Source organism: Humulus lupulus, chromosome 7 (genome assembly GCF_963169125.1).
Source record: "Humulus lupulus chromosome 7, drHumLupu1.1, whole genome shotgun sequence".
Lineage (NCBI taxonomy): Eukaryota > Viridiplantae > Streptophyta > Magnoliopsida > Rosales > Cannabaceae > Humulus > Humulus lupulus.
The window spans coordinates 155,117,802-155,261,980 of record NC_084799.1 but is presented as its reverse complement, the minus strand read 5'-3'; the positions used below and the strand labels follow the sequence as shown (position 1 = coordinate 155,261,980).

General features: G+C 36.9%; 1 protein-coding gene across 1 annotated transcript; it reads left to right on the top strand.

Annotated features, from left to right (window-relative positions):
• The first annotated feature begins 68,830 nt into the window (after nt 1–68,830).
• Nucleotides 68,831–134,793, top strand: LOC133792307 (small ribosomal subunit protein uS15-like). Its single transcript, XM_062230212.1, has 3 exons — nt 68,831–68,968; nt 134,181–134,319; nt 134,693–134,793. Exons 1-3 carry the CDS (start codon nt 68,831–68,833, stop codon nt 134,791–134,793), a joined length of 378 nt encoding a protein of 125 aa, XP_062086196.1.
• Nucleotides 134,794–144,179: the final 9,386 nt, after the last annotated feature.

Here is a 144,179-nt window from a genome sequence, read left to right as displayed (position 1 = left end):
TGGCAGCTGACCCATTCTCTCCCTCCCTTTGTTTAGATGCAGCTGCGACGATGACGGCTCCAGCAATGCCCCATTCTGCAATTCCTAAGGCAAACAATCACAATTTTCATTTGTAAATGGTTGGATTATTTTATTTATTTTTTGGTGTGGCTGGTTATATAATTTTATTTATCTCTATAATATGTGTGAGTGAGAAAGTTTTGCAGATGGACACTCTTATTATTATTATTTGTAGTTTTTCAATACATTATTTTACAAAAACTATATTATTCATTATAAATGGTGCTATTCAACTCATATGATCAATTTTTTTCCGATAACTTGTAATACACTACCACAAAATATGAATTCTCAATCCACTAAAAAAAAAAATATATATTCTCATTTAGAATGAAATTATTTCAATGAATAAAATAAAATGTATTAAGTATTAATGCACATCAAATTATAAAAGGGTAAATAGCATTTTTAACCCTGTGTTGTGCACAATTTATCGATTGGACCATCTGTTTTGTTAAATGATAATTTGGACCATACGTTCTGCAAAATGGAATGAAAGAGTACCCTAGACCAGATTTTGGTCAAACTCTTTTTTAAATGTGACGAAAATACCCTCAATTTTGATTAATTAATGAATTATAAATAAATTTTTTAAATGAAAAAAAAATTATAATAAAAACATAATTAAATAATTATTTTACATAATGATAAATTAATGTAAATATGCTCATTTTCTCAACAAAAAATTAAACTCCAAATTAGCAATCTTTTCATCCATTCATCTTCATAAGGACCGTGCATCTTCTCATTGTCACAACCAAATCACAACACCAAAAATACAAAATACCAAATCTCAGATCTCAGAATTTGATTTTACCCAAATATTTTTTAGCGAAGCCAAAGTGGAGATGTTTGACTTTGTTTGAGCGAACTTAGATCAGACCACAAAAACAAATCAAAAACACCAAAACTAATAAACTCTACTCAATAATTTCATAACGGAAAATAAGAAAAGGATAATGAGATTTACTCCAAAACTCTAGCCTTCCTCGTAAAAAACTAGACCTGCCATTAAATCTTCCTCACGAAGCTCCCCATCCTTGAAATTGAAGTACCAGATCTGCCATCCTTGTCCTTGAAGCATAGACCCACCACCCTCGAAGCATCCTTACTCGGCCTTGTGCTTCTACCGACATTCTCCCTGTGGCTGTGAAGCTCTAAATCTTAGATCCAGGTCCACGACATTCTCTCTCCCGTCAAAGGCCTCTGTCTACAAGCTTCGAACTGCAGTAGAGTGGCGTCGCAAGCTTTGATCTGATCTGAAGCTTTGAACTTTGAATTGTAATAGTGCGACAACGTTCCCCCCTGAAGACGATCAAGGAAAAGAAGAAGAAGATGAGGAGAGGGGAGACAGAAAGGGTTTTTATTTGCTTTCTAGTTTCTTTTTAGGAAATTTCTTTATTAATATAAAGTTTATTAGTGTAATTTTATATTTTATGTTTAATGTTTTTTAATTAAATCATATTATTTTTGTTAATTTATAGAAAATTATTAATGTTAATTTTTTTAATTATTTTTTTATTGTAAAATCAATTTAATTTATTTTTTCTTTTTAATTTAATTTATTAATTAATAAAAAGTATTTTGTTCATATTCAAAAAATTTTGATAAAAATCTAGTCTAGGGTACTCTTTTATTCTATTTTGTAAAACGTCACGTCTGAATTGTCATTTAACAAAACAGAGGGTCCGATCGGTAACTTTTGCACAACAGAGGGTCCAAAATGGTATTTATCCTTATTAAAATTAAAGTATTTTTTTAAGGATTTATATGTTAAAAAGTGTAGATTGAAATCTGTAACGACCCAAAATTACTAATAAGGCTCAAGGGCCTTGGTTAGTGTGACGGGAGGGCATAATTGGAGGTTAAGAGAATTAATGCTAAGAAAGTATGAATATGGGTATTGGATAAGTAATGCGGGCCCTGTTTGGATGGTAAGGGTGTTATTGTAATTTTGGCCCGTTACGGCATAAATGTGAATGCGGGTGATTAATCGTTGGGACCACATTATTATGTGGATAGATAGATAAATGTTTATGTGTGTACAGGTGTGTGCATTTGTAACTATCGGCACGAGGCGATCCTAGGGAGCAGGTAGCGGGAAAAGTCACAACGGGGCTTAATAGTTGGCGTTTGATAAGTTATGGATATTATAGGTATCGGGTAGTTATTTAGACTATCGGGTTATGAAAATAAATATATGGAGATATATTTGAGGTTAGAAAGTCTAGGTGGGAATATTGGGGAATTTTACTGTTTTGGCCTCGGGGACGGTTCCGGCACCCCGAGCCTTGGGAACTAACTTAGCAGATAAGATAAACTTAAGGAAACCCCTAGAGGAAAATAAACCGACTCATTTTCAGCTCTATACTCTACTCTCTCTTAAGGAACAACAAGGCAAAAGGAACACTGAAATCTAAAGGGAAACAAGCTGGGATTTTTTGGAAATTGAGGCTGGATCTTTGGGGCTTAGTTCAAGAATCATCCAAGGAATAGAATCAACACTAAGGTAAGCATTGAATCTTCTTTTCTATGAATCTAAATAAAAATCAGTAACCATGTCATCACATTTATTTTAAGGCATGAGTTTTCAAAACATATTATTACTATCCATTTAAAAAAAAAAATCTTCCATAATACAAACAAAATTTCAGCAAGCATTATATATTAATAATTCACAAACTTTCTATTAAACTATTTTAACAAATTAATCTAATATGCCTGTATACCTTCATGGATTTAACAACACCAAAATTAGTATACCTTCATGGATTTAACAACACCAAAATTAAGTTATATTATACACAATAAAACACCCAATGTTGAATATCTATATAGAATAATACGTAAAAGACTACAAACTTGACATGCTCATAATCAATAGTTTAAAAGAAAGAATAAAGAATACAAAAATACCAATACAACCCTAATATGGATTCTATTATCATCTTTGCATATTCTTGCATAAATAATTTGAATCAAGATATCAATGGAAATTCTAACATGCTCCATATTACAATAGTATTACAACAAATCTTTCATGCTCATAATTAAATAAAACCAAGGAATCCTAAACGTAATATGTCATAGTCGAAACCCTGTATACTATAACAACTCCATGAATCACAATTTCCACATAGCTTGTCATCATACCACAAATGAATACCCTAACATGCTTCTTAGTGATAAATATACAATATAAACATCATATTTCTCATATTCCAAATTTACATAACATACTCAAAATGAATTAGCATGCTCATCAAAATTCAAAGAAACATATGAAACCCTAAAACATACCCTATGTTGAAACATGCATCAAAATATTCTTGTTTCCATAATTTAATTAAAAAACTAATCATATTTCTAATCAAAATATCATAACCACACATGTATTCATCATACCAATATTGCAACAACATACACTAGAACATATATCCATAAGAACTACAATGATCAAATCATCATCAACATACATCATAAATCATAAACATGCTTTATCAAATCAACAAACAACAATCCAAAGTCATAAGCAAGTATATGACAACATCAAAACAACAAAAGGGTTAGGATTCTCCATTACCTCCTTGGTAGTGAATAAAAAACACAAAACTATGATCAATCCCCTTGGACACCTAGGGATTTTCGAATCCCACAACAAAGAAAAGAACAATGCTCTCATAATTAAGAAGAAGAATGATAGCTTATAGGAGTCAAAGCACTTATACAAGATCACATACCTAAGGATTTTTGAAAAACCCTATTTCTTTTTCTCTTCTTTCTTTCTTTCTTTCCTCTCTTTTCTCTTCTTTTCTCCTTCTTCTCTCTAGATGGACGGCTACGGTATCTATAAAGTTGTAGATATTTTAACTAGCTTCCTAACGGTACCAAGTTTACCTAAATCGAACATCTACAACAATTTTTTTTACTTTTTTTACTAAGGTTGGGTTCAAAGTTATAGGAACTAAAAAAAAGGCAACTCTCTTCTTACCATTTGTTTCCCATTTCTCACTAGTGTGAACACAAGCCCTTTAAAACATTCTCCCTTTATTTCTCCCATTTTTCCTTTTTCTTAATTAATAAAATAAATAAATGGAGAATAAAAATAACTATGCATGGAAACTAATGCATGCACACCATGCATAACATGCACATTGTAATGACCCGACTAACTTAAAGACCTCGGACCATTAGAACTACTAAGACATAGCTATTATTTTTTAATACATACAGAAAATAATAGAACTTCATTAGAAAATCCAAAATACGGGATCCCATTGTTATTAGATAAAATCATAATGAAAACAAAAATCTTTATTTAATTGTTCAAATACTAAATGAGGAAAAACATAAATACATAATTGAAAAGAGTTGAAATAAAATGTCATCCTCGATCTTTCCCATCAGTCCATTCATTCAGTTATCGCCCAATACACATGCCAAAGCTGCCAAGAATCCATCCCGCCTTCCAAGCTTATTTTCCTGCACCATCTAAAAATAAAAAGGAATGAGCCTAATGCCCAACAAGGAAAATCTACTAAAACATATCATAACACATAAGACTAAAACATAAATCATAAAACATATGACATAAAAACGTAAATCATAAAAAATAAGACTACCATATTTATGGCCATTAACTCATTACCGTAGTATGTGATAGAAACCATCTAGGTCCTCTTGCTACTATTCGAGGTAGGTTTAAACAATATATAATATATGATAAACCATCTAGGTCCTCTTGCTACTATTCGAGGTAGGTTAAATCATAACTATAATCTACGATAATGATCAAAATATTGGGATTTGCTTATTTGTTATCTAAGCAACTATATTTCCCAATCGACTACAACATAAACATATACATATATACATATAACATAGTAGATAAACATAATCATAACACATAAAATCTAACCTATTTTCCTTACCAAAAACCAGAATATTGGAGACAAGAACGAGATTGATAAACTCCTAAAACCAAACAGTAAGAATCATAAGTTTTCTAAAGAAATGGAAATGAAAATAAGATCTAAACCATCAAGGTAGTAACTTACTGAAAACCATAAGTTTCAAGAAACTCAATAACCTTGGATAGACTAGGACTTTGATCTACACCTCAATACTGAAATGTCACTCTTTTTTCACTTCCCAAGTGTTTAGAAAAAGCTTAGATTGGAAAGCTTTTAATCCCAAAACCCTAGTGTTTTCTCTCTAGAATAAACTTAGCAGCTTGGAGGCTCTGAAGAATGCTTGAATGATGAATGAAATGGTTGAGTGAAAGGTCCTACTTATAGAGTTCAAGGAGTGAAACTAACCACTTTTTTTTTTAAAAAATAAATGAATAAATTTGAATTTTCTGTTCAACAGATCCAACTCGGTCAAAAACATCCAGGTGCAAATCTAAGTTGTTGAACGCTGCTTCTAATTAGATTACATGAAGTTTCAAAAATACAAAAGGCAGCCGATACATCGCCCCCTATAGGCGATATATCGCCGTCCCTATATCTCGAGCCTTCGTGGTTTCGTTTCTGCGAAGTCGACGTGTTTTCCGTATCAGCCATAGGCGATATATCAGCCCCTATAGCTGCGATATATCGGCATACGCTGATATTTTAAACATGTTTTTGCACACTTTCAGCACAATTGAAGTTTGTTAAAATAACTTTGACTGAGTAAAACGTGATCCTAACAGTTGCTGGAAGGTTCTAGACCTTCTAGATCTATCCTTTTATTAATTTATTCATCGAAAATCCTTAATAAACATGCACGTGACAAGTGTCACGTCCTTAGTTATTCTATCTAAACCTCAGGTTATAATAAATATCATTTCTAGGACCAACTATATTAATCAAACTTTATCTTAAAATTAATATTTCTAAACTATAGGTTAAACTTATAAAATCCATAACTATTTCTACGAGTTTCCAACTAAACCCCGGCTTGAACCAATAATCACGAAAACTAAAATACTACAAGCTCCTACTACTACTACTTTTCTAAGACGCAACACACATGCACGCACATAAGTGTACAAATGTCTCTCTACTAATTATGCACCTTGGTGCACACAACTAAATCTCATTTACTTACAAATTAAAATAAATTATTAACAAAAATAAATTCACATAATTTCTACAAAAAAATTCAAACAATTAAAATAATTTCGTAACACATAACAATTAATAATAAAATAAAGCACAAAATTAATTAAACTAAAAAAAATTGGAGCACTACAATATACCCTCCTTAAAAGAAATTTCGTCCAGTTCCCATGTTGCATCTATTTCCGTGTTATTCTTCCATAGGACCTTAACTAATGGAATCATTTTGAATCTCAGTTCCTTGATTCCTTTTTTGATGATAAGCTCTGGTTCTTCATCGTAACTCGGGTCTTGCTTCAGCTGTAACGACTCATAACTTAGAACATGAGAGGGATCTGATACATACTTACGGAACATCGAGATATGAAAGAGGTTATGCATTTTGGTTAGTGCTGGGGGCAGTGCTAAATGGTACGCAACTTGCCCAACTCTATCCAAAATCTCAAATGGACCTATAAATCTCGGGCTCAACTTCCCTTTTTTCCCAAAATGCATAACACCCTTCATTGGTGAGACTCTTAAGAGCACAAAATCGCCTACTAAAAGCTCGATGTCCCTTCTCTTAAAGTCTGCGTAGCTCTTTTTCCTACTTTGAGTGGTAATCATCCTTTAGCGAATTTTCTCAATCACCTCGCTGGCTTCCCTAACTGCCTCGAGGCCTAATATTTGCTTCTCCCCAACCTCATCCAGTGCAAGGGAGATCTACATTTGCGCCCATAAAGCATCTCATAGGGAGCAATCCCAATAGTGCACTGATAGCTATTGTTATAGGAGAACTCCATCACGGGTAGATATCGACTCCAATATTTTGAAAAGTCCAACGAACAACATCTCAACATATTTTCTAGAATCTGAATGGTCCTCTCAGACTACCCATCAGTCTAGGGATGAAAGTGGTATTGAACTTTAACCTTCTACCCATAGCTTTCTATAACCCCTTCTAAATGTTCGATGAGAATAATAACCCATGATAAAAAATAATCGACTTTGGAACCCCATGAAGTCTCAATATCTCTCTCACATACAACTCTGCATACTGATCCGCTGAGTAGGCAGTCTTACCTGGTAGAAAATGGGGGATTTAGTGACCTATCCTTTATTACCCAAGTAGAATAATGTTGTTTTGTGGTCCTAGGTAACCCTACTACAAAATCCATCGTTATGTCTTCCCACTTTCCATTTTTGATCATAGAGTGGCTGAAGTACCCCTGTGTAGCACACCATTTTTTATTTATTTATTTCAATTTGTGTGTTATTTTATTTAAATGTTAAGTTTTGTGAATTATTTTATTTTTTTGTTTAAATGAATTGTTAGAATTTTGTGAATTTAAATTTGTTAATTATTTATTTATTTGTTTGTCTTTATTTTAAATGTGAATAATTGAGTTTTGGTTGAATGCGCCAAGGTGCATGGTAGGTAGTGATGCACCCTAGTTATTGAGTGTGTGCATGTGCATGGTTGCATGGTGCACTTGTGTAGAATTTTCTACACACTTTATTATTTCCTTTTATTAGATTTATTTAACTAAAAAAATATATAAATAAAGGAAGAGGAAATGAGGAGGGTGGTGTGTGGAGTGTGAACACAAGCTAGGAGGGTTGTTTCTTTTTTTTTTGTTTTGAAATCCCACATTAATATGAAATTGGATGGGAAATACGAAGGTCCACCACCCATTATTAGAAATGTAGGAAATCAAGGGATTAAATAAAATAAAAGAAAAGAAAAAGAAAAGAAAATTAGTTACCTTTTCTTGTGTGGAGCTAGGGATTTTGGCCATGAGGGAATAAAAGGGGAAGGAAACTCTTTTATTGGCCTCATTTGCATGAAGAACCAGTCGACCACAGAAGGAGAGAAAGAGAGAGAGTGCATGCGAGCTAGAGGGAGAAAGGAGGAAAGAAAGGAGCAGGAAAAGAAGGAAAGGGTTTCGAAACCCCAAGGTATGTACTCATCTACTGGTGTTTTAAATCCTTGGTTAAGAGTCTTCTTCTTCTTTAATCTAAGAATATTTTGTGGTTTTCTTTCTTTGGTTGTATGGTGTTCAAAAATTCTTTATAGGTGTCAAGGTTCCTCTTGCTAGAGTATTCTTGATTCCACAATCAAGAGAGGTAATGGTTATCTAAACCTATATTGATTTTATGAGTCTATCTTTGGTGTTGGTTTTGTGGTGTTTAATGGTTTGGTCAATATAGGTTGATGATGGGGGGTTGTTGTCTTGATTAGTAGATGGTTTTGATAATGTTATTGGAACCTCGTTGATCTTGTTCTTAGGAAGCTTGTAGGAATTATTGGTGGTTGAATGGATTATGTTTTATGGTTGTATGATTTTTATTATTTGTTAAATAAAGGTTCTGTATGATTAGGTTTGTCAAGGGTATTGGATTTGATCTATTAGAATATGATGATTGTTGATATTTGATGTTTGTGTATATGTAGGTTTCAGCCTATGCATGTCAAAGGATCCGCTTTATATTTTGTTATTTTTATTGTATTTTTTTTTACGATAGATCCATGTTCTAGGACCCTATATATTTTTTGGCATGATAAATATTTTGGACTCTTGTTATTGAATCAATGAAATTTTATGAATATGTTTATGAGATTATGATGTATCAATAGGTTAATGTATGCATGAATGATGATAGAAACATGCTACGATGCATGTGAATGTAAATAAGAATTTTGGTTTTATAATTATGTTTAATTCATGAGGGTTTTTGCTAAAAGGGTGTAATGCATGATGAGATTGTTTTATTTTTGTGTCACCCATACATATTAAGAACATACTAGGCTAATTGGTTAAATGAAATTTTATAAAACTAAATCAAATGCAACATACCTCTTGCAATTAGCTACCAATCCAATGCTTTAAGACCAATCAAAATATTAACTTATTCATTTTAATCAACATTATAAAAAAAAAGTCAGATGTTGACATGCTCTTTTAAAAAGATTAAAATCAACACAGCAAATATATGCATACATACTTGTACATTCTTTTACAAGTCACACTTGTATCAACAACTATTATTTGTCTAATGAACACTTTAAGAGCTTTTTTTATTTAGACCTTTTTCTGTGTGTGTGTCTAATTATATTATATATTCAAGGCATGCAAAAAGTTGCTCGTATGTTAATAATAATGGTTTGTGTTTATATGCATTGTTTTCAACAATACTAGAAAGATGAATAAATGTAAGCCACAAGTTACATTAGCTTCATCATTATTCCACTTAAACTAAACAAAGAAAACACTTAAAGAAATTTCCTTGATGTGATCAAATATAAATCCTTGATCTCTCTTCTCTTGGTGTATATACTAATAATGAATGATCTCATAATATTACCTAATCAAATCCAAATCCAAACCCAATATTTTTTATTATGTTTTTACCATGCAATGTATGGAATCATCCAAATTTTGTGATAAATTGGATCCAAATCACAATGAGTGATTTGGATTTTAAGATCCAATCAATCACATATATACCAACTAGAATGTGATTACCAAATTTAATGTAATATTAAAATCATAAAATAATTCTAAATTTTTAATAGGACAAAGATATAAATTTTTGGTATCATATAATTTCACTCACATGTATACTTAGTAACTTATTATCAAATTTTGTGCAAAAATTAAACCAATAATTGATATATAAGTATGCAAACATATGTAATTAATCCATAAAAAATAATATCTACTAAACCGTATATTAATATAGGTAACCAAACCGTAGCTTATCTAAAATAATAAACCAAATAGTATCCAAGCACTCACACCACTCACGCCACTTACTCTTTTGGGAGAGAAAAGAAGAGGATTTTGATTTAAATTCTAGAAAGACCTATCCTGCACTTATAATCTCGAAAGCACAAATATGTGATCACATAGTTACTCTAAATCGACTCTTCTGAGGCTCGAATCTAAGAAAATTTTGTGATTAGTAGCAAAATTTAAATTCAACTGAATTATTAATTAGACGGTCAAATGTTAAATATCCGGATCACAAATTTATCATTGTGGCAGTCATCATTTTCATATTTCCACACAAAACAAAGTACAAAAAATTCTATAGGAAATCAGACAGCATATCCCCTAATTTACTAGCCTAGCCATCTGTCACAATCAACACCAACATGTCAAACAAATCAAACAACGCACAGGTTTTCATCCATATATCACCGCAACACACAAAATTATCAGAACCTACTTCACTAAGACATGCAAGTTTTCAATCTTTCGTTATCACCGCAGCACACAGAATTCCCAGAACCTATTTCACTACGGATGAATATCTAAGATATTCAAACTCCACTAAAGTAATACCATTATCATTCAAAATTGTAAAATATTGAATTCTTTTAAAACTATATCAAATACAATATACCTCTTGTAATTAGCTACCAATTCAATATTAAGAATTTGTCAGCGTAAGTATATAATAAAGTATATAATAATGGTCAACCTCATACTATTAAACCATGAATCAATAGACCAATCTATCTCATTTAAAGTTTTTAAAATTTTGGAAGCTCTTTTAAGTTACTTAAAGTATCAATAAAATAACAAATAGTTTTTTTCCAAACACCCACCCACCCGTGTACTTAGAGCATCCACTATCTTTGATTGGGTCTGAAGAATCTGTTTGGTCGAAGTTAGCTCCTTTTGAAGATTAGCAATGTTCTCTGTAGCATGAAAATCTTAGAAACTTCACAAGAATAATAAAATTTCTTTAATTTACAACAACTCAGAAACAAAGCCATGTTTCTATAAATGCATAGGGATTATAAAAAAAATAATACATACAATAAATATGATCAAGTAAATTCACGTTTTATATCTGAGTTCTTGAAATCTATTCTACCATGCAATGGCAAGTAATTAGCAACTTCATACTTGAATACAAGACCTCAGAGTTACAACTCAATAAAGATGAACGCATCAAGAAGGCTTTTAAGACTCTCCATATGAACTAGAATTCAATGAAGGAATCAGAAAAACTACACAAAATTTGTCCAACCAACACAAGATAAATTGCTGCCAGTACTGATGTGAGTAAGTAGAGTGAACAAACACAGTCTTAGGTTCTTAAGCCCCATAAACTATTAGCAATTAATAGTGTAAATGGAGCATCAATAAATTAGATTTTAAAAGAACTAATATCAATAATGAACTTAATATGTCTACCATCACAAACTATAGATACTATATAATGTATAAATGGTTATTGCATATCCTTATTTCGTAACTTGAAGTTGATGTCATTCAGCTTTGTTTATACAAGAGCATCATATAGCTCACCTTAAATCAACGACCACCCTATACGTTGAAGGAAAAGACTGAGTAATAACGTTACACAACAGCATCACATAGACTAATTATACATATTAAGTATTTTATAATGGCCACTTTACTTGAAGTTAAAAAGAAAATGATTTATATAGATCATTAAAATGGATTTTTCCATAAATGCATAAACACAATCAGACAAACAAAACAGAAGCAAAGCACTGTTAAATTTTTATTTTTATCTTTAATAAAATAAAAACAATACCTGGAAACCACCTGCTGGAACCGTAAGCAACCAGCACACCCCACGCCGAGAAGCACGCCGCCGCCGTTAGTGCTGGAGCTGAGAACCTGCGCCGCCGGTGAGACTGCTGGAGCCGAGAACCAACGCCTCTGTCACCGTTCGTGTCAACGATACGGAGAACCCAACTGCCGTCGAGAGTGCTGGAACCGAGAACCCAGCTGCCGTCGAGCACTGTTCACCACCATCACTGCCATCGAGCGCCGTTCACCTCTACCAGCCCTAATTGGTGTGATTTTGAATAAATCCCCAAATGTGTAGTGCTGATGACTTTTCTCTATTGTTTAACCCTATAATTTTGAAAAATATGATAGTTTTTTAAGTGTTTTACAAAATAATTTTACAGAATTGCGAGTCCTAAAAGAGTATTAAGGACTCCCAAAGATGGTCTTTAAAATTATTAAGTAAAACACTTATTTTTTAGCCCAGATTTTTTTAGGACTCACATATTCTTTTGGGACACTCATTGCGAGTCCTAAAAGAGTATTAAGGACTCTCAAAGCAAGTCCTTAAAATTATTACGTAAAACACTTATATTTTAGCCCAGATTTTATTAGGACTCGCATATTCTTTTAGGACACTCATTGCGAGTCCTAAATTGTGTTTTTTCAGGACTCTCAATGAGTGTCCTAAAAACTCCATAAATATTTTTAAGGACTTGCATTTAGGTGCGTGTCCTAAAAAAGTGTCCCGTAAAGGGTATTTTGTAGATATGAATTGGGCACACGAAAGTATTATGTGATGCTAAAAATATGTTATTTGATTATGGTTATAGGCTCGTTTTGAAGTTTGTCAGTTTTTGCTTTACTTAGACCTGAGGTAAGGAAGTTAGATAGAATTTTGTTTATCTATGCTGTGAACGATAAGATTGTTTGTATGATAGAATGCTATGTACGATGATACGTTTTGCGATATGAACTATGAAATGATATTTTGTGATGATGTTAAAAAATCATGAAATTTCCTTTGTTTTGATGTGACTGGATTGTATGTGATTTGAATGTTGTATGATATGTAATGGTTGTTAGCGTGATGAACGCGACACAACAAAGGGGTTGCTAAGGATATGAAGATATAACCTGAGTTACGAAGGATGTAAAGATATAACTCATAGGGCGGACGCACCGAGGTTATTCAAGGACCAGGGATCCTATTTACCTCAAGATGTGACATGGACAAGTTAGGGGCCATGTTCACAAAGTTATGATGATGATGCTTATGATAATAACGTTCATGGTGATTATGTATAAGATGATGACGCTTATGATGATAATGTTTACAATGATTATGTTATGATGATTATGTTTATGATGATGATGGTTATGATATCGATGTTTAGGATGGGTAACGATGTATGAGTATGAACATGTTTTTGTGTGTACATTTGTGCGTTATTTGTACTTCCTTACTGGGCTTTTAGCTCACCCCCTTACTTTCCCTTCTTGGTAGCAAATAGTATTTCTCTATGGCATGCGTGGTGATGTGGGGAGTTCCAACGTTAGGGTGTGTATGGCATGGGGACATCCTATGGATGAGAAAACGATCAGTTTAACGCCAGTTTCGAAAGAATAATGTTATGTTTATTTTTTGTAAACTTTTAAGAACTTATTAGTGGGACTTGAACTTTAACTATTTTTAAAACGTTGCATGAAAACTATTATTTTATTTTTAAACTATTGGGCCTAACTTACATGTTTTAGCAAGGCCCCACTGGGATTTTTCGTATAATAAATGGCTTTCTTTTTATAAGTTTATGAGCATGTAAAAGTTTTACAAGTACTAGATTAGGGCATTTTACTAATTGTATTAGAGACGGTCGTCCATCTTTCCAAGGACCCTCCTCATACACGCTAAAGACGGGAAAATCTCACCTCACTGCATCGTAAGTACTTGCTCGAAATGTTATCTATATTCTTTCCTACTTTTAAATTTTGTAGTTTTGTAATAGCTGTGTAGAAAGTATGCCTCTAGTAACTAGGACTTCTAGAAAGAAACTTCTCGATGAGAGCAGTGGGATCTCAAGGGTTCATATAGTTGATGTAAATGATGGAGATGAGTGGATATCATCTCCCTGAAAGATGTTTGTTGTGAATGAACGTATTTAATGGATGAGATGCATCATAGGAAATCATAAGTATGACACTATCAAGTATCAAGTAAAGCGAAGAATGGAATACATCAATGATAATATAACTGGACACTATCAAGATCAAAGGACACATAAGCTTTGCGATGTGAATGTTAATATAGACATAGGTTAGGGAGTTTACTCCATGACATTATCTTGCGAGGTGATGTTGTTAGCTAGATAAATATGTGTAGTAGCAGAGGAGCAGACAAAGTGGACACGCCACAACATTTAGTAGCAAACAACAGCAAAACCTCAATGGAGTAATTGGAGACTAAGGAGGCGGAGAGGCGAGTAAATCCACGATAACATAGTTCAACATAGAGGAAAATGACAAGCTATGAACTGACACAATAATGAAGATAAGTAATGAGTTGCGACATGACAAAATAAGACAAAGGCTACTAGTACAGACTAAGGATTTCAAGGGACAGCAAGACAATTAGCAATCCAAAAAAAATGGATGCTAGAATCTATGGGACATGGTTAAGAAGACATAAACTTAGACACCATGACCTGGGCTGACTTTGTACAAGTTTTTGGAAAAAAGTATTACAATGCTATAGTACTAGCAACTAGAGTTAATGAGTTTGTGACACTAACACAAGGTAGCATTCCAGTCACAGAGTATGCCTAGAAGTTTGACAGACTAACAAGGTTTGCTCCTGAGATAGTCTCAACAAAGGTCATGAGTGTTCAAGGATACATAAGGGGAATGAAGCCTATGAATGCCAGGGGTATCAAAATGACCAGTACAGAGCCAGTTAGCTATGCTGAGATTCTGGACAAAACTTTAAGCACTGAGCACATGAAGAGTTGTATATGGAAGGACGGTGCTGCAAGGAGAGAGGCTAACAAGAGTAAAGTCTTTCAAGAGAGTAACAAGAGAAGGCCTAATAGGGACAAAATAGTGGCACTGACAAAAGGACCAAGGTCGCAGTTTCCAATGGAAATTAAAGCAACCGCAACAATCGCTATAATGACCTGAACCGTGGGAATCACCAAGGCAACAGAGTAGAGCATCCCATCTATCCTAAATGCTCGAAAAGACACCCAAGAGAATGCCAGGCTGACAATAATAAATGTTTCAAATGCGGTCAGGCAAGACAACTGATAAAGAATTGCCCACAATGGAAGATGGGACAGAATAGTAACAACATTCTGGTGCCAGCACGGGTTTTCGCCTTAACTGAAAATGATGCAGCCAACAGCAACACCGTAGTCACAGGTCAGCTCCCTATATTTGGAGCGACTCACTCTTATGTTTCCATGAATGTTATTAATAAGTTAAGTATGCCTTGCAAACTGTTTGAGCATAGCTTTAGTATAATGTTGCAATCGAGAGACATGATGTTGTCAACTAGGTGGTTACAGTCAACACCTATAACGATAGAAGGCAGGGAGTGCCTGACAGACCTTATACAACTAAATATACCAGACTATGATGTCATACTTGGAATGGATTTGTTATCCAAACATGGAGCATCAATTGACTGTCGGAGGAAGACAGTGGTATTCAGACCAGATGAAGGAGAACTCTTTTCTTTTAAAGGAAAAGTAGCGGGTTTTCGCACATGTAGAGTCCCAAAACTTTACTTAGCTAGTTAGATAGTAGTAGCTAGTAGTAGTTATGGTATGTTTGTTACTGTGGATTTTGGTTCAAGCCGGGACTTAGTTGAACACTCGTAGCAACACCTATAGATTTTATAAGTTTAACCTATTGTTTAAGAATATTAATTATAACATAAGGTTTGATTAATATAACTCATTATAAGGATGTGATTTATTATACTATAAGGTTTAGATAGAACTAATAAGATCATGACACTTGTCGTGTGCATGTTTATTAAGGATTTAAGTATTTTGATGAATAGTTTAATAAAAAAGAAAGATCTAGAAGCTCTAGAACCTTCCAGCAGCTGTTAGGATCGTATTTTGACTCAGTCAAAGTTTTTTATCCAATTCAAATTATGCTGAAAAAAGTGCAATTACGTGTTTAATATATTCACGTCTGCCGATATATCGCAGCATAGGGGCCAATATATTGCCTACGAAAGATATGAAAAACATGTCGACTTTGCACGAACGAAAACACGAGCCTGTGATATGATGGTAGGGGCGATATATCGCCTACCCTAGGCGATATATCGACTCCAGTGGCCTGTTTTCAAACTTTGTAGAAATCAATGTTGATTCATTCCTTAACCTCTTGACTTGTCTCTGAACGATTTTGACCGAGTCCTTACACCTGTCGAACGAATATTCAAATATTTTTCAATAAATATTCATTATTTTATTCAAGCTAAAAGGAGATATTTTCACTCCTTGAACTCTATAAATAGGACCTAGTATCCAGCCATTTCTCTCATTCTTCAAGCTGTGTTCAGAGCCTTCAAGCTCCTAGGGTTACTATAGAGTGATACACTTGGGTTTGGGATAAAAGCTTTATCATCTTAAGCTTTTTAAACACTTAGGAAGTGAGATATAGTGTGTTTTCAATATCGAGATGTAAATCAGTTCTAGTACATCGAAAGGTATTCCTATTCTTAAGTTCATTTCTATATGGTTCTTTAGTTTTCTTTACTCAAATCCTAACTTGTTGTTTTCGATTCTAGGTTAGGTATTTAAGTTCATTGAACTTAAGGTTTCTTTTCGGTAAGCTTCTTCTTGGTGGTTTAGTTCTCTTCTTTATCATCTCTTTTCTTTAGAAATACTCACCATTATTTTGTTGGTTTTAGGAGTGTTCCAAATCCCATCCTTGTTCTCAAATATCCCGGTGTTGGTAAGGAAAATAGGATAGAATTTATGTGCTTTTATGTTTTGATATGTTTATGGTATGATATGTATATGTATGATATGTTTTTAGTCCTTCAGTATATGATTTGTTTAGATAACAAGCATATAATTTGTTTAGATAACAAGCATATAACTTGTTTAGATAAGAAGTCCCAGTAATATATTCCTTGGGCATATGATTTGTTCAGATAACAAGCCCCATAAATATATATGACTTGTTTAGATAAAAAAGCCTACAAATTTATGGGCATATGATTTTCCTAGCTAGCAAGCCCCAAGAAGTATGATGGCCATTGTAATATATGTTTTTATAGTGTATGTTTGAGATGTAGTTTTATGCTTATGATATATGATGTATGTGTTAGTAGATTTTCCTTGCTGGGCATTAGGCTCACTCCTTTATTTATTTTTTGTAATTAGATACGGAGGAGGAATGATTCTTGGTGGCTTGGCTTGTGTGCTGAGGATGAATGGAATGGATGGGCTGCGTATCGATCGAGGATGACGTTATTTTTAGTCTCTTTAAATTATGTTTTTATGTATTTTCCGCATTTAGCTTTGTAAAGAACTTCATTTAATTTAAAGTTATGTTTTATTTGAAAACATTGGGATCCCATACCGCTCATTTATGTATTTCAATATATACTTTGGAGTTTTTAATAAAGTTATGAATATTCCTTATGTATGTTTTCTAAAAAATAGTGGCTATATTTAGTAGTTCTAATGGTCCAAGGTCTTATAAATAGTTGGGTCATTACATCACACCCATAATATCGGCACTCGAAGCACATAATATGACGCAACATGGCTGTTAGGCATATTTGGCTAATGTAGTAGATAAATCAAAGGATTCAGAATTAAAAAAAATTTGCATATCGCTTGTCATTTTCCAAAAGTGTTTCCCGAGGAGTTACCAAGATTACTCCCAGGCAGAGAAATCGAGTTTGTGATCGAACTTTCACAAGAAACAGCACCAATCTCTAAATCACCCTATTGAATGGCACCTGTAGAGTTGAAGGAACTTAAGAACCAGCTACAAGAGTTATTGGACAAGGGGTTCATAAAACCTAGTCATTCGCCATGGGGAGCGCCAGTCCTATTTGTGAAAAAGAAGGACGGGAGCATGAGATTGTTCATCGATTACCGAGAACTCAATAAGGTCATCATTAAGAACAAATATCCTTTGCCTAGGATAGATGACCTTTTTGATCAACTACAAGGGGCAGCTGTATTATCGAAGATTGATCTTCGATCTAGGTACAATCAGTTGAAAGTGAAAGAGGGAGACATTCCGAAAATGACTTTTAGAACTCGCTACAAGCACTATTAGTTCCTAGTGATGTCTTTTGGACTCACTAACACCCCAGAAGTATTTATGGATATGATGAATAGGGTATTTAAGGACTATTTGGACATGTTTATGGTAGTATTCATAGATGATATCCTTATTTAATCGAAGACCAAGGAGGAGCATGAGGAGCATTTGAGGTTGACCCTAAAAAGACTGCGAGAACATCAGCTATACGCTAAGTTCTCTAAGTGTGAGTTTTAGCTAGAACAAGTAACTTTCCTAGGGCATATGTGTCCAAAAATGAAACAGTAGTAGATCCATCAAAGATCGAGGCCATTAGAGCTTGGCCCCAGCTTAAGAATGCCTCAGAAGTTCGAAGCTTCTTAGGATTGGCGGGTTACTATAGGAAGTTTGTGTAGGGTTTCTCGAAGATCGCCACACCCTTGACCAACTTAACTCGCAAACATCAGAAGTTTGCATGGACTGAGAAATGTGAAGAAAGCTTTCAGACCATGAAGGATAAGTTGGTTTCTGTGCCTATTCTTTGTATTCCCATAGAGGGTGGGAAATTTGTGGTGTATTGTGATGCATCAAAGAACGGCTTAGGGTGTGTGTTAATGAAAGATGGGAAGGTAGTAACTTATGCTTCCAGACAACTCAAAGACTATGAACAACAATATCCCACTCATGATCTTGAGTTGGCAGCAGTGGTGTTCACACTAAACATATGGAGACATCACCTATATGGGGACAAGTGTGAAATCTACACTGACCACAAAAGTCTGAAGTACTTCTTCATACAAAAGGAACTGCATATGAAGCTGCAAAGGTGGTTGGAATTAGTGAAGGACTACGATTTTGAGATTCTATACCACCCAGACAAGGCCAATGTGGTTCCAGATGCATTGAGTAGGCGGGGACATGGGAATGTCTCAGCACTACATACAATAGAGATGCATCTTCAGAAGGAGATTATAAATGCCTACATTGAACTTATGATAGAAAGACTAGCAAACCTCACATTACAATCCTCCCTATTGGAACAAATTCGAGAAGGGCAGAAAGTGGATGAAGCCCTAATGAAGCAAAAGGCTTTGGTACAAGAAAGTGGTAGTAGTGACTTCACAATGTCAAACTGTGGGTTTGTGAGACAGAAGGATAGGATTTGTGTGCCTAATAATGTTGAGATTAAGGAAAGAATTATAAAAGAGGCATATACAACCCCCTATTCCTTACACCCTGGGTCCACAAAGATGTATAAAGACCTTAAATCGCTATATTGGTGGCATGGAATGAAAATGGATATTGCTGAGTTTGTTTCCAGATGTTTCACCTACCAGCAAGTCAAAGCAGAAAACCAAAAGCCAGCAGGGTTACTTCAACTGCTATACGTTCCTGAATAGAAATGGGAGGATATAACAATGGATTTTATGATAGGGTTACCCAGAACCACCAAGCAACATGATTCTGTGTGGGTAATAGGGAAGCCAGTGAGGTGATCGAGAAGATTCACCAAAGGATGCTTACCGCGCAGAGTAGGCAAAAGAGCTACGCTGACCTAAAGAGAAGGGACAACGAGTTTTCAGTGGGTGAGTTTGTATTCTTGAAAGTCTCGCCGATGAAGAGTGTTATTCGTTTTGGAAAGAAAGGGAAGTTAAGCCCTAGATTTCTCTGTGGCATGCATGGTGATGTGGGGAGTTCCAACGTCAAGGTGTGTATGGCATGAGGGCATCCTATGGAGGAGAAAATGATCAGTTTAACGCCAGTTTCTAAAGAATAATGTTATGTTTATTTTTTAAAAACTCTTCAGAACTTATCAGTGGGACTTGAACTTTAATTATTTTTAAAATGTTGCATGAAAACTATTATTTTCTTTTTAAACTATTGGGCCCAACTTGCATGTTTACCAAGGCCCCACTGTGATTTTTCATATAATAAATGGCTTTCTTTTTATAAGTTTATGAGCATGTAAAAGTTTTACAAGTTCTAGATTATTGCGTTTTACACCCTGCTGACCTTTGGTGTTCTCTTTTGACTTGCTAACATGTCAAACACTTGGCAACAAACTCAGCAACATCTTTCTTCTTTCCAGGTCACCAATACAATGCCTTAAGGTCTTGGTACATCATTGTCAACCCTTGATGTAAGGAATAGGGTGTCGTATGTGCCTCTTTCATGATACTTTCTTTAACCTCATCATTTTTAGGCACACAGATTCTATCCTTATATCGTATCAATCCAGCGTTAGACATAGTGAAGTCACTGCTACCACCTTCCTGTACCAAGGCCTTTTGCTTCATTAGGGCTTCATCCACTTTCTGCCTTTCTCTAATCTGTTCCAATAGGAAGGACTGTAGAGTGAGGTTTGTTAAGCCTCGTGTTACAAACTCAATACTAGAGTTTATAATCTCTTTCTGCAGAGATGTCTCTATTGTACTCAGAGCTGAGACACTCCCATATCCTCGCCTACTCAATACATCGGCCACTACAATGGATTTGCCTGGGTGGTATAGAATTTCACAATCGTAGTCCTTTACTAATTCAAACCACCTCTGTTGCCTCATATTCAGCTCTTTCTTAGTGAAGAAGTACTTCAGACTTTTGTGATCGGTGTAAATATCACACTTATCCCCATAAAGGTGATGTCTCCATATTTTCACTGCAATCACCACTGTGGCTAACTCAAGATCATGGGTTGGAACGTTGCTTATAGTCCTTGAGATGCCTTGAAGCATAGGCTACCGCCTTTCCATTCTGCATCAACATGCAACCTAAGCCATTCTTAGATGCGTCACAATACACCACAAAATTCTGCCCTCTATGGGAACACAAAGTATAGGTGTACAGATCAAATCATCCTTCATAATCTGAAAGCTTTCTTCACACTTCTCTGTCCATATGCAATTTCGGTGCATGCAGGTTAAGTTGGTCAATGTTGTGGCAATCTTTGAAAAACCCTGAACAAACTTCTAGTAATAACCCGCTAACCCTAAGAAGCTTCGAACCTCTGAGGCATTATTGGGTTGGGGCAAGTCTCTAATGGCCTCGATTGTTGCTGGATCCACTACTATTCCATTCATGGGCACTATACGCCCTAAAACTCACTTGTTCCTACCAAAATTCACACTTAGAGAACTTAGCATATAGTTGATGCTCTCGTAGTCTGTTTAGCGTCGACCTCAGGTGCTCCTCATGCTTTTCCTTAATCTTTGAGTAGATAAGGATATTATCTATAAACACCACCTGTAACGCCCTGGATAATCAAGACCGTTACACTGTGTGTTTAAAATAGTGCAAGACTTGCTAATTAAGTCATTTAAATAAAAATGTGAATCTAAAGTCATAAACATGTTAGGATTAAAAGATTTTGGTCATAAACAGGTCGTTTTCATTAAAATGAATGTTCAGTATATGGGATCCCAAAACAGGGTTTGAAGGACATATTTACAAAATTTTCAAAAGTTATAAATAATCAAGGCCACTCTAATGGAAAAATAAACATTTTAGGTTTTCAGCCTTGTACCATCCCTCGACCATGGCGACCGAGCAACTGACAATGTACACGTCTCCCCCAGAGCTCTCCAACCCATGGTTGATCCATCTTACCCTTGCCTTTACCTGCACCACGTAGCATCTGTGAGCCGAGGCCCAACAAGAAAACCGTAACATCATAGCATGATCAATATTGATAACCAAATAATTCATAAAACATTAACCAGATATTCAGCAGTCCATAGCATTCACATAATCAGTGATAACAATTGACAAATCAACAATCTATCATCCAGGTATTCAACATGCCATAATCATCAGATTAACAACAGTAAACATATCATACAATATTCAGAATTGATGCTCTTAGGCCGCACCCTTTGTTTAACCCACTGTCTTCAGCCCAGTTAGGCCGAGCCCAGCGTTTAACCCATTGACTCTAGCTCGCTTAGGCTAAGCTCAATGATTATTTAATTAACCTCAGCTACCAGTGGCCGAGTCGCGTCCTGTGCGCAAATATAAATTTCAGCACTCTTAGGTCGTTTATTTCATGCTCACATGACATAACACAATCATATGACATTGTATACAAATATAGGGATTCATAGTCCCAACATAGCCACAGAAATGGGTGTAGTTTTCTTACCTTTGATTTTGAGAATAGAAGGTGAACTGGTTTCGAGCACGGTCCTTAGCCTCGAGCCTTGGCAATAATTCTAGTCACAAGGCCCATTGATATCTATTAACTTCCAATCAAAATAAATACCTAGGAAATGGAAACTAGCCTCTGGGACCTCAATTTCTACAAAACCGGGTAGTAGAAATTGTCTCGAGCACCTAGGTTCGAACCGCCGCCCTAACAATGCCTATAACATTTCAAAGGCCGAAATTCCTAGGCGGGTCGCGACTTGGCTCAGCAAGTTGTGACTTGCCCCATGTCAGAGAGTACACTCCCAAGCCAAAGGGGAGGCGGGTCGCGACTTGGCCAAGCAAGTCGCGGCGTGCTCCCAAGTCAGAGAGCTCTCTAGGCCAGAAGGGCCACACGCGCCACGGTGCCCCCAGGCTGGGTCGCAGCGTGCCCTATGAACCCAAAGAAAACCTGGGTTTTCTCCTCCTTCTCCCAGCAAAGAACACTCAAACTCAGCACATAATTCTACCTCAAAACCTCCCCAATTCACTCATGAAGCAAGCTACGAACTTCAGGAATTAATTACCTATTTTAATCTAGGGGTATAATAGTCATTTGTTCCCAATTCCCACTAATTCCTCAAGTCTTCCTAATATTTACCACTTAAATCCCATCATCCAATTAATCACCAATTATTTACCCAATGTCTAATAATCTCCAATATATTTCATAAATTCCCAAAAATACCCCCAGGCTCCCCTGAGCTGGGTATAAAGTCCCGTTGTGACTATTTTGCCGATCCGCTCGCCAGGACCGTCTCGAGTCATATGCTATAAATATATTCACATAATAATGTGGTCTCAATAATTTATCACACATAATTACATTGATGCTCTCAACGGGCCAAAATTACAAATATGCCCTTAAAAGCTACACAAGGCACACATGCATATTTAATACTCATAAACATGCATTTTATCATTTTCACATAATCATAAAATCAGGCATGCCACTTAATCATGCACTTTATCACTAATTCACAAAAATACCAATTATGCCCTCCCGGCACACTAATCAAGGCCCTTAAGCCTTATTAGCAATTTTGGGTCGTTACACCACCACTAAGTTATCCAAGTAGTCCTTAAATACTCTGTTCATCATGTCCATGAATGTCGCAGGGGCATCATTGAGTCCAAAATGTTAGGAAAACTTATACAGGATCTTTATTTATTTTCATGTAGATCTAATATCAAACAAATTAATATGAGATAACCTAGAACATGTTTCTAAAATTGAATTCAAAGAGAAACAAAGATAAGAATACTTACAGTATATGCAGCGGAATGAACGAGTCATTCCTTCAGTTTCTCTAACTCTTGTATCCTCTCTGCCGCAGAGTATTATCAAGAAACTGAACCAATCTTCTATTTTCTTCACAGTCTTCCAATGTATCCTTAGAATCACCTAGACTAGTGTCGGCAATTTTCAACACATGAGATAGATATAGAGAGAAGAAGAGAAAATAACAAAGAGGCTTAGAATAGAACTTGTGTTTAGAAAGAATCTAAAACTATCAGAAAACTAGTGATTAAACTTATCTATCGTCTCAGAAATCTTTACTTATGACTTCTCTCTAAGCACTCATTTTATAGACTCAATTATGATATTTAATTTAATTAAAAAATCAATAAAATAATAGAAATTTTAAAGCCCTACGTCAAAATTATCATGGACTTTAGGCCCATGAAATTTCCCATTTGATTATATGCCCATTGGACTTAAAATCAAGGCCTGCATTATTTTCTATTGATTTAATTAATTAAATAATTATTTAAATCCTTTATCAAATTAATTTTTTATAATTTGAACCATGATTTAAACTTATTTATTAATTTAGATACCAATTTTTCTTAATTAATAAATCTGCCACAATCTATCTTTTCTTCTCAAAAAAAATTACATAACTCTGTGAAACTATCCAAAATTGACCTAGTCAACTTTGATAATTCTAATTGATATTTAAATCAATTAATTGAGACTATCTAGATGATTTTATCCAATGTACAATGGGGACCATGGGCCTATGAAATAAAGCTCCAATAAGTTATCATAAATCTAACAAATAAATTTACTAACTTATTAATTCTTCTTGAGTCCACTATAGACTCGGAATTGCACTCTTGAATTCATAGAACGGTCTATAAAAAATATAGATATGCTATTAATTATCCATTGTTACAACCACAATTGTCACTCAATCCTCTATAGATGGTCTACAATAAGATAGGACTAAAATACCGTTTTACCCCTCATTGTATTTTATCCTTAAAACACTTAGTTCCTTGTAAATGATATTTCAGTAAAATAATTTAATTACTGAAATGAGATCTCTATCATTTAACACCTTGAACCAAACTAAAAGGAAACCATCATTTCACTTCTTCATTAGAAGCTATAAATGTTCATATCTATGATTAACACTCCCACTCAATTGTACTACCGAGTTCCCAAGATGTAAGTATGGGCTAGTCCGTAGGGTAAGCTGGTAACGAACAAGTCAAAGAACTCAAATAATACAATCAGTTAGAATACTAGCCACTCAGAATTGAGATTGAATTGACCTATTGTCAACTATATGATATGACTAGAATAGATAATAACGATATGTTTACTTATCTTATCAACTGTCAATATCGGTCCTGTTCGATGTAACAAATACATCCGATCTTATCTACTTTGCTAATGTTCTAGAAAGAACATAACACTATAATGTGTAAGTAGATCATATCGTAGATTGGCAAGTCAGTGTAAAACCTGTGCACTGACTAATCTTAGGACTAACTTATTTTGAACATATAATCATATTTATATTCCACTGTGATTACGTCACTGTAAATAAGATTAGCTATATGCTCGGGATTTAATAGAAGTTTATATTAAACAAATAATCATGAAAAGAAAACATGTGAGCAAAGTGATTGACCAAGTCAAAAAAGGATTTCTATTCTTTTATTGATAATAAAATGAGATTACAAAGAATTTGGGTTTTAATTAGGGCATAAAACCCCAACACAAAAGATATCACTAGAAACTCATAATGCCCGTAGTGAATTCTGAAAGTTGTTTTAGGAATATCTCCTTCCTTTACCTTTAGTTGATGATACCCAGATCGTAAATTAATCTTTGAGAACACTACTGCCCCTTGAAGTTGATCAAAAATTTCATCTATCCTAGGCAAAGGATATTTGTTCTTAATTGTGACCTTATTGAGTTCTCGATATTTGATGCATATTCTCATGCTTCCATCTTTATTTTTCACAAACAAGACTGGTGCCTCCCATGGTGAATGACTAGGTCGTATGAACCCCTTATCCATTAATTCCCATAACTGGGTCTTGACTTCCTTCAACTATACAGGTGCCACTTTGTGGGGTGCTTTAGATATTGGCGTTGTTTATGGTGCAAGTTCGATCACGAATTCGATTTCTCTGTCTGGGGGTAATCCTTGTAAATCTTTGAGAAACACTCCTGAAAATTTACATACAATGTGGACATTTTCTGGTTTCAATTCTGTTTCCTTAGATTTATCCACCACACTTTCCAGATATGTTGAACACCCATGTTGCATCATGTTCTGGGCTTCCAATGTCGATATAATGGGTGTACGAACCCCCGTTGGTTCTCCCTTATAAGAAAAGAGTTCTCCTTCTCCCGGTCTGAATTCTACAGTCTCTTGCCAACAATCAATCGTTCCTCCATATTTGGCTAACCATTCCATGCCAAGTATAGCATCATAATCTGATATGTCTAACTCTATGAGGTCTACTAGACACTCTCTACCCTCAACTATTATAGAAGCTTACTATAACCACCTGGTTGACGACATAATGTCTTCTGATGGTAACATGGTACTACAACCACGCTCAAAAGATTTACGAAGCAATCCCAGTTTTATAATTACATTCATAGCAACATAAGACTGAGTCTCTCCATAATCAATAAGGACTCTAGATATCATACCGGCAATAGGGAGCTGGCCTGTGACCACAGTGTTACTGTTGCTATTACTACCATGCCTTGCTTTCCACTGTGGGCAACCCTTCTTCAGATAGCCTGCCTAATCGCACTTGTAACACTTGTTTATGCCAGCCTGACATTCTCCCAAATGTCGACGAGAGAATTTAGGGCAACTGGGGCATTCAACTTTGTTGTCTTGGTGGTTTCTGCGGTTACGATCATTGTTGTGGTTGTTGTGATTACCATTGGGAGAAGCGACCTTGGGCCATTTGTGAGTGCCACTGTTTTGACCCTATTAGGCCTCCTCTTGTTATTCCCTCGAAAGGCTTTACTCTTGTTAGTTTATCTCCTTGCAACACTGTCCTTCCATATGCAGTCCTCCACTCAGCTTCAAAAGCCTTATCCAAAACCGCATCGTAACTAACCACCTCAGCACTGGTCATCTTGACATCTCTAGCAATCATGGGCTTAAGTCCTCTCATGAATCTTTCAACTCTCATGACCATTGTTGGGACTATCTCAAATGCAAACCTTGCCAATCTGTCAAACTTCTGGGCATACTCTGTGATTAGAAGACTACATTGTGTCAGTGTCACAAACTCATTAACTCTGGTTGCTAGTACTGTAGCGTTGTAGTACTTTTTGCTAAAAATTTATACAAGTCATCCCAGGTCATGGTGTCTAAAGTTTGTGTCTACTTAACCACATCCAACCAAATTCTAGTGTCCATCTTTAGGATTGCTAATTATCTTGTTTTCCCTGGAAATCCTTAGCTTGTACTAGTAGCCTTTGTCTTATTTTTATCATGTCACAACTCATTACTTATCCTCATTGTTGCATCCATTCGTAGCTTGTCATTGTCCTCTATGTTGAACTACGTTGTCATGGATTTACTCGCCTCTCCACCTCCTTAGTATCCATTCACTCCATAGAGGTTTTGTTGTTGTTTGCTGCCAAATGTTGTGTTGTTTCCACTTTGTATGCTCCTCTGCTGAAGACTCCTTATCGACCATGTGTATCTATCTAGTTAACAACATTGCCTCGCAAGATAATGTCATGGAGTAAACTCCCTAACTTATGTCTTTATGAACAACTTCGCCGTAAATCTTATGTGTCCTTTGATCTTGATAGTGTCTAGTGATATTATCATCATCGTATTCTAGTCTTCCCTTTACTTGAAACTTGAAACTTGATAGTGTCACACTTGCGACTTCCTATGATGCACTCATCCATTAAATACGTTCATTCACAACAAACATCTTTCGGGGAGCTAATATGCACACATCTCCATCGTTTACCTCGTAAATATGAACCCTTGAGATCCCATTGATCTCTTAGAGAAGTTTCTTTCTAGAAATCTTAATTACTAGAGACATACTTTCTACACATTAGTCATAAAACAAATTACCTAAACGAAAATAATTCAAATAACACGGTGAGGTGAGATTTTGCAATCTTTAGCATGTATGCGGAGGGTCCTTGGAAACATAAATGACCATCTCTGATAACATTTGTAAAGAACGCTCCCTAATTCTATTCTTTTATAAAAACGTCGCTCAAGTTGTAGTTATTAGAAAAATACCACTTAAAGGAAAAAGTCAGTGGGGCCTTGATCAAACATGCAAGTTTCGACACAATAGCTGAAAAATAAAATATTGTGTCTTTATGCAATATTTAGAAATGAAATAAAGTTTAAGTCCCACTGACGTAATTGAAATAAAAATCATAACATAGGTTCTTTTATTCTTAGCGCTCATCTTGATCATTGTTTGTTCATAGGACACCCCATACCATACATACTTAGATGTAGAAACTCTCCACATCACTACGCTTGCCAAGGAGAAGTCCTATTGTTTACCTGAATGGGGGAAAGTAAGGGGGGTGAGCTAAAAGAGTAGTAAGGAAGTACAACAAATACAAAAATATCAAAGAAAACACAAGAAGAACATGTACCGTAAATCAGGGCAAAACATAACATCTTCATACTCATAGTTTACAATCATAAACGTAATCATAGTCATACATCACAGTCACACATCATAACATACTCTTTGTGATCATGGCACGTCTATTGTCCATGTCACATCTGGAGGCAACCAATAAAAACATAGGCTAGTAAGACCTCCTCTATAAACAAGATTTCAGGTCCTTGAATAACCTCGTCGCATCTGCCCTTTGAGTTATGTCATATGCTTAGTAACTCATTTGTTGCGTCGCATTCAACATGCTAGCAACCTTTTCTTTTTATTCATCATACAAGCACATGTAACTTTTTCACATCAAAACATAGAAATTACATGTTTCATAACACCTGTCTTATCATGTCATATCAATCATAGAACTTACACCTTTCATAACACTTGGCTCATCATGACATATCGAAACGTAGAACTTACACTTTCCATAACACTTCATTTTTTGAAACATAACAAGTCACACCTTTCATAGCATAATACATAGAAAATTCTATACAACTTCCATACCTCAAGTTAGGCAAGATAAAGTGTGAAATCGTCACAACGAGCCTATAATCATAATCAAACATTCTTGTTTAAAATGACGTAAGAATATTCATGGCCAACATACACACTTCACGTGCATGGTCCATGCACATGTGTCACAAGTTGCACTACAATTACAAACATACAATAATTTCACATAAAATCATAAAACAATAATGCTAATTCTACTCATCAATCCATCATGGTTACAAAATAAAATTCATATGTTTGAATAATAGGTGTATTTTTTAATGTAAAACTTAGCTTGCATGTAACATGCATACTTGAGATTGTTCTTAAAACTTGCGCTGAAGTTGGTAATATTTACTCCTTTACTTTGTTGCCAGCTTGACAAAAATTCAGCAAGTATGAAATAAATTGTCAATTTGATTATTACTACTTTATTCCTTTAAGACATACGTACATTTTCCATTCATAAATTTTATTTAAAAATTTAATTTACTAAAATAATTATTTAGCTTTAATTGTGTAAAATAAAATTTTCATTTATTATTTAATAACAATTAGAAGAATGTGACAAAAAAAATTTAGTTACTTATAAAATAGTTAATTTGGCATGATTAATTTATTTCACAAAAATTCTTTTTATCTTTGAAAATAAAATCAATATTAAAACGTGACATATTAATTTTTTTTTACATTTCTAGATCCCAAAATTTTACAATTATGTCATAAATATATAAAAGTTGGAAAACTCCAACTACATTCACATTTATTAAATAAATTGTTTGGTCACCTATTAATCATGCCAAGTCCATGAATCATAATTTCTACAAATTCTTTGGTCACCCTATATACGATAATAACTCCATGAATCACAATTTCCACATAGCTTATCATCATACCCCAAACACATACCCTAACATTCTTCTTAATGATAATTATATAATATAAACATCATATTTCTCATATTCCAAATTTACATAACATACTCCAAATCAATAAGCATGCTCATCAAAATTCAAAGAAACATATGATACCCTAAAACATACCCTATGCCAAAACATGCATCAAAATATTCCTGTTTCAATAATTTAATTAAAAAACTAATCATGTTTCTCATCAAAATCTCATAACCACACATGTATTCATTATACCAATATTGCAACAACATACACTAGAACATATATCCATCAAAACTAGAATGATCAAATCATCATCACCATACACCACACATCATAAACATGCTTTCTAAAATCAACCAACAATAATCCAAAGCCATAAGCAAGAATATGACAACATCAAAACAACAAAAGGGTTAGGATTCTCCATTACCTCCTCGATAGTGAATCGAAAACACAGAACTATGATCCATCCCCTTGGACACCTAGGGATTTTCGAAATCCACAACAAAGAAAAGAACAATGCTTTTAGAATTTAGAAGAAGAATGATAGCTTATAGGATTCAAAACACTAATACAAGATTACATACCTAAGGACCTAATTCATAACTTTTTTACATTCAAAACGATGCTTTCTTTCTTCTATTTTCTCTTATTTTCTCCTTCTTTTCACCTTCTTCTCTCTAGATGGATGGCTAGGGTTTCAAAGCTGATCGGAAAATGCTTAAGGACCTATTTAAAGTGATAGCTAGGTTAAGGAAAAAAATAGGAAAGTTTGAAGGGGGTTTTTCGTAACCCAAATATTCTGTGACTTGATACCCATTTTTGACCCTGTTGCACCATGATTTTGGAAATATACTATTTCTAAAAAGTTGTAGATAGTTTAATTATATTTCTAACGGAACCAAGTGTACCTAACTCAGGCATTACAGCGCAAGTTATGACTGTTTTACTAAGGCTGGGTCCAAAGTTACGGGAACTCAAAAAAAAAAGTAACTCTCATCTTACCATTTGTTTTCCTCTCACTAGTGTGAACACAAGCCTGCTAAAACACATACCATGCACATGCACCCACACAAGTGTACAAGTGCATCTCTACTAACCATGCATATTGGTGCACACAACCAAATCTCATTTACTTACAAATTAAAATAATTAAAATAAACAATTAACAAAAATAAGTTCACATAATTTCTACCAAACAATTCAAACAATTAAAATAATTTCCTAACACATAACAATTAATAATAAATTAAAGCGCAAAATTAATTAAACTAAAAAAAATGGTGCGCTATATATTTATGAGTATTTTATTTATTTAAGAAAAATCAAATAATGGGAGTAAAATTATGAAAGAATTTTTTCAAGGCTAGTGTTTATATTAGAGATTTGGTAATTAAATAAGAAGAGGAGAGAGAGGGGTTGGCGAGTGAGGCTAGTAGAGAGTTGTTGACCCTCGATTTAGCCAACGACACGGAGCCAAATGAACGAAAAAGAACAACAGGAAATTAAGAAAGAATAAAATGGAAAGCAAATGACACAATCGATTTATAGTGGTTCAGCCCCAACTAGATGGTAATGACCTACGTCCACTTAGTGTTCTTATTGATATTGAATCCCAATATTGGGATCAATGAACTAGGGTTCACGAGTTTCACAAGTCTCGAGAGCATTACAATCTCGGTGGATAATTGTAACGCCCTGGATAGCCAAGACCGTTACACGGTGTGTTTATAAAGGTGCCAAACTTGATAATCAAGTCATTTAATTATAAACGTGTTACTGAAACTATAGTGGAACTAGTGTTAAAAGATTTTGGTCCCAAAAGTCGTATTTATTATAGATAATATTTTCTGTTTACACGGGATCCCGAAAATAATAAGATTAAAGCCATTTACAAAGATTCAAGATTAAATTACTATCCACTTTAAGGAAAAATAGACTGTTAAGCATTTCTTGTCCTGATCCACTCCTCGGGCATGGCGGCCGAACAGGTGGCTATGTACATTCAGCCCCGCAGCTGTCCATCTCAAGATTGGTTCAACTTGCCTTTGCCTTTACCTGCACCACGTAGCACCCGTGAGCCAAGGCCCAGCAAGAAAACACAATAACAGAGCATAATCAATCAACAGATAGTCAAATATCTCATAGTGCATAAGCATGTACTTAATCAGTTTAAGCTTTCATGACAATCAAGTATTCATCACACCAAGTATATAAATTAATATCAATAATCAATCCACATATGATAACTAGGGTTAGTGTCCTTAGGCCGCACCCTCTATTTACCCCACTGACTCCAGCTCGCTTAAACCGAGCTCAGTGAATATTAAGCTGTCCTCGGCTACTAGTGGCCAAGTCGCGCCCTGTGCGCAAATATTGTATATGGCACCCTTAGGCCGTTTATCACATGTCCCATGGCATAATACCATCTGTGACATTATACAGATATCGGGAGGACTTAGTCCCATCACAAACAAATAACTGGGTGCAGTTTTCTTACCTTTAAATTCGCTATCTTCGTTCACTTTGATCCTTGAGCATGATCCCTCTTGAGCCCTAGCACACACCTAGTCACGACCATAGGTCAAAATCATCACCAAACCACAAGTCCAAAACCTAGCCTGATACGAACCACGCCAACAAGTGTGACGAAACCCGACACCAAATATGGAACAGCCACCAAGAACATACGAGATTGGAATGGAACCGCGACCCAATGCTTAGCCAAGCACGAACCTTGGTATAAGGAAGACGCCACAAACAGGGATGGAATCCGTTTGATAAGTCAGGATGAACGCCACAAGGAATCTCCTTGATAAGTTCAAAAGTTTCTTCAAGAACTCAAGAAGAAATAAACTCACAATTTCATTCAACATAATCTGATTTTTTTTCCAAATGTTTTCAAGGCCTTATATAGCCGAAAATTACATCAATACAAGCCCATTTGTCTTCCTAAAAACCGAAATATTAAAGACAAGCCTTTTGTCTTCCTAATGAAACCGAAAAATAAAGACAACCCTTTGTCTTCCTAATGAAAACCGAAAATTAAAGACAAAAAAGACTCTTGGACTCACACAAGTCAAGTGTTTGACTTATCACAAAATAAACAAAGACTAAAAAACGTGATTAAAAATAAAAAGACTCATTACTAGAAGCTAAATATTGATCAAGCTCCTAAACTGGTGTCCTCATCATTCCTCCCCTCTTGGCTTGGATCAACTGGAACTTGACTTGGATTTTGAGTCTTGGTGTCCTCATCATTCCCCCCCTCTTGAGAAAGATTTGACCTCAAATCGTTACCTGCATCAAAAGGACTCAAATTAGAAACATTAAAAGTAGCACTAACAGTATACTCACCTGGTAAATCGAGTCTGTAGGCATTGTCATTGATCCTTTCTAGCACTTGAAACGGCCTATCTCCTCGAGGTAGCAATTTAGAACGTCTTTGTGCTGGGAATCGCTCTTTCCTCATGTGTAACCATACCCAATCACCGGGATCAAAAACCTGCTTGTGACGACCCTTGTTAGCATCAAGTTGGTTAGTGTTTAAAAGAGCCTCCTTAACCTCACTTTTTTTTGCATAAAAATTACTTTGTTTTCTCTCGAATTTTCCCTCATTGATCGAACTCTTCTCTTTCTTTTCTCTCTCACTTGATTCAACCCTTTTCTCTCTTTGTCTCTCTTTTTTCTCACTCTCATTCATCTTTTCACTCTCCTTCTTTTGCTCACTCAATTTTTTTTGATCACTCAATTTTTGCAACCTCACTTGGTCTTCATATACTTGCTTTGGCGTCAATGGAGCTAGAGTGATTGTTCGTTGGCGGAACGTGAATGAGTACTTGTTGGTGAAGCCATCATGCTGGACTCGCCGATCAAATAGCCAAGGCCTTCCTAGAAGGAGGTGTCCAGCTTGCATGGGAACCACATCGCACAATACCTCATCCTCATACTTGCCAATTCGAAATGATACCAGCACCTGTTTTGTAACCCTCACTTCACCACTATCATTCAACCACTGCAACTTGTATGGACGAGGATGTTTAAGCGTTGGGAGCCCTAGCTTTTCAACCATGGAAAAACTAGCAACGTTAGTGCAACTACCACCATCAATAATAACACTGCATACCTTGTCTTTCACATGACAACGAGTGTGAAAGATGTTCTCCCGCTGCACCTCTTCTTCCTCTTCTTTTGCTTGCAAATTTAAGGCTCGTCGTGTGACTAATGCAAGCATCTCACCAGATTCTGCCCCAAACTCCTCATCATCGATAGAAACATCTTCCAATGGTGGCATGTCAGCAAGATCTTCATCTTCAGAATCGAGCTCGCCACTTTCTCGAATCACCATAACTCTCTTGTTTGGACATTGGCTAGCTATGTGTCCTCGCCCCTGACATTTGAAACACTTTATCTCACTAGAACGGGTCGAAGGAGGGGCTGTGTTACCTTGAGGGGTCGTGGCTGGTTTTGGTGTAAAGGATGAAGTAGGTTGGTCTTCTTCCTTCTTTGGATAGTTCGACTGCCAAGGTGTTGCACTTGAATTGTGTGGGCTCGGTCTTGGCTTTGAACTTGTACTACCCCTCTTGAGCTGCCTCTCAACTTTGATTGCCATATGCACCAAATCTTCCAATTCCACATAATGGTGTAGCTCAATTGGATTAGCAATCTCTCGGTTCAACCCATTCAAAAACCTTGCCATGGTTGCCTCCCGATCCTCTTCAACATTGGCTCTAATCATAGCCATCTCCATTTCCTTGTAATACTCATCAACACTTCTGTAGCCCTGACGAAGACCCTGCAACTTAAGGTAGAGATCTCGATAATAATGAGGTGGTACAAACCGTCGCCTCATCACCCTCTTCATGGCCTCCCATGTGTCAATAGGGCGATCTCCATTCCGCCTCCTGTTGATGCACAACTGATCCCACCAAACAATAGCATAATCAGTAAACTCAATGGCAGCAAGTTTTACCTTCTTTATGTCGGAGTAGTTGTGACAATCAAAAACTAGCTCCATTTTCTTCTCCCACTCAAGGTATGCTTCAGGATCACTCTTCCCCTGAAATGCTGGGATTCTCATTTTGATATTCCCCAAATAATTATCTACCTAGTTCCTATCTTCTCTATTCCCACCATACCTCCTATGGTTACCCGCCGATATCCTATCAAACTCATCATCAGAAATTACCCCTTCCAAATCCCCTTCATTCTCATCCTCCCTTTGGTGTACCCTACCCCTCCTTGGTCTCCGTTGTGCCCCCTCTTCTACCCTATCCAACCTCTCATGTATCTGCTCACACTCCGCCCTCATCATCCTTCGCATCTCCCCAATTAATGCTTGTATTTGTAGATTCGGAACCTCAGGTGGCGGATTATCATTGCTTGCATCTTTCTCTGGATTTTGTGACATGATGGAGAATCTGCAAAACAATAAGGTTAGACAATTATAGAAAGGACCTCACTGCACTCCCTCACGTGTTTCACTCAAAGAAAAATGGTCACTCAAGTACACTCGTGTTTGCACTCAATGATGGCTTTTACCCTCAAATAAGCTCACACCTCTGCCTTTTTCCACTCTATTTTCTTCTTTAAGCTCTTTGAAAACTAATGAAACGGTGATATGGAGGTTCAAGCAGCAAATCCAACCAAACAAACCAAACGAACACCGACGAAAACTGGTGAAAATGACGAAAAATGATGATTTTTGGAACACTTGTGTGGGGTTTTGGTCAAAAGGCCTCTAGACCATAAGGAACAAGATTAGAACAAAAATTTTTAAGACAGGTTTCCAGACTCTTTTTTATTTTTTTTTTTTTAGGTTCGGATCCTCTTGATTTTTCCTTTCCTTTCTTCCTTTTTTTTTTTTTTTTATCTCTCAAATTTGATAACCCAGATACTCAATTTTTGAAAAGAAAAAAAATTTGAACACCAAAGAACCAATCCGAAAACCAAGCAAACTGTGGTACTATAACAGATTCAAGAACAATCCCAATAACAGAAAACCAATATTCCCAAAATCTAATCTGTGATTCAAACAATAAGATCAAAACCAAACTAATTTGTGGCACTATAACAGTCTCGGATTCCACAACAAATAAAGGAACCAATGGAAACCAGGGACACAATTGAAACAAGGGAATGATCAATACCAATTTCGGATTTCAAAACAAAACAACACTAGAAACTCAATGAAAATTCAGATTCTACAATTAGAACAAGAGAAAAAAAACTCAAAGCCCTAATTCACGATTTCAACAAGCTCTAGAATAGTTTCTGATTTCACAACAAACAATTGGAACAAGGATATTAAGAACACGATTTGAACAAAGAAACAATCTGGAATAAAGAGATTAACTATAATGGTTTCAGATTTTTAGAAGGAAAACAAGAACAAAGACTAAGAAAATCAAGAACACGAATAGATAGATTTTTTTTTTTTTTGATTTCAGAAACCCTAAAATTGAAATACGAATAGAACACAAATGAAAAAAAAGGATAGGCCAAACCGGATGATCCTAAGCTCTGATACCAACTGATACGAACCACGCCAACAAGTGTGACGAAACCCGACACCAAATATGGAACAGCCACCAAGAACATACGAGATTGGAATGGAACCGCGACCCAATGCTTAGCCAAGCACGAACCTTGGTATAAGGAAGATGCCACAAACGGGGATGGAATTCGTTTGATAAGTCAGGATGAATGCCACAAGGAATCTCCTTGATAAGTTCAAAAGTTTCTTCAAGAACTCAAGAAGAAATAAACTCACAATTTCATTCAACATAATCTGATTTTTTTTCCAAATGTTTTCAAGGCCTTATATAGCCGAAAATTACATCAATACAAGCCCATTTGTCTTCCTAAAAACCGAAATATTAAAGACAAGCCTTTTGTCTTCCTAATGAAACCGAAAAATAAAGACAACCCTTTGTCTTCCTAATGAAAACCGAAAATTAAAGACAAAAAAGACTCTTGGACTCACACAAGTCAAGTGTTTGACTTATCACAAAATAAACAAAGACTAAAAAAACGTGATTAAAAATAAAAAGACTCATTACTAGAAGCTAAATATTGATCAAGCTCCTAAACTGGTGTCCTCATCATTCCTCCCCTCTTGGCTTGGATCAACTGGAACTTGACTTGGATTTTGAGTCTTGGTGTCCTCATCATAGCCTCGGGACCAATTCTGAGCCCTCGGGAAGCTCTAATTCCACCAAACGGGGTTATGGAATCGAACCCCGAACCCCCGGGCAAAAACCCTTGAAAAGAAATCAAAAACCCCTTTCTGGAAACAGGGTAGTGCTACAGCGCTCTAAGGAGGGCGCTACAGCGCTACAAATAGAGACCAAACTCACCCAGAACATTTGGCCTAGCGCTACAGCGCCCAAAGGCTAGCGCTGTAGCGCTATTCACAGAACCGCAAAACTTGCCATTTTCTCCTTCAATTTTCCCCGAGCCAAACTTAACCAAAACTCTTCCAAACATGACCCAAACTTAAAAACAATCTTACTAACATGTCTAACTCATCCCAAGCATCCCAACCATACACAACTCAACCACATGCACCCAAAATCAAAGATTTCACCATGGTTGAACCTAGAATTCAAAAACTCAGCAAAACAGCCACTGAAACCACAAAGTTCAATTTAGAATCCCTTACCTTTGTTGGATGAGTTTAGCCTAGGTTGTCCTCCTCACAAGCTTGACCTTCTCCTCCTCAAATCCTCAGCCCAAACTCCCTAGGATTCCTACAAAACTTTGCATAGAAAGTCAATTCAAAACCAATACTAAAACTGATGAACTACCTTGAGTCTTACCTCAAATGGATGGTTTATTCTTGCTGAATCCCGGCTAATTCTTCCAGCCAGATCAAAGACCTTAAGCTCAAGCTTCTACTCTGATTCTCTCTAAGTTTCTGCCCCAAAATACCTCAAGAATTGATGGAGATATGCCTAAACTGACCTTGGAAATGGCATGCTCTTCTTTCCCTTCTTTTCCTTTCTTTCCTTTTCTTTTATTTTTCTTCAGACTCTAGACTTTTCCCTCTAAGGCATAAAACCTGATAACACTTTTCCTATAGAAGCCAAATGACCAATCTACCCTCCCTTTAATTCTAAGCCTTTAAATGCACCTATGGCATTTTTGTCCTTTCACCCAATTCCCGCTAATTCCTCCAATGTCTCTAATATTTACTGCTTACTTCCCGATACCTAATCCATCACCAATTATATTCTTAAATGACAAAATGGACTCCAATGTATATTCTCTAAATTCCCATTTATACCCCTAGGCTCACCTCAAGCTGGGTATAAATCCCCGCCGTGACTTTTTCGCTAATCCGCTCACTAGGATCGTCTCGAATCACAGATCACAAATATATCCACATAATAATGTGGTCTCAACAGTTATCACACACACATATATATATATATATATACAGTTATGCCCTCAACGGGCCAAAATTATAATTATTCCCTTTCTAACCTAATCAGGGCCTACATGCATACTAATACACATAGTCATGCATCTCAGATATTCAAATAGTCATATAGCATACTTTTAATCATTAAATCACATATATTCCTATTATGCCCTCTCGACACACTAATCAAGGCCCTTAAGCCTTATTAGTAAATTTGGTTGTTACAATAATCACACTATGCTTTTCTCTCTTAATACAAAGATCAAAAGTTCCAAAGTCAAAAAGTCCTTTCCTTGAGCCCTTTCATTTTTATTTATAGGCTCAACAAGGTTACATGGGCCAACAGGCCTTCATTACAATTAAAATTTGCGTATCAAGGTAATAAAAGAAAATATAAGTAAATGCTAATATTACTGGATTGCATATTCACAAGGAAATAAACGAGAGTATGTGACTAGATTGGTCGTTCCCTAGAATGAGTCTTGATACATTAATAACTTTCTGGTCGATGGTCGAACAGTACTCGTTCATTTAGTATTGCCACATCCCTCCCACGTGTAGGTCAATCCTACCACTTCACCATGAGCCGTTTTTGGATAAACATTTGCCCCCTAAGTTTATTTTAATGCGACCAGCATAAAGTAAACTTAGACGACCGCCTTTTCGTATGCCCTATCAAATCTATCAGAGCCATCCATGCCTTCTCGAAAAAGGCAACCAATCATGTCTTTGCAGTTTCCCAAAAGTGGTCTGACAGCAATTGCACTTACCTATGCCATGGAAAGTTACCCCTCATGATTGCCTTGGTAACTACTCCTCGATTAATATAGATAACCCCTTAGAATCACTTTTCACTTTTTACTTTCACCTCATCCTCAAGAACACCGAAGAAAAAGGTGTAAAAACTCAGAAACTCAAACGGTCTTTGACTGTAACGCCCTGGATAACCAAGACCATTACACTATGTGTTTGAAGTAGTGCAAGACTTGCTAATCAAGTCATTTGGATCAAAATGTGTAACTAATGGCATAACAAGTTAGGTTAAAAAGAATTTTAATTTATAAACGGTTAAACTTTCTTAAAACTGGTGTTTGTTACATGGGATCCCAAATCAGGGTTTAAAACGTAAATACAAAACTCTTAATTACAGATAAATGACCAAGCCACTCTAATGGCAAAATATACGTTTTAGGTTCCCGTTCCTGTACAAATTCCCGAACGTGGTGGCCGTGCAGCTGACAATGTACATCTCGCCCCCAGAGCTCTCCAACCCATGGCCAACCTGCCTTACCTGCACCATGTAGCACCCGTGAGTCGAAGCCCAGCAAGAAAACATAATATCATAACATAACAGTATTAACAGCTAAACAGTTCACAGAGCTTAATCCAATAACCACAAAGCATTAGTCGGTTCCTTCAAGCCATAAAATCCACTTAAGACAACACACTGGTCAATAACCAATAATCCAGCTCCAGATACTCATTAAGTCATAGACAATAATCCACAACAGATATTCAACACGTACATTCAGATTCAAGATACAATCAATCACATAATACACTCTTATCAGATAATATTCAGGGCCGACGACTTAGGCCGCACCCTCTGTTTAACCCACTGACTCCGGCCCGCTTAAACCGAGCTCGGTGCATAATAAGCTGTCCTCGGATACCAGTGTCCGAGCCGCGCCATGTGCGCAACTGTGGATTTCGGCACCCTTAGGCCATTACCACATGTCCCCGTGGCATAGTACCACCTTATGACATTCATACCATTATAGGGAACTCTTAGTCCCAACATATTCACGTGGTGTATCACAATCACATAACAATACATTCAAATATAGGGAACACTTAGTCCCATCCTATCCACATACACAGGTGCAGTTTTCTTACCTTAATGCCAAATGCTTTAATTAGAAAGGACGACCCTCGAGCACGATCCATTCCCGAGCCCTAGCTTATCACCTAGTCACAACCAAGGTAATGGATTCCATTAATATTCACTTATAGGTTTTAATGTACAAAGCTAGCTTTCGGGATTCCAAATTCCACCAAGCACGCTGGTGAAACCAAACCCGAGCACACTAGACCACTTTCCCGTGCCTAAAACCCTCAAAAATTCATGTGTGCAACAAGGGCTGCGACCCTTCCCCAAAACAGAACCAACACCCACGCTGAACCACACACGCGCCGCGGCCCTTGCCTTGGGCGCCGCGGCGCCCTCCCATGGCCGAGCCTTCTTGGCTCTTTTTCATCCTAGGGTCGCAGCGCTCTAGAACAGAGCCGCGGCCTTTCCCTTTGAACCCATAAATTCCTCCATTTCTAAGCTTAAAACCTTACCCAAAACCATCCCAAAGCTTCCTAATTCAAAGACAATCACTCCCAACACTTCCAGAACAACTTTAGCAACATAATTCAACAGAAAACTCAGCCTAAAACTCATAGAAATCCCATCTTAAATTTCTGAGACCCAAGAACACAAACACCCAAAACCAACCAGTAAAAACCTAAATTTAAACTTTTAAATCATGAGTTAGAGTTTACCTCTTTCGTTGAACACCTTCTCTAAGCCAAACCCCAGCTAGTTCCCAAGCTTTCAGCTCAAATTCAACCTTAAACATTAAAGTTACAATTATCTCAACACCCAGCTAGAACTCAGAATTTTCTAACCAAAAGAAAGGAATTTACTGCTTACCTTAGTGCTGATTCAATTACTTGGATAACCCTTGAGTTAAACCTCAAAATCCCCTCTTCAATTCCCAGAAATCCTTAGCTCAATCCCCTCAAAATCCCACTTGATTTTCTCTGTTTATTTACCTTGTGTTTCCCTTGAGAGAGAGAAGAGAGCTGAGAAAGAAAGGTCGGTTCATTTGTGGTTCTTCTGTTTTCTATTTTTTAGTAAGTCTAACCTTATCATTTAGGTCAAGCCCGAGGCTCGGGGTGCCGGAACCGTCCCCGAGGGCAAAACGGTAAAATTCCCCAATATTCCCGCCTAAACTTCCTAACCTCAAATATATATCCATATATTTATTTCCATAACCCGATAGTCTAAATAACCACCCGATACCTATAATATCCCTGACTTATCCAAAGTCAACTATTAAGCCCCATTGTGACTTTTCCCGCTATCAAGCTCCAGGATCGCCTCGTGCCGAAAGCTACAAACACACACATATGCATATATATATATCCACCTATCCACATAATAATGTGGTCTCAACAATTTATCACACACATTCACATTTATGCCCTAACGGGCCAAAATTACCATTACGCCCTTACCATCCAAACAGGGCCCGCATTACTTATCCAATACCCATATTCATGCTTTCTTACCATTAATTCTCTTAACCTCCAATTATGCCCTCCTGGCACACTAATCAAGGCCCTTAAGCCTTATTAGTAATTTTTGGGTCGTTACATTGACGATCCACGTAGTTCCTGCCCAGCCAAATCGACTCTCCTTCTCAGAAAATCACTCCAATTTCTATCCAAGTAAGTTTCTCAAACCTTTTAGTCGTTGAGATGCCATGTAATATCTTCAATATCCATTTTATCTCCATTCCAGATTCTGAGTTCTTGAGTATTCTTGAAGAAATTATTTTAGGGTAAATGGGTATGTTGATCGGAGCCTAATATGGTAGGAAAATAATACCTTTTAGGGGTTAGGAATCAGTTTGGTAGTTAGGATTATTGATGTAGGGAGTAAAATCGAAGTAAAAATTTGATTTCTAAGCTTGTAGAAAAACTGGGTTTTTCCCACCCCTTCAGAGTCGAAAAGTTTTTCCTGGAAAATTTTTTACTCCTGAGTGACACCACCCATATCTCCAACGTGGGGAAATAGAGTCAGGAGTATTTCCTCACGCCTGACATGACTGCAAATAACCTGGCCTTCGCTCGAGGTGGTAAATTCCCTTTTCCACTGGTCGCTATTTTTACTCAGTAATTTTCCTTATACTTATCTAAAGCATATTGCGACTTTCAGGCCCATAATTGCGACCAGACCCGACACTTGACATGGTGTTGAGGTCCAACACGCTGGCCAGAATGACGGATGCTAAGAAGAGCATCAAGTCTCTGGTCACTAAAGAGAACTTGAGGCTATCTGGCCTCCTGACCCCTCATCAGGATATGAGGGAACCCGCGGGAGTTAGTTCCACTGCCGAGGGGACTCCCGAGCAGCAACCTCCAGTGTCTCCTCCTCGACGGAGACCGACTGGGGTTACAATCAGGGAACCTACTGACACTCCCTCAGTAGAAAGGCCTTTTGCCCCTCTAGGGAAGGGAAAACAAAAGGCAGTCAAGACTGTCAAAGACTTATACGAGTCTTTAGACGAAAACGGTATTGTTATTTCACTCTTAGATAACTTGCCAATTCCCTGTCATTTATTTGACAGGGACGGTAATTTTACATATACTCCAAATCTAGGGCCAGACTTCTTCGTGCCATAGAGTGAGTGTATGACTAGTAGATTCAATAGTGTAGCGACTAGTAGTAATAGCTCGGGTATTGGTCTTTGTAATTTTTTTTATCTTTTTTCTGATATGCCATAACTTGTCATCTACTTTTTTCTTATGGTTTGCATATTTATCTCTTTCTGCAGAAATGGCCTCCGCAAACATTTTTGACTTGTACAACACTCAGGAGGAGGAAGAGGTTCCTCTGGTCGGAAGGAGGAAATCAGCCAGGAAATACGATGGTGAGTCCAGCCAAGTACCCCCGACCAAGAAGAATCGAGCAGCCGATCCTTCAAAGGATGGGCCCTCTGGCCAACCATCTACCCAACCTCTTGCTCCTCCTGAGAAGGAAATCCCTCCTCCTGCTGCCACGAATCCTTCACCTGCGGCTCCAACCGAACAGGCCCAGCAAGCCGAACTCCCTGGGGCCAAACTCTTGAGCCGCTCCCTGCGATCAGCTAAGGATCGCCTCGCCCATATCCTTAAACATGACCATTGCAGGGAGGCCATTGTAATGACCTAGATTTTCAAGACTCGATAATGCGGAAATATAAATGTTTTCATTTAACAAAATGTCTCAAAAACCCATAGAAAAAAAAACTTTTAAAAAAGTCGTATGGCCATACTTAACATTTAGTTACAAACATGTTTTATAAAGAGTAGAGTGAGCCTAGTTTAGGAAAATTACACAACATTTCCAAAAATAAAATGGCTTCCCAAAAGGTCGGTCCACATGTACATTTGCAAGGAAGACTCAAGCGCTCACTGCTCTGCCTTGCCCTTGCCCTTGCCCTTACCTACAACATGAAACAACTAGGTAAGCGAAAACGCTTAGTAAGATCAACTTTCAAACAAATCATGTAGAGAATTAGGGTTCCGGACCCATCCGGACCCTACACAATCAACTTCAAGAACGCTAAAGCATCCTGGCAAACTTATGGTCATGCCTGATAACCAAGGATAAATTAATTCATAACTAGATAAAAATCCTCCACTCAGAAAAATCTCAGAACAAGCAGATATATTATATCACAACTATATCTTATCAACAAATATATCCCTGCACTTAGAAAATCCCAGAGCAAGCAGATATATTATATCACAACATAATTCGAGACCAACGCTCGACAATTTCCAAAAATTCATGCGTAACGTGCCCTCCAACATAATTGCTAATCTGTAAAAGAGAACCGAGTCCCCACACTAAGATCTAGCCAATAAATATTCTCATCGTGGGTAACTATCGTGTTACCTAGGGCATCGCTACTTATTCAAGAGTGTAATCCAATTTACACGGTTTTACGGAGACTTCTATGTTAATCAGTGGTGCTGGTGAGCAGTTTCCCCTAGGGTGTTCAGCCTCACTCAATCTTGGCAACCCCTAGTATCTCTAGGCACTTTCACTGAATGGCCAATATTCACGGCTGCTATCCGGGAATAACTTATCAGAGCACTTGCTCGGATTCTAACCGTCCAATGATTAAGTAAGCATGAAGGCCCCTAGGTCCCATTTATCTTGGCGCCCCTAAGTTTAACCAGCTTATCCTCATCTCATGGCCACTCGTCGTGGTAATGAACCGGACATAAATAAAATCAAGCAGTGTGACGGGGATCAACCGTCTAAGATATGACGGACATCTACCGTTCATATTTTCTAAATCAGCACTCACTAGACTAACGTCTCTAAGCAACTTTCTATGACAACCTATATATGTGCATGTATCCCTATTCTAACATACAAGACAATAATCATTTCATGTTGCAGCCATACAATATAAGTTGACTTACTTGGAGTCCTTAGCGCTCAGTAGGTTTTCACCCTCCAACGTTCAGTCCAGTTACGCTTAGCCAATACTGTAGTTATCCATATAGTATACTCAGATTAATTATGGCACTCATAATTCATTATTATTATTTTGGGCAGTTTGGTCATTTTAATAAAAGTCATTTGTAAGGATTTATAATCCTTATTTGGTTTTAAACCTATTAAGGAAAGTCATACAAAATATTCGAGACTAAACCCTAAGTCTCGGGGAGGCCTATCCTAAGGTCTCGATACCTAGGCTCGGGTATCACAATGGTATTTTCCCACAATCCGCTAAAAATATTATTCTTTCAAGATATCGCTATTAACCTGCACTTTCGACTAGTCGGTTAAAATATGTAAGATTTTAGCCGGTATTATATCCAGAAAATACTAATAAATTCCTTAATTATTTTTAAAGAAAATAAACTCTTAAATTTTTCTTTTATTTTTCTTAAGGTTTTAATATCTAAAAACCGTTTTAAGAAAATTGCCTAATTTGTCTTAATTAGGAAAACCGTTAAATTTTTTTCATCTTGACTAATTAATTTTCCAAAATCAATTAATCAATTTTACTTACTAGAAAAATAATTCATTATTATTATTTTCTCAAATTATAGGGTTTTAAACCCTCTCTTAATTTATTAACTATTAATAAATTAAATCTCTTATTTTTAGAAAGAATAAAAGCTCTTTAATAAAAATAATTCATTTAAACTCAAAGGGGTAATTTTAGTGAAAATATGATTTCAAGACTTACCAATTTATATCTTGAAATAAGCAAAATTTTACTTTTTACCTTATGTTCCAAAATCTCATTTTTACACTAAGTGTGAAAAGCCTATTTTTCACATTTTTAACTACATACTTCGTTAGTTCATAACTTGAAATTTACTTACCCAATTGTTACCAAAATTTCCCAATTCCATTTTTGTTATGCCATTTAGGTCTTTGTAAAATCTTAGGTCAAAATGAGCATTTTTGATTGGTGAAATCATTTTCCAACAATGAGGTAAAAATGACCTTATTTTCAAGTCCTTATTTTTTCCAAACTTTGACAGTTAATAACTTTCAAACCGTTCAATATTTTCTTACCAAATTTACAGTGGAATAATAGGTTATGCCAGCAATATGTCCACAAAATTTTAGAAAAAACTGGGTTCATTTGCCCTATATAGTGGCTGTTCAAATTTGGTTCCGAAAATAAGAATACGAAAAAATAGTTTTTTACCTAAACTTTGAAATAGCATAACTTACTCATTTATAAACATTTTTTAGTGTTTCAAAAGCTCAATTTTATGTACTCAATCTCAACAACATCACAGTACAATTTAATTTTACAAAAACAATATACAATGGCTGCTTCAACCCCTTGGAAGTCACAGCTCAAAACATGTTTTGTTTTAGGGTATCCTACAAAACCCTTGGGGGTTTTGGTTCCCATTTTCAAAATCAATACACATGCATCATTAATATTATTAAACAACTAACATAACCTTATTACATCACCAACAAGAAACTTTAAGCATTAAATATACAAAATCATGCTTAAAACTAAAAACCCTACAGCAAAATCATCAAAAGTAAACTTTTTACCTCTTTGGTGTTCTTGCTTAAGGTTTGGACCTTCCTATTAGCTTTGGCTCCTCCAAAACCTTTCAAAAACCCTAACCAACTTCCCCCAACAACATATTTAATTAGCTATTTGAAACTCTATGCTTAAAACTTTACAAAAGCCTAGATTAGTGAAGCTTTACCTTAGGGAAAATACTTCCTAGACCAAGACTTAGCCTCCAAGTTTTCCTTGGTGTTCTTGAGGTTGAATATTGAGGGAACACTTTGAGAGGTCTTCAAAAATCAGATGAGTGAATGAGAGAGGGAGAGTGGTCGGTTCTTAGAGTTAGAATTGCTCACAAAACTCTTCAAAATATCACAAAGTACTTGACTGCTTTTCTACCCACTTGCCCACTTGACTTCTTAATTAAATGGGATTTAATCTTTATAAAATTGGGTTCACACCACTCTAAAATACCACATGGCCGGCCATCCTTTTAAATTTTATCTATGTTTTATATAATTTTTTTTTTAAAGGTTAATAAATGTTTCATAAGAAGAAAAATCCAAATTGGCTTTTGACACATTTTTCACTCTTATTAAGTTTTAATCACCAAACTTAACATTAATTAATTAAATTAAATGTTTCTCACATTTAATTTAATTAATCACATAATAAAATTTAACCTAAGGTCCATTCATGGAATAAAATTTCCCATTTCGGCAAAATTAGGCATTTAACACAAAATGCCTTAAAATTTCCATTTTCTTTTAGGTTTATTATTTTTGACCAAACTTTAACTTTTATGAATGTATTTTATGCCCAAAATATAATTGCCATGATTTTTCATTTTATTTTCCGGGATTTTTACCCGATCAGGGTTTTTATGTTGGTCCAAGACCGAAAGTCTTATCTTGACTTTTAAAATCACAAAATTCATATTTTGGCTAGCAATAACTCATGGAATACTTACAAACAAAATATAATATTATTTAAAATAATATTCTTAACCCGGGGGAAAAATCCCGACCCGAGTCGTTTAAAGGTACCCGAAAACGTAGGACGTTACAGCCATGGTTGAAGCTGAATCCGTGGGGGTCGACCAGATACTCAACAGGGCCATCAATGAAGTGGCTAGTGTAAGCACTCTTTCTCTTTTTGTGATCATGGTCTTGATTTTTCCTTCTTTGATGATGGCCTAACTCTTATTCTTTGAATGCAGACCATGTTGACAATGACTGCTGCTCGTGCCCGCACGGGTACAAGCATCGAGTAGTCCCGAGTGAAGCTTATTGAGGAGCTTCAAGCTGCGGAGGCTAGGCACGCTGGGGAGCTAGAGGTGATCACTCAGCAGGAGGATTCCTTGGTCGTGGAGTTGGCAGAAAAGCAAGCTTATCTGGAAAACACCAGAAAGCAGAGGGATGAATATCAAGATGCCGGCCGGACCTCTTGGCGCGAAGTCAAAAAACTTAAGGAGGAGCATCTTGCTAAGGACACGACCATTGCTGTCCTTAAGAGCCAGGTGGAACAGCTCAAGCTTACAAATGCCAAGGACCTAGAAAGGTACAAGAACGCGACACTTCAGTGTTTCTATGATTTTTGGAAACACAACCAAAGTGCCAATTTCAACTACCTTCTAGAGGACACCAGGAAGGCTGAGCTAGCTCATTGCACTGCTCGACTGGCTGCTGAAGAGAAAGCCAGGATTCCTGCCTCCCCAGGTATTCCGCCGGCCGTCGGAGTGGAGGGAAGTGAGGCTGCAGGAGACGTGGTCGATCAGAATGCTCCTCAGGATCCTCCTGCTCCTCAAGCTTAAATTTTTTTTCTTTTATATTTCTTTAAGAATACGACCTACAGGTCGTGCTGTAAAGACTGATTTTTCTTTGGTTTGATTTTGCTGCACGGGTAGCTTATTTTACTTTTACTTTAAGACAATCACATCCAAGCAGTACTGCTTGTGGTGTAAAAGAATTCCCTTTGATATTATAATATTTCTGCTTTATTATAACATCTGTTCGCATGACCGAACTTAGCATAGTACTTTGGCTTGATTTAACAAAATATAAAATTTGAAAAATACTCTATGTACCGTAGCATGCTTTCACTTATTTTGTTCATGTGTTTACATACCTCTTGGTATGCTTTGCTATCGATGTACCTTATATGCCCCCCAAGTGACTGGGGATCTTTAGGTCCTTGGTCACTTGCCTTTACCATGACCTGTACGGACATTTCTGCTCAATATAAAATGAAAAACTTAGAATACAGCAAAACAACACACGTAATGAACAAATACTTGTAAAAAAATTACAAAACTTGGCAAGAATGACTGGCTGCGTACAGTCCCTTATAATTCTCGTATTTAAGTGGACTAAACATGTCTTTACGAGCGATCTTTAAAAGATCTTACACTTATAAGTGATTAGCCATATAACATGACTAACCCGTTTTCCAAACTTGTAAAAAGTAAAACTTAATACAAGTCAGTCCTTTAAGAAGGACTGTTTATTGATAATACTTGCGCAAGTGTTCTCCATTCCAATAGCGCAGAACGAGATCTCCATTTAAGCGTGCAAGTTTGTATGTGCCTGGAGAAGGACTTCTTCAATCTAGTAAGGTCCTTCCCAGTTTGGTCCGAGTACTCCAGTAGTCGGGTCGTGGGTGTTTAAGAAAACTCTTCGAAGTACTAAGTCTCCGACGCTGAACTTTCTTTCTTTTACTTTAGAGTTAAAATACCGGACGACTTTTTGCTGGTATGCAGCTACTCGGAGTTGGGCTTTCTCTCGTTTCTCCTCAAACAAGTCTAGGGACTCCATCAACAGTTGGCTATTTTGGTCTTGGTCGTATGTGATTCTTTGATGTGAGGGCGGATCTAACTCGACTGGCAACATAGCTTCATACCTGTAAGCTAAGGAAAATGGGGTATGACCTGTTGCTGTTCGATGAGAAGTTCTATATGACCAGAGTACTTCAGGCATGACCAGAGTACTTCAGGCAGCTGTTCTTACCCAACCATAAGTTAATGAATTGTTTCCAATCTTCAACATTAACACCACTATGAAGGTTTTTGGAGAACCACTCCATATTCTTATCTTCACCATAAACTTTCTTGATGTAACACCCTTGATAACCAAGACTGTTACAATGTGTGTTGAAATAGTGCGAGACTTGCAAACCAAGTCATTTAAGTAAAAATGTGAATCTAAAGACATGAACAGGTTAGGTTTAAAAGATTTGGGTTATAAACAAATAATTTTCATTAAAATAAATGTTTGGTACACGGGATCCCAAATCAGGGTTTAAATGACATAATTACAGAATTTTCAAATGTTATAAATACTCAAGCCACTCTAATAGCAAAATACAAATTTTAGGTTTTTCGTCCCTGTACAATCCCTTGACCGTGGCGACAGAGCAGCAGACAATGTACACCACACCCCCAGAGTTCTCCAACCCATGGTGAATTTGTCTTACCCTTGCCTTTATCCGCACCACGTAGCACCTGTGAGTCGAGGCCCACCAAGAAAACATAATATCATAGCATGATCAATACCAATAACCAGTTATTCTACAAAGCATAACCAAGTATTCAACAAATCATAACATTCACCTGCTCAATGATAACAGTCGACTAATTAACAACTTGTCATCCAGATAATCATCATATCATATTCATCAAATTATCAACAACAACCACGTTCATAATCAACAGTTTATTGCAACCATTTAAACAATAGTGAGGGTCGATGCCCTAAGGTCGAACCCTCTATTTAACACACTATCTTCGGTTCACTTAGCCCACCCCCCAGTGTTATATCCACTGACTCTGGCCTGCTTAACCAAGCTCAGTGATTAATAAGCTGCCCTCAGCTACCAGTGGCTGAGCCACACCTGTGCGCAAGTATTAATTCCGGCACTCTTAGGTCGTTTATCTCATGTCCCCATGGCATAATACCACCTCATGACATTCATACAATTATAGGAAGCTCTTAGTCTCAACATATTCATATGGTTTATTACAATCATATAACAATACATATGAATATAGGGAACACTCAGTCCCAGCCTATTCACATAAACAGGTCTAGTTTTCTTACCTTTAATTTCGAGTGCTTTGATTAAGAAAGATGACCCTCGAGCATGATCCTTCCCTGAGCCCTAGCGTACACCTAGTCACAACCATGATAAAGGATTCCATCAATCCTAAATAAATAAAGGTTTTCGGTCCATGTTTTAGCCTTCGGGACACTGAATTCCACCAAACACAGTAGTGGAATCGATCCCGAGCACCCTAGGTTAGGTTCCCACACCTAAAATCTCCTTAAAGCCAAAAATACCCTTAAGAGCCGCAGCCCAAGCTTCCTATGCCCCGGCCCGCCCCCAACCAGAGGCCCAGCCTCACCAGATAACAGACACGGGCTGCGGCCCAACACTCCCCATGCCGCGGCCTGCCCCTCTTCCTCAACCCTCATCTGTTCCTAAGGGCCGCAGCACACCAAGAACTAAGCCGCGTCCCAACCCCTTCGAACCCAGAAAACCCACCATTTTTAACACTCAAATCTCACTCAAATCCACCCAAAACCATCCTAATGACACAATTCAATTATCACAAACATTCTAACATGCTTCCAGCAGCTTAACCCAAAAAAAACCTAGACTAAAAACTCATCAAAATAACATTTTAATCTTTGAAACCCACAAGCTCAAGAACACCAAAGCCAGCTAGGAAAAACACAGAATTCAAACACCAAACCATAAATTAGAGCTTACCTTCACTGAAGAACAAATCCTCCAAGAAATTGCTGAGCTAACTCCCAAGTCCTTAGCCTCAATTCAGTCTTAAGTTTGAAACACAAGAACTCTTAGAATCTTGCCCCAAAGATACATAATAAAATGACCAAAAATGCAATTCAAGTCTTACCTCAATTCTTGGTTGGATTCCTTAGCTACTACTGGGTTAATCTCCAAAGCTTCAGCTAAATTCTTTGAGTTTTCAGCCAAGTTTTCCTCTTGTTTCTGTGGTTTCCCTTGAGAGAGAGAGAGAAGAGAGGAAAGGGTTGGTTTGGCCTTGTTCTACTACTTTCTTCGTTTTGTCTAATCTATCCTTAATTAATTAAGTCAATCCCGATGCTCGGGGTACCAAAAACGTCCCCGAGGGCAAAATTGTAAATTTCCCCAGTATTCCCTCCTAGGCTTCCTAACCTCAAATATATCTCCAATTATTTATTTTCATAACTCAATAACCCAAATAAATATCCATTACCCAAAATACCCATTGGCTCACCTCGAGTCGGGTATCGCGCCCATTGTGACTTTCCCTCTAGCTTGCTCCCTAGGATCGCCTCATGCCAAATGCTGCAAATATAAATATATCCACATAATAATGTGGTCTCAACAGTTTATCACAAATAATAACATTTATGCCCCAACGGACCAAAATTACAGTTATGCCCTTACAAGCTAAACATGGCCCGCATGCTTACCCAATATTCATAAACATTCATTCCACATATCCATATAATCATAGGATCATGCACATCACGTAGTCATGCATTTATACCAATAATTTGCATAACTTCCAATTATGCCATCCCGACACACTAATCAGGGCCCTTAAGCCTTATTAGTAATTTTGGGTCGTTACAACTATCCCCTCCTTATAACAATTTTTTCCTCAAAATTTACTCGAACACATCAGATAGTAAACCTTGTACCTCTGTCTATAATTCTCAAGGTCCGACACCTTCACTTTTCCTCTTCAATAACACTCTTACTAGAGTAACAATCTTATTCCACAAGATCTTGTCTGATAACTATACTTTTGTTAACCTTCGCTTTCACATCAAAACTGTTGAAACTCCAGGGTCTGCTTATTTCTTCAATGGTCTCTTTATTGTCTTATCATCGATACCAGAAATACTTATGAGTCATCACCTCTACCAGGGTGAGATCAGCTTATAGGCCCCCGGCATAACCCTTGGTACACTCTAAGAATTCCTGTCGAATCGGGAGTCAGAACTCCCCTTTCTTTCCCAGAATATCACACTTTTCCTTGTCTACACTACTTGGAGAAGTACAAATCTCTAATCCTGGAACGTCATATTCCAGAGTTAACAATTTGCAAGCTCTTATGTCCTTTCAAATAGGTAGATACTCCTACCTTAAGAATTCCAACAATCTCTTTGATTTTCCTCTGAACCAATACTGAACCGTAGTATCAACTAACTTTCATTTATTTGCTTAGAACAGTACTCCTTACTTTTTATCCCACCTTCTCTTATACTGTGTCACCTTATCTGTATCCCAACATTCATCACTGTGATTATTTCCTCAAGGATTATACTTTTCTTTAATATCTCATATATTTGCACACTCAATGCTTAATCCCTTAAAATAACTGTTAAGTCGCCAGATTGCTATTCCATCTGCAATCAACCAATAACTCTAGGTTCCCACTCTATTCTTTTCGTTCTCTAATTCCTTCCCAAAACTTGGAGAACTATAGGGTCTCAACTCAGCATTATCAATGCTTTGCCCCATTACGAGTTCATATGAACCAAATTACATTAACTCATTCAGCTTAGTTATAACCTTCCCTGTCCAATCACCTTACTTATAGTCTAATTTTGTCCATTCCTACGACCCACCACCATATCATTTTACCTTCCAATATCCAAGTATATTAAATTTTGTCACCCATTTGAACCTCCCAGTACAATATACCCTAGAAGGTGGAACGATATCCATTTAGAATTCTCATCTCCACACCAAATTCCCATCGGACCACTCATCCGATCCTTGTACCTTAACTCATATTACACTAACAGGGTTCTTCCCCATCTCCACAAAACCATCACTCTAGATTCCATTGTCCAAAGGGATATATATCTGTTCATCACCACTATATCAATCTCAATCGTTACCTTGTTCGTTCTACTGTAGCCCGTGGCGTTCTATTTAAATGACACACACATCCCAAGTAAGAGATCTGCCTCTAATTAAATCTCTTCCTCATACAGTCGAGGACTTCTATCATCAACAATCCATCCATTACATGTCACTAAATCTTGGTCTCAATGTTATCTTTCTTACAAATGACCAAACACTCAAATACCTTACGCTATGAATACACTGTCAACTTAACATTCCATGTATATTGACCACATTCCCATTCTTTCCTTTCCCACGAGGCTAGAACCATCCTCTCGTCAATCTGTGCCTGGGCGCGTTTCCACTTGTGATGTACAACATATAATTTCACATCTTATCAAAATTAGGTCCTTCATGCTACCCTTCTATATTCATCCATAACATGCATATTCCTACATCACCAAGCGCTAATCGATCCTCACTCTGTCTTCTGATCTTCTGATCTGACACTATCTATTCAGCCTAACTTCAAGTTTTACTGTCCTTCTAATCTCTGATGTAGATGCCTTCGAAGATACTTACGTAGTAGATGACGTGTTTACCTACCTTGTTGTGCTCCCTATCCTTCAGACGTTCTTTAGTAGCTTCTCTGTGGCTTCAGATCAAATCTCTTCATACCTGACCCCTTCTCTTCTTGTAGCATTATCTTGAATACCCGTGGCGAGATCGAGACTGACACTTTCTGGAGCCTTACCTGTGACCCTGCTTCCTTAGTATTAACATCATCAGTGTAGTAGTCGTTTGTATTCCACTTCCAACTGGAGAGTAGGCCAACATACCACCAATAAACCCAAAGATGTCTTGTTCACACTGTTCCTATCCTTTCTGCTTGTAAAACTTACCTCTATTGCTGAAGCTTAAATCAGTTAAGAACCTTAGTTCATAATTCATCGTACCTTACTTGGTACAAGTAGTAACTCCTGAAATGTCTTCTTCCTTGATCCTCAGCTGGTAATAACCAGATCGAAGATCAATTCCTGAAGACATTGTCCTGTCTTGTAACTGGGCATTTAAACTCTTTATCCTTCACAGGTGATGCCAACAATTCCCACGATATGATGCTTCGTCTGATCCACCTCGAGGTCAAACTTCTCCGACTGCTTCAGTAATTCTTTATGTCAAACCATTACCATCTTCCATAATGTCCCTGATATCGAACCTATCCGTCGCCCAGTTCTGAAGCGTACCCAATCATTCCTTGCCTACCTATCTAAATTCCTACTAGTCAGCTCAATTTCAATTCAGTCCAATTAATATTCTCCAAGTGATATCCCCTACAATCCATGGTTGTCTCTTAACAATTTAACTCTCACTATGAACCTCTTTATTACTTATGTTCCAATTCCTCATATGCTACCCTTGAGGCATATTCTCTATGTCTGAACCTTTCCTGGAAAATAACGAACACCGAACTCTTCCAGCTCGCTATATAACCAAAATCGTGAACTATTCAGTCAACTGATCATCTTCGAGGAACTAGCCTTGGGCTTGAATGTAACAAGGTATTCAAGTCTTTCATTCCCTGATAATGGACAATCCATCCTAACATATCAAATCATTCCATGTAGACATCATGCCCTCACCTGACATCTTTCCAGGTGGCGTCCCCTGCCTCTGGTGCATACTAAATAACCTCACTGGTTCCCATCACTGTCTTGCCGGCTATCTCACAAATCAGACCCCCTTCCTTTCCAAACCAGGAGCCATAGAACTGTCCGGGGTTCTTCTGCTTCGATTATTGAGAATCTTTCCTTACTAAATTCCACCAATGGAAATACTGTCATTTGCATCTCTTTCCCTACGACATTCATCCTCTATACCTCATTCAACATACCTCAAATAACATGACCCTCCTTGCTGCCTAAATCCAGATGAAGATCTCATACACTGGAGCGGCTCTGACGCTCTGGACCATTCCAGAGTTTAATCCCTAAATGGGTCATCATTCCATGCTACATTCGCCTGTATCAATTTCCAAAATGAACTACCCAACTCACAAAACTCATTGACATACATTGTCGCTACCTTACCAATCCAAATCAAGCTTATAATCCTATTAGTCTCCGCAGTTCAAACTATGTCTTCATAACCTGCTTAATCAAATCACCATCTGAGTTCTTCTCAACCCATCATAACAATATCCCAGTTTGAGTACCATTTCTGGGCATCCCTCAGCCACCAATACTTAGCACAACCTCTTAGTCATGACCTCTCATCTTCATACAACTAGGGATGGAATTAGCTTTGCCCATCCACTAACCAATTCTTTGGACAACCCGAACTTTCCTCAAAACCAGAGCGTAATGCCTTTTAAGCATTCCATATAATTCTCTTATCTGTCTATATCCTCATATCAAACCAGCACTGGTGTAACGACCCAAATTTACTAATAAGGCTTAAGGGCCTTGATTAGTGTGCCAGGAGGGCATAATTGGAATATATGAGATTTAATGATTAAAAGTATGCTATATGACTATTTGAATATCTGAGATGCATGACTATGTGTATTAGTATGCATGTAGGCCTTGATTAGGTTAGGAAGGGCATAATTGTAATTTTGGCCCGTTGAGGGCATAAATGTATGTATATGTGATAAATTGTTGAGACCACATTATTATGTGGATATATTTGTGATCTGTGATTCGAGACGATCCTAGTGAGCGGTTTAGCGAAAAAAAGTCACGGCGGGGATTTATACCCAGCTCAGGGCGAGCCTAGGGGTATAAATGGGAATTTAGAGAATATATTGGGGTCTATTTTGATATTGGAGAATATAGTTGGTGATTAGTTAGGTGTCGGGAAGTAAGTGGTAAATATTAGAGACACTCGAGGAATTAGCGGGAATCGGGTGAAATGACCAAAATGCCCTAGGGTGATTTAAAGGCTTAGGGATAAAAGGGAGGGTGTCTTGGTCATTTGAGTTAAAAGCTGGGATAAGTATAACTCTTGCTTTATGCCTTAGTGGGAAAAGTCTAGAGTCTGAAGGAAAGAAAAGAAAGAAAAGAAGGAAAAGGAAAGGAAAGGGATTGGAAGTCCATTTTCTCTCATACGGTTTAGGGATTTCTTCACCATTTCTTGGGGCCTCTTGTAGCTGAGGTTCAGAGGAGAGCTAGGTCAAGCTTAGCAATTGGGTTCGTGAGGTAAGATTTCAAGGTTTTCTTCAACTTCTAGTTTTGCTGTTGAGCTAGATTTCTAAGCTAAATTTGATGGGAATTATAGCTAAGGGTTTGAGGAGGAGGAAGCCAAGGAAGTTTAGAGGATATCCTAACATCAAGCTTTCCAATTAATGGTACGAAACTTTAGACTTGGTCACTTGAATTCTGAAGTTTTGTTGTTTGGCTGAATTTTTGAGCTCTAGATTCAACTATGGTGAATTTTGGGATTTGGAGTGCATGTGCTTATTTTTTATGTGGTTGGGTCATTTGGGATGAGTTAGAAATGTTGATAAGCTTGTTTTTAAGTTTGGTTGAAGATTGGAAAAGTTTTGGTAAGGTTTGGCTCGGGAAAATTGAAGGAGGGAAAATTTCAGGGTTGCTGTTCTGTGACTAGCGCTACAGCACTAGCCTTTGGGCGTTGTAGCGCTAGGCCAAGTGTTCTGAGGGTGTTTTGGTTCTGTTTGTAGTGCTGTAGAACCCTCCAAAGAGCATTTTAGCGCTACCCTATTTCCAGAAAAGGGTTTTTGGGTTATTTTCAAGGGTTTTTTCCTGGGGGTTCGGGGTTCGATTCCACCACCCCATTTGGTGGAATTGAGGCTTCCCGAGGGCTCGGGATTGGTCCCGAGGTTAGGTTTTAGACTTGAGGTTTGGTGATGATTCTAATCTATGGTTGTGAATAGGTGTACGGTAGGGCTCAAGAGGGATCGTGCTCGAGGATCAAAGTGAACGAAGCTAGCGAATCTGAAGGTAAGAAAACTGCAGCCGGTTATGTGTTTGTGATGGGACTAAGTGCTCCCGATATCTGTATAATGTCATAGATGGTATTATGTCATGGGACATGTGATAAATGACCTAAGGGTGCCGTATACAATATTTGCGCATAGGGCGCGACTTGGCCACTGGTAGCCGAGGACAGCTTAATATTCACTGAGCTCGGTTTAAGCGGGCCAGAGTCAGTGGGATAAAGTGCAGCCTAAGGGCGCTAACCCTAGTTATCATCTGTGAACTGAATATTGATATGAAATGATATGTTTGGTATGTTGAATACTTGGTTATTGTGGATGTTTGGACTGTGGAGAACATGTTTATGTGATATGAGATATTGGATTGTCTGTTGATTGTTTATGCTCTGTTATTGTGTTTTCTTGCTGGGCCTTGGCGCACGGGTGCTACGTGGTGCAGGTAAAGGCAAAGGCAAGTTGGACCAATCCTGAGATGGAGAGCTGCGGGGCTGAATGTACATAGCCAGTTGTTCGGCTGCCATGGCCGAGGAGTGGATCAGGACAGGGAATACCTAACAGTCTGTTTTGCCTTAGAATGGATAATTACTGTATTTAAATCTTGAATCTTTGTAAATGGTTCTAATCTTATTATTATTGGGATCCCGTGTAAACAGAAAATGTTATTTATAAGGAATGCGACTTTTGAGACCAAAATCTTTTAACCCTAGTTCCACTATAGTTCCAGTAACACGTTTTTTTTAATTAAATGACTTGATTAGCAAGTCTAGCACCTTTATAAACATAGTGTAACGATCTTGGCTATCCATGGCGTTACAACTGGTATCCTCACTGTCAAAGTATACAAAGCATCCCTTTCCCCAAAAAAGTCTACTATTCTTCCATCTAGTCTCCCCTATTATACCCCATAGTTTACCCACATACTGGCGAACATCTGCTGCGACTTTCAGGGGTAGATGGAGGTTCTCGATCCCAACTATCATTTGCAATCCCCCTCTTTAACATCACCAAGCCCACTTAAAGATTCTGGGCGCAAACAATTTTAATTCATCTGCCTTTACTGACTAAATCCCTCAGTCCTAAGGTTCACACTCCGAACCAATCCACGACCAGGTCCGAATAACCACAGTAATCATGCACACATAAATCATAACAAGCACTAACCCACCATACTATGCATTTAGCCACCAAATTTTGTTGCTAACAGGTACATTCACACTTTACCATGCTTTTGACATACCAATAAACATGTATAACGTATAAATTCAATAGTCAAGGGCCAGGCCCTATCAGTATCTCATGCTCCCTATAATCAGACAACATAATACTTTCATATTTCAATCAAGAACCCTGAGTCAAGCTTGTCTTTACAGTCGAGCGTACATGTCTAGCCTATCTTCAGGAACCCTTAAACCTAGGACTCTCACGCCCTGGATAACCAAGACCGTTACATTGTGTGTTAAAATAGTGCGAGACTTGCAAACCAAGTTATTTAAGTAAAAATGTGAATCTAAAGACATGAACAGGTTAGGTTTAAAAGATTTGGGTTATAAACAAATAATTTTCATTAAAATAAATGTTTGGTACATGGGATCCCAAATCAGGGTTTAAATGACATAATTACAGAATTTTCAAATGTTATAAATAATCAAGCCACACTAATGGAAAAATACACATTTTAGGTTTCCGTCCCTGTACAATCCCTCGACCGTGGCGGCCGAGGAGCTGACAATATACACCACGCCCCTAGAACTCTCCAACCCATGGTCAATTCCTCTTACCCTTGCCATTACATGCACCACGTAGCACCCGTGAGCCGAGGCCCAGCAAGAAAACATAATATCATAGCATGATCAATACCAATAACCAATTATTCTACAAAGCATAACCAAGTATTCAGCAAATCATAACATTCACCTGCTCAGTGATAACAATCGACAAATTAACAACTTGTCATCCAGATAATCAACATATCATATTCATCAAAATAACAACAACAACCACGTTCATAATCAACAGTTTATCACAACCATTTAAACAATTGTTAGGGTTAGCGCTCTAAGGCCGCACCCTCTATTTAACCCACTATCTTCGGCTCACTTAGGCCACCCCCAGTGTTATATCCACTTACTCCAGCCAGCTTAACCAAGCTCAATGATTAATAAACTGTCCTCAGCTACCAGTGGTTGAGCCGTGCCCTGTGCGCAAGTATTGATTCCGGGACTCTTAGGCTGTTTATCACATGTCCCCATGGCATAATACCACCTGATGACATTCATACAATTATAAGAAGCTCTTAGTCCCAACATATTCATATGGTTTATCACAATCATATAACAGTGCATATGAATATAGGGAACACTCAGTCCTAACCTATCCACATAAACGGGTCCAATTTTCTTACCTTTAATTTCGAGTGCTTTGATTAAGAAAGATGACCCTCGAGCACGATCCTGCCCCGAGCCCTAGTGTACACCTAGTCACAACCATGATAAAGGATTCCATCAATCATAATTGAATAAAGGTTTTCAGTCCATGTTTTAGCCTTTGGGACACCGAATTCCACCAAACATGGTAGTGGAATCGATCCTGAGCACCCTAGGTTAGGTTCCCACACCTAAAACCTCCTAAAATCCAAAAATACCCTTAAGAGCCACGGCCCAAGCTACCTATGCCGCGACTCGCCCCCAACTAGAGGCCCAACCTCACTAGATAATAGACACAGGCCACGACCCAACACTCCTCATGCCGTGACCCACCCCTCTTCCTCAACCCTTATCTGTTCCTAAGGGCCGCGGCACACCAAGAACTAAGTCGCGGCCTGACCTCTTTGAAACCAGAAAACCCACCATTTTTAACACTTAAATCTCACTTAAATCCACCCAAAACCATCCTAATGACACAATTCAATTATCACAAACATTCTAACATGCTTCCAGCAGCTTAACCCAAAAAAAACCTAGACTAGAAACTCATCAAAATAACATTTTAATCTTTGAAACCCACAAGCTCAAGAACACCAAAGCCAGCTAGGAAAAACACAGAATTCAAACACCAAACCATAAATTAGAGCTTACCTTCACTGAAGAACAAATCCTCCAAGAAATTGTTGAGCTAACTCCCAAGTCCTTAGCCTCAATTCAGTCTTAAGTTTGAAACACAAGAACTCTTAGAATCTTGCCCCAAAGATACATAATAAAATGACCAAAAATGCAATTCAAGTCTTACCTCAATTTTTGGTTGGATTCCTTAGCTACTACTGGGTTAATCTCCAAAGCTTCAGCTAAATTCTTTGAGTTTTCAGCCAAGTTTTCCTCTTGTTTCTGTGGTTTCCCTTGAGAGAGAGAGAAGAGAGGAAAGGGTTGGTTTGGCCTTGTTCTACTACTTTCTTAGTTTTGTCTAATCTATCCTTAATTAATTAAGTCAATCCCGATGCTCGGGGTACCAAAAACGTCCCCGAGGGAAAAATGATAAATTTCCCCAGTATTCCCTCCTAGGCTTCCTAACCTCAAATATATTTCCAATTATTTATTTTCATAACTCAAGAACCAAAATAAATATCCATTACCCAAAATACCCATTGACTCACCCCGAGTCGGGTATCGGGTCCCGTTGTGACTTTCCCGCTAGCTTGCTCCCTAGGATCGCCTCGTGCCGAATGCTGCAAATATAAATATTTCCACATAATAATGTGGTCTCAACAGTTTATCACAAATAATCACATTTATGCCCTAACAAGCCAAAATTACAGTTATGCCCTTACAAGCTAAATAGGGCTCGCATGCTTACCCAATATTCATAAACATGCATTCCACATATCCATATAATCATAAGGTCATGCACATCACATAGTCATACATTTCTACCAATATTTCACATAACTTCCAATTATGCCCTCCCGGCACACTAATCAAGGCTCTTAAGCCTTATTAGTAATTTTGGGTCGTTACACTTGAAGTGCGCCTTCATGCGCGTTTTCCTATTACGATATTTGATGCCACCATCATAATTTATAGTCTCAACAATATGATCATAGTGTGGTTGCCCTGCTATATCAAAATAATGTTACATTTTGAAAACAAAAGACATTAGTAAAATGGCGTACGTCCAAAACACATATTATTTAAAAATATATTTGAATTATTCACCTTTATAGTAGTATAAAGTAATTGTTTATATTGATCAGACACTAATTTCTAATTCGGAAAATGTGGTGGTAATTTGTTAGGCACGGTGTTCTCGAATAAATGTGTGAACCATGTTCCATGCTTACCCAATGTCTTATAAGTGTCTAAGTCATAAGTTATTGGAAGTGTTTTGCTAGCTTTGCGCCGCGCCTTTTCGAGTTCTTGGGCAATTCCTCCTCCACGCCCTTTACGCGGAGCTGTTTTATTTATTTGTAGAAAAAAATAAGAACATTGACAAATATTAAAAAAAACCAATCACTTAATATTTTAAAAGCAAAAAAGACTGAATTTCATTACCTGACCGATAAGATGAAGGGATCCTAGTAGGATTAAGGGGAGGATCACCACCTGCATATCTACCATGAGAGCGTACGAGATCTGCTGACATCTTTATAACAAAAATATTTATTGAAATATGAAAAAATTAGTTAGTGTTAATGTGAGACACACATTGAATCAATAAAAAGAGACATATTATTATTTCTAAACATAATGTTTTGTTACATATATGAAAACAAAATTCTACTACATAGAGTAATCACTATCATCACTACTTGAAGCTACATTAATGGAATTCAAATTATCATTATTGTCCTCACTAATTTCTTAATGCAATTCTTCCTCATCATTTTCTCCTCCTTCATCATTATCATCATCCTCATCATCATCGTTAATAAAACCTTAATTGTCACTGCCATGGTCTTGTTGATTAGTAGTAGAAGAATGAGACATAACATAAACATGTTTAGTAGGTTCATTAGACTGTTGCACAATCAACTCTCCCAAATTGACATTTAGGATGAAATTCTATGAGTTCTCATCAATCACAACATCAATATCAGTAATGACTTCATTAACCTACGGAATATCCTAAACACGTCTATGATTCACATCCTTAACAACCTTCCAACATCGACCTTTCACCAGATCGTCAAGATAGAAAACTTGCTTCGCTTGGGTAGCAAGTTTATATTGGTCATTTTTATACCATTCACCAGTGGAATTTATACTAGTTATATTATTTTTAGTAATTGATTTGTTCCTGCTTGAATCAGTATTGAACCATTTGCATTGAAGTAATACTATTTTATATTCACCAGTATAAGATAGTTCCAATACTTCCTCAAGTTGGCCATAAAATGTCAAACCTTTTTCTCCAGCAACAGATACTCCACTATTTTGTATAACGCGATTCTATTCTTGATTATGTGTCACAAATGAACCCCATTCACAATACAAGCTTGGTAGGAATGGGCATGAAAATTTGGCCCAGATGCTAAAGCTAGTAATTCATCTGTGCAATCACGCAACCCGAGTTGGTGCAAATCAATCATATGTATATAGATTTTACTTAAATTAAAATCCTAGACAATAAAACAATATACAATGTTTCAATAAATAATTTGGTAATTACATATTACCTTTTCATGAAACCATGTGCGAAACTCTTTCTTCTGTAACTCCCCATGATTAACAGATAGATGCCGTTATTTGAACTCGAGAAGGTGTTCACTATTCATTAATATAGTAGACATATTAGAATTAATGTTAATAGTTAATTATCACCAAATTTAATTTTATTAAAGAAATTCAAATAACATTGAATTTCAAGAGAATTGTTGAGAATGAACCACTCAGCTATGTTGCGGGTCTCCTAAATTAAATTCACTAGGTGTCTCTTACTGAGTAGACGATATTGAGATTGAAACACTAAAAGTTGTCATGGGACATAAACTATATCTTTATTTCGATGAAGACGATTGAATTTTGTTTCAACACCTTTGAAATACATGGAGCAAAATGTCAAAGCCTCATCCGCAACATATCCTTATGCTATAGACCCTTCTGGACGAGCTGTATTCTTGAAATGATTTTTATTTTTATTTTTTTTTCATGTACCTTTCGAAAGGATACATCCACCTAATAAATACAGGGCCTCCTCATATAGCTTCGTCAGGCAGATGTAACACCAAATAGATCATTATATCGAAGAATGTTTGAGGAAAAATTAACTTCATCTTACATAAAATGATAATCAAATCTTGTTTTGCTTTCTCCATGTCTTTTACGTTCAACGTCTTAGAACACGACTATTTGAATAAATTGCACAATTCCATGATTTTGCCTAATATGAATTCTAGTAGAAACTTTCGAACACCTACTGTAAGCACTTGTTGCATTATCACATGACAGTCATGGGACTTCAACCTAATAATGTTGGTGTCATTATCAGTTGCTTCGACATGGACATCTAATATCTCTGTCATAGTCATTGTGTTGTTTCACCAAATTGATAAAAACATGGAGATCGTTCCAATACTCATCACTATTATGATTTCTTAAAAATATCCAACTCTTATCAATCGACATCTACGATACACGAATAAATCACAATCAAATATCATTAAACTACGTGTGTGTGCACCCTATAATCCACCTTTTCACTCCATTTCTCTAAGGATAAGAATCTATCCAATTCAGGTTTACTGTGTACATATTGTGTAATCTATACTCTTAATATTGTTTTATATCGGTACAAATTTCGGCAACACCTCCCCATAATTCTCATAAGTAGGCAAACTAAAATTAATTCACTCTCTTACAAGAACAAATAAGGAGACACATACTAAAAGTTGTACTTATGAAATAATAAAATGAGTTATAAATCAAACTAGAGGTATCCAGTAAACCCAAAGTATCATTGTAGACAAAAAGTCCTAGATAATTCGGAGAGGTCGATTCCTCTCCAAACGGGTTTAAGGTATTTAGTGATTAAAAATAATTAAGAAAATTATCACTATGTGATAATAGCCTTTCTATTCTATCTTTGGTAATAAAATCTTCTTACAAAGAAAATCAAGACAAATAAAAAATCTTCTTACGATGTCTTATGATTTATTAATTTTTATGAAATTTCCTTATATCATGTATTCTATAATGTTTAAGTTTAAAAATAATGACATATAATTAATTTAATGTTTTATTTATTATTTCTCAATTTTATTTCATATAGTATAACTTTATTATCTATTTCAGGTATTAATGTTTGATTTGACTTAATAATTAAACTAATTAATCCTTATTGACTCAACCTCTCAGAACCGTCCTAAGATATTTAGTGATCACAAATAATTAAAAAAATTATCATTAAGTAATAATAACCATTTCTATCCTATCTTTGGTAATAAAATCTTACCTAAAAAAAAAAGCAAGACAAATTAAAAAAATGTCTTATGAGTTGTTCAGTTTTATGATATTTTATTTATCTTAAATAATCTATCTAAACTTTTTATGTTTTAAAATTATTACATATAATTATATTTTTATTATTTCTTAATTTTATTTGTTAAGGTTTAATAATATTAATTATTAAATTAAGTAAGTGTTAAATTAATTATATCATACTAGAATCAAATTTATTTATTAAGACTTCATTTTATTATTTAATTAAAATTTTTTAATTAATCATATATAAAATTTATGAATTAGTTATAACAAAAAAAAAGTCTTATCATCAAAGAGAAGAAATGAAAATAAAAAGAATGTATTATGATTTTTTTAATTTTATGATATATAATTTTTAATTTTTGATAGTCCAAATTTACTACCTATAGTTTAATTTTGTTACTTGTTTTATTTGTTAAAGTTTAATTATATATTGATTATAAGATAAATTAATTGATGTGACATTGTATTAATCTTTAATAATAGTTTTCTTAATAAAAATATTTAGTGATAATTTTATTTTTTAATGTTACATTTTATTAATTACGAATTAAAAAATTAATTATTTTTTCTATGTATAATTTAATTAATAATATAAATAAGATATTATTGTTTATTTGTAGTCAAATTTTTATTACCTACAATTTAATCTTATTATTATTTTTTTGTTACAATTTTATTAATTATAAATTAAAATAATTAATTTATAGTTTCAAATTTTCTAAAACTACAAAAATTTCAGCCGCATAACATAACAACTATATTACATATCATATATAAAAAAAATAAAAAAAATCTAACATATGCACTAACAAAAACCTAATTAACATATAAAATATTTAAATCAACAATAACCAAATAAAACCTATACATGTGCTTAAACTTTTACAACAACAAGAAATTATAATCTAATTCATTATTTCATTTTGCAACTCTAATTATATTTATTATTTAACAACATTATAATTTTCAACATTTTATAAATAATACTTATATATGTCTTGTAACTTTAACAACCTAAAAAAATTATAATTTGATTTTTTTATTTAATATTACAAATCAAGTTATATAACATCAATAATAATATTCACTGAAAAAAGATATTAAAATTTGATTTTTCTTAAAACACTATTGCCACAAAAATTTCTCACAACCTACTACAAGATAACTAATATTATTTATTATAATTAACAATCTTATTGTGACTACAATCTTGTATTGGTATGAGAGGATTAAGATTGTAGGGAATAAATTTAAATAGTTCGTAGTAAAACAAAGTTATGTGGAATCTTTTGATTAAATACTATAAGTACGATTCTCTAGTATTATGAATACATGTAATTTAGATACGAATTACTGATGTAGTAGGACATTTTAGTGGAGGTACTTTGTATAAAGTGGTTATACATGAACGAGACTCGATATGTTATTAATAATTATTAATATCATTTACTTTATAAGTATTAATTAAATATACAAATAAGATGATCATATACAAATTTATTTTAATTCTGAACTTATTATGAACTATTTTTATATCATATGAGTTCTTTGATTCACTCGTTATGGGTTGTCAGAATGATCAGGCTGAAAACTTATATTTTTTGAACTTATTGATGTACATAGGTGGGGACATTATATATTGATAAGGAATCTATACCTTTTAGACAGGAATTGACTAATGGTTATCTTAAGGGTTGGCTTTTAGAACTGAAAGGTTATTGAGCTCAAATTCATAAATCAGTTTATGAATTAACCTTCACTAATAAAGTTAATGATAGTTAAGGAAAAAAGATATAATTAAAGAGGTTAAACAGTGAATAATCTTACTTTAATTATGAACAATTAATTAATTGTATGTAGTGATTAAATCGATGGACATTTTTTATATGATTAAAAGAACTTCAAAAATTAATAAATTATATATATGAGATTATTTTGGTATTTTTGAAATTAGCATTTAAATAATAATGATAATTAATTTTAAATTAATTAGCTTTATTTATTTAAAAAAAGTAAAAAAGATATTTATGATAATTCAAATTGGATTTGAATTTGAAATGATATTTATTATTTAATTAATATGATAAATAAGTTATCTGTTTTATATATTTTTGAATAAATAATTATTAAATAATAATTAAAAGAAAATGGTTGGAACACATCCTAGAAACCAGTGATGTGTTACATGCCAACTATAGTGCACACACTAAAGTTGGTGTGTAATAAGGTCCAAGAATGGGTCTTGGATATTTCCTTTATTTATTTATTTATTTAATAATTGATTTATAATTTGAATTTTGAATTAAAAAAATTTAATTAACTCTTATATAAATCTATCACATGAAAATAGTTTCATAATAAATCATAATAAGCTTTTAATAGATAGAAAAATAGATAGTATTATTTTTCTCTATCCATGAAAGCTGTCTCGGACTTAATATTCCAATATCTTATGTTTTAAGAATATCTTGTGAATAAGAATTTTTTCCCTACTGTTACTCTATGTGACCACACACGTCTTGAGGTGTAGAGATACATCTTGGATGATCTTGGTCTGAGTATTTGAAGAACTATTTTGGATTGGATGTTCGTTGGAGATACAAAAAGATAGAGAGGATTCTTGATAGTTTTTCAACTTGTAAATCCTCATCGCATATGTCAGCATATCTTCTGTCGTACTATTAAGCATCTTTCTTGAATCCATCGAGCAACTTCTATTCTGGTCGATGGTCAACCAGACTGTCATCACTAAATAGTCACATGCTATCCATGTGCACCCCAATCGTGCCATGTCAGCAAGCAAATATTTGTTGGTTAAAAAACATATTTTTTTTATTATTAATGTACATTTTAGTGTGACAAATTATGTCATTAGAATAAGTTACATCTTTTTTATTTAAATGTATGTATGCCGAAATTTGTATGTGTGTCTTTGTGAATAATTGTTTTTTATTTAAAAATTAAAAAGAAAAAGGAAATGGGTTGTCATCTTTTGAGAAGAGATGACAAGGCTTATCTTTCGATTGTGTTTACATTAGGATAGGGTTTAGGTGAGGTGTAAGGAGAGGAATTGGTGGGATTGAAGTATATTTTGTGGGATTGAAACATATTTTGTGGGATTACATTTTCCACACTTGGTTTCTTTCCTTAGGTTTGGGTCACTAAGGTATTATAAATAAAAGAACATAACAGCCTTGGAAGACCCTTTGGTGGCTGTCGAAATCAAAAGAGAAGAAAAGGGGAAAGGCAAAGCTTTGGTGCTAGAGGAAAGGAAGAAGAGCAAAAGGTTAAGGTCTAAGGTTGTCGGGCTTAATTTGTAGTTTCGATTCTATTTTCTTCCTTCCTTTTCAAATTAGATTAGGATATGTTTTGATGATCAAGATTTTGGTATTGGAGGCATATACTAGAGGGACATAAGCTTAGGGTTCGGTCACCATTAAGAAAATCAAAGTAAGGATTTACAACTTTTGGTTTTGGTACACATGATGGTTGTATTTGTTGTTTTGTGTTGTTGAGCTTTTGGTTTTTGAAATGGTCATAATGTTTCGTCTGGCATATTTTGTGGGATTTGGAACTTAGTTCAAATGGTTTTGTGTCTTGTTGATTAAAGGTTCTAATGCAATTGTTGGGCTCAAAATTTTCGGCCTAAATATTTTGCTATTTTTGGGAATAAGTAAAATGAAGCATTTAAACAAGAACAGAGGAGGATCCAACAGTGGCCACGAGTCAGAAGCGAATTCCACTTTGTCTTCTGTAGGTTGAATATACAAGAAGACATTTTGGCGGGAAATTCTGTTACAACAATAGCCAATCAGGGAGTGGATTGGATAACTAATTTTTTATTATTTTGTTCAATAAATAACGATCTTTGATTTTTGCAAAGGGAACTGACTTAAGCATCAGAGTGTCTTTCTTGCAGGTACACCCAAACGATTCAACAATCACTAGAGTCTTCTGCGTCATTGGAGAAGAATGGAGAATCGACGTTTGATACTGTGTACCTCGCAAAATAGAAAGATCAAAATTGTTGCATCAATATTTTGGCGCCGTCTGTGGGAAATCAGTGAATAAAGAAAGTTTCGCAATATCAAGATTCATTCGAACGTGGAAGCCATGCTGCCAAAAACTAATGGAGCATTGAACGAAGCTGTTCTTGTCGCTTCCACAGTAGATGTCGGTGAACAAATCGACAAGATGTGTCGACTGTTGGAGGCTAGTCAACAAAAGTTCGATGAGGCCATCAAAACATTGAAAGCTACTCAAGCAAAAATGGAGGCCGAGATTGCCGAATTAAGAATGGAAAACGAAAGCCTGCGCAAAACTCAGGACAAGGGTAAATCCATTCCTGGTGGGTCTAGGACCCTGGTTGTCCAGGTTGATCCATCTGAAGATGGCACTCCTCGTATCAGGTATGGATCTCAGGCCCCGATGCCGCTGTCAAAAGCATGTTAACAACGGAAGGCTGTTGAGCGACAGGCTGAACCATACTAAGTACCAAAAGACGCTGGCATAGAACTACCATGAACGAGTCGAGCCACAACAGAGCATGGTCACCTGCAAACCCATACCTGGGCCAGGCTCGAGGCAACCACTGAAGAACCAACCCCCTCCGCTCGGTTCTTCGAAAGTTGGAAGGAGGAAATGTTTTGAGAAGTCATGGAGAAATTCTCTGAGGTTCGACCCACGCTAGGCTCTAACTTCATTGAATTGGTGTCAATAACTGCTGACAAATCACCCTTCAGTAAATGGATCCAGAATGAGCCAAAACCAAGAGACTACGTGATCACTCCTCTGCAAACCTTTAACAGTAAGGGAGATCCGCTTAGTCACTTGTTTCAGTTTCAACAGAAGATGACATTATAAGTAAACAATGAAGCTATACACTGCAAAATGTTCTCCACAACCTTTTCCGGGCATGCCTTGTTATGCTTCAGGCAGCTCAAACCTTGTTCTGTCAATAGCTTCTGCAACCTCCACAGAGCCTTCTTACAATAGTACAATGCTAACTGTGAGGCTCCAAGAACTATGGCAGAGATCTATCGAATTCAGCAAGGAGAAAATTAACACCTGAACCCACACCTATAATGCTTTATCGACTTGGTACACCAAATCTACAATATAGAACCAACGACCGCAACCAATATCTTCATTAAAAGTCTGTAAGTGGGATCTCTCTTACATGAAAATCTCACTATGAGCCCACCATACGACATGGAAGAAATACAGGTCAGTGCTAAAGGAGTCTTTCGAGTTTTGGAGTGTCGCGAGCACACCTAGAAGAAAGAACAAACAATCCTTCTCCTCCACCAAAGAGTGAGGATAAGAGAAAAATACTTGAATCAAATCCTCGAAGGGAGGGGGGAGGGGGGGGGGGGGGGGGGGGAAGAGATCAAGAAACAACTGTGATTCCCCAAGATTCTCTTCTTTTGAGTAAACCGTCCCACAAGAGGACATATATAAAGAGAACAAAGATCACCCTATCTGGCGAGAACCCTACAAGATCACAACTACTCCAGAAAGAAGAGACAAAAACAAGTTCTGCATCTTTCACAAAGATCACGGACATACGATCTTTGGATACCATAACCTCCACAACCAAATTCGGCTCTTATGATAAATGAATGATTGAATCATTACATCAAAGGATCCGATAGAGCAAACACCCCATAGCACAGTGTCGCTCCAGCTCCAACACCCACAGTAGCACCGACTTCGATGAAAATTGCTTCTTCAAGTTTACAAGAACCCCTGAAGCAAGTCCCGATGATACATGGTACCATAGAATCGACCATGGCGGATGAACGAAAGACCAAAAATCAGAGATGAATGGTAATGCCCTGGATAGCCAAGACCGCTACACTGTGTGTTTTTAAAGGTGTGAGACTTGCTAATCAAGTTGTTTATTCAAAGCGTGTCATTAGCTAAAGTGTTCTAGGGCTAAAAGACAATTTGGCCGCAAAAGAAACGTTTAATAGATTATAAACAATTTACAGAAGGGATCCCCAAAAGTATAATGTTTAAAAGTTGGTTTACAAAATTCAACAGTTAAGAGTAAACATTAGCCATACTAAGGCAAAATACAAGGTTCTGGTCCTCTTGTCCCTGTAATCTCCTCAACCGTGGCGGCTGAGTAGCCTGACATGTACATTCACCCTGTAGAGCTCTCCAATCAGGATTGATCAATCTTGCCCTTGCCTTTACCTGCACCACGCAGCACCCGTGAGCCAAGGCCCTGCAAGAAAACAACATACACAACATATACAATATTATCAAACAAATATTCTAATAAGCATGTTCAAATATTCAATCCATAGCAATAAGCATACTTCAAAGTACAAATAACCTCATCTATAGTTAGATTATTCAACAATTTCATTAATCACATCTATAGCCAAATATAATAATCAACTAACACAAATACTAGAGCTGACACCTTAGGTCGCACCCTCTGTTTAACCCACTGAATCCGGCCCACTTAAACCGAGCTCAGTGCATAATAAGCTATCCTCGGATACCAGTGTCCGAGCCGTGCCAATTGCACAAGTTAACTGTGGCACACTTAGGCCGTTGGTTTACAATTTACATGGCATAATACCATTCTTTCAATCATATATATCAAGGAGCCCTTAGTCCCATTCAAATATTCAACCGGGTACAGTTTTCTTACCTTTGGCTTTCAAATGAACTAGTGACGGGCGATGCTCCTTGAGCGGGATCCGATCACCGAGCCCTAGCTTAGCACCTAGTCACAACCATGATGAAGGATACCATTAACAATCTTAAATGAGTTTCTAAACCAAGTTCCAGTCCCCGGAACATTGAACTTCACCAAATATGGCAAAAGGTTCAATCCCGAGCACCCTAGGTTAAATTCCCAAGCCTAAAATCTCGAAATCCCAAAATCCCTTAAGGGCCCCGGCATAGGCCATCCATGCCGCGGCATGGCCCCAAACAGAGCCCTCCTAAGGCAAAAAACCAGGTAAGGGCCGCGGCCCTACATGGACCATGCCGCGGCCCGCCCCCCTTCTTCAGCACATCTCAACTTCCAAGGGCCGCGGCTCACCAAGAACTATACCGTGGCCCAACCCTTCGAACCCATAAAAACCCACCATTTTCAACCTCTAAACCTCACTTTAGGCCATCCCAAATCTCCCAACTCAAAACCAATTAATAACAACATCATTAGAATGATTAAAACAACACAATTCAACCAAAAATCCAGCCTAACACTCACGAAAACCCCAATTCAGATTTTTGAGATTTCAAACCTAAAAACTCGAAACCAGCCATGGAAATTCTAAAATTCAACCATCAAACTTTGAATTGAAACTTACCTCAGCTGTAGAATCATTCCTCCAAGGATCCCCTGACCTATCATCAAAGTTTCAAGCCTCAAACTCCACCTTGAATATCAAAATCACAACTATTAAAAACTCAGCCATTTCTCTTAAAGTTCCTAATCACAGAACAAAAATCAATGCTTACCTTGGCTCTAATTCAGTCCTTGATTAGTTTTTTGAGTTAATCCTCTAGCTTATCCCCTTCAATTCCCAGAAATTCTGCTGGTTTCTCTTGAAATTTCAGAGTTGTTCTTCTTCCTTAAGAGAGAGGAGAGAGAGAAAGAGAGAAAGGTCAGTTTAATTTCTGTGTCTAGTATTTTCTAAGTCTTTCCAAGTATATCCTTAGGTGATTAAACTAATCCCAAAGCTTGGGGTACCAGAAATGTCCCCGAGGGAAAAATAGTAAAATTCCCCAGTATTCCCGCTTAAACATCCTAACCTCAAATATATCTCCAATTATTTATTTTCATCACCAGATAGTCTAATTCACTACCTGATACATAAAATACCCCTGACTTGTCCAAAGTCAATTATAATGCCCCGCTATGCCTTTTCCCCACTATCTAGCCCTAGGATCGCCTCGAGTCGTCGGCTACAGAGTTATTCACATAATAATGTGGTTCTCACATATACAACATATTTATTTCATATTACCACATAATATCATCAATTATCATATAATATCCTTTAAGCACCATCAATCACATAATATCTCATTCAAATAAATAATATTCATTATAATCCCATTTATGCCCTCCCGACACACTGATCAAGGCCCTTAAGCCTTATTAGCGAATTTGGGTCGTTACATGAATGGAGGAGAGAGTGAAACTCTATAGGTCGCTGGGACACACCGTCAACTTTATCACAACAGAGAAGAGGTGTTATCCTGCCACTCCAATAACTTTCACAGAACCAGACCTGCGAGGAATTCATTTACCTCACGATGATCCATTAGTAATAAAGCTCCAAGTAGATCATTGCCAGCTGGGAAGAGTTTTAGTTGATAGGGGCAGCGGTGTCCATATCCTCTTCTGGGACAAGTCTGTCTGCATCTCCAAATCCCCATACCTTAACACATGTGTCGTATCAGAAACATACTTCCGCAACATGGAGACATGAAACACATTATGAACTCCAGATAGCTACGGTGGCAAGGTCAGTCTATAAGCCACCTGTCCAATCCTCTCTTGGATCTCAAAAGGTCCAACAAACTGAGGGCTCAGCTTGCCCTTCACTCCAAACCTCTTCACCCCTCTCAGTGGTGAAACTCGCAGAAACACGTGGTCCCCAACCTGGAACTCCGCGTTCCTACGCTTAGGATCAACGCAGCTTTTCTGTCTACTCTGCGAAGCAAGCATCCTAGCTCGATTCTTCTCAATAGCCTCATTGGTCTTCTGAACCATGTCTGGTCCTATAACGCCCTGGATAGCCAAGATCGTTACACTGTGTACTTATAAAGGTGCAGGACCTGCTAATCAAGTCATTAATTTGAAAACGTGTCACTAAACATGTAAGATCTATGGTTAAAAAGGTTTTGGTCTCAAAAGACTCATTTAGCATATATGAACTGTAGTAACATGGGATCCCATTCAAAAGCGAAGATAAAGAAAGTTTACAGACTCCCAAAAGTACATGAGAAACCACTAGCCATACTAAGGCAAAACAGTCAGTCTTCAGGTTCCATGTCCTTGCTTAGATCTCAACTGTGGCGGCCGAGCACCTGGCTATGTACATTCTACTCGCTGAGCTCTCTAGTCAGGGCTGATCTAACTTGCCCTTGCCTTTACCTGCACCACGTAGCACCCGTGAGCCAAGGCCCAGCAAGAAAACATGATAGATAACTCAAACAATAACAACAGGTAAATAGCTCAGTAAGCAAGTATACTCATCAGGTAATCCACAACAGATATTCAGCATATACAATCCAACACAGGATACATTCTATCACATATGATATTCACATCACATAATATTCAGGGTCGACGACTTAGGACGCACCCTCTGTTTAACCCACTGACTCTGGCCTGCTTAAACCAAGCTCAGTGCATAATAAGCTGTCCTCGGATACCAGTGTCCGAGCTGCGCCCTGTGCGCAAGTGAGACCCTTAGCACCCTTAGGTCGTTGGTTCACTAAATGGCTTGCATGGCATAATACCATCTTTTCAAGCATCTACAATAGGGAGCCCTTAGTCCCATCACATATATTCAACCGGGTGCAGTTTTCTTACCTCTAGTCTGTACGGTTATCGAATTACGAGCAACGCCCCTCAAGCACGATCCGCTCCCGAGCCTAAGCTTTTATCACCTAGCCACAACCAAAGTATAAGGTTTCATAAATACTCCAATATAGGTTTCCAGTTACAAAACTAACTCCCGGGACTCCTAATTCCACCAAGCACGGTGGTGAAACCAAACCTGAGCACACTAGACCACTCACCCATGCTTAAAACCCTCAAAATCTCAAGTGTGCAACCAAGGGCTGCGGCCCCCAAAGCCTAGTCGCGGCCCTTCCCCAAAACAGAACCTCCTCCCTCACTGAACCACACACGTGCCGCGGCCCTTGCCTTGGGCGCCTCGGCGCGCCCCCTTGGCCGAGCCCCCTTGGCTTCTTTGCATGCTAGGGCCGCAGCGCTCTAGAACAGAGCTGCGACCCCCCTCTTCGAACCCAGATTTTTCACCATTTCCAAGCTCAAAACCTTACCTTAAACCATCCCAAAACTCCCCATCTCTTAACCAATTAATTCCCAACTTCTTTAGCATGATCTAAACAACATAATTCCCAAGAAAACACAGCCTAGGACACTCTAATCACATCCTTTCAACTTCTGAAACCCCAAGTGCTAAAAACACTCAAACCAGCCACCTAAACTCAATTTAAACCTCTAAACCAGAAGTTAAAACTCACCTTTGCTGTAGAACCACTTCACCAAGCTATAGCCAAGTCAAGTCCCCAAATTCCCTTCTTTAATTCTGCCTTAAAACACCAAAATTGACTTGTTTCAACACTTAATCAAAGTCCAGAATTCTAACCACAGAGAAGAAAATTAAGAGCTTACCTTAATCCTTGTTTAAGTGCTTGATAAATCCTTGAGCTAGACCTTCAATTCCTCACTACAAATCTCAGAATTTCAGCTAGTTTCCCCTTTAGTTTTCTATGTTTTTCTTTGCTTGGTTTCCCTTGAAAGTGTATGTGAGCTGAGACAAAATGCTTAGTTGGTTTGTGTTTTCTTCTAAACGCTTCCTAAGGTCTATCTCACATATTAAATCAATCCCGAGGCTCGGGGTGCCGGAACCATCCCCGGGGCCAAAACGGTAAAATCCCCCAATAGTCCCACCTAGACATTCTAACCTCAAATATATCTCCATATATTTATTTTCATGTCCCGATAGTCCAAATCACTACCCGCTATCTAAAAGTATCCCCGACTTCTCCAAAGTCATAACTTAAATCCCATTGTGACTTTTCCCGCTATCTGACCCTAGAATCGCCTTGAGTCGTGCTCAACGAACCTGTCCACATAATAATGTGGTTCTCACATATATCACATATCATATTACCACATAATATAATCAATTATCATATAAACATTATTAGACATATAATTACTCATTAAATCACAATTATTCCATTAATGCCCTCATGGCACACTAATCAAGGCCCTTAAGCCTTATTAGCGAATTTGGGTCGTTATAGGTCCTAAGTACCTCCTCTCACCCATCTCATCCCAATGTATGGGTGATCTACATTTTCTCCCATATAGCATCTCATAAGGGGCCACCCCAATCGTGGACTGATAGTTGTTGTTATATGAGAATTCAATCAATGGTAAGTACTTACTCCAAGACCCCTCGAAATCAATCACACATGCCCTAAGCATGTCCTCCAACACCTGAATCGTCCTCTCAGACTGTCCATCAGTCTGAGGATGGAAAGCTGTGCTAAACTTCAGCTGAGTTCCCATAGCTCTCTGTAGAGCTCCCCAAAACTTAGAGGTAAAGACAGGGTCTTGATCAGATACAATAGACTTTGGAACCCCATGGAGACGAACTATCTCCCTCACATACAACTCTACGTACTGTTCCACTGTATAGGTCAACCCTACTGGTAGAAAATGAGCTGACTTGGTGTATCTGTCCACTATCACCCACATCGAGTCATGAAGTCCAAGTGTCCTGGGTATTCCTCCCACAAAATCCATCGTAATATCCTCCCACTTCCACTCCAGGATACCCAAAGGCTGAAGCAATCCCGTTGGTCGCTGATGCTCAGCCTTAACCTGTTGACATGTCAAACATCTAGCCACATACTCTACCACATCCTTCTTCATCCCGGGCCACCAATACAATGTCCGTAGATCCTGATACATCTTCATGGTACCCGGATGAAGCGAGTATGGCATAGTGTGAGACTCATCCAGTATCTCTCGTTTGACCCCCTTATCTGCTAGAACACAAATCCGTCCCTGATATCGAAGTAAACATGTCTCATAAACAATATAATCCTTAGCTGTCCCCGGTAAGACGTGCTGTCTAATCTCCTGCAACTGCGCATCCACCAACTGTCCCTCCTTGACCCGCTCTAACAGGATCGACTGCAAGGTAATATTTGCTAACTTACCTACCACCAGTTCTATCTTTGCCCTGACCATCTCATCAGCTAATTCCCTCGAGATCTGGGTGGAATTATACAACTGTCTTGGGCCCGTCCGGCTCAACGCATCTGCCACCACGTTGGCTTTCCCAAGGTGGTAAAGGATGTAACAGTCATAATCCTTAACCAACTTCAACCAACGTCTCTGCCTCATATTCAGATCCTTCTGGGTAAAGAAATACTTCAGACTCTTATGATCAGTGTATATCTCGCACTTCTCTCCATACAAATAATGTCGCCACACCTTCAGTGTGAATACCACTGCTGCTAATTCCAAATCATGAGTCGGATACCACTGGTCATACTCCTTTAGCTGCCGAGATGCATAGGATATAACTTTCTCATTCTGCATCAACACGCAGCTTAAACCCATCCTCGATGCATCACAGTAGACCACAAACTTTCCTTCCTCCGAAGGAAGACTCAACACAGGTGCATAAATGAGTCGTCGCTTCAACTCTTGAAAACTGTTCTCACACTTCTCAGTCCAAACAAACTTCTGATTCTTTCTCGTCAACTCTGTCATTGGTGAAGAAATCTTCGAGAACCCTTCTACGAACCGTCTGTAATAACTTGCCAACCCAAGAAAACTCCGCACCTCTGAGGTGTTCCTTGGCCTCAGCCAATCCCTTACTGCTTCTACCTTGGACAGATCCACCTTAATCCCTTCTGCCCCAACTATGTGTCCAAGGAAAGTCACCTCTGGCAACCAAAACTCACACTTCTTGAACTTGGCGTACAACTGATGCTCCCTCAACCTCTGTAAAACCTGTCGAAGATGTTGCTCATGCTCTACCTATGAACTGGAGTATACCAAAATGTGATCGATGAAGACAATAACGAACTGATCCAAAAAGTCCTTGAACACCCTGTTCATCAGATCCATAAAAGCTGTTGGGGCATTGGTCAAACCAAAAGACATGACCAAAAACTCATAATGCCCATACCGCGTCTGAAAGGCCATCTTCGGTATATCTTCATCTTTGATCCTCAGCTGGTGATAACCAAATCAAAGATCAATCTTTGAGAACATCGTCTTTCCCAGCAGCTGATCGAACAAGTCGTCAATCCTCGGTAGGGGATACTTATTCTTGATGGTCAACTTGTTCAATTCTCTATAATCTATACATATCCTCAAAGTCCCATCCTTCTTCTTAACAAACAACATTGGAGCGCCCCATGGAGAATAACTAGGCCTGATGAATCCCAAATCCAGAAGTTCTTGCAACTGTATCTTCTATTCCTTCAACTCTGCTGGTGCCATCCTATATGGTTTCCATGATACTGGTTCTGTCCCCGGTGCTAACTCAATCTCAAACTGAATCTCCCTGCACGGCGACAACCCTGGCAGATCTTTAGGGAATACATCTAAACACTCACATACCAATCTGGTCTCTCCCGGCCCTGCCGGCATAACTCTAGCGGTATCCACTACACTAGCCAGAAAACCTATGCATCCTCCCTGCAACAAGTCTCTGGCTCTCAATGCTGAAATAATGGGCATGCGGGGTCCAGACACCGCTCCCACAAAGACAAAAGGGTCCCCGCCCTCAAGCTCAAAAGTTACCATCTTCTTCCTACAGTCAATGGTAGCTCCGTACCTCACCAACCAGTCCATCCCCAGAATCATATCAAAATCCTCTATACTCAGTTCAATTAGATCTACTGATAATTACCTACCATCCACTACCACTGGCAGTGCCCTAATCCATCTCCTAGATACTACCAGTTCTCTTGTAGGCAAAATGATCCCAAACCCTGAAGTACTATACTCACTAGGTTTACACAGTCTATCAATCACCTTATCAGAAACAAACAAATGTGTAGCACCAGAGTCTATCAAAACAGTAAAAGGAGTGCCAGCGCTAGAGAACTGACCTGTCACTACCGAGGGACTAGCCTTGGCCTCAGCCTGCGTCAAAGTGAATACTCGAGTTGGAGTCAAGCTATCCACTTTCCTTGCTTCACCTTTCTTCACTGTTGGGCAGTCTTTTCTGAGATGCCCCATTGTACCACATACGAAGCAAGCCTTGGCCCGACACTCGCCCAGATGGTGTCTTCTACATCTCGGGCCCTCTAGATAGGTCTGCCATGCTTCACCACCACTCCGACGGCCACCCTGACCACCCTGACCCCTCCTATCACGACCAGGAGCGGTGGAGGTGTCAGGAGTCTTCCTCTTTAAGTCACTGGGGCCTCTGCCCCTACCGGATCCAGAATATGGAGGCACCGCCCTGCGGTCCTCCCTTCTCGCTACACTATCTCTCCATATCTTGTTTTCTGCCTCCTCAGCGGTAAGAGCCTTCTCAATGGCCTGGGCATAAGTTGTTCCTCCAGGTATCGTTGTAATTCTAACATCTCGGGCTATCATAGCATTCAGCCCTCTAATGAATCTATCTTTCCTAGCTCCATCAGTAGGCACAAGGTCTGGTGCGAACTTCGCAAGTCTATCAAACTTTAGGGCATACTCAGTAACAGTCATGTTGCCCTGAACCAGACTAACAAACTCATTCACTTTCACTGCTCTGACAGCAACATTGTAATATTTCTGACTGAATAGATCTTTGAAACCTTCCCAACTCAATGTAGTCACATCCCTAGTCTGCGATGCCACTTCCCACCAGATACGGGCATCATCTCTCAGCATATAAGTGGCGTAGGCCCCTCTATCATGCCCTTCTATCCTCATAAAATCCAGAATTATTGTAATCATAGTTAGCCACTGCTCAACATTCAATGGATCCGGTCCACCCTCAAAGATTGGGGGTTGCTGGTTCCTGAACCGCTCATATAACGGCTCCCATCTGTTACCAACCTCCCCTGCCTGCATAACTGGTACCACTGCAGGTGGTACAATAGGGGCATCACTCCTTGATGGAGCCTGCTGTCGCAGAATACGGATCTGCTCGTCTTGGCTCTGTAATCGAGCCTGCATCTCAGCCATCAACTGTTGCCAGTTCTCAGGGACTGGTGGAGGGTTCTGGCCCTAGTCATCATCTCTGGCCCCAGATCTAGTGTCGGCTAGTCGCGTAGATTTTCTTGGACGTATAGCTATCCAAGTCAATCTGCAATCAACGACTCGGCCATTAGACCATGATGATAGGGCATCAACTTCTCTCAGAATCCATCAATAGAACATAACCAATCACAAACAATCAACATCTCATGCACTGGCTGCTAATAAGCACGCCTCCAATCTCATTACATAATAGCTATAAAATAGGCATTCATACATGCATGATATACAATTACTCATCCACATATTCATTTACATGTACGGCGATGCTAATAAACACGCCACAATAATCTCACACAACAGTCAAGGGCCAAGCCCTATCAGTATCTCATGCTTCCTATAAATCCAATAAACAACAGCATTCATAACTCATCTCAGGCATATAAGCAAATAAACACATATTCAGATTACCAAACCCTGAATCGAGCTTGTCTCTAGCAGCGAATGTACATGTCCCGCCTGGATAGCCAAGACCGCTACACTGTGTGTTTTTAAAGGTGTGAGACTTGCTAATCAAGTCGTTTATTCAAAGCGTGTCATTAGCTAAAGTGTTCTAGGGCTAAAAGACAATGTGGCCGCAAAAGAAACGTTTAATAGATTATAAACAATTTACAGAAGGGATCCCCAAAAGTATAATGTTTAAAAGTTGGTTTACAAAATTCAACAGTTAAGAGTAAACATTAGCCATACTAAGGCAAAATACAAGGTTCTGGTCCTCTTGTCCCTGTAATCTCCTCAACCGTAGCGGTGGAGTGGCCTGATATGTACATTCACCCTGCAGAGCTCTCCAATCAGGATTGATCAATCTTGCCCTTGCCTTTACCTGCACCACGCAGCACCCATGAGCCAAGGCCCAGCAAGAAAACAACATACACAGTATATACAATATTATCAAACAAATATTCTAATAAGCATGTTCAAATATTCAATCCATAGCATATAAGAATACTTCAAAGTACAAATAACCTCATCTATAGTTAGATTATTCAACAATTTCATTAATCACATCTATAGCCAAATATAATAATCAACTAACACAAATACTAGGGCCGACACCTTAGGTCGCACCCTCTGTTTAACCCACTGAATCCGGCCCGCTTAAACCGAGCTCAGTGCATAATAAGCTATCCTCGGATACTAGTGTCCAAGCCGTGCCAATTGCACAAGTTAACTGTGGCACACTTAGGCCGTTGGTTTACAATTTACATGGCATAATACCATTCTTTCAATCATATATATCAGGGAGCCCTTAGTCCCATTCAAATATTCAACCGGGTATATTTTTCTTACCTTTGCCTTTCAAATGAACTAGTTACGGGCGATGCTCCTTGAGCGGGATCCGATCACCGAGCCTTAGCTTAGCACCTAGTCACAACCATGATGAATGATACCATTAACAATCATAAATGAGTTTCTAAACCAATTTATAGTCCCCAGAACATTGAACTTCACCAAATATGGCAAAAGGTTCAATCCCGAGCACCCTAGGTTAAATTCCCAAGCCTAAAATCTCGAAATCCCAAAATCCCTTAAGGGCCCCGGCATAGGCCATCCATGCCGCGGCATGGCCCCAAACAGAGCCCTCCTAAGGCAAAAAACCAGGTAAGGGCCGCGACCCTACATGGACCATGCCGCGGCCCGCCCCCCTTCTTCAGCACATCTCAACTTCCAAGGGCCGTGGCTCACCAAGAACTATACTGCGGCCTGACCCTTCAAACCCAGAAAAACCCACCATTTTCAACCTCTAAACCTCACTTTAGGCCATCCCAAAGCTCCCAACTCAAAACCAATTAATAACAACATCATTAGAATGATTTAAACAACACAATTCAACCAAAAATCCAGCCTAACACTCATGAAAACCCCAATTCCAATTTCTGAGATTTCAAACCTATAAACTCAAAACCAGCCATGGAAATTCTAAAATTCAACCATCAAACTTTGAATTGAAACTTACCTCAGCTGTAGAATCGTTCCTCCAAGGATCCCCTGACCTATCATCAAAGTTTCAAGCCTCAAACTCCACCTTGAATATCAAAATCACAACTATTAAAAACTCAGCCATTTCTCTTAAAGTTCCTAGTCCCAGTTCGAAAATCAATGCTTACCTTGGCTCTAATTCAGTCCTTGATTAGTTTTTTGAGTTAATCCTCTAGCTTATCCCCTTCAATTCCCAGAAATTCTGCTGGTTTCTCTTGAAATTTCAGAGTTGTTCTTCTTCCTTAAGAGAGAGGAGAGAGAGAAAGAGAGAAAGGTCAGTTTAATTTCTGTGTCTAGTATTTTCTAAGTCTTTCCAAGTATATCCTTAGGTGATTAAACTAATCCCAAAGCTTGGGGTACCGGAAATGTCCCCGAGGGAAAAATAGTAAAATTCCCCAGTATTCCCGCTTAAACATCCTAACCTCAAATATATCTCCAATTATTTATTTTCATCACCCGATAGTCTAATTCACTACCTGATACCTAAAATACCCCTGACTTGTCCAAAGTCAATTATAATGCCCCGCTGTGCCTTTTCCCCGCTATTTAGCCCTAGGATCGCCTCGAGTCGCCGGCTACAGAGTTATCCACATAATAATGTGGTTCTCACATATAAAACATATTTATTTCATATTATCACATAATATCATCAATTATCATATAATATCCTTTAAGCACTATCAATCACATAATATCTCATTCAAATAAATACTATTCACTCTAATCCCATTTATGCCCTCCGGGCACACTAATCAAGTCCCTTAAGCCTTATTAGCGAATTTGGGTCGTTACATGAATGGAGGAGAGAGTGAAACTCTATAGGTCGCTGGGACACACCGTCAACTTTATCACAACAGAGAAGAGGTGCTATCCTGCCACTCCAATAACTTTCATAGAACCAGACATGCGAGGAATTCATTTACCTCATGACGATCCATTAGTCATAAAGCTCCAAGTAGATCATTGCCAGCTGGGAAGAGTTTTAGTTGATAGGGGCAGCGGCGTCCATATCCTCTTCTGGGAAGATTTCCAAAAAATGGGCCTTGAGGAGAGCCTAATCAGACCTTCTGTCGCGCCAGTCCTAGGATTCAACAGTCTAAGAGTCTACCCAAAGGGAGCAATCAAATTGAACGTTGTCGTAGCAGAACGCAATTTAGAAGTTGACTTCCTGGTAATAGATTCTATTACAATCTTCAATGCCATCATGGGGTGAAGTTTGATCCACAGAATGCAGGGCGTCATCTCCACTTTACACCAAGTCAAGCCATGCAAATCTCTTGACGGACGTTACACTATTGACATCAAGGCATGCCAAAGAAAGGCAAAGAAATGCTACTTAACCCTGAAAGAAATAAACAAAGTGGACGCACAATCCTTTGACGACGATAACACCAAATAATAATTAATAGACAAGTTACAATCATATCTCAAGAGTATAGAGGATGAGGAAGAGCATGGGAAACCGCAGTCAAATCTTGATGATTTAGAAGAGGTTTGCATAGTCTCAAACGACCCATTTGAATGTGCCAAATTTCTAGGTCGTGAAAAGCAAGAGCTAATCGAATTCCTCAAGATGAGAATCGAGACTTTTGCTTGGTCCCCACATGTGATGCCTGGCATCGACCTAGAAATCATGTGTCATAGCCTCAATATATCAGAAGACTTTCCAGCTATCAAACAGAAGCAGAGAAGGTTCACTCTTGAGGTTAATCAAGCAATACAAGATGAAGTGGAACGTTTGTTAAGCATAGGTGCAATTGAGAAATGCTTATACCCCAGCTGGCTAGCAAACCCTGTAGTGGTCCCGAAAGAGAATAGGAAGAAACGAGTATGTGTCGACTATACCAAACTGAATAAAGCATGTCCAAAAGACAGTTACCCGCTCCCAAAAATTGATCAGATGATAGATGCTACTGCGGGTTATGAAAGAGTGACATTCCTCAATGCTTACTCCAGCTATAACCAGATCCCAATGAAGAAGGAGGATTAGATCCACATTGCATTCACAACAGAGCGTGGCTTGTACTGCTACAAGGCCATGCCTTTTGGCCTAAAAAATGCAAGGGCAACATATCAGAGGCTAATGAACAAGCTCTTCCTGCACTCCTAGGAAAAAACATCGAAGTTTATATTGACGACATGGTAGTAAAATCCAGGGAAAGTATCACGCATGTGGAAGACGTGATAGAGTGCTTCGACATATTTGATAGGTATTAGATGAAGTTGAGCCCTGCGAAGTGCACTTTCGGAGTATCTTCGGGAAAGTTCTTGGGGTATGTAGTTAGGAAAAAAGGCATTGAGGCCAACCAAACTTAGATTGCCTCACTGACAGAAGTCAAAGAACCGAGAACTTTTCGCGATGTCTAAACTATAACAGGCAAAGTAGTTGCCCTGGGTAGGTTTATATCCCGCATGTCAAACCACTGCTAACCCTTCTTTCAATGTATTAAACATTCCACCAATACAACATGGGGAGCCGAAAAAAATAAAGATTTCGAGGAACTGAAGATTAACTGTAGTGCACCAAATATTTTTTTTTAGATTATTTAAATTTTGTGATTTAATTTATTTAAATGTTAAGTGTGATGAATTGTTTTATTTAAATGTTGTTTATTTTATTTGATTGTTTGTTATTTTATTTAATTGTTAGAATTGTTTGGTATAATCTTTTTAAATTTAAATTTGTTAATTGTTGGCTTGGTTATTTATTTTAATAAGTGAATAATTGTGTAACATGTTTATTTTACTATTAGTGTTACATTTTAAATAAGTGTGACAATTGATGTGATTATGTGAGATTTGGTTGAATGCACTAAGGTGCATGGTAGATAGTGATGCACCCTAGTGATTTAGTGTGTTCAAGTATATGGTAATAAGATGCACATGTGTGGATTTTCTACACATTTTATAATTGCCATTTATTTGATATTATTGAGTATTTTTATTTAAATGATAGAAAAATAAATAAAATAAAGGAAAGGGGAAGTAGTGTGGACATGTAGTGTAGTGGGAAAGGGATTGATATTTTTTCCATTATTTTTCTAAAGTAAATAAATTTAAATTGGACGAAGATAGCTATTATGGGTAAGAGAATTTTGACATTTTATTCAATTAAAATACTCTTTATTATAAAGGATTTGTAGGCTGAATTAGATGAGTGGATTAGGGAACTTACCATTTATTTTGGCGAGGCTTTATGAGGGAATTATGATTAAAAGGAAAGAAAAGAAGGAAGAGAGGCCATTTTGCAAGCTTGTGCCGTGACCTAGAGAGATAATAGAGAGAGAGAGAGAGTGGCGTGCTAGAGAGAAGGAAGGGCTGCCATATTTTCTAGAGAGAATAAGAAGAAGAAAGGAAGAAGAAGAAGAAAAAGGGCTCAAGCTAGGGTAAGGTTTTTGGTTGTTTTCCTTATGATTAATCTAGTATTTTGATTGGGTTGTCTCTAACCTTGTTCATCTTCTTCTCCATCTTGATTATTCAAAATATACAACCCCTAGGGTTTGAGCAAGGAGGTTATTGTACTCTTGATTGGATTGGATTCTTGATTTTCTATCAAGAAGAGGTATTGAAATCCCTCCCTAAATTTTATGATTGTTGGTTTTGATGAATAGATTATTAGAGGGATTATGGTTAAAGGGGATTTATGTTTTGGGAAAGAAAAATGGATACTTTGTGTTCTTGATATCTTGTTGATGATAAGTTGTTTGATTTGCATTAAGGGTATCATGGTTTAATGTATAAAAGGGTTATGATGTTGATTTCCTATGTATAATGATTAGTGGAAATTTATGAATGCAAATATGAGCTTTCGGCCTAGGCATACCTAATGATCATCTTGATATTTTGTTTGATGTTGTATGATTTTCAATATATTAGATCCATGTTTTAGGACCTATGTAATTTGGATAAAATGATAATTGGAAATCTTGCTATTTGGATCCATGAAATTTTGATAGGATGCATGTGATATTGTGAATGAATAATTTATAAGATGCATGAAAAATGATAGAAACATGTTAGGTTTAATATAAAGGCATGCGTGAATATGGTGTTTATGAATTAATGTATGTTATTGTGATTGTTAGTGTTTTGTTGGATTTCATGTGTAGATTCAATGGAATAGAAAAAATGGATTTTATAAGATTTCATGTGAATATGTGTTAGTAATACGCCTAGAATTATTCAATAATAAGAGCATGATGAGATTTTGGACATATATGATTTTATGTGAAATTTTGAGATAAAAGATGAATTTCATGAGAAATTAAGCTTGCTATTTTGTGTAAATAATTGGGTAAAAGTTTGATAAAAAATGATTTGCATGCATAAGTAATGTCCTTGATGTTATGTTAATTTTATGAAATTAAAAATGGTATTTTAAGTCACAATAAAATGATATTTTACTCAAATAAATACCAATGTCTCCCAAATAAAGTCATAAAACCTCTATTTTGTTGTAGTGATATGGTGATTTTTAAAGATAAAAACAGTTGCTGGAATTTTTGTAAAAAAATGTGAAGTGTTTCAACAAAATGAATTTAATGAGTATTTGAAATAAAATTAATACACTAAATTATGGTAATATTAAAAGTGGTATTTTAATATGGTATGAATGCATATTTTGATAAGTTATGGTTTTTCTTTATTTTGAATGATAGAAATATTTAGAATCAATTTATTTGTGATTTTTAAAGAAATTAAATAGTGGCTGAAAGTTTGGTTTAAAAAGTTAAAAATGTTTATTTAATTGTGACATATGGATTTATGTTACATAAAACTAAGTCTTAAATAATTTAAATAAAATATATTTTCCCACACTTAAAAATATATTTTTTCTCACATCATTTATGTAACACAACTAACCAATATCAAATTTGATTTTTCTAAAGAAACATATTAATCATAGGTATTTTAATTAAATTACAAGCTTTTGTTATTTCTTTGTAATTTGAGAATAATAAATAAAATTTTCATATATTTTACTTTTTTAAAGCTAAATAAATTTATTTTATAAAATAAAATAATGTTTTGAGAAATTTAATCAACCTAGAAATTTTAAGAAAAATAAAGCATGTTATAAGTCTATTAATTTTTAAAAACGACGGAAGTAAGATATGTAGAATTATCGTTTTTAAAACGACACAATTACGCAATGTTCCCACGTATGCATGTTACATGCAAATCAACTTTTACGTCCAAAATTATGTGTATTATTCAACCATGCGGTTTTCATAGAAAGATCATGCATGTAAAATAGGTAAAATTAGCATTATTCTTTTATGAACCTAAGAAATGTTTTTTTGGTTATGGTATAGGCTCGTTGAGAGGTTGTGAAATTTCTTAGCTTGGACCTGAGATAAGGAAGTTAGATAGATTCTATGATTTTATGCTATGAATGGTAAGACTGTTGTATGAATGAATCGTTATGAATTATGAATGCCTTAATGTGATGATATGTGGCTTGTATGAATATGATATGTTTATGAATGGATGTTAGCGTGATGAACGCGACACATCAAATGAGTTACTAAGGATATAAAGACGTAACTCCTATGTTTATGAATGGATGTTAGCGTGATGAACGCGACACATCAACTGGGTTGCTAAGGATATAAAGACGTAACTCCTAGGGCGGACGCGGCAATGTTATTCAAGGACCAGAGACTCTTGTTTACCTCGTAGGGTGACATGAACAAGTTAGCGGGCCATGTTCATCATGAATGCTGTATGAATGTGATATGATGTTATGTTACGATAATGTTATGATATGCTATGATGTTTATGTTACGATAATGTTATGATATGCTATGATGTTTATGTTACGATAATGTTATGATATGATGATGCCATGATGTTTAAGATGAACGATAGTGTTTGTATTTGTTGAATCCTTACATGCTTATTGTTTGTACTTCCTTACTGGGCTTTTAGCTCACCCCCTTACTTTCCCTCCCAGGTAGCAAATAGGATTTCTCTATGGCACGCGTGGTGACGTGAGGAGTTCTATCGTCGTAGGGTGTATGGCGTGGGGTATCCTATGGACGGAATAAACGATCACTTTAGGACACCATTTTAATTATGTTATGTTTTAAGAGACTTTCTAAATTATCAGTGGGACTTAATTATTTAATATTGTTTCTTTTGAACTTTGCATAAAAATTCATATTTTATTTTTAAACTAATGGGCCCAACTTGCATTGTTTTAAGCAAGTCCCCACTGAGACCTTTATAAAAAGTGGTTTTCTTTATGGACCAATGATATGTGAATGTTTTAATAAGTACTAGTCTATGGCGTTCTTTACATTTACCTAAGTACTCCGCCTATATTGAGCTCTCCAGTCCCCAACGAAGATCTCTTCCTATACCTGTTAGTTTCTAACTTTTCCGTAAGTTCTGTGCTCTTCGGGGAGGAAGAGGGCAAGCAAAAGCCAGTATTCTATTGTAGAAGAATGCTGCTAGACACAGAAACACGTTACAACATAATGGAGAAGCTGGTATTAGCACTTGTTACAGATAAAAAGTAGCTGAGACAATACTTCGAAGGATATACGATTGTGGTATACACTGATTATCCATTGAAGCAGATTTTGAGCAAACTGGACCTCTCTCGAAGATTGTCCAAGTGGGCAATCGATCTTCACATGTATGATATATGCTTCCAGCTCCGACAAATAAAGAAAAGTCAAGTACTAGCTGATTTCCTAGTTGAAATTCAATCATTTACACCCGAGACTGCTTCAGCATTAACAAATTCATAGGATACACGAAGTATGAGAATCAAGAAAATACGAGTAAGAGGAGATTCTTAACTGATGACGGAACACGTGGCCGGTAACTTTGATACAAGGGCACCCCATATGTATTTGGGCGTAAGCTATATTGCATTTTGTTATTGTTCTAAATGCGTAAATGAGATTAAGGATTATTGGGGACTTTCATAAGATGTTAGAATGCATGTTAGACCTATCCATGTATTATTCGTGTATTGTTAAAGTTTATTGGTCATTTTATAATTCTATTTTACTTGCTGAATTTTATTGTTTATATACTTATTTAGCAAGCATTGAGTAAACTAGGAGTGAGTTTGATACCATGATTTCATGATATATGCTAAAGATGAAAATGATTAGTTTCATATATTTTGTTCTTTCATTTCATTAAGAAAACTTGTGATTTTATGTAAACATATATGCTTAAAAGTTAAAAGCAAATAAATGAATGACATGCTAGATTTTATTTTTAGGTTTACGAGATTAGCAAGCATGTGTTTCTAAGTTTGGTTTTTGTACCATGTTGAAATTGTATTTATAACTATGAATTTTAAACAAATTGGAATAATTGTGAATGCCATGATTTTGTTCTAGAAAGAGAATTAAATATAATTACATTTTTATTTTTAGAAAAGTGTTATTTCTTATTTTTGATTGGACTTGAAAGCATGTTCGAACTTGATTAATTATTTTGGTAATATTATTTCTAAAAAGAAATTATGAATATTAAGCAAGTTGGTATATATGTTTGGATTCAAGTTTGGTATCCTTTGCCTATTGTTGATTTAGGCCATGATTAGTTTGTGAGTTTTTGTTTTGATTTTTGGGAGTAAGTCTTGATGCATGATTTCCAATTTTTTTAAGATGTCAAAATGGTAGTAAGCATGCCAGGAAAATTACTAGGTAATTCATTAAGTGTTAATAATGCTTGTTGAATATTTGTTAAATTGTTAAGAAATAAGTGTATGATATCATAAACTTTGGCATAGTTTTCAAAAATGGTCCCACGTATGCATGTTACATGCAAATGCATTTGTACGCGTAATTATATGTTAATTGAGTAAGTTTAATATCCTTGCCTATAGACCTTTAAGGTTGATATGTGTATCGACATAGTTATTCACGATGTTATGTGTAACATGCATGCATGATTTTGTGTTTGAGTTATGCTAGAATCTAGAAAGTGGTGCAACTTGTTATGAGATAGATGTTAAGAGTGCATGGCCCATGCACACTTAGAATATGTTTAGACGCGTTCATGTGTGTTATACATGATATTAATACAATTGTTTTGTCTATTATTCTAGGTTCGTTGTGAAGTGTTCCCGTACTTATTTTGCTTGGACCTGAGGTAAGGAAGTTAGCTAGATTTCTTTTTTGTTTTGAATGGACTCTAGTTATGCAATATGTATGGATTTGTTTGTGTTTGCTTAACCTATTGCTGCAGCATTATAAAAGGCAGACGTTCATAAAATTTTGGCCCAAAGGGTGCCATGGAAATTCATGGCCAAAAGGGTGCTAGGTGAATTATGGCCAAAAGGGTTCCATGGAGGTGACCAAAAGGGAGTCACATGTTATCATTAGACAATAGGGGAGCCATTATCCTATGTTGTATTCTTGTGATTATGTTGCTTATGATCTTACGTTGAATGTTTATACTCGTGTTGCAAATGATCTTATGGTTATAATTACGATCTTATGATGTGCGATTATGCCTATGTCGCAAATAGTATCATGTTTATGATTATGAATAGTGTTGATAATGATTGCTATAAGAAAAGTATGTTAAGAGTGTATAAGATATGATGTATGTCTTGTTTGTACTTCCTTAATGGGCTTTTAGCTGAACCCCTTACTTTCACCCCTTATAGGTAGAAAATAGATAGACTTGTTGGGCATGCATGGTGAGCTGAATAAGTTTTCCATATGTATGTATGTATGCTGCAGGGAGCCAATGAACGAGGAAACAATCCAGAATGCCGTAGTGTCTTGGAGTCTCTCTTATGTTAATTTATCAGTGTGATGTATTTTAGTTATTTTTAAGAATGCATAAAAACTCTCTTTTGTTTTGAACATCGGATCCAAACTCTACTTGTATTTCCAATAAAGTCCCATTGTGTTTTTTGACAAAGTTATGAAATCTTTTGAGTTGTTGCTAAAACTAGTATTTTAGTAAAGATAGGCAATTAGGGGCGTTATATTATTTTATATTAAACTATAGGGCCCATATTGCATGATTTGACAAGGCCTCACTGTACTTTTCTCTATAATGGTATTTTTCTAATAATTATAAACTAAGTGTCAATTTTACCTAGAGAGTAGAATAGGGAGTTGTTACAAATCATAACCCTTCATAATAATCCAACCACTAAAAAAAATGTAACCATCAATAGTTATAAATTGACGTGACCATTAAGTACTGACCCTATACATAGAAAATTACAAAAATAATTAGTGAATTGTTGTTTATGTTTGTGTTTGATAAACTATTCTATTGTTATATTTTGGTGTAAAAAATAATATTAATATAAAATAATTAATTAATATGAAAATTTTATTTTTAACTGGTAATTATTAAGATAGTTTATTTTAGAAGGTATTAATTTTAATAGAGATTAGTTAATGTTAGTATACTTATTTTGTTAAATTTGATGGTATTTTGTATTTTGTAATTTGAAATTGATTGAAATTAGTGTGTATATGCTAGTATATTAATTGTAATTAATGTTCTGAATGTTGTGGAAGTTTTGGGAAAGTATATTTGTTATTATAAAATATAGGTTTACAATTTTGGGGTAGATAGAATACAACCGTTATGCTGTCGAATTTTGGGTAGATTTAGAAATATTAAACATTACAAAATAATTTTATTGTTAATTAAATTATAATGTTTAAAATTAGTGTTAGGAAAATTTAAAGCAATTAATAAAAATAAATAAAAAATAGTTAATTAAATTAAATTTACTCTTAAAATTAAGTAAAAATTAAAATAATAATTTTACAATATTTAAATAAATTAATAATAATTATTAATGGTCAATTTATAAATTTATAATTAAATATTTGTTTAATAAAATTTTATAATATATTCATAAAATTGTATTAATTATTCATAATATTTAGTAAGATATCATAATTTACTAGAAAAAGATTTGTTATTTTAATTTACTAAAATGTAAGCGTTCTAGAGATTTTGTGTTTTTCCATTCATCTAAAATCTCCTACTCTAACACTCTCTTAAAAATCTGCATGTGAAACCTATGGGGCTCGGTTTCAGGGTATAGAATCCAAGAAGGAAGTTTGGACAAGCTAAGGACTATCATCTCCAAGCTAGAACCATCAAAGGTAGATATTTGATTGGTTTTGAGTTGTTTTCTGTTATTGATGTTACATCTGGTTGTATAGGTTGTTTTGTTGGTTTTTGAATTTTATTTTATTCTTGAGGGTAGGATTGGTTGATTTGCATGCATGGATGTGGCCTTGGTTTTGCTAGTTGTGTTTAGTTTTGCTAGAATGTGTAAAAATGCAGGCTGCCAAGTTTTCGTGGTCTGAATTCCAACGGGTCAGATCATACCCCACTACCTCTGTTGGTGGAAATAATTTATATGTTTTCATAGTTCTAGATGAGTACTTGAGTTTAGGCTTTTGAAAAAAAAAAAAAAAGGTGTTTTCAAACAAAAGTTATGAACTTTTTGGCATCTTGATGTAAATTTTAAAAATTTCTGGGCAGCATGCACTGCCCAGACTGTTTTAACTTTTGAATGGGTTTAACTGATAAAAATCTATGAAATTTTGTAAGATGTTATTTTAAACATGTTTAAGGGTCATTGTGAAATTTTAAAGAAAAATATGTTAAGGTATAAGAGATATGATTTTTCAAAATTTGTCTTAGAATCTAGAAACAAAACTTCAGGGCAGCAAACATTGCCTAGATGAATTTAAACATTTGGTTAAGTTTTATTATTCTAAAAATTATGAAATTTTGTTGGAAGCTAATGTAGACATGTATAAAGATCCCTATAAAATTTCAGAAATAAATGGGCTACAGTGTAAGAGAAACAAGTTTTGAAATTTACCATAAAAACTGGGAAAAACTTCTGGGCAGCATGTACTACCCAAATTGCTTTAAGAATTCGAATTGGTTTTGCCATCGCAAAAGTTATAAATTTTTTGAAGGGAATTATTTAAGAAGTGTACAAGGACTTCTGTTAAATTTGAGAGAAAAATGTGTTATGGTTTAAGAGAAATAATTTTTCTAAGATTGCGCTAAAAACTGAAAGTTTGCAATTTCAAACCTTAACCAAAAGTTGATTTTTACCATTTTATAAGTTAAGGTTCCAATTGCCCTTCTCTTAAAAAAACAACATAAAGAGAGATCCTAGGTTATGGGTAAGAATTGGTAAGAATGGGAGTTTGGGTTTTGAAGAATCAAAGAAGTGAAATGGACAAGGTTTCGTACTTACTTTTTCACTATTCTTCCCTTTAGCTCCTCCTTCCTATAATGGAGAATGAGTGAACCAAGCTTGTGAAGAGAAGAGAAATGGAAGCCAAGGGGCTTAGGGTTTTTGGTTTTGGGAGTGTTGAGTGGATGAGTGAAAGTTTGATTGAGTGGAGAAAATGATTTTTGAGGGAAGTGTGTAGTTTTGGTGAAAAGGGATTAAGGACAAAAAATGTGGAAGAACACTAATCATTAGACTAGCCTCTTAATCTTCCCTAGGATATGTGCCAACAAACACTTGAGTTCATAGGCATAGCCTAGCCGGCCACCCTTCTCTCTCCTCCCTTGTGAATAGACTTTTATGCCCTTGCCAAATTTTACCAAACTTTAAGGCATTCAAGGACGCTTCGGTAATTTCACTTCTAATTTTTAACCAAAATTTTACCCTATAATTTTTAAATATCCCAAGATAAAATTAATTAAATAAATGTGACCAAAAAATAAATTTTGTCACATAACACATAATTTTAGTAATTTACTCAAATTGACCAAAATGCCCTTAGGGCTAGGGAAAGAATTTCCATTCTTAAACCGGATTGATTGGAATTAAATCTTCAATAATTTTTCTTATATTTGTTGGCTCGACTATAAATTCCATGTGTGAGCAAAAATTAATATTTTTATGGCATAGTATTTCTTATTTTATTAATCCGAGATTTTTACCCGATTAGGGTTTTTTTTTACCCAGTCCATGACCAAAGGTCTAAGTTTCTAACAAAAATCGCACTTATCACAGCATGGCAAGCATTCACACATCTTAACTTCTTGTAACATAAAATGTTCACCTGGCATAGTACATAATACAGGGAAAAATATCCGAACTAGGGTTTTACCCGATGCCCTAAACGCTAGGCATTACATGTTTTTAGTTCTTTTGCCAAGCTTAAATAATTATGAATAATGTGATTTTATGGTCTAACGATTCCTAGAAATAGAATATAAAAATGTCACATTTTATTTAGTCTAAAGAAAAATGTTATTTTCTTAATTTTGTTAAATTCAAAATGGGACATAAATTAAAGTTAAATATTTATTTTGAAAAAGTGGGTTTCCTAAATAAACTATTAAATAATAAACAAGTTTATGTTTTTGTACAACTTAAGCCATGATTATTATGAGCGGTATAAATTTTTGAAATAAAATCTATGCATGATATTGATATGCTTTAAGAGAACAAATAATGGCAAACTAAAGTTGGTAATTTATTTTTGAGAATTATGATGATTGCTGAATTTTTGTAAAATTGTCAAGAAAATAAAGAAGTTAATACTTCCAACTTTAAATGATATTTTAAGAATGGTCTCACGTATGCATGTTACATGCAAGAGTACTTTTACCTGTAATTACACGTTATTTGATTAAATCCATGGTTCTTATTTAAAAAATCATTAAGGAATAACTAGTACGAACAACATTATTCTTTTCAGGATTTGTATGTGAGGCTTGGTGTATGTTTTCTATTAGAGTTAAATTGTAGTTCAACTTGTGTGAGTTAGGTGCCACGTGTGGATGGCCCATGCTTATGTGGGGTATTCTTGTATGTTCAAGTGTGATTTTACATGATATTAAGACGAGTGTTTGAGTAATTATTCTAGGCTCATTGTGAAGTTATCTCACAATTTAATAGCTTAGACTTGAGGTAAGGAAGTTAGTTAGATTCTTATGAGACATGTTGGAATGTTTGAGAATCTATTTTTTATCATGAGATGAACTGTCTGCTATTGATATGCTGTATGATTGCATTCAAAGAATAAAGTGTTGTTAGCGTGTGAACGCGACACAACAATAGGTGTTACTAAGGTATGACGTAACTCAAAGGGTGGACGCGCCAAGAGGCCTCATGGGCAAAAGGAGATTATACTGGGACATGCATTCCTGGTTACCTCATAGTGATATAGTATATATGTTTATGTTGTTTTCATATGTTATTTCAGTGTAAAGCTATGATGCTGAGATTGGTTTGTTGTTGTGATTATTTGTTATGTTCTATGATTGTACTTCCTTTCTGGGCTTTTAGCTCACCCCCTTACTTTCACCCTTTCAGGTATAGGATTGGATTTCTGTTTGACACGCATGGTGAGCTAGGGGTTTCCAAGTTCATATGTGTATGACGTGGGGAGCTATGAATAAAATCGATTTAGGAGCGCCAATAGACTTATTATGAGTTTTATCATGTTTATTTATATTTTGGTGGGAATGTTGTTATTTTTTCTTATGCAATGAATAAAAGACATCATATTTTGTTTTGTACTAATGGACCCATATTTCATGTTTTTAATAAGGCCCAACTTAACCTTTTCGATAAAAGTTGTCATTTTTTTCTTAATAAGCATAAAATGGTGTTTTTGCAAAGATAGTTGAGATAGAACGTTTTACACTCTACCACTTCTATACCTAGCTCAAACCTTCAATTTACATATTTACACTCCCCAAAAACCAAATACTCAGTTTATGCAAACCAACAGATGGAACTAAAATATTAAACAAACCAAACTTAACAACTTTGACAAAGCTCAAATCTAGACTTTCTACTTTTGATGTTCTTGTTTGTATAGTTTCTCCTAGCTTCAATAAAACACCCAAAGGGTGTAGGGTTGTGTGTATAGAATTGAGGAAATTAAAGAATGAAAAAATTGGTGAGGATTTGAGTGAAAAAAATTTAGAGCACTTAAGGGACACTCAGCCAAAGCTAGAGAGAAAAATAAGAGAAACTTGAGAGGAAAGTTTGTGAAATTGAAATTACGAAGACTTTCTTTGACTTTTTATTTTTATATTGTGTATAAATAACACTTAAAATTACCATTCTAACCCCCTAGCTTCCGCCCCACTTTAACCCCTGATAAGCCTTAATTTTTATTATTTAACCCCAATTTAACTAATTAAACCTATGCTTAATTGTGTACTTTCTAAAAAATTTATTAATTGGTAATTTTTTTCTTACCTCTCCAAGATGAAATCTTAACCTAGGGTAATGAAATTAAATAGAAGTTATCATTTAATTTAAGTGGTCGCACTCCTATATTTATAACTCATATAATTTAATTAGCCAAAATACTATTTTTGGCTAGATGTGCATTTTTGTACAAAAATGCATTTTTAATTATTTTTCATACGAAAACCAAAATTTTTGACCTTAATATAAATTAATCCAAGAATTTTATGTTATTAATATTTTTCCATAATTTGACTTCTCGAATAATACTTTATCCAAGAATTTACCCTGTTAAGGTTTCCATTTCGATCTGAGTCGAAATATTCGGTTCAAAAAACCAAACATTTCACACTTTGGATAACAATAACAACATGAAATTTTATTCTCATGCATATATATTACTAAAATAATATTCAAACATAACTCACCGCCCTATTCTTAAATATTAGAAGGTTCCCGAAACGTGGGGCTTTACAATAGGTTCGTATAATATTAGTCTTTGAATAATTTCGCGTGAAATTTTGAAATTGGAAATGAATAATTTGGAAGCTTACTTGAGCCCGAGTTTTCATAATAATTATGAGTAAAACTAAGCTAACACAAGAAAAATCAAAGTAAAAAGACCTCAATAATAACAGGATAGATATTAAGCAATTAAAAACATGTATCTACGCAAGTACACGACCTTAATCATAACAGGTGGCTATTGATCATAAATTAATGGGAATAACACGATCAAAAGATTCCCTATTATTATTAAAATTATCGTATCCAGATGTTTTGAAAATAATTGAGAGAATTTTATAAAGAATGTGGATTATATAAATTCACTACTACAAAGAAGACATTTCTCTGCAGTTTTTTCCTTAATATATTGAGGTTTTTGGGAGTACTGAGAACAACAGTGTGTTCGACCGCAGATAAAAGTTTTAAAAAAACTACGGAGACTTTTTTTTAATAATTAATTTTGGGCGTGTTTCTATATATTTTCAATTCCGGTTATATAATATACCTAATTTAATTAATTATTATATACCTAAATTTTATATAATAATATAATATACCTAATTTGATAAATTATTTTCTCATTAAAACATAACATAAAAAATATTATTATATACATTCACATATCATTTCGAATTAAAAGATAACATTTTACATATCTATATAGGTACTTTGTATATACATACATAGGAACATACAAATATAATTTAACATATAAGTCAAGTTAGCAAGTTACACATATGAAAAATTAGACATCATAAATAAATGGTATTAATCTTGCTAACTAATCGCTTTGTAGTCGGAGTAGATCGTCCTTGACATTGTATTCCTTTTTGTCAAACCACTACAAAATTGAAAAGTTAATATAGATTAGGTGATTAAATACTATATCTAGTTTTCCTTAAGGCAAAAAAAAAAGTATAAAATATAACATACTTTCTTCTTAATAACTTCTGCCAGATTCGGTGCATTTACAAGATCATAAATGTATCTTAGTACATAAAAACCACATTCATAATTTCGGGCAGTTAAGGACAAGAACCTCTCAGAAATTTTGTAAATGTGCCACTGTATTCATTTTTCGAACATTGTACGTTGCTCTACACAAATTAAAATTAACTACTTATTATACTCTCAACTCTTAAAAATTAACAATGCATACATTAAAATTGAAAAAATTACTTTTCCATAACCTCCTTCATTATTGGCGGAGATTTATGACTTTTCAAAGGGTAAAAAATTATGGTCATCCCCCACATCATCACGAGCACCAACATCCAATGTCAACTAAAACAATAATAAATTATAGTTATTACAAGATTAAAAGCCAAACATAGTAGTGATTATATTTAAGTAGTCCGTTCTTACTCAACAATCCAAGGAATGAAATATATTTGGCTTCATCTATCCATAGTCATCACCCATTTGGCTATAAGATCCACCGTATTATTTTTACTTTCATCATTTCCATTAGAAAGATGTTCGGTGTCAAAAAAATTTCTATATCTATTGTGAATTTGGGTGCATGCTTTCCCAAATGCATCTGTAGAATCAATCACGCATATTACATATTCAAATACATTTTCAATCAATAAATTAATATCATAAAAAAAAATTGGTCAGAGTTTCCTCTGTTTCTATAGCACATCCCAAATTATAATACCTATGAATTCAATTCAAACAAAACATACAACAAACAACATGCATAATTTCATTCATAAACCACTGCATCACACATAATTCACATAACCTACTTCATTGTGACACATATGTTCTCAACCTTTTCTTTTCTCCACATCACACAATTTAATCTCAGAACCTACTTCACTACGGATGAATATCTAATTTATTCAAACTCTTCTAACAGTTTGTTATCGCATAATAGATTGAGTTCAAGTTGAATTGATATATACCTCATACCAAACAACATAGCTAAGGATCCAATATTATCCATGGAGGCTGCTTGATAAACGTCTTCCGATGTGATGAAGATAGCCTCTCGATCTCCAATAAACTCCGGGTCAACGGGAACTTGTACAACCCTATCTATCCCTTTGATGGAATAGCACTCCCTCATTATAAATTTTAGACTAACATCAATTTTTTCCCATTGGTCATCAGTTAACCATTTTGAAGGTTCTGATTGAGCTCTTTCATTGGGGACAACTATGTGAGATCCAGCTAATGATAAATGTGGGCTTGGTTATAGGGATTTGCATTTAGATATCGATGGGCCCTACATAATATCATTTAACATATCAATACACTGTACCCATGTACAAATAAAATTTAAACATCTGAGCAAATAATTTTATACCTGACCAGTCATGATTAATTTTTTTGGCCAAGGCAGGAATAAGTCTCGTGCGTCCCCAACATATCGTATGTTACCAGAAGGAATAGGGATCTTAGCTTCTTCTTGTATGACATCTATAAGCCAAACCCTCACAACTGAATCATCAAGTATAACTCCTAGGATTGTAATTTGACTACCCATGTGTTGTACAACGATAACAGCGTTAGCCACTACATTGCAATATTATCAGAACACAATTTCATTTTGTTGATGCGATTTTTCACCAACAATAGATTGAGAAATCGAATAGGGAGATCAGTGCTAAATCATAAACCTTAATGAAATACTGAAAAGACTATCGCACACAACAAAATTTTACGTGGTTCAGTGGTTAAAATCATCCTAGTCCACGAGACAATATTATTACATTTCTCTCTCAATTTCTGCAGAGTTTTGTTAATACAAAAAAGTTGTTCCCTTACCTATCCACTATCCCTGGTAATTATAGGTGAATTTTCGGGACTGGTTTGAGTCACCACGTGAATATATAAGGTGTACATTTAATACAGATTATTCACATTTATATTGGGATATGATTTGATAACAGAATAGAATATACTCCTCCTATCTCGGATAATAAATGATAGATATGAGATACAACCTGGGCATTAATGAGCGTATAAGGAGCCAACAAATATCTTGGGATCCTTCAGTATGCATTCTATCTAGACTTACATGAGCTGAATATCTCCCCCAAGCTCCTATTCAAAGACTATCAGAATCCTAGCTCGTAGTAAGCTTAGAGCGCCCAAAGTTGGATCTGGTCATTACAAGTCTCGAACTCAATTGTTATCCTAAGGGGCGGTCTGACAATAACTTCTATATCGTGTTGTCAAGCCCCCAAACTTGAGCTTTCACATCACTGTTAGCCATATATTCTACTTGGCTATTTTTCTGCATATTCATCTGCTACCTGTGCCCGAGCTGAGTAATTGAACTCGTGCTAATTTTAGGGTACAACATTTTCCCCCCAAGCTCCTGCTCGTGCATAATGTCGTCACTTTCTGACATGCACATTAGGGTCTTTTAGGCTTCTATCATGTAAAATCGTGCTTGCCCACTACTCGAGTACTGGACACGTGGCTTCCTGCAATTGGTGTCCATTAAGGTTTCGAGGACTGTAACAAATGTCCTGTCAACTTTTTGCCGTCGTATGGTTTATTTAATATTGGCCTTTGGATCTTTAGCTAACTCAATCAGATGGCCTGAATTAATTCTCGCAGTATACATATAAATAGGGTGATCAGATTTGAACCCTCACCACCTTTCCTTTCAAAATATTTCCTTTTTAAAAAAGTTTCCCTTTTTCTTCTCCAACTTCTTCCAAAAACCCTCAGTTGCCTTTCGGATTCTCAAAAGCTTTCAAGGAATTTCATGTGCGTGTATCGACACTTCTCTGAACCGATCATATCAAATGTAAGTATTTCCTCATCTAGTTTTAATTTTTCAACTCCTTGTTTTCTAGTGAGCCCTTTTTTTTTGTTCTTTCTACTGTGAAAAACATCCTTTTCCCAATGTCGTTTATGATACATTTGTTTGTAAATAGGTGATAGGATTCAGTTTAGGCTAAATGAATGATATTAGGCTTATTTAGAAACAAGGTTTTCATAAAACTGGGCAAACTTACTGGGTTTTTCAAAGAAAATTCTAACGGTAACTCGATTTAAATACCTGTTTGGGGTGTAGAAGCATAATGGGTTTTAGGTTTGATCCTTGGTAGCTTAAATGTTACGATTCCTTAAGTAGTTTTGCATAAAACCACTTAAAAAAAAAGTAGTGGGTCTGATGGATCTGACACACAAATCCTGAAGTATCAGGAAATTTTAAGAAATCGAAGTTCGTGGCCTAGGACCACTCGTGGGTCCACGTGTTAAGGCTAGGACACAACTTAGCTCGTATAACTTTTCAAATCTCGAAAATAAACCACTTAAACCTTTGGACTTCCATACCTCCACAACCGTACCTATAAATCATCTTATGTCCCCTACTAATAGACCACTTTGTCATCAGGTGATCTAAAATATGGCACCCGCAAAGAAGAACACTGTGAGCTCCTCTGCTGATAACATAGATAAGGGCGAGCAGGTCACCTCTGACTCTCCCATCCCTCATTTTGGTCCTGTGGTGGAGAGAGAAATCGTGGTCGACCCCGATGCATTCTTCGAGGGCGAGCTTATAGTCACCTGGATAATGACTCGGGGAAAAGTTAACAAGTTCCTATTGAGCCATAGGATAGAGATGTGGGAGCCGATGGCCTTATTGCACGACCTGCGCTGGAGGGAGAGCGGAGTTGCGCCCCTCTCAAATATGACTATGGGGCTTGTAGTGATGAGCACTTGAAGGCCGGTGCCTTCCTTCCATTGGACCAGTATTTCGTAGACTTTCTCAACAACGTCAAACTGGCTCCATTCCAGCTCCCCCTAAACTCATATAGGCTTTTGGCGGGGTTAAATTATTTGTTTTTGAGGCAGGGTTAAACTCATACAGTACTTGTTTTGATCTGTAGGAAGATTCAGACTTGAAGTTATAATCAATCACCACTTCCATTCTTCGAAGTGTTCTCACATTTATCTAACCATCCAAACTTCTAATTTAGTGTGTCAGCTTTGTCAATGAGTTAACAAGCCTCGAGAATTCTCCCACATGTAATACCCTCCTAATCCAAGGAAATGCCTGACCTCTGAGGCGTTCCTTGGGCTTGGCAAAACTGTGACTGAGAGTATACCAAAATATTGTCGTTAAAGACGATCACAAATAGATTAGAAAAATCTTTGAAAATCATGTTCATCAAATCCATAAGTACTGCCAGGGCATTAGTCAATTTAATGACATAACTAAAACTCATAGTACCCACATCTGGTACAAAAGCAGTCTTCGGTATAATCCTTCTCCATGATCCTGGAGAATACCATCTTACTTGGTAACTGAACCTTTAGTTCCTTTAGCTTTGCTAGAGCTGTTCATGTAACGCCCTAATTTCTCATAAATTACTGAGAACATAGTGTTGGATCATAATCATAAATATTGCTCTTTTATTGAATAAAAATTTGAAAATAAGTACATGGTTTTAAGAAAATAAAATAATAGTCTTTAACATAAAAATGAGAAACAATTAAATAAAAATTTAAAATAAACATGTTTTAATAAAAATAGGCCCGCTTGTTCTTCCTCGACTATATGGCCCCAACGAGTACATCACGAAGCTCCTAGGTCCCACCCGCCACCAGCCTTTTCTATCATCAATTTTCTGTACAACAACATCATAAGGGGGAGCTTCTAAGTCCAGTAAGGAAAATGCAAACAAGAGTCATTCATATAATCACTTAATCAACATATCTTAAATTACACAAGAGTCATAACAGAAACTTATTTATACTAATCATATCACATCACAAAACCATCGGTCATATCATAGCCTAAGTCATAATCATAAATCATAGCTCATCAATGATAATCGTAACTATAGGTCATATTAACAAGTCAGATATAATAAAGAGATAGGTGCTTATACAGGGGTGGCAATTAAGCCACGGATAAAAGTCTGTCATACACCGGACATCAACTTAGGTACGTCATAAAATTTTTGCAACCGAGCCTACCGGACATAAGTCTGTCATACATCATTGGACGCCTTAGGTTTAGACACACTTACCCCTTTATTGTACCTGAAATGTTAGGTCATATGAAAACATAGCCTAGATCATAAACTAAACTACCTAATTTTCCTAACCGAAAACCGGAATATTGGAGATAAGAGCGGGATTGGAAACTCCTAAAAACAAACATAAGAAACCATAAGTCCTCTAGAGAAAAGAAGATGAAAAGAAAATCTAAACCTTTAGAATAAAGACTTACCAAAAAAACCTTAAGTTTGAACACCTAACCAAAAGTCATTACAACAAGTTAGGTTTTGAAATAAAAGGAAAGAATAAGAAGAATGGAAATAGTCTACATCGGAAGATAAACAGTACCTTACATAGCTTAGAGCTTCGATCTATACCTTAAACACTAAAATCACACAAATGCTTACTTACCAAGTGTTTAGAAATGCTTAGATTTGAAAGCTTTTAACCCAAAAACCCTAGTGTTTCTCTCTAGAATGAACTTAGCAGCTTGAAGGCTCTGAAAAGTGCTTGAATGATGAAGAGAATGGCTAAGTGAAGGGTCCTATTCATAGAGTTCAAGGAGTGAAACTAACTCCCTTTTCAATGAATAAATAAATGATTAAAAATACATTTTTCGCTCAATAGATGCCCAAAACTTGGTCAAAAATGTTCAGGAATTAGTCAAAGTTGTTGGGGGTTGTTTCTAGTTTAGGATTCTACGAAAATTCAAAAATGGCCACTAGGCGATATATCGCTTCCTATAGGCGATATATCGCCTACGCCATAATCCCGAGGGTCCGTGGTTTCGTTCGTGCGAAGTCGATGTGTTTTTCGTATAAATCATATGCGATATATCGGTCCCTATAGCTTCGATATATGGGCATACGCTGATATTTCAGACACATTTTTACACACTTTCAGCACACTTGAATTTTTTAACCACATTAACTAAGTAAAACGTGATCCTAACTTCTGTTGGAAGATTCTAGACCTTTTGGGTCTATCCTTTATTAAATTAATCATATGTACAAAATGCTTAAATCCATAATCAACATACATGTGACAAGTGTCACATTCTTATTAGTTCTTTCTAAATCTCGGGTTATAATAAATTTTATTTCTAGGACCAGCTATATTAATCAAACTTTATGTTAAAATTAATATTTCTAAACTATAGGCTAAACTTATAAAATTCATAACTATCTCTATGAGTTTCTAACTAAATCCTTGCTTTGATTAATATCTGTTGATGGTAAAATCTTGTCAACGAAATTAGGTCAGAAAACTCAAAGGTAAATGTGGCGATGTTTAGATAAAAACTTAGAATGAACTTATGGAAGGATAAACATAAATGAACAATGGAGTGAAAAATGTATATTGCTTCGTAGCCTCTACATACAATGAATTTTCCAACCCCTTTCTGGAGGGGTGATCATCTATTTATATTGGAGCTCTAATGGCTCCTTTGTACATAGTGGTCCCTCAGGACAAAATAGTACATGAGTACACTGTCAGGATAGCAGTACGGATGGTAGTGGTGTTAGAAGAGTGGTGGTCTTCTCTAGTACATGTCAGGGGCTTGCAAAAGTGCTCTTGTCTTGGTACCATATTATGCCCCCACTACTTGTCGGGTACTGACCTCATAAGCGTGCTGAGGGAGTCCTGGCCATGTACCATTCTTGTACTGCCACTACCAGCCTGGCGTGGACACCGTACCATCCGTATTCTAACTCTTCGTGCTCCATGGTCACCATGTGGACACCCCTAAGGCCATACATCACGGCTTGGCCTCTTAGCCTAGCAAGGCCATACATCACGGCTCATAAGGTGATGCTTCCCTTGGGACAATCTCCCGGTTACACAAGACTTACATGTCTGAGCCTGATAATGTGACTAAGTGACCTTTAGTCTTGTATTTTAACCATGTACTGGAGATTTTTTTTTTTTTATGGTGGATTTTTGGTATCCACACTTGCCCCCCAGTCTATAGGGAGGTCTTAAGGCTTTCTTGTAGACTCTTTTTTTTTTTTTTTGTATTTATCATGCTTGAGGTCCTTTGGAGCCCACGCGAAAGGGGGTTCGATAGGTCTCTCTTTCGTGCACCTTGATCGTATCTATAAGGATATATTGACCCCTTCGGTTCTAGTTATCCTTTTATATATTTTTGCGCGCGCTTATTATTTCTTGCGAGAAGCGTCCTTCTCTTCATTAGGCATAGTACTATTTTTGCAAGCGTCTTCTTTGAGACCCTTTTTGCAAGCGTCTTCTTTGAGATCCTTTTTGGAAGCGTCTACTTTGAGACCCTTTTTGCTAGCGTCTACTTTTAGGACCATTTTCTCAAGCGTCTACTTTGGAGACCCTTTTTGCAAGCGTCTACTTTTGAGACCCTTTTTGCAATTTTTGAGGTGATCTCCCCTCGGGTCGGGACTTTCATGGCTAGATGGTCTTCGTTCAATCTCAAACTTGGTCAGTGACCCCTCTAGCACGACGCCCCCTTCTATATGGAATCTTCAGACGTATTGGTAGTAAGGCAACTGGAGGAAGGTTCGCTTTCTTCAACATAGAAGTTCTTATGGCCCTCTTCCACACGTATGTACTTCTGTGCTCTCTCTCGAAGTCATCCAAATTCGAAACTTCTCTTTTGAGCATGTTACCCCAAAACTTGCTTCCTGGAAGAACTCCGGCTGTAATAGCCATCTTGTGCTCCGCTTTGGTTAAACCTCCCACCTTCGTTGCTTCTATACTGAACCTATGGATGTAGTCCTTCAGACTTTCATTCTCGCCTTGTTTTATGTTAGCGAGGCTGGTAGTTGGCATGACGTAATCACAGGGTGCATGGTGTTGCTGAAGAAATTCATTAGAGAATTGTTGCCATGACTCGATTGTTCTTGGCCTTAACCTCTTGAACCACTTGTACGCCACTCCTTTAAGCGTAACAACAAAGCAATGACACTTTGCCCTGTTGTTGACCCCTCTTAACCTCATCAAGTTATTAAAGGAGTCTAAGTGATATTTTGGGTCTGTAGTACCCTAGTACGGAGTCATGCGAGGCTCTCTGAAGCCAGTGGGCATTTGCTCAGCCTGAATCTCCCTTGTGAAGGGTGAATCACGATCGAATTCTTCATCATCCATGTGCCCCCCAAGTGCAGTGGTGATCTTGCCTCAAGGGCTTCGCATTTTGGTGTCTAGTCCCCTCCTCTTTTTGCATAAGGAGTTTTGCGGGTTCTTGGGCTGATCCCTTGCCTTGGTTGTGTCCCTCGGGGGAACCGTGGGGGGTGCATTTCTTACTTCTGACCTCTCCTCGTGGAGCTCTTTTCTTAGGCCAGGGGGTTCCTCTTTTGAGGGGACTTCGACCTCGTTCTTACGACCATCACCTTCCCTCTGCCTTTGCTCCTGGGGACATTTCGTCGGCCTAGGTCCCCTCTGGTACTTTGTCTAGGGGGTTTTACTGGTGGAAAGTTGGGTTCCCCCATTGTCTATGGGGACAGTGCTTTCCCCTTTTTCATGCTCCTTCCCTTTACGCTTAGGGAGGGGTATGCTTGACTTCCCTTGCAGTAGGCCGTTTAAAACCTCCTGCATGTTCTCTATCGTGGTTTCCAACCTTCGAGTCTTTTTATGCAACTCGTGAATCTCATCCTTGTAGAAGCGAGTCCTTGAGCTGGAACTTACCGAGCGTAGCCCAGGACCCTTGCCTGGCTAGTGCGTCGAGGGTCCGGGGTCTTGGTTGTGTCGCAAGGTGAGCGGGACGCGCGGGGCGCGTGGGGCGCTGGGCGCGCGCGGGGCGCTGTGCGCACGGGACGCTTGGGCTCTTTACTAGTGTCCAAGGTGGAGTGGTCAATTTGAGCAGGGTCATTTTGAGTACTAATTTGAGGGTTCAAATGGACTTCAAACATGGTTGCTTTGGACCTTCCAGGGACCTTAGGCATGAGATGTGGGCTCTTTACTGGTGTTGAATTTTGAGCATCCACAATATCCACGAAAACTAAAATTCTACAGCTACTATTACTACTACTATTATCTAGCTAAGTAAAATTCTAGGACGCTACAATTCTCCCCTCAAATGAATTTCGTCCACAAAATTTACTTACAAAAAATCTCGGGATAGCGTTGTAAAGCCCTTGATAGCCAAGACCGTTACACTGTGTGTTTATGAAAGTGCAAGACTTGCTAATCAAGTCATTCAGTAAAAAACATGTTACTGAAACTATAATTGAGCTAGGGTTAAACGAGTTTGGCCACTAAAGTTGTGTTATACCCAAAAATTGGAGAATGCATCCTAGGAGGCTAAGGAGAATGCATTCTAGGAGAGCTAAGGGGAGTGGTCCTAGGAGACCCCAAGGAGGATGTGGTCCTAGGAGACCCCAAGGAGGATGTGGTCCTAGGAGACCCCAAGGGAGTGGTCTTAGGAGACCCCAAGGAGAAAGTGGTCTTAGGAGACCCCAAGGAGAAAGTGGTCTTAGGAGAACCCCAAGGAGAAAGTGGTCTTAGGAGACCCCAAGGAGGATGTGGTCCTAAGAGACCCCAAGGGTGTGTAGGAGGCAAGGTGTCCTAAGTGTTGGCTCGAACGTGTCCAAGGTAAGGCTAAGGAGGAGGAGTCTCATGCAAGAGGATGGAGACTTAGATTTTGATAAGGAGAGCCTATACAATGTTCGATCGGACATGTTTGGGAGATGCTAAAGGATAATGCCTTGAACTTGTCCAAGGTGAGATGTCATGGAGGAGGTTGCCTCAATGTTGTCCAAGGTGAGGTGCCAAGGAGGTTGCCTCAATGTTGTCCAAGGTGAAGTGCCAAGGAGGTTGCCTCGGACCACCTTGGTCCGAGGAGAAGCCAAGGAGATTGGTTCAAGGAGGAACATGGCATGCTAGAGGAGAGTGCCATGTTAGAGGAGAGAAGTGCATGTCCTACCACCATGCACGTTCAACCCACGAAAACATGTCCTACCACCATGCACGTTCAACCCACGAAAACATGTCCTACCACCATGCATGTCCTACCACCATGCACGTCCGACCAACACTTCATGGGTGGTCAGTAGGAGGTGGATCAACTAGCTAGAGGAGACTAAGTCAAGATTCCTAGAGACAGCTTCAACAACATACGCGGGAATCTCTCATTCTTCCCACAAATGGGGGGTTTGTTACATTTCGAATTTTGAATGTTTAAATGTAATAAATATAATAAAATATCCCTATCATAAGGGGATATCAGTTGAGGATCCCAGGCCTATAAATAGAGAGCTTATGGGATGAGAGAGGGGTTCTTGAGCTGCTTCTTTCTAGAGAGAGAAAATTGGGACTGTGTATTCTAGAGAGAGAAAGTTGGGTCTGAGTATTCTAGAGAGAGAATTCTTGTATTTTTGCAATTTTTACTGAAGAAACTCAGTTAGCTCAGTCCATCTGATCTTGAGTACAGGTTTATAAATCACAACTCTAAGTGGATTAGGCTATTACCGACAATCGGGGCTGAACCACTATAAAAATCTCCTCTGTTATTTACTTTTCTTGATTAAATCATCTGTGTCGTTTTTATTTCTCTTGAAAGCTTGTCGTTATTGACGTTCTCACGTCATTGGCTAAAAACGCGGTCAACAAGTTGCTTTTCATATATTTGAACATTTTAGTACATGGGATCCCAAAAGTAATAACGTTTGAAAGACATTTTACAAAAATTCAGAACAAAAGTACAGCTACTAGCCACTCTAAGGGCAAAACAGACATTTAGGCTTTTCCCGTCTTGTGTCACTCCTCGACTGTGGCGGCCGATCAGCAGACTATGTACATTCAGCCCCAAAGCTCTCCATCTCAAGTCTGGTCCACTTTGCTCTTGCCTTTACCTGCACCACGCAGCACCCGTGAGCCAAGGCCCAGCAAGAAAACACAATAACATAGCATAATCATCAAATAGGTAACCAGATAACTCATACAGTATACTCATATACTCAACATTCAAGATATTCACATTAATCAAGTATTCAACACACTAAGTGCATCATTTCATATCAATAATCAAACCACATATGGTAACCAGGGTTAACGCTCTTAGGCCGCACCCTCTGTTTATGTAGAGTCCAAGAACTTTACTTAGCTAGTTAGATAGTAGTAGCAATAGTAATAGTTGTAGTATTTTTATGACTATGGATTTTGGTTCAGACCGGGATCTAGTTGGACACTCATAGTAACACTTGTAGATTTTATAAGTTTAACCTATAGTTTAAGAATATTAATTATAACCTAAGCTTTAATTAATATGACTGATTATGAAGGTGATATTTATTATAATATAAGGTTTAGATAAACCCAATAAGGAAATGACACTTGTCATGTGAATGTATAATGAATAATTAAGTATTTTGTGGAATAAATTTATTAAGAGTAATATTTGAATATCCTAGGGTCTGCCAGCAGCTTTGAAATCGTTAGAGGACTTAGTCAAGGTTGTTTACTCAATTCAAATTAGGCTGAAAATGTGCAATTACGTGTATAATATTTCAGCGTATGCCGATATATCGCAGCACCAGGGGGCGATATATCGCCATATGGGGATACGAAAAACACGTAACTTCACACGGCCACCTCGACGAGCCTCGGTCATAATAGCCCTGGCAATATATCAACTGTAGTGCCAGATTTTTGAAAGTTTTTGAAACCGAGCTTAATTTATTCTTTAACCTCTTGATAAGTCCATAATCTTTTTGACCGAGTCTTCAGCCTCTGCTGAACGATTATTCAAAGATTTTTCAATTAAAAAGCCATTATTTTATTCAAGCTAAATAAAGATCTTTTCATTCTTGAACTCTATAAATAGGACCTAGTACCTAGCCATTTATTCATTCATCAAGCTAAGTTCAGAGTCTGCAAGGTGCTAGGTTATTTTAGAGTGATAAACACTTGGGTTAGGGTTATAAGCTTTATCCTTATAAGCTTAAAAAACACTCGGGAAGTAAGGTTCGTGGTATATTTCGGTTCGAGATGTAGTTTGGTTATAGAAGCATTCGAGGTATTCCTTCTTCTAGTTCCTTTCTATGTTATTCTTATAGTTTTTCTACTCAAAATCCTAACTTGTATTCTTTATTCTTGGTTAGTAATCTAAGATCTTGAACATAAGATTGTTGTTGGTAAGTATCCTTTCGATGGTGTAGTTCATTCTTTTCATCCTTTTTCTTTAGTATACTCACCTTTCTATTATTGTTTTTAGGAGTGTTCCAAAGTCCCGACACTGTTCTCATATCCTGGTATATTGGTAAGGAATATAGGATAGGATTTTACATGTTATATGTTATCTTATGATATGTTGTCTTATGAAATGTTATATTATGTATGTTGGTAGACTTGGGCATATGACTTGTATAGCTATCAAGCCCCAATAAATTTATGGGCATATGACTTGCTAAGCTAGCAAGCCCCAGAAATCGAATGGGCATATGACTTGATTAGTTAACAAGCCCCAAGTAGTATAATGGCCATTGTAGTAGTATATGACATATGTTTATGATATACTTTTATGTATATGATTTATATTGTTAGTTTTTCCTTGCTGGGCATTAGACTCATTCCTTTATGTTTATATGTGCAGGAAAATAGCTATGGTGGTGGAAAGGTTCTTGGCAGCTTGGGGTTGTGTATTGAGGCTGGATGGAATCGATGGACTGAGCGTTCGATTAGAGGATGAAGTCTTTGAGTCTTTAAATTATGATTTCCATGTATTATTTTTTTGCACTTGATTTTGTAACCCATTTATTTAAGTTATGTTTTGCTTTATTTTCAAAACAATGGGTTCCCATATCCTAAGTAAAGTATTTATGTATTCAAACCTTTTCTTTATATAATAAAGTTATGATGTTTTCATATGTACATTTTCTTATGATTAGTATAGTAGTTATTAATGGTCCAAGGTATAGAATAGTTGGGTCGTTACAGTTTGTATGAAGTTCTCCTCGATACACAAACTCAAAGCTTCGAATCTGACCGCCATGTAAGTGTTTAAGTTATAGTTATTATGTTTATATGTATAGCTAACGATTTTAGCATTTATGTTTTTAGTTAAGAATGAATGGAGCATTAACCTATGAGGATATCCGAGCCATTAAAGGTTTAAAGAGGATTAGAGAACCAAGAAACACCGTAGGAGTGCTAGAGAGAATCACTCAAAGACTGCTTTTGTTCCACAGAGAAATAGGTCACCTTCAAGAATCTAAGTAGATCATGATGAGAGCAACGGAGCAATACGTTCTAGTAATTAGACTATTTAGAGATTTTCATACCATAATTGCAGCCTTAGAGGAAATATGGGAAACAATGGATGATGAAGATGAACTACCGGTACCAGTGAGATATTATTTTCTCTTAATTAGGTTCACTTCAAAAATGGAGTTTCAGTTTACAAATGAACAAAAGCATAGGATTTTTATGAACCTTCCTCGAGGGCATTTTGAGGCACATGATAATGAAGACCATGAAGAGTTAGATGATGATATGCTAGATAAAGGATCAGATATAGAGGATCTTGATTTTTAGAATAGTTAGTTTCATTGGTTGTTTTAATTTATTATTTGTTTTCTTTTATGGTTGTAAATAGTGAAAACTCTTTTCCAAATTAATATCATGGTTATTTTTGTTATCATGTATGAGTTTGATATTTTTTTCGCAATCATAATAAATAATAAATAAAATAAATCATGACTAAGTTCGGTGAGGGTGGATACCAATCAATGAACCAAGTTTCTATATTGAGAGTTAGGGGGCCATAGTAGTGGGAATGATTTACTGATCCCAGCCCTCCCTCAATATGGTTAACTTTGGAACAAAGATAAGTTTCGAGCCTGAGAATTAAGTCATATAGGGTGATTAGAAACAGACTTAGGAAATGAAGATGGCTTGTTTTTCCAAGTATAGAAACCCACTCTAATAATAAAGAAGACTTATATAATATTTTCATAAGAAGTCATAATCAATAGGTCCGAGTTATGTCCGCTTAGAATAAGTTTTTGCCTTAGAGCCTATTAGGTAAAGTTCTAACATGTTTCTTTCAACTGTTAGAACTCTACTGCGATGTTGCTCTGAAGATCTGCATGCACCAACGGAAATGCCTCCAATGATGATCCAGTGAACAATGAAGACCCTCCAGTTCGCTGAAGGGGAGTGCGTGCTACTGCCAGCCGCAACGTGCCAGCACCGCCAACTGACAACACTGCAGAGATCACCAGACTGCGACAACAAGTTAAGGAACTTTTGCAGCAACAGCGACAACAGGCTCAGCCCCAGACTCAGCCTCCACCTCCACCTCTACCATAGCCGCAGCCACAGCAAATGGCCATAGCACCCCAACAAGTTTGTCCATATGGGGGATGGTAAGTGGCGAACTATGCGCCATATCCAGTACAGCACTTGGAGCCATTTTATGAGAGGTTCCACAAGCAGGACGCTACAAAATTCAAAGGGACTACAGACCCCTTTGAGGCAGAAGAGTGGCTAAGGAATGTAGAGCTAATTCTAACGTACATGAATCTTAGTAACGTGGACCGTATATCCTGTGTCTTGTCTTTTCTCAAGAAGGATGCCAGAATATGGTGGGACTTGGTCCAACATTCTCACGATGTCGCCACCATGACATGGACTCGATTTGTGGAGCTGTTCCACAAGAAGTATTATAATTCGGCTGTACTCGCTTCAAGAGTTGAGGAGTTCACCAACTTGAAGCAAGGTAGTTTATCAGTGGTAGAGTATGCTTGGCAGTTCGACCGCCTAGCTAAGTTCCCACCGGAAATGGTTCCAACCGACTATTTGAGGGTGTCTAAGTTCGTTAGAGGACTTCGACCAAAGATCGAGATGGGGGTTAAGTTAGAAAACCCAGGAAATACTACATATGCCGACGTTCTAGAGACGACAATAGAAGTGGAGAGGCTGTAGGCTAATGTAAGTAAAGAATAAGCCAGTAAGCCTGAGCCTAGACAGCAGGGTCAACTTCAAACCAGTCGGAACAACAACCATAATAGCAACAATCAGTCCGGCAACAACAGTAATAGTCAGAAAAGAAGGCATCCTAATAATAAGCAATCTGACAGCGATAAGAGGGCACGGACAAATAATGGGGGGAATAAGCCGGGTTATGTGGAAAACCCACCATGTGCTAAGTGTCATGAGAAACATCTTGGTGAATTTCGTGCAAACACCAAGGAATTTTATAACTGTGGTCAGGAAGGACACCGGAAAAGAGATTGTCCTTAGTGCAAGCCAGAAGGGAAGAAAGACGAAAAGATGGTTCCTGCTAGGGCTTTTGTCTTAACCCAAGGAGAGGCTGATGCTAGCAATAAGGTCATCACAGGTCAGGTTTCTATCCTCAATAATATATGTTCAGTATTATTTGATTCGGGAGCCACTCATTCGTATATCTCGTTAGGAATGATAGAAAAACTAGATAAACCTTGTGAATGTTTTAGAACTAGGTTTGTAACCGAGTTACCTTCGGGCAAAGTAGTTCTATCATCACGGATAGTACGAGGCGTACAAATCAAGATTGAGGACGTAAAACTAGAAGGAGACCTGATAGAACTAGAGATCAAGGACTTTGACGTGATACTAGGCATGGACTGGCTAACACGGCATGGTGCAACCATCAACTGCAAACGCAAGAAGGTGATGTTCGAGACTCCTGACGGCCAGAAACTATGCTTCATGGGACAAGCTTCAGGATTACGCACCTCGTTAGTATCATCTCTCAAAGCTCAAAGAATGATGGAAAAAGAATGTCAAGCATTCTTAGCCAGCATCACAGATGTGGTAAAGGAAACACCACTCAAGGTTGGAGACGTCCGTATTGTAAGAGAATTCCCAGAGGTATTTCCCGATGACTTGCCAGGGTTGCCGCCGACTCGGGAAATTGACTTCACGATAGAATTAGTACCAGGCACCGAGCCTATCTCCAAGGTACCTTACCATATGGCACCTACAGAACTCAAGGAGTTAAAGACGCAACTACAAGAACTCCTAGACTTGGGTTTTATTAGGCCGAGCTATTCGCCATGGGGAGCACCGGTGCTATTCGTGAAGAAAAAGGACGGAAGCATGCAGATGTGTATAGACTATTGCGAGCTGAACAAGGTAACGATTAAGAATAAGTACCCGCTACCCCGGATCGACGACTTGTTTGATCAACTCCGAGGCGCGACTGTATTTTCTAATATTTATTTATGGTCCGGGTATCATCAGCTCAAGGTAAAGGGAGAAGATATTCCTAAGACAGCCTTTAGAACTCGTTATGGACATTACGAGTTCTTAGTTATGTCTTTTGGTCTTACCAACGCACCAGCTGCGTTTATGGACTTGATGAATAGGGTCTTCAAGGACTACTTAGATAAATTCGTCGTAGTGTTCATCGACGACATCTTAGTATACTCTAAGGTTGAAGTAGAGCACGAGGAACATTTGAGGTTGATCTTGTCATGAGTGAAGGAGCATCAACTCTACGCCAAGTTCAAGAAATGCGAGTTTTGGCTTTCGCAAGTGGCGTTCCTTGGGCACATTATAGCATATGATGGAGTTGCAGTAGACCCACCAAAGGTAGAGGTCGTGAGGGATTGGCCAAGACCAAAGAATGCATCTAAAGTAAGAAGATTTCTGGGGTTAGCAGGTTATTATAGGAGGTTCGTAGAGGGCTTTTCTAAGACAGCCACTCCGCTCACTAACCTGACCCAAAAACAACAAAGATTCAACTGGAATGATAGATGTGAAGAAAGTTTCTAGTTGCTTAAGGATAAGCTTTGCTCAGCACCAGTACTCTGTGTACCAACACCCAACGATAAGTTTGTAGTCTACTGCGATGCGTCGAAGCAATGGTTGGGTTGCGTGCTGATGCAGAATGGAAAGGTGATAGCCTACGCCTCACGCCAGCTGAAAGAGTACGAGCAATGCTATCCAACGCATGATATGGAGTTGGCAGCGATGTTCTTTGCGTTGAAAATCTGGTGCCATTATCTTTACAGAGAATGGTATGAGATTTATACAGACCACAAAAGTTTAAAGTACTTCTTTACTCAGAAGGAGCTCAACATGAGGCAACGCAGGTGGTTAAAGTTAGTAAAGGATTACGACTGCGAAATCTTATACCACCCGGGGAAGGCAGACGTAGTTGCCGATGAGCTAAGTAGGAAAAGTTATGGAATTTTAGCAGCATTAGTCGAACTAGAGAAGCCACTACAGTAGGAGTTGATCAATGCCGGAATAGAAGCAGTTATCAGCAAATTGGCTAACTTGTTTATCAAGTTAAATCTGCTAGAAGATATATGGATTGGGCAAGAACATGACGACACACTAGCGACACACATGGATGCAGTCAGAGAAGGCAAGACCACAAATTTCTCAATATCTAGTCAAAGTTTATTGAGATATAAGGATCGGGTATGCGTTCCAAATGATCAAAGGATTAAGAAGACGATTCTAGAAGAAGCACACAGTACCCCGTACTCAGTTCACCCAGGGTCGACCAAGATGACACATGACGTAAAGGCAATCTATTGCGGCTAGGGATGAAGAAGGACATAGCAGAGATTGTGTTTAAGTGTCTAGTATGCCAGCAAGTGAAAGCAGAGCATCATCGGCCTGCGGCTTATTGCAACCGCTTACCGTACCAGGATTGAAGTGGGACGATATAGCTGTGGACTTCGTGACAGGATTTCCAAGAACGAATAAGCAGCATGATTCCGCTTGGATAGTAATAGATAGACAAACCAAGTCGGCTCATTTCCTGCCTTTTAAGACTTCATACATGGAAGACCAATATGCAGACATCTATGTCCAAGAGATTGTACGGTTGCATGGAATCCCTAAGAAAATAGTGTCGAATAGAGGATCGATGTTTACATCGAGATTTTGGGGAAGTTTATAGCAAGCTATGGGTACTAAGTTAAGTTTTATTAAAACTTTTCATCCTCAAACAGACGGGCAGTCCGAGCGTACAATACAGATTTTAGAGGATATGCTACGCGCTTGTGTACTTGATTTCGAAGGATCATGGAATAAGTACTTGACGCTGATAGAGTTCTCCTACAACAATTGCTACCAATCAACGATCGGGATGGCACCTTATGAGTTGCTATATGGAAGAAGGTGACGATCACCGTTGCACTGGGATGAGGTAGGAGAAAGGCAGCTTCTAGGTCCCGAAGCTGTTAGACAAGCTCAAGAAGCAGTAGCACTAATTAGACAACGTATGCTTGCTGCTCAAAGCCGTCAGAAAAGCTATGCGAATGTCAAGCGACGCGATGTAGAATTCAAAGTCGGAGATCAAGTCTTCTTGAAGATATCTCCTATGAATGGTGTGAAGCGGTTTGGGAAGAAAGGCAAGCTTAGTCCCTGATTTATAGGTCCTTTTGAGATATTGGACAAAGTGGGAGCAGTTGCGTATAGACTAGCCCTACTGCCAGCCCTAGCAGATAGTCACAACGTGTTCCACATCTCGATGCTACGCAAGTATGTGTCAGACCCATCTCACGTCCTCAAGTACGATACGATAGCACTCCAGAAAGACTTGAGTTACGAGGAACGATCGGTTAGCATCCTGGATAGGGGGGTGAAGCAGTTACAGTCCAAGAGTATTCCAATAGTTAAAGTCCTATGGAGTAATAGTTCGGAACAAGAGGCAAATTGGGAGTTGGAGGAGGACATGCAAGGCTGGTATCCGGAATTATTTGGTAAGTAAATTTCAAGGACAAAATTCTTTTTAGTAGGGGAGAATTGTAGAGTCCAAGAACTTTACTTAGTTAGTTAGATTGTAGTAGCAATAGTAATAGTTGTAGTATTTTTATGACTGTGGATTTTGGTTCAGACCGGGATTTAGTTGGACACTCGTAGTAACACTTGTAGCTTTTATAAGTTTAACCTATAGTTTAAGAATATTAATTATAACCTAAGCTTTAATTAATATGACTGATTATGAAGGTGATATTTATTATAATATAAGGTTTAGATAAACCCAATAAGGAAATGACACTTGTCATGTGAATGTCTAATGAATAATTAAGTATTTTGAGGAATAAATTTATTAAGAGTAATATTTGAATATTCTAGGGTCTACCAGCAGCTTTGAAATTGTTAGAGGACTTAGTCAAGGCTGTTTACTCAATTCAAATTAGGCTGAAAAAGTGCAATAACGTGTATAATATTTCAGCGTATGCCGATATATCGCAGCACTAGGGGGTGATATACCGGCATACGAGGATACGAAAAACACGTAACTTCGCATGGCCACCTCGACGAGCCTCGGTCATAATAGCCCAGGCAATATATCTCCAACTAGGGGCGATATATCGGCTGTAGTGCCAGATTTTTGAAAATTTTTGAAACCGAGCTTAATTTATTCTTTAACCTCTTGATAAGTGTAGAATCTTTTTGACCCAGTCTTCAGCCTCTGCTGAACGATTATTCAATGATTTTTCAATTAAAAAGCCATTATTTTATTCACACTAAACAAAGATCTTTTCATTCTTGAACTCTATAAATAGGACCTAGTACCCAGCCATTTATTCATTCATCAAGCTAAGTTCAGAGTCTGCAAGCTGCTAGGTTATTTTAAAGTGATAAACACTTGGGTTGGGGTTATAAGCTTTATCCTTATAAGCTTAATAAACACTCGAGAAGTAAGGTTCGTAGTATATTTCGGTTCGAGTTGTAGTTTGGTTATAGAAGCATTCGAGGTATTCCTTCTTCTAGTTCCTTTCTGTGTTATTCTTATAGTTTTTCTACTCAAAATCCTAACTCGTATTCTTTATTCTTGGTTAGGAATCTAAGATCTTGAACGTAAGATTGTTGTTGGTAAGTATCCTTTCGATGGTGTAGTTCATTCTTTTCATCCTTTTTCTTTAGTATACTCACCTTTCTATTATGGTCTTTTAGGAGTGTTCCAAAGTCCCGATACTATTCTCATATCCCGGTATATTGGTAAGGAAAATAGGATAGGGTTTTATATGTTATATGTTATCTTATGCTATGTTGTGTTATGAAATGTTATATTATGTATGTTGGTAGACATGGGCATATGACTTGTATAGCTATCAAGCCCCAATAGATTTATGGGCATATGACTTGCTTAGCTAGCAAGCCCCACAAATCGAATGGGCATATGACCTGATTAGTTAACAAGCCCCAAGTAGTATAATGGCCATTGTAGTAGTATATGACATATGTTTATGATATAATTTTATGTATATGATTTATGTTGTTAGTTTTTCCTTGCTGGGCATTAGGCTCATTCCTTTATGTTTATATGTGCAGGAAAATAGCTATGGTGGTGGAAAGGTTCTTGGCAGCTTGGGGTTGTGTATTGAGGCTGGATGGAATCGATGGGCTGAGCGTTCAATTAAAGGATGAAGTCTTTTAGTCTTTAAATTATGATTTCCATGTATTATTTTCCGCACTTGATTTTGTAACCCATTTATTTAAGTTATGTTTTGCTTTATTTTCAAAACAATTTGATCCTATATCCTAAGTAAAGTATTTATGTATTCAAACCATTTCTTTATATAATAAATTTATGATGTTTTCATATGTACATTTTCTTATGATTAGTATAGTAGTTATTAATGGTCCATGGTCTAGAATAGTTGGGTCGTTACAGTTTATCCCACTGACTTCGGCCTGCTTAAACCGAGCTCATTGAATATTAAGCTGTCCTCGGCTACCAGTGGCCAAGCCGCGCCCTGTGCACAAGTATTATTTACGGCACCCTTAGGCCGTTTATCACATGTCCCATGGCATAATACATCCTATGACATTATACATATAAAGGGAGCTCTTAGTCCAATCACAAACACATAACCGGGTGCAATATTCTTAACTTTAATACCACTAGCTTTATTCATTGAGAACGACCCTCAAGCACGATCCCTTCCGAGCCCTAGCATTCACCTAGTCACAGCCACAAATTAGAATCATCACCAAACCTCAATTTCAAAACCCAACCTTGGGATCCATCCCGAGCCCTCAGGAAGCCCTAATTCCGCCAAACGGGGTGGTGGAACTAAACCCCGAGCCCCCGGGCAAAAACCCTCTTCTGGTAACAGGGTAGTGCTACAGCGCTACAAAGAGGGCGCTATAGCACTACAAACAGAACCAAAAGTACTAGGAAACCCAAGCCTAGCGTTGTAGCGCCCAAACGCTAGCGCTACAACGCTAGTCAGAAACCAGCAATACCCTGTTTTTTCCTTCTTCGATTTTCTCGAGCCAAAACCCCTTGGAACCCTTCCAAGCTTCATCTATACTTCAAAGCAAGCCTACCAATCTATACACCTCATCGCAAATGGCCCAACAACCCAAAATGTAGCCACATGCATCTTTAAACATAGAAAACAAAGATTTGACTCCAAGACTCAAGAACTCAACCAGAAAACTAAATTAGCCCTGAAATTCAAGTGTTCAAGCTCAGAATTTCTTGCCTCAAATTGGGAATTCGACCCTAGGTTACCCTTAGCATCCCTCCAACCTTTAGCTCCTCAATTATTCAAGCTTAACTCCCTAAAATTCCCATTCAAAACTCAGTTCAAACACAACTCATCAGAACCAGCAAAAACTCAGACTAAACTCTTTAAGCCTTACCTGAATTTGATGGTTAATCCCAGCTAACCCTCTACAACTTCTTCAAGGATCAAGGCTCCAAAGCTTAGCTGTGACTCAGAATTTAAAGCTTAAAATTCCTCTAGGAATGGTGAAGAGGTGACCCAACCGAGGGAGAGAAAGTGATAGCTCCAAGTGTTCTGTTTTTCTTTCCTTCCTTCCTTCTTCTTTTCTTTTCCTTTAGCTTCTGAGTCTATCTACAACTTCCACTAAAGCCATAAAGCAGAATATAACCTATCCCTTATTAAGCCAAATGACCACATTGCCCTCCCAATATTAACTAAACCTTTAAATCACTCTAAGGGCATTTTGGTCATTACTCCCAATTCCCGCTAATTCCTCGAGTGTCTTTAATATTTACCGCTTACTTCCTGATACCTAACTAATCATCAATTATATTTCTCAATACCAAATAATCTCCAATATACTTATCAAATTCCCAGATATACCCTCAGACTCACCCCGAGCCAGGTATAAATCCCCGCTGTGACTTTCCCGCTAAACCGCTTGCTAGGATCTCCTCGAGTCACGAGCTACAAATATATCCACATAATAATGTGGTCTCAACATTTATCAAAAATATTTACATTTATGCCCTCAACGGGCCAAAATTACAAATATACCCTTATACCCTAATCAGGGCCTACATGCATACTAATACACATAGTCATGCATCACATTAATCCAAATAATCATATAAGCATGCATTTTCACCATAGATTCACATAACTTCCAATTGTGTCCTCCTGGCACACTAATCAAGGCCCTTAAGCCTTATTAGTAAGTTTTGGGTCGTTACAACTATCCTCTCCTTATAATAATTTCGTCCTCGAAATTCATTCAAACACATCAGATAGTAAACCTCGTACCTCTGACCATAATTCCCAAGGTTCAACGCCTTTACTTTACTCCTCGATAACACGCTTATGAGAGTAACAATCTTGTTCAACAAAATCTTCTTTGATAGCCATACTTTCATTAATCCCTTGCTTGCATCATACTCCTGCTGACACTTCTGGGTCTGGTTAGTTCCCAACGATCACTTCATTGTCTTATTCTTGATACCAGAAATACCTATAAGTCAACAACCCTACCAGAGTGGAGCCAGTTTATAGGCCCCTCCGGCCTAACCCTTGTTATAACTTCAAAATTTCTGTCGAGTCGGGAGTCAAAACTTCCCCCTTTCTTTCTCTGAATATCATACAAATCTCTCATCCCAGGTCTCTATATTTCGAAATTGACAATTTACAAGTTTTTATGTCCCTCTTGGATAGGCAGACACTTCTGCCTTAAGAATTCCCATAACCTCTTTGGTTTTTCCTTTTGAATCAACACTAAACCGTAGTATCCACTATCTTTCATTTCTTTACTTCGCATAGTACATCTTACTTCTCATCTTACCATGTCTTATATTATGTGACCTTAATTGTAATCCAGTTTTCATCACCATGACTCATCAAGGAGTACACCTTCCTTAATATCTCAAGCATTCGCATACTCAACGCTTAATTTCTTAAAATAACTGTTAAGCTTTCAGATTTCCATTCCATCAGCAATCAACCAATAATTCTAGGTTCCCATCTTGTTCTCTTCATTCTCCAGTTCCTTCCCAAGACTTGGAAGACTATAGGGTCTCATTCCAGTATCATCAACGTTCTATCCCATTACCAGTTCACCTGAACCAATTACATTAACTCATTCAGCTGAGTTAAAACGTTCTCTGTCCAAACACATTACTTATAGTCTAATGTGGTTCATTCCTATGATACACCACCATATAACTTTACCTTCCAATATCCAAGTGTAATAGATTCTGTCACCCACTCAATCCCCCCTGGTACAACGCACCCTAGGAGGAGGAATGATATCCATTCAGAATTCGCATTTCCACGTCAAGCTCTCATCGGATCATTCATCTGATCCTGATATCTCAACTTGTAATACCTCATCAGGGTTCTTCCTTGTTTCCACCAAAGCCAGCACTTTGGATACCATAGTTCAAAGAATACACACCCGTTCATCACCACATACTAATGTTATACCAAATTCAGTCGTTACCTTGTCCACTCCGTTACAATCTGTGGCGTTCTTTTGACTGACACACACCTCCCAGGTAAGAGATATGCCTCCATATTGATCTTTTCCTCGCACAATCGAGGATTCTTAACACCAATCATCCACCCATTCTTTACATTTCACTAAATCTGGGTCTCAACGTTATCTTTCTTACAAATGACCAAACGCTCATTACCTTTCGCTATGCATACACTGTCCACCTATTACACCAAGTAAATTGACCATGTTCCCGTTTTATTTTCCGCGAGACTCGATTCATCCTCTCATTGGTCTGAGCCTGGGCGTGCCCCCAACCTATGATGCACCCCTCATAGTTTCATATCTTCATTAAGAGTTAGGTCCATTATACTGCAATTATATATCCCACCATAACACGCATATTCCAGCATCACCAAGCGCTAATCAATTCCTACTCTCTCTTCTGAACTTCTGATCTAACACTATCCATTCAGTCTAACTTCATGTTTTGATGTTCCTCTAATTTCTAGTGTAGCTGTCTACGAAAGCACTTATGTAGTAGATGATGCGTTTATAGGTCTTGTTGTGCTTCCTATCCTTCTAACATTCTTAAGTAGCTTCTCTGTGGCTTCAGGTCAAATCTCTTCATACTTGTTCCCTCTTCTTCTTGTAGCATTATTCTGAATACCCCTGGCGAGACCAAAATGACACTTCATGGAGCTTCATCTATGACCCTGCCTCCTTAATACTAACATCTTCAGCGTATTAGTCGTTCGCTTTCTACTTCTGACTGGGAGTAGTCCATCATACCGTCCATAAACCTTGAAGGAGATTTGTCCGTACTGTTCCTATATCTTCTGCTTGTAGAACTTACCCGAGTTACTAACGCTTGAATCAACTAAGAACCTTTGTTACCAATTCATCACACCCTACCCGGTATAATTCCTGAAATGTCTCTTTCCTTGATCCCCAGCTGGTAATAACTAGATCGTAGATCAATTCCTGGAGACATTGTCCTGTCTTGAAACTGGGTATTTAAACTCTTTATCTTTAACAGACGATGCTAACAATTCGAGCAATACGATGCTCTATCTGATCCACCCCAAAGTCAAGCTTCTTCGACAGCTTCAGTAATTCTTCCTGTCAAGCCATTCTCATCTTCCATAATGTCCCTGATATCGAACCTATCTGTAGCCGAGTTCTGAAGCGTACCCAATCCTTCCTTGTATATCTATTTGGATCCCTACTGAGCAACTTAGTTTCCATTCAGTCCAACTAGAGTACTTCAAATGATATCCCCTACAATCCATAGTTGTCTCTTAACAAATTATCTCTCACCGTGGCTCAGGGCTTCCACATGACCAGGCTTATTGCTCTCCCATGAACCACTCTATTACTTGTATTCCATTTCCCCTTCCAGAAATGTCTATCTTCTTCTTAACAAATACTAGTACCGTCAGTCCCTCGCACGGAACCCTTGAGGCATATTCTCTATATCTGAATCTTTCTTGAGACATTCTCAACACCGAACTCTTCCAGCATGTTATATAACCAGAAACGTGAACTTTCCAATTAACCGAACAACTCCGAGGAACTAACCCCGGCTTCAAATGTAACAAGACATTCCAGTCTTCCATCCCCTAACCATGGGAAATCCATCCTAACATATCGAATCATTCCATGTAGAAATCGTGCCCTCACCTGACATCCTCCCAGGTGGCACCTCCTGCCTTTGGTGCATAATAAATAACTTCACTGGTCCCCATCACTATCCTGACAGTTGTCTTGTCAATCAGATTCCCCCTTCCTAACAAAACCAGGAGCCATAGAACTGTCCGGGGTTCTTCTACTTAATTACCGAGAATCTGTCCTTACTAAACTCCACCAATGGAAGAACTGCCATCTGCAACTCTGGCACTCGTGCTCTATACCTCATTTCACAGACCTTCGAATAACATGGCCCTCTGTGCTACCTAAATACAAATGATGATTTCTTACATCGAAGCAACCCAAATGCTTTGGACTATTCCAGAGTTTAATCCTTAAATGGGTCATTATCATTTCATACTACATCCGCCTGTATCAGTTTCCCAAAGCGAATTACCCAACTCACAAAACTCATTGACATCCACTGTTGTCACCTTATCATTCCAAATCAGGCCTGTAAGCCTACCAGTCTCCGCAACTCAAACCTTATCTTTATAACCTCTTTTATCAATTCACCATCTGAGTCCTTTCCAACCCATCATACTATTGTCTCGATCCGAGTACCCTTTCCAAGCATTCTTCTGCCACAAATACTTAACACAACCCCTTAGTCACGACCTCTCATCTCCATATAACAAAGGATGGAATTAACTTCGCCCATCCGCTGACCAATTCTTAGGCAATCCTAACTTTCCTTAAAATCAAGGGATAACACCTTTTAGGCCTTCCATAAAATACCCTTATCTGTCTATAATCACACAACAAACCAGCACTGATGGCCTCACTGTCAAAGCATACAAAACAACTCTTTTCCCAGAGAAGTCCGTTGTTCTTCTACCTAGTCTCAACTATTAAGCCCCACAGCTTACTCACATACTAGCGATCATCTGCTGCAGCTTCCAGGGACAGATGGAGGTCTCCAACTCTAGCTATTATCTGTAGTCCCCTTATAAGACAATGCGAAGTCCACTTAACCATCCCAGGCACAAACCAATCGAGTTCATCCGCCACTGCTGAGTAGACTCCTCAACCCTGAGATTCACACTCTGAACCAATCCACAGCTAGGTCCCAAATTACCACAGTTATCATGCACACATAAAGCATATTAAGCACAGATCCACAATACTATACATTTAGCTACCGAGTTATTATTACAACCCAGTATACTCGCACTTTACCATGCTTTCCATAAGCCAATAAACAAATATGACCTATGAATTCAATTTAGGCAATTAACCACATACACTCAGTACGCAAACCATTATCCAAATATTCATTCACATGCAACAGCAATGCTAATCAGCACGCTTCAATCTCATCATACAATAGTCAAGGGCCAGGCCATATCAGTATCTCATGCTCCCTATTAATCAAGTAGATACCAACAATCATATTCCATTCTATTCATCTAAGCATATAACCATATACACAATTACCAAACCCTGAGTCGAGCTTGTCGTTCGCGGTGAATGTACATGTCCAACCAGTCTTCAGGAACCCTTAAACCTAGAATGCTCTGATACCAAGTTGTAACACCCTGGATAGCCAAGACCGTTACATTGTGTGTTTATGAAAGTGTAAGACTTGATAATCAAGTCATTTAGTTAAAAACATGTTATTGAAACTATAATTGAGCTAGGGTTAAACGAGTTTGGCCACAAAAGTTTCTTTTCATATATTTGAACATTTTAGTACATGGGATCCCAAAAGTAATAACGTTTGAAAGATAATTTACAAAAATCCAGAACAAAAGTACAACTACTAGCCACTATGAGGGAAAAACAGACATTTAGGCTTTTCCCGTCCTGCGTCACTCCTCGACCGTGGTGGCCGATCAGCTGACTATGTACATTCAGCCCCAAAGCTCTCCATCTCAGGTCTGGTCCACTTTGCTCTTGCCTTTACTTGCACCACGCAGCACCCGTGAGCCAAGGCCCAGCAAGAAAACACAATAACATAGCATAATCATCAAATAGGCAACCAGATAACTCATACAGTATACTCATATACTCAACATTCCAGATATTCACATTAATCAAGTATTCAACACACTAAGTGCATCATTTCATATCAATAATCAAACCACATATGATAACCAGGGTTAACGCCCTTAGGCCGCACCCTCTGTTTATCCCACTGACTCCGTCCCGCTTAAATAGAGCTTAGGGAATATTAAGCTGTCCTCGGCTACAAGTGGTCGCGCTGCGCCCTGTGCGCAAGTATTATTTACGGCATCCTTAGGCCGTTTATCACATGTCCCATAGCATAATACCATCTATGACATTATACATATATAGAGAGCTCTTAGTCCCATCACAAACACATAACTGGGTGTAGTTTTCTTACCTTTGATTTCGCTTGCTTTATTCATTGAGAACGATTCTCAAGCACGATCCCTTCCGAGCCCTAGCATTCACCTAGTCACAGCCACAAATTAGAATCATCACCAAACCTAAATTTCAAAACCCAACCTTGGGACCCATCCCGAGCCCTCAGGAAGCCCTAAGTCCACCAAACGGGGTGGTGGAACCAAACCCCGAGCCCCCGGGCAAAATCCTAAGAAATAACCCAAAAACCCTCTTTTGGAAACAGGGTAGCGCTATAACGCTACAAAGAGGGCGATATAGCACTAAAAACATAACCAAAAGCACCAGGAAACCCAAGCCTAGCACTGTAGCACCCAAAGGCTAGCGCTCAGCGCTAGTCATAGACCAGCAATACCCTATTTTTTCCTTCTTCGATTTTCTCGAGCCAAAACCCCTTGGAACCCTTCCAAACCTCATATATACTTAAAAGCAAGCCTACCAATCACTACACCTCATCCCAAATGGCCCAACAACCTAAAACTTATCCACATACATCTTTAGACAAAGAAAACCAAGATTTGACTCCAAGACTCAAGAACTCAACCAGAAAACTAGAACAGCCCAGAAATTCAAGTGTTCAAGCTCAGAATTTCTTACCTCAAATTGGGAATTCGACCCTGGGTTACCCTTAGCATCCCTCCAGCCTTTAGCTCCTCAATTCCTCAAGCTTAACTCCCTAAAATTCCCATTCAAAACTCAGTTCAAACACAACTCATCAAGACCTGCAAAAACTCAGACTAAACTCTTTAAGCCTTACCTTATTTTGATGGTTAATCCCAGCTAACCCTCTACAACTTCTTCAAGGATCAAGGTTCGAAAGCTTGGCTGTGACTCCCTCAGAATTACAGCTTCAAATTCCTCTAGGAATGGAGAAGAGGTGACCCAACCGAGAGAGAGAAAGTGATATCTCCAAGTGTTCCATTTTTCTTTCCTTCCTTCCTTCTTCTTTTCTTTTCCTTTAGCTTCTGAGTCTTTCTACAACTTCCACGAAAGCCATAAAGCAGAATATAACCTATCCCTTATTAAGCCAAATGACCACATTGCCCTCCCAATATTAACTAAACCTTTAAATCACTCTAAGGTCATTTTGGTCATTACTCCCAATTCCCGCTAATTCCTCGAGTGTCTTTAATATTTACCACTTACTTCCCAATACCTAACTAATCATCAATTATATTTCTCAATATCAAATAATCTCCAATATACTTCTCAAATTCCTAGATATACCCTAAGACTCACCCCGAGCTGGGTATAAATCCCCGCTGTGACTTTCCCCCTAAACCGCTTGCTAGGATCGCCTTGAGTCACAAGCTACAAATATATCCACATAATAATGTGGTCTCAACATTTATCAGAAATATTTACATTTATGCCCTCAACGGGCCAGAATTACAAATATACCCTTATACCCTAATTAGGGCCTACATGCATACTAATACACATAGTTATGCATCACATTAATCCAAATAATCATATAAGCATGCATTTGCACCATAGATTCGCATAACCTCCAATTGTGCCCTCCCAGCACACTAATCAAGGCCCTTAAGCCTTATTAGTTATTTTTGGGTCGTTACAAATTCTCCCTCATATATTCCTCCAATTCCAATGTTGCCTCTAATTCTATGCTATTGATCCACAAGATTTTATGCATAGGGGCACTTTTGGACCTTAACTCCTTAGTTCCCGTTCTAGAACATGTACTGGCTATTCTTTATAACATAAATCTTGCTTTAACTCTAGAGCCTTGTATTCGAGCACATGGGATGGATCTGATATGTATTTTCTCAACATCGATATATGAAAATCGTTTTGTGTTTCAGCTAATAATGGTAGTAAAGCCAACCGATATACTACATGCACTACTTCTTCCAATATCTCAAAAGGACCTATAATCCTCGGGCTTAAGTTTCATTTCTTTATGAAATGTGTAATCCCCTTCATCGGATAAACCTTGAGGAAAACTTGATCGCCTACTGAAAACTCAACAGTTCGCCTTTTAGAGTCGGCATAGCTCTTCTGGCGACTTTGAGTGGCAATCATTCATTGTCTTATCTTTTCTACTGCCTCAGTTGCTTCTCTTACAAACTCAGGCCCTAAATACCAACCTCATCCCAATGAAGTGGTGATCGACATTTTCGTCCATATAGCATCTCATAAGGTGCCATGCCTATTGTTGCTTGATAACTGTTATTGTAAGAGAACTCTATTAACGGAAGATACTTGGTCCATGATCCGGAGAAATCTAAAGCACATGCCCTCAGCATATCTTCTAATATTTGTATGGTGCGTTCTGACTGACCACCAGCTTGAGGGTGAAATGTCGTACTTAGTTTTAATTTAGTGCCCATTAAACACTGTAGACCTTCCCAGAACTTTGATGTGAAAACCAATCCTCTATCGGAGACTATCGTCTTTGGAACTCCATGTAATGCCACTATCTCTGCCATGTAAAGCTCTACATTCTGCTCAGCGTTATAAACTATTCTTACCGGCAAGAAATAAGCAGATTTTGTAAGTCTATCTACTATTGCCCAAACATAATCATGTTGCTTGGTGGTCCTTGGTAATCCCTTCACGATGTCCATTGCTATATCTTCCCATTTCCATTCAGGAATCTCTAATTGTTGCAAAGTTCCGGCGGGTCTCTAATGTTCAACCTTAACTTGTTGACACGTAAGGCATTTTAATACAAATTTCGCTATGTATTTCTTCACCCCGACCACCAGTACATTGTCTTGACATCGTTGTACATCTTGGTCGATCCCGGGTGAAGTGAATATGGAGTAGTGTGCGCTTCTTTCATGATAATTTCTCTTTATTCACCACTTACAGGCACACATACTCGGTTTCTATATCGTAACATGCCTTCTTTTGTCAAGGAGAAATGAGCATTTTCTGAGCTTTGTATTGCTGCCATCATCTTAAGAAGAAACTCATCCTCTTGTTGTTCCTCCTTTATTTCCTCCATTAGTGTTGACTTGATCATGAGCTCAGCTAGTTGTCTAGTTATTAGCTCAAATTCAAACCTCTTAATATCATTTTGTAAGTCTTGAGCTATCCCCTTAAGTATTGATAAGCTTCCGTAACTTCGCCGACTAAGTGCGTCTGCCACGACATTAGCCTTTCCCGGATGATACAAGATCTCACAATCATAGTCCTTTACTAACTCCAACCACCTCCATTGCTTCATATTGAGCTCCTTCTGCGTAAAGTACTTTAGACTTTTGTGGTCTGTATAGATTTCACACTTTTCTCCGTAAAGATAGTGCCTCCAAATCTTTAGAGCAAAAACCACCGCTCTAATTCTAAGCCATGGGTCGGGTACCACTGTTCATACTCCTTTTGCTGTGTCGAGGCATATGTTACCACTTTTTCGTCTTGCATCAAAACGCATCCAAGTCCCTACTTCGACGCATCGCATATACTACAAACTTGCCCTTATCGTTTGGGACACAGAACTGGGGCTGATATGAGCTTGTGTTTTAATGTTTGGAAGCTTTCTTCGCACTTCTCCGTCCATAAAAATTTTTGTTGCTTCCGTATCAAATATGTTAAGGGTATACCTATTTTGGAGAACGCTTCAACAAATCATCTATAGTGTAATGACCCAACTACTCTAGACTTTGGACCATTAACGACAACTATACATAGACACTAATTCTTTTAATAAAACTTAGGAAAACATACATTTGAAATAACATATCTTTATTAAAGGTTTAAAAATATATAAAATTCGTAAGTAGGATATGGGATCCCATTGTTGTTAAAAGAAAAACATAACATAATTTTAAATAACATGAATTACATAATAAAGTGCGGAAAAATACATATAAAATTTAAAAAGACTTCATTCTTGATCGAACTCTCGGTCCATTGACTCCATTCCGCCTCAACACACATCCCCAAGCTTCCAAGAACCTTTCCCGCCACTAAAGCTATTTTCCTGCACATATAAACAAAAAGGAGTGAGCCTAATGCCCAGCAAGGAAAACCTAACACATAAATCATATACATCATATTCATATCAACATATACTAAACCGTATCATAACATATGTCACATATACTATAATGGCCATTATTACTTGGGGTCCCATAAACTAAACAAGTCATATGCCCATTAGATTAGTGGGGCTTGCTAGCTAAGCAAGTCATATGCCCATAATTTATTGGGGCTTGTTAGTTGTACGGGTCATATGCCCAAGTCTACAATTATAAATCATAACACATAACACATAATCATAAGATAACATTTATCATAACATATAAATCATACCACATAACACATAAATCCTATCCTATTTTCCTTACCAAAATTACCAGGATATGAGAACAGGTTTGGGACCTTGGAACACTCCTAAAAACCATTTATGAGAGGGTGAGTATATTGAAGAAAAGTAATGAGAAAAATGGACGAACTATACCATCAAGAATATACTTACCAAAAACCTTATGTTCAAGATTTCAGATTTCCTAACCAAGAATAAAGAATAGAGTTAGGATGTTGTGTAGAAAACTATAAGAATTTTAAGGAAAGCAATACAGAAATGGACTAGAGTTTTGGAATACCTTGAAGGCTTCTATGACCAATCTAAACCTATAACCGAAATGTGCTATAAACCTTAATTCCCAAGTGTTTGGTAAGCTTATAATCCCCAACCCAAGAGTTTACACTCTCAATAATAACCTAGCAACTTGCAGCCTCTGAACTTAGCTTGATGAATGAATAAATGGTTGGGTACTAGGTCCTATTTATAGAGTTTAAGGATGAAGAGATCTTCATTTAACTTGAATAAAAATAATGGCTTTTTAAGTGAAAAATATTTGAATTATCGTTCAGCAGAGGCTGAAGACTCGGTCAGAAAGATGCTGGACTTATCAAGAGGTTAAAGATTAAGAATGGGAACATTTTCAAAAACTTTCAAAAATATACTAAGGAGCCGATATATCGCCCCTTGTAGGAGATATATCGCCTGGGCCAGCATGCCCGAGGTGATCGTGCGAAGTTTCGTGTTTTTCGTATCCCCGTACTGCAACATATCGCCCCCTATAGCTGCGATATATCGGCATACACTAAATATTTAATCACAAAATTGCACATTTTCAGCCTAATTTGAATTGAGTAAACAACCTTGACTAAGTCCTCTAACATTTTCAAAGCTGCTTACAGACCCTAGGATATTCAAATATTAATCTTAATAAACTTATTCCTCAAAAATACTTAATTATCCTTAAACATACACATGACAAGTGTTACTTTCTTATTGGGTCTATCTAAACCTTATAATATAATAAATATCACCATCAATATAATTCATATTAATCAAACCTTAGGTTAAAATTAATATTCTTAAACTATAGGTTAAACTTAGAAAATCTACAAGTGTTACTACGAGTGTCCAAATAAATCCCAGTCTGTACCAAAATCCACAGTCATAAAAATACTACTACTATTACTATTATACTATTATCTAACTAGCTAAGTAAATTTCTTGGACTCTACATATAGTATCCTGCCAATCCCACAAAACTTCTCACCTCCGTGGCACTCTGGGGTTTGGGCCAGTCCTTTACTGCTTCGATCTTGGTTGGGTCTACTTCTACGCCATTTTTAGACACAATGTGTCCTAGAAATGCCACCATCTCTAGCCTGAATTTTCATTTCTTAAACTTAGCGTATAATTGATGACTATTGAGTCATCCCAACGTCAGTCGTAGGCGCTCTTCATACTCGGGTTTCGTCATTGATTAAATCATTATGTCATCTATAAACAACACAACGAACTTATGCATGTAGTCTTTAAATACTCTATTCATAAGATCCATGAATGCAGCAGGTGCGTTTGTTAAGCCAAAAGACATTACCAGGAATTCATAGTGTCCATATCTCGTCTGAAAAGGCATCTTTGGGATATCTTCTTCTCGTACTTTTAGCTGATGATACCTTGACCGCAAATCTATCTTTGAGAATACAATAGATCCTCATAGTTGATAAAAAAGATCGTCTATTCGAGGGAAAGGGTATTTTTTCTTGATCGTCACTTTATTTAGTTCTCGATAGTCGATGCACATCCTCATACTCCAGTTATTCTTTTTGACAAAAAGCACTGGTGCTCCCCAAGGTGAATAGCTCGGTTGGATGAAACACTTGTCTAAAAGCTCCTACATTTGTATTTTTAACTCCTTTAACTTGGTAGGCACCATTCTATAGGGAGCTTTCGAGATTGGTGTCGTTTCTGGTGCCAATTCTATTTCAAACTTGATTTCCCTACTCGGAGGTAATCCGGGTAGATCTTCTGGAAACACCTCGGGAAAATTCGCATACAATATGTACACCCTTTGGTTAGAGCTGCGTTTCTCGTATTTTTTCCACCACACTGGCTAGAAACACTTGGCAACCGCTATTGATTAACTGTTGAGCTTTAAGAGCTGAGACTATCAGTATGCGAGTTTGGGAAACTTCTCGTTTGAAGGTGAACTGTTCTCCACCTTTTGTTTTGAAAGTTGACTGTCTTACCCTTACAGTCTATCCTTTCCCCATATTTTTCTAACCATTCCATGCCTAAAATTACATCATAATCTTTAAGGTCTAACTCGATCAAACCTACTAGTAATTCTTTTGCTCTGATTCTAACTACAACGCTACGCACCCCTCTACTAGATAACATTCTTTCCCTCGAGGGTAACTCCGTGACAAACTTATCTCTAAAAAGTTTGCATGGTCTATCTAAGCTATTAATTGTATTCACAGAGACAAAAGAATGCATAGATCCCGAGTCGAATAAAACATTGCACAATTTACCAGAGACAGTGACCTGACCTGTTACCATTGTATTACTAGTTTATGCTTCACCCTAGTAAGAGCAAAAACTATTGTTGGCACAAGCTTGTCATCTTTCTTTTGATCTTTCAACTTTTGGCAATCCTTTTTAATGTGTCCTTCTTCTTCACAATTGAAATAACCTTTCGTCTTATATCGGCATTCTCCTGAATGCTTCCTCTTCCAGATAGGGCATTGGGGATATTCCACATAAGGCTGCTTATTCTCCTTACTTTTTGATACAATCTTGTTCTTCTTGTCAGCTTTTTGATTTTGACCACCGCCATGTTTTTGTTTGTGGTCATTCTGTTCATTGTTATTATTTTTGGCATCCCTTCTGGCCGCGCGTTCTTTCCAGATCCTTTCTTCCGCCTGCTCAGCTTTCAAGGCAACCTCTAATGTTTCTTCATAAGTGGTTATTACTGGAATCAACTTTACGTCATAGGCTATCATAGGTTTTAGTCCCTTCACGAATCTTTGAATTCTTAGCATCTCGGTGGGTAACATGTCCGCCGCAAACTTAGCCAGCCTATCAAACTTCCTACCATACTCTGTCACAGTCGAATTCCCTTGTGTAAGCGCGATGAATTCGTCCACCCTTGTGGCTAGAATCGCAAGACTATAGTACTTCTCGTTGAACACTTGGATAAACTCATCCCATGTCGTAACATTCACATCTCTAGTCTGCTTCACTATTTCCCATTAAATGCGGGCGTCCTTCTTTAGTAAGCTCAAGTGCATGAGACTTGATCTTCGTTTCCCAGCCGCATATGTTCTAAAATGGACTCCACTGATTGAAGCCATTCTTCTGCTTCTATTGGATCACATTCGCCATCAAAGTTTGGCAGTTGTTGCTTTCTAAAGCGTTTAGACACTGCCTTGTAGCGAGGTTTTGCAACTGTAATAATTCTGCCAGAGGAATGACTTCTTGCACCACTTGTTGTTGTTGCCCTGAGTTTATTTGGAACTCTTCTTCCCTTCTCCTTAACTCTGCCCTAAGACTGGCATTTTCTCTTTCTAAATTTTCTCGAGTAGCAGCAGCTACCAGTTCTTCCACTACATTGGGTGCTTCTGGCACTCCCGGGGCTGCTGGAAATTCTTTATATCTAGGGGTGGTAGCTACTCCTCTTCCTCGCCCCCTTCCCCTTCCTCAGCCTCTTCCTTGGCCATTTAGTGTTTCAAATCTTCTTTGTTCCTGCTCCATGTATCTTTTCTATTTTCCCCAAAAGAGAAATGTTTAAAAAATAAAACAAAGACAAACAAGACAAGTAGAGGTTACAACTTAGCCTATTGTACTACTGTCTATTAGGTCCATCTATCTATTAAAACTACCCTATTACAATTATGTCCAACTTGGGTAAATGGGCCTTAACAATTGAATCTTCCATGGATGAGGGCTGAGTTCAGCATCTCGTACCCACTACTAAGGCCCCTAACTTCCACTTGAACCCAAAAAGATAGGAATTTGAACCCTTGCTTTATTAAATGTTATTCATTTAAATTGGACACAATCTAATAATGGAAAGCAAATGGGCCTTCACAAATGGGCTAACCCATAAGAGAGGAATTTAAACTTTACACTTTCAATTGAATCCTAATAACACTTACTAAACAATGAAACAATAACAAAAGCAATTAACATGTTCTATTAAAATAAGAAATTACAAACCTGTGAAAAAAATAATTCTAAAACAAAATAATATAAAATTTAACGATGTGTTATTATATACGTCTAATCGTCCACATCAGATCCATTATCATACTAGGGTCTGTTATTCTTCTTATAACTTTTACTTTTCTAACCAACTTGAGTCCATTGAGCTAATTTCTGAAGAAAAAAAATACAAGAAAGACATTACAGACATATTTTCGAAAACAATGTGTATACTTACTTGGTAATGAGTTGGTCCTTTATTGTTGTCGTGTGTATTTCGTGGGAACGTTCAGGACCAATATAGCCGTGGGCTCTGATACCACTTGTAACGCCCTAATTTCTCATAAATTATTGAGACATTGCATTGGATCATAATCATAAATATTACAATTTTATTGAATGAAAACTTCAAAATAAATACATGGATCCATGGTTTTACAAAAATAAAATAATTTTGTTTAACATAAAAATGAGAAACAATAAAATAAAATTTTAAAATAAACATGTTTTAATAAAAATATGCCCGCTTGATCTTCCTCGACTATATGGTCCCCATGAGCACATCACGAAGCTCTCAGGTCCCACTCGCCAACGACCTTTTCTATCATCAATTCTCTGTACAACAACATCATAAGGGGTGAGCTTCTAAGCCCAGTAAGGAAAATACAAACACTACAACAAAACCCCCTTTCAATAACACATCATTATAATACTATTAAAAAAGTATTATAGTATATATAAAGTAAATGAGTAAAGTAACATGAGGCAACTGAAAAAAAAAGCTGCAAATGGATGTGCCTAACTAGTCTTTTCCCTATTATGTGCAGTAGACTCCCCTTTTCATCTCTTTCTCTCTCTGTCTCATTTTCCATCATATTTTCCTTCTCTCTTTTCTGTTCCTGCTATACCCATCTTTACTTTCCCGTCCCCTAGCTGGAAAACAAGTAAAGACTCAACCTTATCTCTATTTTCCCGTCCCCTAGCTGGAAAACAATTGGTAAAGACTCAACCTTATCACCACCTCCTCCTCCTCCTCTCTCAGACCGAACCACCACCTCTCTTGGACCGAACCTCCTATTAGAGCCTTGACGAAGAAAAAAAAATGGAGCCGAAGTAAATCTCAAGATATATGGTAAATATAAAGTATGCTTCTCTATAATTTTTTATTTGAAATTTTGACTATATTTTTCTTGAGAATCACTGCATTCACGAGCCATGTTTTCTGATGATATATATATATCTATAAAAATATAATCTTTGACATTTCCCTCACTACTCTCCCTCATCTCATTGTATCTCCCTAAATCTCTCGTGACCTTCTCTAGGTTGGGATATGAAAATTTCTATTAACAAGCTTATTTTCAGTATGATGCTGTTAGGATGAGGAGAACATTTGCAAGTTTGCAAAGAAGGGTCTTACTCCATCTCAGATCAATGTGATTCTTCATGACTCTCACGGTATTGCTCAGGTGAAGAGTGTTACTGGAAGCAAGATCTTGCATGTTCTCAAGGCCCACGGTAATCATTCTTAGTGTTTTGTTTTATGAGCTCAAGAGTAGAACCTTATTTTCAGTCAATGTTGAGCCTTATCTTCAGTCATTGTCGACCCATTTCATTGCTTTTTTTTTGTTGGAAGAACTTTAGGTCTAGTTAACTGTTTGCTAAATATTTGAATGAGTGAAGGGAATAATTAATTTTTGTGGTTTTTCATTTGTTTAATTTCGGGTAATTGGGATTATAGTGTAATTGAGCTGGTTGTTTTTCTTGTTTAAGTATCTTAATATGGTTATTGAATGATAAAGGCATGTAGCCTTTGGTTGGGTGATGTCTTATCTGTATGTCTTGGTTGATTGGATTTCTTTGTTTTTATAAAATTGGTTTTGTTTGTTAGGTCTTGCCCCTAAAATTCCTGAAGATCTGTACCATCTTATTAAGAAGGCAGTCTCTATTAGGAAGCATCTAGAGAGGAACAGGTCGATTGATTTTGGTTGAGAGCAGGATTCACAGACTTGCATGTTACTACAAGAAGACCAAGAAGCTTCCCTCCATTTAGAAGTAGTAAGTACTTTTGTTTCTCCATGTCTACCAGTCTATAACTTGTTAATAGAAATGATATTCTTTGTATCCATTCATTTATTGGAGAATTGAACCGTGTCTTTTATTTTATTAGATAAAATAGAAGCGAATAGAATATTTGAGTAGTATCTGCTCAATCTTTTATTTATTAGACTAACTTTTTATGTACTAAGGAAGGCTTATGTAGAAAATTTATTTATTAGATTCAGCATGCCTATTTACTTGAAATAGAAAAATTAATATGAAAAACTCAGTGTAAAGTTAAAAAAGAGTTAAGAGTCAGCCAATCATTTTGTTTACAAGAGAGCATAAACATTTATTTTTGTAATGGGTTTTGTGGATTAAGTTGGGATCAGATTGTATACTAGTTTTTTGTAATGAATCCACTTATGCTTGTTTGTTTTTATTGAATAGCCATTACCACTGGTTTTCTGGGGCCATAATTTTATAAATTCAAGGGTGAAAAGTGGAAGCTTTCCAATAAGATAACAATATATGTATATATTGTTACACAATGTAATATTACATGATTAGTTTTATGTTTCTGGTTTGTTAGTTTTGTTAGCTTCAGTTGTTTTCAGTTATACTGTTACAACTTCCATCTATTTCTATGTTGGGTATTGCTACTGTTGTAAAGTTCTATATATAAATAAGATTTTCCTGAGTCTCAAAATCTTCTTTAGAGCTACTTTTTCTCCATTTACATTCTTGAATTAACTGCTATTAATGCACCTGTCCTAGGATCGTACTTGGTTACAGATTTAATTTTTTTTTATTTAGGTTAGCAATAAGAAAACATGTCAAAGGGAATTACCTAAAACTTGACAAAACCCTCTCCTTTTGATACTTGGTGCGTTGGTACCGGAGGTTTCTCATGTGCACATCTGCAATGCAAACAATGAAAGTATGGAATTTGGTTGCTTAAGAGGTGTAATTGCATATCTGATTCGAAATAAAACTAACCAACAACATAAAAAACTAGCCTAATTTTTTTTTTGTAAGTATAACAAGAGAAAGAATTACTTTTAAGGAATGCTCAAAGTTGGGTAGAGTTGCTGTAACTTGTTCATAACCTTTGAACTGTGTACAGTACATGTCCAACTAGACAATATCTTCCACACTAGCTGAAACAAATGCTTGGATACTGGGAAGACCACTGCTACATTGATGAAAATTGGAATTAATATACAGATGCTATGAATTAGTTTAAAGCAAATAGAATAATGACCGACCTGTAGATTATTCACTGAAACTACTACTGGGAAAAACACTCACACATCCATCAACAACAGAATTAAAGGACTCTTCTTCCAATAAATTTGCTTTTGCTTTGAACAAGTGAAGTCTCTCCTTAGCTCCATATAATGAAACCAAGTGTATTGCATTTTCTTTGAATCATCTGTACCATTAATATTCATAAACACAACCCACAAATATACACTTTGAATAAATACATCTGAAACCAAACAAATATACCCTTGAAATTTTATTGATAAAGAATATAATACAAACTGAGGTCTCGAACAGTGACTATTTTGACAGTGTATCCACGCTGTAGTAAGAGGTTGACAAGCCATGAAGCTTGCAGCAGAGTGATTCTTGATGCCTCTTTTGTGTGCATTAAAGCTCTCTTATGTTCTCATTTACAGAGTCATCTTACTTTATATTGTCTTGATTTCAAAGTAAGAATACTGTATCTGTTCTAATTAACATTAACATAACATATAAGAATTCTCACACTTCATAGTTAATAGTTCTTCAAATCTGAATTTTTAGTGTCACATACCAGAACGGATAAGTTCTTGAGACTTGATTAGACCACTCTTTGAGTCAATCTGTATATAAATAAAAATAAGAAGTTATAATACTAACCAGTTGCGCTTAGCTCAAGTGGCCACCTGCCTTCTCTTTCAAAGTGGAGGGGCCTACATATCATAAGAAAATCTAACACCTAACAATGTTGTCCACTAAAACATATTTTCTAAATATGCGTACAAAGAAAAAGAAATAAGATAAAAATGATTTATCTTTTTTGATGGCCACATGAAACTTATTGCCATTAATTCGATTAACCAAATATGAGTTTATATATGTATGAATATATATTTATATATATATAGAGAGAGAGACATAAAGTAAAATACTAGTATATCAAGAATCAGTGAAAGAAGGTGCAAAACAGAGGTTTGTGCTCTTGAATAATTAAAGCATTGCAAAGAATTTCAAACTACTAGGAATTAAAAGCTTATTGATGTTGCAAAGCAAAGCAAAGTAAAGCAAAGATAATTGGTACAGAGTTTCATTTGGCATAAAAGTCTGCAAGTTTTGCAGGAGTGTTCAGAGTTTCATTTAGCATAAAAGTCAGCAAGTTTAGAATCAACAGGTTCATTTAATTAGAAATTAGCTAAATAAGAAGAAAAAAAAACAAAGAAATTAGCATATTGGAATTAAAAATCAAGTTCTTGTCATTTCCATATACCTCTCCTTGATGATTTAGTGACAGTAAGTAATCATCAAAGGAGATCACATCTCTGCCATATTTTATGGAAGCTTTCACCTCTTGATAGGCTATTAGTAGAGATCTTAGCAGAATGATTGCTTGGTTTTCCTCATCCACTTCATGCTTGATATTAGAAAGACCTACAATAGTTTCATTGAACTTGTCAATATTGTCATCTAAGGATAAAGAAGAATTCATTTTGAAATCATATAATCTTTCTAGGAGATTGATGGCTTCATGTATAGTTGTTCCAACTTGTCCCTTTGGTGTTGTCTCGGCAGTTAATTTCCTTCTCACACTATTTGATAGGTACATAATTGTGGTGTGGTAAGCCATCTCCTCCATTTTAGCAATCTCCTCAACCTTTTTCCCTTCTAAGAGCTTTGCATCTCCGACCATTTTGGCCACTTTCTGGTGTACCAAGATGCCTTTTAGGCTCTCCCACCATAGAGAGAAGTCACCGGTAGCATCAAATTTTTCAAGTTCAAATTTAGCCATTGTTGACATGCTTTCTTGGATGAGTTCTTGGACTTTATTGCTGCATAAATGTTAGGATCTTGATCTTCTATCCCTGATCATGAAACGTGTGTCTGATTTTGAAGGAAAACCCTTTGTTTTCCAGTTTCATGATCCTAAAACTTTGTTACTTAATAACAATATCAGAGTAATATTAACAAACACATAGAAAACTTAACAGAAAAATAAAACAAAGAAAGAACACAGAGTTTTATACTGATTCAACCAAGATATCTCGGTTTACATCTAGTTTAAGAATATCTATCTTAAATTTATTATTCAGCAACAGTAAGAGTACATATCACAGTCGAGTAATGGCAGCATATCTCTCAAACAATCTCACCAGTGCTTTCTCTCAACACTCAAACCAAGCACAACACTTTCTAATAGTAGTGAGGCTTATTACAAAACCTAGAAACCCAATACTCTTTCTCTCTCGTACTCTTTTCTCTCTCTCTAAAGCCCTTGACAAAATATTTCTTCAGCTGAAAATCTTCTCACCTGTCTCTATTTTTTTAATGAGAAGAAGCTTATTTATATTTATATATATATGGGCCTTAGCCATATTTGAATTAGTTGCCCAAAAAAAAAAAAGAACTGTTTGAAAACAATTGGAGGTTTAAATGAAATAGTTAAAGTTGTTGGGATTTGGTGAAACAAACCCAACAGTAGGCATGTGCAAGATTGAAGTTCTTTCTACCAGATTTTCTCTTTTTCTCCATTCAAGTATTAAAAATACAAGAAATTAGTAAAAAGACAGTGGAAACTACAGTAATTTCTTTGGCATCATTTGTCATTGCATTTGGATTATGCATTATATAGTGTGTATTTTAAGCCAAGTTATTTCCTATCTAAATATATAATCAATTGGTGTAATGGAATATGGTGATTTTTTTTTGGAATGTATACTTCCACTTTCTATTTTTATTGTCCCTAAAACAGATTTAAAAAGTTGGTTTGATGCTTTTTTTTGGCACTTCTATGCACATTGAGAATGTATAACACCTGTTCTGAATGGAAAAATATTGTAATGAAGATATGCTTGAAAATGACATTTGTGAGAACTAGCTTTGTGAGAGAATTTCTTCAGGACTTCTATTATTATTATTTTTTTCCCAAACAAGTCACATTTATCTTTGATTTTTCCTTAACACCTTATTTATTTCGAGAAGTTCTTTCCCTAGTCTATCAATAAGTACTTTGTTCAGTTTGTTCTTGATATATTGTCAATCCATTTTGCTCAATTTAAACCATTTTATTATAACACCTTACAATTTATAAAAAAACATCTATAGCAAAAAGAATATAATTCTTAACCGCTGGTGTATTAAATGAATTATAATAGTTTATGGGAACAATAAAACATAAATAACAATGCTCTATTCTCTACAATAAAAAATTAGATGAAAAAAAAAAGAGAGGAGGAAATTGAATAGTTATTAAAATTTCCCTTGAGTTATTATCTTTGTAGGCTCTAATTATCATACTCAATAAGCACAATCATTAAGTAAATTGTGCATTCCATTGATAATTAAGTTCAGCCTCCTGATCACTAGATATTTAGTAGCTTAAGAGGAAGCCTATATCTATATATTAGCAAAAGCACATTTTGGAAGTGGCTCATCAACCAAGTTAATTCTCTTTGTAAGCACAATCACTCTCTTTGTCTCTTGGTTAATGATTCATACTGTCGTTGTTAACTTCACAGAATATAACTGTGATCACGCATAAACATGAGAGTACCAAACCATATATGGAAATGTGTAGTATAATATTTAGTTTGACAAACACTGCTAGATCTAAGCCTGTACAAAATACAATAGGACATGCTAAGCATCTTGTCTAGGATTAGTATTGTCTCTTTGCAAATGCATAGACTCCTCAGGATCACGCAGCCCCCAAACTCTGGTTTGTTGTTGCACTACCAAAATTGAACAACACACACAAACACCTTATGATCAAAGCAAGAAACCAGAAAAGAAAGTAAGAAAGAACACACACGATTACAGAACTCAACCTTGCAAGAATGAATATCACATCTCAACTTTTTTTCTCTGTTTTCACTCTTCTTCTCTTGAGTTTTTTTTCTTCCTCACAATACCCAACTAGCTTTATAAGACAGCTGGAACATTTATACAATATGTAGGATATAACTACCATAACTAACTTTATAAGCCAGCTTTCTAACAACACTAGAAAGATATGTTTACTCTAATTATTCCACACAGTGGCTTTCTTAAATAGAAATTATTTTATGTATGCTGATACAAGTGAATGAGTGAAGGGAATCATTAATTTTTATGGTTTTTCATTTGTTTAATTTTGGGTAATTGGGATAATAGTGTAATTAAGCTGGTTGTTTTTCTTGTTTGAGTATCTTAATACGGTTATTGAATGATAAGGGCATGTAGCCTTTGGTTGGGCGATGTCTTATCTATATGTCTTGGTTGATTGGATTTCTTTGTTTTTATAAAACTGGTTTTGTTTGTTAGGTCTTGCCCCTGAAATTCCTGAAGATCTGTACCATCTTATTAAGAAGGCAGTCTCTATTAGGAAGCATCTAGAGAGGAACAAGTCGATTGATTTTGGTTGAGAGTAGGATTCATAGACTTTCATGTTACTACAAGAAGACCAAGAAGCTTCCCTCCATTTACAAGTAGTAAGTACTTTTGTTTCTCCATGTCTACCAGTCTATAACTTGTTAATAGAAATGATATTCTTTGTATCCATTCAGTAGTAGTGGTCCAGACTAATGTCACTACTAACATCATTATTATAACAATTTGAAATCCACATTAACAATACTAGCTAAGACAAGACAATTTGAATTAATAATGCCACAATCTTGGCAAATTTTAGCTTCAAATTCAACAATTTCATAGAGATACTCAATTTATACAAGGCATGCATGCATTGATATAACGTTGTAGAGGGACATGCATTAATGTGTGTATATATTTTATCCCCAAATTTTAAGATCGAATTAGATAAATTTTGGATTTCAAAGGCGATTTTAATATCTATTGACAAATTTTATTTTTGTATTAATCTTTTAGGTATTGATTATATTCTTTAGGTTGTGGATCGAATTGGCAAGGAGCATTGCAAAGTTAATTTGCAAGAGGTACGGAATTTGTTATTTTAACTCTTATTATTAATATCTTAAAAATGTTTGAGGAGTTTGAATATCTTAAATATTCATCCATAGAGAAGTAGGTTTTGAGATTAAAATTGTGTGTCGCGGTGATAACGAAAGTTTGAAAACTTGTGTGTATTAGAGAAGTAGGTTCTGGAAAATTTGTTTGTGTGCTGCGGTGATATAAGGAAGAAAACTTATTGTGTGTTGTTTGAATTTTTTGACTTGGTATTGATAGATGGTTAGGTAAGCTTTTATATGTATAGATTAGATTTTTCATTATATGTACAGATTAGATTTTTCATTTAGTCGTATTGTTTTCATTATTTCCATATGTATATATTAGATTTAATTGCCATAACAAAATTTCCATAACCCAAGCTAAAATCTTGTCCTTGATCCAAACCCAATTAGTTAGTGGCTACCATTTTAGAATCTGATTTTTAAATTAAAAACAACACTAGAATCTCTTGAGTAGATATTGTAGACTTGTGTTAGAAGTATTCTGGGCTGTTAGGTTTGGAAGATATTGTAGATAGAGAGTGAGATTTACTTAGAGAAGAATTTGGCAATCTTTGGGAAAGGGGAGTCTCTCAATCTAACTCAACCTTGTAATATTTAGGGTTTTGGTCTATACCAGCATTGTCTATTAATTAATAATGAGGAATTTCAGTAGTTCTCTCTACTTTTTGGTTCCTCAAAAATTTCTATAAGGTTTTCAATTGAAGGAAAATCTATCTAAAATAAGTGAAACTCACTTTGCCGTACTGATTTCAACAGAAATCTCCATAATAAAATGCAAACAAGCTTTTCAAGCCACAAAAACAAAAGTAATTTACACATTCAGAAATTGTACATAATATTTTACTATTTATTATCTTTAATATTGTCTTAATCAACAAAAAAATGATTCAAACCGTATAATAATAATATCTATAATACTATTAAATTAATTTATTAGTTGTATAATCTCCTTTTTTTTAATTTTATTCATTTTTTTTAACAATCTTCCAAAAATATTTAATTAGTTTAAACCAAAACCATATCCTAATAATAATCAATTAATTAATTAATCAATTAAAACCAAAACAATTTTGTAAATCCAGGGTCTCCAAAACTAATATGATCAAAAATAGGATAAATAGAAAAAATAGGATATTTAACTGAAGAAAAGGATCTTTTTAACTGGTATGACCTGAAATTCTCTTTTAAGATGACCTGAAATTCAACCAAGGCATGTTTTCTTTCAAAAGCATGTGTGTTAATGACCTTGTCATGACCCTGAAATTACAACCGCAAATAATGTGATTGTCTTGTCTAACAGTTGTTAAACCCAGACAAAAAACAAGATTTTATTAAGAGAACAACATCAAATTCAAATTCATTGGAGATGGATAAAAGTTGGATCCATCTTAAGAGGTTAGTAACCAAAATCATATAGTTTATTTTGGGTATAAGTTTAAGTGTCAGTGTTTGATTATTGACGTATGCTCTAAAATTGTAGAGCAACGGTGGAATATGAGCAAAAAGCTAGGGAGTTTGTTAAGACAGCCATGATGAATCTTGGATTTCCAGCCAAGATTCTTTGTCCATGCAACAAATGTCACAATCTAAGACATCAACTTTCAGACGAAGTTGTCGAACACTTAGTTTTGTGGGGCATGGACCAATCTTACAAAACATGGTTTCATCATGGGGAAGATCCAGTCCAAAGCAGCACGACAAACACAAGTTTTGAATATGATTTATTTCGGGCAGCGGGAGTATTTTCAAGTAACGCCAATGATTTTGGTGACGATAACAATGATGCTGATTTTCAGAGTCTATTAGCAGATGTTGAATCTCCATTGTATGAAGGTTGTTCAAAGTATAGAAAAATTTCTTCTATCGTTGGGTTGTGTAATCTAAAAACAAAGCATGGAATCTCAGATGTTGGCTTTAGTGAGATGTTGGAGATGATCAAAGAAATATTGCAGAAAGACAATCTCCTACTGACATCAATGCATGCAGTTAAAAAGTTTCTAAAGATGTTTGATCTGAGCTATAAGCATATCCATGCTTGTGTCAACGATTGTTGTTTGTTTACTAAAGATAATGCTAATGCCCAAGTATGTCCCATTTGTCAATATCCAAGATGGAAGCAAAATGAACAGACAAAAGAGACTTTAAGCTTAAAATGGCATTAAACCAATAAAAAAACAGACGGGAAAATGCGGCACCCGGTAGATTCAGAGGCTTGGGATGCAGTTTATGAGAGATGGCCAGATTTTCAACTTGAACCTAACAACCTTGGATTAGGACTTCCCGCTGATGGGATCAATCCTTACAAAAATATGAGTTCTACGTATAGTTGTTGGCCTATAATGCTCATTGTATATAATCTGCCACCTGCATTGTGCATGAAGGATCAATTTACCTTTCTATCTATGTTGATTCCTGGACCTAAACAACCCGGGAATTACATAGATGTTTACTTAGAGCCCTTAATAGATGAGTTACTTGAATTATGGAATGGTGTTTATACATATGATATTTCTACAAAGAAGTTTATTAATTTAAGGGCCATGTTGCTATGGACCATAAATGATTTTCCAGCTTATGGAAACTTAGCTGGATGTGCGACTAAAGGGAAGTATGGTTGTCCTGTTTGTGGCGAGCACTCAAATGTTGTTTGGTTGAAGCATAGCAAAAAGATGTCCTTTTGCAATCATATTCGATTTCTACCACAAGAACACCGGTATAGAAAGAAGAAATATAAAACAGCTAGGGCAAGGGAAAGAGCACCACAATGTCCAATTATATTGACAGATGTTGAAGTAGCTGAGCAGTTAAGCAAAGTGACTAATGACTTTGGAAAGGGAAAAAAGAGGAGTTGTGGTATAGACACAGAACAAATCTAGAAGAAACATTCTATTTTTTTTAGGCTGCCTTATTAGGAAATATTAGTTGTTCGTCATAACCTTGATGTTATGCATGTTGAAAAGAATGTTTGTTAAAGCATACTTAACACATTGCTGGATTACAAAGGAAATTCTAAAGATCACTACAACTCGAGATTAGATTTGACAGAGATGGGAATTATGCCTCATCTCCATCCGTATGAAGAAAATGGTGTTACTCATCTTCCTGCTGCAGCTGACACTCTATCAA

Bases quoted from the DNA above. Each gene is read 5' to 3' on its own strand.
- LOC133792307 (XM_062230212.1), top strand. From the start codon at position 68,831: ATGAAGCTATACACTGCAAAATGTTCTCCACAACCTTTTCCGGGCATG. The intron at 68,969-134,180 runs GTGAGGCTCCAA...TGATGCTGTTAG, and splicing joins ACAATAGTACAATGCTAACT to GATGAGGAGAACATTTGCAA. The intron at 134,320-134,692 runs GTAATCATTCTT...TTTGTTTGTTAG, and splicing joins GCATGTTCTCAAGGCCCACG to GTCTTGCCCCTAAAATTCCT.